The 144,179-nt window shown below is 43.0% G+C and overlaps 1 protein-coding gene across 1 annotated transcript; it reads left to right on the plus strand.

Annotated features, from left to right (window-relative positions):
* Positions 1–884: 884 nt before the first annotated feature.
* On the plus strand, positions 885–111,106 carry LOC308305103 (uncharacterized protein; the record flags this gene model as incomplete). Its single annotated transcript, XM_080749770.1, has 40 exons — positions 885–925; positions 1,107–1,380; positions 2,428–2,478; positions 3,317–3,428; positions 8,363–8,433; positions 9,228–9,516; positions 15,638–15,804; positions 16,773–16,806; positions 17,314–17,418; positions 17,515–17,580; positions 17,966–18,163; positions 19,514–19,618; positions 19,715–19,780; positions 21,396–21,548; positions 27,241–27,531; positions 37,871–39,055; positions 48,793–48,823; positions 52,886–53,076; positions 62,261–62,332; positions 62,475–62,546; positions 65,619–65,720; positions 69,103–69,185; positions 75,241–75,381; positions 85,421–85,516; positions 86,504–86,556; positions 86,611–86,957; positions 87,169–87,255; positions 89,956–90,130; positions 92,222–92,345; positions 93,053–93,173; positions 94,953–95,208; positions 96,789–97,516; positions 98,263–98,565; positions 100,744–100,865; positions 101,765–102,172; positions 104,351–104,562; positions 107,353–107,510; positions 107,956–108,138; positions 108,965–109,182; positions 110,752–111,106. The coding sequence occupies 40 exons, from the start codon at positions 885–887 to the stop codon at positions 110,905–110,907; spliced, it is 7,647 nt and encodes a 2,548-aa protein (XP_080605896.1). The 3' UTR covers positions 110,908–111,106.
* Between the last annotated feature and the right edge of the window lie 33,073 nt (positions 111,107–144,179).

Below are 144,179 nucleotides of genomic sequence, written 5' to 3' on the forward strand. Positions count from 1 at the left end.
CTATATTTCTCTTTGTACAATATTTCTAAGGTCACACCACTTGTTTCTTAGTACCCTAATGGTGTCTAGTGTCAAGATTTAGTATTGTTTCCCAACTCATGTCCCATGGGGTTCATGTTTTTTCCCCAGATATGTTTTTGGGCTTTTATGCCTTTATTGACAGGACAGTAGACTGACAGGAAACAGGGAGAGAGATGGGGAGTGACACACAGCAAATCTGAACCAGCGACCCACTGCAGGCTACACAAAGCCTACTGTATGTGGAATGCGCTCAGACCATTTTGAATCCATGTCCGTAAGTTATCAAAGAACAATTTCACTGGTCAGTGTCTTCCATCTCATCAAACTCCACCTCATCCTCTTCCTTATCATCATCATTATCATCACTGAGGACAGCCAACAGGTCAATGAGAGATTGGGGAAGAATTGGCCCACAAGACCAGACAGGCTCCGAAGTCCATCCTTCCGTCTTCTGCCACCCCTGACCTTCGTCATAGGTTTAGGCCCCCACAAGATTGGCTCAGCTGCACTGAAAGAAATGATCCTGATGTCCAGTAGATGTAACATAATTAAATCTTTTAAAAGTTACAATAACAAATCAAGTTTGTTCGTTTACATAAATACGTCCCGTATTATGTGAAATATTGTGCATTTATTCCTCAAATAGCTTTATTTACTTAAAACCAACCAATCTTGTTCAGTACACAAATTCAACTAATACAATCACATAATATTTACAGCCAAACTCAACAATCAAAACGTAGTAATTTCTACAGCCAATGAACATCTGTAGAATTTATGTGATCTGCAACTAGCAAGAAGTACACGCCCCTTTCAAAAAATTTGAACTGAGAAGAAAGAAGAAGCAGGTCGCCGGCGTCGCCATGCCAGAGCCTCGGATAAAGCTGCGTTTTATAACTTCAAGGTAAGAATTAAATTAGCTTACAAGCTTTGCATTTGATTGAGGTTCAGTTCCGCAAGTGTTTTTAGGATTGTTTTTTCTTAAAACAGTGGTGGCATGTTCTAGCTATTTATAAGAAAAATCAAAGCAAGCGTTGCAGTAGCTTAATAGTCGAGTCAAATATTTTCACGGGCCGCGGCTGGAGGAGCGGTTGCCCCGGCGCCTCCCCGTCGCCGGTGGTTCGGAACCGGGCAGGCGGTCGGTCGCGTGGTGGTCTTGTGGCGGCGGTCGGTGCCTTTCGGGGCGCCGCCGCGAGCCACCGCCGCGAGCCGCCGCCACGGCCGGCACAACCCGCCCGGGGAAGGCCGTCGGTCGGCGGGGGCGGGCGCCACGGGCCGGCGGCGACTCTGGACGCGCACCGGGCCCTACTCGCGGATCTCCTCAGCTACGGTACTCGCCGCGGGCCCGTCCCCCTCGAGGTGCGGACCAGGGGAATCCGACTGTTTAATTAAAACGGAGCATCGCGAGTGTCGTCTAAATGCCATTGTTTTGCTGTGGGTGTTATGTAACTGTGACTTATAATGTCACGCAGCGTGGGTGTGTTTTTCGTGTCTTAAAAACGATTTCTTCGTGGAATGTAATGGTCTGTGAGTTTAACCAAAGATTTGGGAAGTGTATGCTATAGATACTGTTGTGTGTGGAAAAGACTGGTCACGCACATGTTTCACCTGTAACAATACTTCCTTGTCTAACCCGCGCTTTGCACGTATTGTCAGCATCCCATAATAATCACACAACCACTGTAACACAGTGTGACCCACGTTATTAGAACAATACATTTAAGCAGGGGTAAAAGTGAGCGTCTGTAGTTGGAAAAGCCTTGGAAAGCCTTGAATATGCTGGTGTCCTTAGGGGGTTGAGGAGTCTGTATGTATTTCTAATTGATTGTATTCTCTATTCTCATCCATTGATAACTAACTATGTAATGTATGATGTCATTTTAAAACATGTGTTTATGTTCATATTTCTGATAATTGTAAAAGCATTTAACCCATTCAGAACGGGTACACATTATTGTGTATTATTATTTTATGCTTTAACTATTGTAAAATAGCAGATATACAAGCTCACAGCGCGGCACCGAGTGCCACGCTGCAAGCTTGTAGATCTGCTATTTTTGAAAAAATTTAAAAATTAGAATTATGACCCGATTCCATAAATGTCTTTTGAATCCTTCTAAGGTTTTTTGAAAAACCTATGTTTCTATGTCAGCAATCTGGCCAGCCATCGTCAAAGAAAAGGTCCTTTTAACTTAAATGGAGCTCAGTTAGTCTGTTCTTGAGAGACTGTGGTGCTCAAACCTTTTCATTTGAAGCCTGCCTAGTTTAGTGCACCCTTTTCTCACCCTTGTGTTCAACCCTTTGCCCAGAATGGCCAGTCATGAGGTTTAATGAAGTATGTATGATTTTACTCTATTCACCCAGATTGCTGACACCCACCCAATTGGTCCCCGCGGTCCCCTGCAGAGACAGGACACACCACCCAAGCCAGTCGGTCTCTGTGGTCCCAAGAGACAGGTAGAACAGAAGCATAGCACACACTAACACAACCGTTTGACTTTAATGTAGGGCTGTCACGATTATGACATTTTACATGACGATTGCATTGCGATTAACAATTTAATTGTTTTTGTCGTTGACAATTACATCTGTTTGGCTTTTAGGCTTTGAAGTTTGAAGTTACTGACATATTTGACAACTTCAAAAAGAACATTGATAGTGGAAATGGCTGATCTACAAGCCAGCTTGAAGAAAAAGTCAAGCTCTCCTCTTAACGCTGACTGCTGACTATGTCTAATGGAACCAAAGGGACCTTTTAGGGTTCATTTGGTTCCATTTGAACACTGTCAGAGTTACAGACTTGTATGGAACAATTTAGACCCCCTAAAGGAACCCACAGAGTCCATAAACTGGGCGTCATGCGAGCTTGTAGATCTGCTATTTTTCGATAGTTAAAGCATTAAATAATTCTAAGCCTAAATGGGTTAAAGGAGTAGTTCACTCCCAAAATGACTTTTTTTCTATTGATTACTGAGCCCATATGGTTAGGCTGAAGTGTCGCATGTAGCTCTTATTGGCTAACCATGATAGATCCAGACACCAGGCACAAGCCAACGCTCGCTCACCTCCCAGGCCTGTCACTTTTTATTATTTAAAGACATTTGAAATAAGTGAAAATAGTCGCTCTACAATCTCACAACATGTCTCAAGATACATTGGGGCAACTTAACTCAAAACCAAAACCTCTAAACCTCTACCAAGTTTAAGTGTGCTTAAAATGCCATTACAGTGATAACTTATGACAAGTGCTCCTTTATATTAGCACATTCTTCTTATATCAAATACTATTTCACAGGTATTTGATGACAACGATGCTGTCGAGGTCCAGGAGGCCATCGCCAAAATGGTTCTGAAAATCGTGTCAGCCGGGGCACCGATGGTCGAGACAAGGCATCGAGGGAACAGAGGTCCTCTTCGTCCCTGAGGTGGCAAGCCCTGAGGGCTAGCCTCCATGGAATAATTAGGCCCTACTGACCTTAAGATGTTGGTGTAACAATGTTGGAACTAGCCCTAAGGGATAGCCTCCATGAAAAAAATGTGGCCCTACCGACCTTTAGAACACTTAGAACACACTAGAACAGGCCTAGTCCTTTAATTTGAGACTTAAATCATACACCTTGGAAGACAATTAAGCTCAATTTCATCTTCTTTTAATACTTCACTTCAAGTGTCACAAGATTGTGCTTCTTCAATGTCATCTGTAATATTTGACTGATACTTGTGTACAATTTCAGCATGGAAGTCAATTGAAGAATGTGCTGTGTGATTTCTAGACCTAGATGCAAAGGTTCCTTTAACATTTGTCTCATAATGACAGTCTTTGAAGACACTTTTTTTCTTCAAGATGAACTCCAAGATGTTGGAAATAATCCTTCTCGTTGGAAAGAGTAAAACTGCAATATTCACACTTGAAACAAATGCCTTCGGTAGTTGACTTGAATGTTGAATGTTTCCTTGACAAGTGTGACTTGAGGGCACCACAGGTTTTGAAGGAGCAGGGGCAATCACATTGTAAACAGTGAAGAACTTCACTGTGGCCGTGTCTTAATCTATACTGCTTATAAGTTCCTTTGCTTCTAGCCCAACAAAAGAACATAAACTAAACATTTTACATTTAAGTGAAAATAGATGTTGAAATGTTGGAACTAGCCCTGAGGGCTAGCCTCCATGAAAAAATTAGGCCCTACTGACCTTTAGAACACTTAAATATATTTGGAACCAGCCCTGAGGGCTGGCCTAGTCCTTTAATTTGGGACTTAAATCATACACCTTGGAAGACACAGTCTTCTTTGCATCTAGCTCCAGAAATATCTTCTGGAAGACCTCGAATATGAACTTCAACGGGTTCGGGTAACTGAGTTCCAAAAAACGAGTACATGAGGCCCATCAGGCATGTGCACACCGTAGTTCCAACATTTCAACATCTATTTTCACTTAAATGTACAATTTTTAGTTGTGTAATATGAAATGTACAATTTTTTGTTGTGTAATATGAAATGAAGCTCTGCACTGTAGCTGTCCTGAAGATTCAATGAGGAATAAATGTTATTAAACCTGACTCATGCTGGTGGTGTTCATAGGACAATATAAGCATTTACAGTATTTTCAGAAATGGCATATAATTACAATTTAAAAAATAAGTTATTCTTTAAAATGTATATTAATATTTATTAAATTAATTAATTTTATTATACTTGTAGATTTTACGGGACAATTATTGTAGATTTTATGAATGCAGACGTTACTTAAAATTTGTTGTATATTTTACTGTGACAAACATTGTAGAATTTACTTGATAATTCGAATAGATTTTATTGCCTTAGATGTACTGCCGTAGATTTTAGTGGAGAAGATAAGTTGACTACTTAAACAAATTAAGTATTTGATACAAGACATATTCTAGTATAATTTACATAATTCAGTGATGCAATTGGTTGCATGGACACACATCTCAGTGTGCTGGCTTGTAACAGGCCACTCACTCTATAGTTCACCCGCTGGATGTGGGGGATGAGCATATTGGCAGAGGGGCAGGTGGGCAAAATGCACTCTAGACCTGCTGAAGAGGGTCTCGTCTTCTCCCATCAGTTTATTCAGCATCTTGCTCCTAGCCTGGTCGACTGATGTCTCGCGTGCTTGATTTTACATCACACACGTGAAGGCTTCCAGCTGCTCCTGCACTTCCGGCTTCAACTTACAGTCATTGCCCAGCTGGCTGTAGAACGATTGTTACGATTATTGCTAAATTTGGTCTCTCAAAATGTTGCATTATACATAATGCAACATTTTGAGAGAAATGCTTGGCGATGAGTGTAAGTTGAAGCCGGAAGTGCAGGAGCAGCTGGAAGCCTTCGCGTGTTTGATATAAAATCAAGCACGTGCTACATCAGTGAACTATGGTAGGAGCAAGATGCTGAATAAACTGGTGGGAGAAGACGAGACCCTCTGCAGCAGGTCTAGAGTGCATTTTGCCTGCCTGCCCCTCTGCCAATATGCTCATCCCCCACATCCAGCGGGTGAACTATAGAGTGAGTGGCCTGTTACAAGCCAGCAGCTGAGCCAATCTTGTGGGGAACTAAACCTATGACCAAGGTCAGGGGTGGCAGAAGACGGAAGGAGGGATTTTGGAGCCTGTCTGGTCTTGTGGGCCAATTCTTCCCCAATCTCTCATCGACCTGTTGGCTGTCCTCAGTGATGATAATGATGATGATAAGGAAGAGGATGAGGTGGAGTTTGATGAGATGGAAGACACTGACCAGTGAAATTGTTCTTTGATAACTTACGGACATGGATTCAAAATGGTCTGAGCGCATTCCACATACAGTAGGCTTTGTGTAGCCTGCAGTGGGTCGCTGGTTCAGATTTGCTGTGTGTCACTCCCCATCTCTCTCCCTGTTTCCTGTCAGTCTACTGTCCTGTCAATAAAGGCATAAAAGCCCAAAAACATATCTGGGGAAAAAACATGAACCCCATGGGACATGAGTTGGGAAACAATACTAAATCTTGACACTAGACACCATTAGGGTACTAAGAAACAAGTGGTGTGACCTTAGAAATATTGTACAAAGAGAAATATAGATGTGATTTGAATATTTTCTGCAATTCTTTTGCAGTTTCTGCCATGAAGTAGTGTCAAAATGTGCTTGAATCTTAATAATAACCACGTTAATGAGTTCCTTGGGTGCAAATGATGTGGGAAAATGTGTTGATTTGTCTCTGTATGTTGTTTACTTCAAGGGTTATGGTATTTTCTATTATCTCCATCTCATGTTTTGTTTTGGCGATAGGTGTAAGAAAGGGTTAAAATGAACCCCAAGCGACATTGATTGACCACGGCAACAAGAAGAAATATTGACTAGACACCATTAAGGTTCAAAAAACATGTGGTATAAAAAGAATACACCTTAGTTTATTTGTACAAAGAGAAATATAGAGGTGTGTGTTTGAACATTTTCTGGTAGTTTTTCGCCGTTTCTGTACTGAAATAGGGTCAAGATGTGCTTGAATGTTAAACATTATGACGGAAATGAATTCCTCGTATCAAAATCATATAGAAAAATGTGTTCATTTGTCCCTGTAGGTTGTTTACTTCAAGAGTTATGGCATTTTATGTTATGTCCATTGTATGGTCCAGATTGGGGATAGATCTAAAAAGGTTAAAAATGAACCCCATGGGACATTAGTTGACCACGGCAACAAGAAGAAATCATAACTAGACAGCATAAGGGTCCTAAAAAACATGTGGTATAAAAACACAGCGCTGGACAATAAAATACATAATTAACGAGGACGCACGGACGCACGCACGGACGCACGGACGCACGGACGCACGCACGGACGCACGGACGCACGCACGCACGCACGGACGGACGGACGGACGGACGGACGGAGGGGAAAACATACTCTCCCTCAGCCTTCGGCTGGTGGAGACAATAATGACTCAATGACTTAACCATTATTAAACTAAGATATGTGCGCCATGGCTACCTTACCTCCAAGTAGGTACGGCTATAGGCTACACTGGGCAGGCAAGACAGCATGCCACACACACCAGCTGAGCTGGACACTGGCTTGCAGAGCAAACAGCAAACGGTAAGGAGGGGGGGAACAGTGAGCACCTGCAGAGTCAAGAAGTCAGGTTTGTCAGGCTCACAGGCGATAACACGCAACAGTGGGTTAAGTAAGTAAGTTAACAGTCACATATAAAAGTACCTTAAAGCGAGACCGCATTCAACCCCCGACCAGTCAGAAAGGCAAACGCCAAATGAGTGAGCGACCGTGTACGGCTTCCTACTAATCGGCCCGGTGATTGCGGTGGGGGAGCGGCATTGCGTTGCTAGGGACGACCAGTGTAATCTCAACCCACTACATACAGATACCCTGTAACTAGGGTTACCAACCGTCCCGTAAAATACGGGATCATCCCGTTTTTGGAAACTAAAATACGTGTCCCGTATTGAACTGAAACGGGACGCTCTTTGTCCCGTATTTGAAGGTTGGGGGATAAATAACCAGAGAGTGGGCACATGAGAACCAGGTAGAACTATATGTTTTGGAAAATTAAGAGAAATAAAATATAGGACTACACTACATGATTTTAAGGTAATAGGTTAGGTGGCCCAAAAGACACCTGAATTAATATTGTGAAAGGAAACATATTATTTAATATAGGAAAATACACGTTTTAGCCAACTTTATAAACGGAAATACCCGATTTTTCGGCGGCGCCGAAAGTTTCATTAGTAAGTGTCCCGTATTTGAAACTCTGGGAGTTGGCCAACCCTACCTGTAACACTTACTGTATGTTGGTTTGTTTACTGTTGAGAGAGAACCAATGTTGCATTAAGATACAGGAATCCCCCCTCCTTGCATAGGATTTATAAACCCCACAGACAGACTGAACCTCTTTTCACTTTACACATTTTCAAAACTAGTAAAAATAGCGGATCTACAAGCTGTAACAAATGCAGAAATAATGGGAGTGCAGGCGTGTGATCTAGTCATCTCTGATCCTGTCCTTCCTTCCTTCCAATCCTAAAAACTACATCTGATCTCAGATTTACAAACATCATCCCAATGCAGACACAGACACAGTGGATGAATCTTTGTATCTTTTTTTAATAACCAGCTCCTGATATCCTTCAAGATTATAATGTTTTGTTTTTATTTATCTTTTCTTCTCTTTTTTCTTTTTTTGTTTACTTTACCTTTTTCTTCTCAATACATCAATACATGTAAGGTAAAAGTAATACATGTAATGTAAATGTAATTAATGTAATGTAAATGTAATCAACAGGTGACAGAGTGAAGGTGTGACCAGGAGAAGCTGTGTTGTCCTCAGTGGAGATCCTCAACAACATGGAGACATTTAAGAGTATGCTCTGGTCTGCAGAGACCAAGACAGAGACTCAGGTAAGGAAAATAGAATGATTACAAGCAGCTATGATTCTGTATATTCTCATTTCCTATGATATTGTTGAGTCAATGTGTGCACAGTGTGATACTGTATTCTCAGGGTATTGTTTGAGCAGTAGGTAATGTGTGCACCGTGTTTCATGTTGCAATAAGTTATTTTTCTCTTTTTTCACCTCAGCCCTTTGATAATCTTTCTTGACTTTACTGTATATTAAGCCACATAAATGATTGGATATTCCTAAAATCTTCTGCATCATCAAAGAAGCAACAACACAATGTCAGCTTGTTGCTGCAACATCTTTGGTGGAAATTCATCCACTGAATAACACATTTTAGTACTATTACTGAGTGTGTGTGGTTTCCTTACAGAATGTAAATAGTTTATACACCTCCTCAGTAGGCCTTTTTGCACGTAAAACTACCAAAATATCATTTATAAAATGACCTCATGTTTCAATATGACCTCATGCACAAAGGATCTGAATTTGCAGAATGTGCCGTGGTTTCTTTTTATCAATCGAACCCAGTTCCATTTGTGTGTTTTCTGACTGGCCAATATAAATCACTTATTTACATGCTATTTGACCAATGCCATATCAAACACATGATAAAAATATCATGATGTTTGTGTCATAGCATTAAGGTATAAATAAATTGGTCATATCTGACGTCTCATTGTGTTTGCGTCTGAGCAACCTACAACATAGAATACAAAATCAAAATAAGGTGTCATCGTTACAATTGTTGCATATTGAAACCAAAATAATAACACCTGCTACTCATTTCTATAGGGCTCGTCTGTGGACATATTGGACGCCAACAAGGTGGAACTTGTCGGTTGGTTGCGCTCAGATCTCCACATTCTCCAGCACACCCATGCTGATGGAGTCATTGATGATAGAGTTTATAGACAACTGATGCATAAACCACAGCCAGAAGATGCCTGTACTGCACTTATTGATAGCATCATGGCTAGAGGAGAGGGACCTTCATCTCAGTTCCTCAAACTTCTAAGAAAACCAGAGATTCTCGACACATATCCAGAACTCAGAGAATGGAATTCTTCTTTTGCGCCACCAGGTAAAAGATTGCAGAGTGGGTTGTAATGTATACATTGTTTGACAGCATAATTGAAAGTATGAAAAGTTTAGATTGTATGTTTTTTTTTTTATGTGGTGACCCAGCTGAAGTTAGCCACACCCACAGTGGGGGATTCAATTCAATTCAATTCAATTTTATTAAAGTGTCAAATCATAACAAGTTATCTCAAGACACTTTACAAAGGCTAAAGAGCCATGAGAGAGAGAGAGAGAGAGGAGAGAGGGAGAAACAAGGGAGAGACAAGGGAGAGACAACAAGGGGCACACGCACACACATACACAGGTCCTGCATGCGTGTGTACAAGAACGAACGAACGAACGCACACACACACAGGCGCTGCATGCGCATGCGCGTGTAGGGGGAGGGGAGGGGAAGGGGAGGTAAGGGTAGGGGGGGTGGGGGGAGGAGAGAGAGAACCAGAGCAGAACCTGTACCTGTGAGGTACCCCCTCGAGAGAACTCGAGCGGATACCTCACAGGCCCGAGGCCCCCACCCTGAGCAAGCAATTTGCGACAATGGTAACGAAAAACCCCCTCTTAAGGAGGAGGAAACGTCAGGCAGATCCTGACTCTGGGGTGAACAGCCGTGCTGCCTCGACCGAGTCGGGGGGACAGTAAGGAACAAAGAGAGAGCAAGAGATAGACACAGAGAGATCCAGGCAGGTCCACAGGCGTGCTTCATGGAGGCCCGGTCCGGAGTCACACTCTTGGTCTGCAGAGTAGTCGAGTTTTAGTAGCAATCCCAGCAGCTGAGTTGTCGAATTTTAGGTTTTTAGGTTGTCGAGTTTCCAGGAACTGGAACTGTGGAGTGGGAGACAGAAAAGAAACTCCGGGGATGATCCCCGGAGTTCGAATTAGTGGCAGGCCTTATAATGGCAGGCACAGTGCTAGTTACAATTGCACCAATGTGACACAAACCCACACAACCAAAAGGGAAGAGAGGGAGGAGGGTTCCCCCTCCCCTCTGACCCATTATTCAGCCCAACCCAGTAACTTTGTAGGTTGGGATTAGGAGTGATTGTACGCTGTCTCACAGAGCCACGGCCTTTTGTCAGCCCGGCCATGGTGTCAACATGCACCTGGACATGAGTGAACGAACGAAGCAGCGAACGAACGAAGCAACGAACGAGTGCACGAACGAACGAACGAACGAACGAACCTAATTATAGGCTTTATCATAGAGAAACGTTTTTAATCTAGTCTTAAAAACACAAAGTGTGTCTGCCACACGGACAGAGACTGGGAGGAGGTTCCACAACTGAGGTGCCTGATACTTAAAAGCTCTGACTCCTGTTCTGGCCTTAGGTATTTTTTTGGGAACGACAAGCATGTTTGCATATTGTGGACGCACCGGTCTAGTAGTACTGCAAGGCTCAATGAGCTCTTCGAGGTACTGCGGTGCCAGACCGTGATATGCTTTGTATGTGAGGAGGAGAATTTTAAATTCAATTCTGTATTTAACCGGGAGCCGGTGTAGAGATGCCAGGGAAGGAGTGATATGATCACTTCTTCTGGCTCCTGTCAATACATGAGCGGCAGCATTCTGGACTAGCTGTAGGCTGTTCAGAGACTTACTTGGGCAGCCTGATAATACTGAGTTGCAGTAGTCCAGCCTAGAGGTAACAAATGCATGGACTAGTTTTTCTGCATCGCTTTGAGACAGGATGCGCCTCACTTTAGCAATGTTACGCAGATGGAAGAAGGCAATCTTTGAGGTTTGCTTGATGTGAGAATGAAAAGACATATCTTGATCAAACATAACCCCCAGATTCTTCACAGCAGCCTTAGAGGCCACGGTAATGCCATCCAGAGCAAAGTTCCTATCTGCTAGTTTGTCCCTTAGGTGCTTAGGGCCCAAGACGATAACTTCTGTTTTGTCAGAGTTGAGGAGTAGGTAGTTACTGGTCATCCAACTCTTTATGTCTTTGAGACATGCTTGCAGATTAGCCAGTTGATCCGTTTCATCTGGCTTCATTGACAGATATAATTGAGTGTCATCTGCATAGCAATGGAAGTGTATAGAATGTTTTCTAATGATTTCACCCAGAGGAAGCATATATAGGGTGAATAGTATTGGTCCAAGCACAGAGCCTTGTGGGACTCCGTATCTGACCTTTTCACGTAGTGAGGATGTATCATTAACGTTTACAAACTGAGATCTGTCCGACAGATAGGACTCGAACCATCCCAGTGCGGTACCCCTAATACCAACCAGGTGCTCTAGTCGTTGTAACAGAATATGGTGGTCGATAGTGTCAAAAGCGGCACTAAGATCCAGCAAAACTAACACGGAAAGGAGTCCGTTATCCAGCGCGATCAGGATATCATTTGTTACTTTCACAAGTGCTGTCTCAGTGCTATGGTGTGGTCTGAAACCTGACTGGAAAGTCTCAAATAAATTGTTGTTGTGTAAAAAGTCACACAACTGCTTGGCAACTGCCTTCTCAAGGACCTTAGAGAGGAACGGGAGATTCGATATAGGTCTATAGTTAGCTAAAAGACCTGGATCGAGAGTAGGCTTTTTGAGAAGAGGTTTGATTACTGCTACCTTAAAGGACTGTGGCACATAGCCTGTCACAAGAGAGATATTTATCATATTGAGTAAGGAAGGACCGATCTGGGTCAGGACCTCCTTAAGTAATCTAGTGGGGACTGGATCGAGGAGACAGGTCGTTGACTTGGAGGAAGTGATAATCGAGGTGAATTCAGAGAGCTCGATTTGGGAGAGACTGTCCAAATACACACTAGGCTGCAAAGCCACTCCCGAGGCTGTAAGGTCCACATGTGGACCAGTAGGAGACAAAAGCAGTAGATCATCGATTTGATCTCTGATTTTCTTAATTTTATCATTAAAAAATCCCATGAAGTCATTACTACTGAGAGTTAGAGGAATACGCTGTTTCACAGAGTCACAGCCTTTTGTCAGCCCGGCTATGGTGTCAAAAAGGAACTTGGGATTGTTTTTATTTTCCTCTATGAGTTTATGATATCATTAAGTCAGTGTTTTTCAGTTGGGCCTTTTAACTCAGAGGCTGCTAGCTTTCAGGAAGAAACCAGAAATACACAGGGAAGACATTTGAACATTATAACACTGATGGGCAGTACAAGTAGCTTAGCTACATAGCTTAACTACATTTCTAAGTAGCGTAATGGAAACTAGCTACATTTCTCTGGGGATAGCTTGTAGTGTAGTTGAGCTATATTTAATCAAGATTAACTAGTAATATAGCTTACTATATTTTCCAAGTAGCTGAGCCATCACGGTTGGGATGAATAAATAAATGAATAGAACAGTCATCTATACTATAATTTTGCGAATGTCTGAGTGAGTGTCTGAGTGTCTGTCACAGCGTTTCTCCTCAGTGGCTGGAGCAATTGATCTGAAATCGCATCACCATTAGCATATGAACACACCTGACATAACTGTGAAGCCCGTTTGTCACTTTCACAAATCATATGCTGTATATTAGCATTTTTATGGTGTAACTACTATCTATTCTGCATCTAGCATGAGGCATATCTATTCTGCATCTAGCATGGGGCAACATGTTTAACCAGCTCTGTGTGTTATAACCACATATTACATATTATAACCACACCTGGGGGTCTGTTAGAGTAATGTTAACTCCATAGACACATACAAAACATATTATAACCACACCTGGTGGTCTGTTAAAGTAATGTTAACTCTATAGACACATAGAAAACAGAAAAGGTGTAAAACTATGGCACCACCTCTTTAAGAACACGACATTGAAATGATAACACTTTGATAAAGGCTTTCACTTCTCTCCTCCACAGTAGTCAGAGCCATCCTTTCTGTTCCAGGTACAGACCCACTCTCTACACAAGGTATAGCCATTATTAAAGGACCTACAGCATGAATTTTCACTTTTTCTATTTTAAAACCTTTTTCTGGGGTCCCACTGGCACCTTCTATCCTCACAAAGTCCTATTTCTGACCATTGTGTCTTTCTCTGTTTTTGGGAAGGCAGAGTTGAAAAGCTTTCCACGGGTTCTCAGAACAGTGCTGTTCTGAGAGTTGACGCATGCGACGTCACACGCGTTCCCCCCCTTCGGGTAAAAAACAGAGCTACTGTTGTAAACCCAGCCCCTCATTTGTTTCTAATTTGCTTAGCCTCCACCTCCATCTGCAGCTGGCTTACTGTTCTGGGGCTGCTCACTCAGTGCTCTCTCACTCTGCCTCCCTGTAGTAGACAGAGTCATTTCCTTCTTTTATTCTATCAACAGTTTTGCTATCAACATGTCCAAGGAGAAGTCTTAACGTTCCTGGATTGAACTATAAATGTGACGTTATAGACTGCGAGGACCCAAGCTTCGTCCCTTCTAACAAGGAAACAAAAGACTATTTTAAATGGCGATGGTCCTGTGTGGCTGTGAAGAAAACCCTACCATTTAATTTTGGACAGTTACCTTTCCCACAAACCACAAACCAGCCCCGGCCCGCGGGCGAGCTCCGGAGCTCAGCTCGCCGCGGTGGCCGGGTGGGTGCTCGCCGCCGAGCTCGCCGCGGTGGCCGGGTGGGTGCGGAGCTCCGCAGCCAGACGAAGGTCCACCGTCTCGGGTCCCGGAGCCCGCGGTCAAAAAGTTTGGGAACCCGGCTAGAGTGAGCTAAAACACCCCGGTCCTCCCTTCACTATCCCCGGCCATATAGAGCTTAAACACGCCGCCTCTTCTATCACTGTCCCCGGCTATTGAGGGAGCTGGCCACTCCCTTCACTATCTCCGGCTAGAAAGAGCTCCACACCCCGCCTCTCCTCTCACTATCCCCGGCAACAGAGGGCACACACACCCCCGGTCTTCCCTTCGCTGTCCCCGGCTAGAGTGGGCTAAAACACCCCGCCTCTCCCCTCACTCTCCCCGGCTACACGGGGCCGCTGCTGCCCGCTGCGCTGCTGATGAAAACGCTCCAAACAGGAGGAAGAGGTAAGCGACCAGACCGAGCGACCAGACACCGGAGATCGCGGTCAAAAAGTTTGGGAACCACTGTTCTATACTAGGCTACCTATGATGTCCTTGGTTCATTATCGCCAAAATAAACATTGTTCTACCGTGAGTGATACGTAGTATGCAGTGAAGAATATAGCTCAGCGATCGCCGATTCTGAACGTACTTTACTATGAAATGGATGCTTCCCTCTGTTTCCCAAACACTGGGTCGGGACCCATTTGTGAGTCGCGGAGACAGTTTTATGGTTTATGGGCTGTTATATTTCATACATTTTTATACATTATACATAAATACAATGCGGGTGGGGTTGATTGTCTAATTTAGATTAACGTTCTCTAATGTCTGGTCTAGCAACGGTCGCCCTGTGTCATTTGACAGTAGGCTTATATCATACAACATAGGCCTACAGTAGGCTATAATAATCAGAGCTGTAACATTATCCTATTTTTGTATTGGCCCGCAAGGAGAGGAGAGGAGGGGAGGGGAGGGGGGAGGGGGAGGGGTGGAAAAACCCCACTGAGCAAACAAAGGCCGTTTTGGTATTGCAGCTGGAGAGCCTCATTATAGTAGAGCTAGAACAAACAAAAAGAATAGATAGAGTTTTAAAAGCATGGTGTAGGCCCTTTAAGGTAGCTCGGTCTCATACCGAGCTACCGAGGAGTTGACTCCGTGGTTGGACTTGGCTGACGCGCCGATGGTCTGTTAGATCTATTGTCATACCGTTTGCTCAACTTCGCTGTTTGTTCAATGTCCAAATGATACGATGCAGGCAACTTCTTCATGTAATAAGGTACATTTATTTACTTCACCGTGCAGATATCAGTGGATTCCACAAGCATATTAATGAATGAATGAATCAAAACATTTCAAACAATTTGCGGTACAGCGTGTTTAAATGGGTAACTTGCGGTCAAAAACCTTTGCCCTTCCAGGTCAAACCTCCCACAGGTGCCCATGAACTTGGCCCTTTTATAGTGCATAGCGCCACCCCATGGTCACAAAATAACTAAACGTGTTTCCATGATTCGGCTCTTACATCCATTATTCTATACACATTTCTAATTTCTATCAATGTACCATCTTGAGACATCTTATGTATTGGAGTGTGTTATCTTTTGTTTTGCGTACAGACAAAAGGGCTTTCTTCACCAAGTATCGTGGGGCTTTGGTCAGAGACGTCAAGAACGTGGATGACATCATTGATTACCTGATAAGCTGGGGGTTCCCTGCTGGTTTGGCTGTCAGAGTCCGTGCTGAGACCACACACCAGGACCGCATGAGGAGGATCCTGGACAATGTGAGCAGCAATGCATGCGCAGAAGCCCTGTTCAAAGGCCTACTCCAGCATCAACCTGATGTCATGGAGGAATTACTGGGATCTTCTTCTGCACTGCCAGGTAAAAAATGCGTGCTGGGTGGGTTGTAAAGTATACATTGTTTGACTGCATAATGGAAAGTATGAAAAGTTTAGATTGTATGTTTCTCAGTAAAGAAATTGCTGAAAAGATTTTTTTCTCCAAAAAAAGTGTACAGAAAGTGTTAAAATTCGTTTTTTGTTTTTTTTTATGTGGCCACACCCACCAGTTCATTAAGTATGCTTGGTTGTCAGGTGGGTGGTGACCCAGCTGAAGTTAGCCACGCCTTCAGTGTTGGGTATATGGTAAAGGGGGAGGGGCTGAGTTTATGATGTCATTAACTCAAAAAACCACAGGGAAGACATATTTGAATATTGTAACCACACCTGAACAAAAAAAAAAATGGGCCCATTTAAAAAAAAAATAATGGGATGAAACATTAAGGAACACTTTTTTTCTTTTTCTGTTCCAAATCAAATAATGCCAAAATATGAATCACACATTCAAATAATTGAAGCATTTTCCAGATTTTTTTGTGGGCTAGAAAATTAAAGAATTAACCAATATTCGATTTTTTGGGGGGTTCGAAAATCTGAAAAAATTCTTCAATTCCTACTGAAAGTAATTATACTAATATACCCAGACCCAAATTTCGAAATTTTAAGTGTGCCTGCAGCTCGATAAGTGTATGCATTAGCATTAACATGTGTTTGACATTAGCATATTTTAACGGCGGTTAGCATTAGCTGTTAACCGTTAGGTCTGTCAGACAACCCATTGAGTTTGAGAACAGTAACATAACAGTGCTGCTACGACATACTTTAACGCTGCTACAGTAGCAGGCTACGAGCCTACTGCTGCTGCTCCAGTGTGCATTTCTGTGTCTCTGACTCTCCGTGTGACGTAACAGCCCGAGCTTGAGCTTCCCACAGCACAAACATGTGGTACGTGGCCCAGAGCAGAGCGGCATGGAGCGCATGCGGTCCTCGATTCTCCCCTGTTTTAAAACTCGCTTGTTCAAAAAAAAAAAAATAGCCTATTTTTTGTATTTTTTGAACGCGATAAGGTCCCTGACACCGTGGTAGGCCGCGGTAGAACGCTGCTGCTATTGCAGCAGCGTTAAACTTTTTCCATAATCCACACGACACAAGTATGTTTATACATACCTTGTGGCAGTTTCTTTTGTATTCATAGGGGCGGGGCACGAGGACTAAAACCGTAAATGAAACTAGCGCTAGCTATCTTTTACTTTTTCCACCACGTCACTGACTGATTGTAAATACTCTCTTAATTAATTAATGAACACTACTTTTATTGGTGTACAGTTTTTGTCTTCTCTACCCACCTCTGCCTACAGACAGTGAATGTCATACATATGGTAGTAAAATGAAATGGATGAAATGGATTGTTATCAGAACTTACTCATAACATGTACCTGTTTGTTGACACAGAGAGAAAAGTGGATGATGTGAACCAACAAATGAGAGACAAGGAGAGAGAACTGCAGAGCAGCCATGAAGAGCTGAAGAAGACAAAGCAAGAATACACACAGCTTGGTGAGATCATTAAAAACATCAATCATTAAACACTCAGTCTGACTAGATGATGATGGTTGATAAAACTGTAAATCTATCTTCAACCTGTCATTACAGCTCAGCAGATATCTGATCTGAAGACTGAACTGGAGACCCTGAGGAATGCATCAGCTCTAAAGACTGGTCAGTATCTGTGTTTTACACATGAGTCTGTAAGATACATGTGAACATCTTAAATCTGGAAGCTCCACTGCATAAACACATACTGATGAGTAATAAATGTAAACAGCATAGAGGTAGATTAAAACGTTTGAACCAAAAGGATAACACAAAAGAGTCCTAGGGACTTTTAAGTTTAAGTTGTGGTCCTACTTTATGTATTTCACCAACATAGCTGAGAATAGTAATAACACATTAATTCAGGTCTTCAACACAAAATTAAGTTGATGATTCCACTATAGGACATGATAATAATGGCCAAGGCCATTATTATTTATCTGTTTGTTTGTTTGTTTGTTTGTTTGTTTGTTTGTTTGTTTGTTTGTTTGTTTGTTTGTTGTTATTTCAGGAAGACACCTGGATGACATGAAGCAGAAAGAGAGACAGCTAGAAGAGAAAGAAAGGGACTTGCATGGTCTTAACAACCAAGTAGAGAAGCTCACAGTTCAGCTGAAGCAAACTGACAAACTACTGAAGCAAAGAGATAGTGAAGTGCATACGTTTAGCCAGAGACTGGCAGAGAGAGACCAGAAACTGTTGAGGGAAAGTAATAAACTAGTTACAGAGAGAGAGAAGGAACTAGAAGAGAAAGAAAAGGATCTGCAGGGTCTTAACAACCAAGTAGAGAAGCTCACAGTTCAGCTGAATGAAAGAGAGAGTGAACTGAAAGAGATCAGCCAGAGACTGACAGAGAGAGACCAGAAACTAGGAGAGAAAGACCAACTACTGACAGAGAGAGACCAGAAACTAGGAGAGAAAGACCAGCAACTGACAGAGAGAGACCAGAAACTAGGAGAGAAAGACCAACTACTGACAGAGAGAGACCAGAAACTAGCAGAGAAAGACCAACTACTGACAGAGAGAGACCAGGAACTAGGAGAGAAAGACCAACTACTGACAGAGAGAGACCAGAAACTAGGAGAGAAAGACCAACTACTGACAGAGAGAGACCAGAAACTAGGAGAGAAAGACCAACTACTGACAGAGAGAGACCAGGAACTAGGAGAGAAAGACCAACTACTGACAGAGAGAGACCAGAAACTAGGAGAGAAAGACCAACTACTGACAGAGAGAGACCAGAAACTAGCAGAGAAAGACCAACTGTTGAAGGAAAGTAATAAACTAGTGACAGAAAAAGACAGACGAGTGCAGCAGAAAGATGAAGAGCTGAAGAAGACGAAGAAGGAGTTGGATGATGTCATCAGAGATAAAAGTCATTCTGGTGAGATTCTACTTTCTACATTTTATTCTCACTCTAAAACAAATGGTACTCTACAATAGAGTTCTCAAATTCTGACCAAACCCGACCTTACCCGACGTTTTCAGGCTGGGTAGGGCCTAAAATGTATGATAATTAGGGCCCAGTTAGGGCCCAGTTAGGGCCGGGCCTTCATTTTCAGGCCCATTGATAACTCTACTATAAAACACCAAAGTGGGTCTTTGGCCTGGTAGTCATAGGAGAAGTGATTGGTGCTACAGTTTATAGATATAGATATTACTATATATCGCACCGTAACTGTCCTAAATAACCAATAATGACCACTGAAGAACTGATTATGTGTGTAACATTTCTATTGGGCAATCATGTAGGCTATTGTACAATATCATATTTTAACTTTTCAATTACATTCTGATTATTTAAACAAATCAGTATCTCAGTATTTGAGTAGGATTTATAGTAAATATTTCTTACTCAATTAATTGGATGACTACTTTTACTTCTACTTGAGTCATTATTTTAAAGTAACAATACTTTTATTGGTGTACAGTTTTTGTCTTCTCTACCCATCTCTGTATACAGTGAATATGTCATAAATAATAAGTTAATCAAATTAAATGAATGAAATGGATTGTTTGTCAGAACTTACTCCTAACTTGTACCTGTTTGTTGACACAGAGAGAGAACTGGATGATGTGAACCAACAAATGAGAGACAAGGAGAGAGAATTGCAGAGCAGCCATGAAGAGCTGAAGAAGACAAAGCAAGAATACAAACAGCGTGGTGAGATCATTAAAAACATCAATCATTAAACACTCAGTCTGACTAGATGATGATGGTTGATAAAACTGTAAATCTATCTTCAACCTGTCATTACAGCTCAGCAGATATGTGATCTGAAGACTGAACTGGAGACCCTGAGGAATGCATCAGCTCTGAAGACTGGTCAGTATCTGTGTTTTACACATGAGTCACATTCACTTTATTTATCACTTACTGTAGATGCGCTGTAGATACATGATGTGAACATCTTAAAATGAGAGGCTCCACTGCATAAACACATAACATTGAGTAATAAATGTAAACATCACAGAGGTACATTAAAACATTTTGGCTAAATGTTTAACACACAAAGGTCCTGTGGACTTGTTTAAGTTGCGGTCCTATTTATTCAATTCATCAACATAGCATAGAATATTAACACATTAATTCATGTCATCAACAAATGCAAACAGCTATATTGACATTGGAGAACAATATAAAACGGTAGCAGTGATTGGCCCCTCATTTCAATGGGAATTAATATCTATCTCCTTTTGTAGCTTTCTAAGAGATGCTTATTCAGACCAGAAACTTCTAGTCCTTTTATAGATGATATCAGGGCACTGTGGTGAAGAAAAAAGAGTTGAGCCGGAAGGCAAAGCTCTCAGTCTACCGAGCAATCTTCGTTCCTACTCTCACCTATGGTCATGAAGTGTAGGTCATGACCCAAAGTATAAGGTCGCGGGTGCAATCGGCCGAAATGGGTTTCCTCAGACGGGTGGCTGGTATCTCCCTTAGAGATAGGGTGAGAAGTTCAGTCACCCGAGAGGGACTTTGAGTAGAACCGCTGCTCCTACACTTGGAAAGGAGTCAGCTTAGGTGGTTGGGGCATCTAGTACGGATGCCCCCCGAGCGCCTTCCTAGGAAGGTCCTCGATGCACGTCCCACTGGGAGGAGACCCCGTGGCAGACCAAAGACCAGATGGAGGGATTATACCTCCAAACTGGCCTGGGAACGCCTCGGTATACTCCCTGAGGGAGTGGAGGAAGTTGCGCGGGATAAGGAAATCTGGAAGTCTCAGTTGGAACTGTTACCCCCGCGACCCGATTCCGGATAAGCGGTTGAAGATGGATGGATGGATGGATGGAGAGTGATCACAGGTTCAGTAAGGAGACATGCTTGAAGGAACATCATGTTCCTCCACATGTGTTTCATCCTCCTTTAAACCTCCTCACTGTCAGCTGAAAAGATGCAGCTGCTGACTTCATGTCAATCAGAGGAGACACAAGGTTGTCAACACACCTTACTGTAGTGGTTAGCAGTGCCATGGACTCTATTTTGTAGTAAGTACATATGTTTAGTACTGTAAGTAAGTACACATTATAAGTACACATTGTGTAGTCAGTAAGTACACATTGTGTAGTCAGTAAGAACACATTGTGTAGTCAGTAAGTACACATTGTGTAGTCAGTAAGTACACATTGTGTAGGTGAAAATTTGGAATTGGCATAACGACTAAACTGGGAGAAAAAAATCCTCCTGGATGTTAATAATCCACGTTTATTTAAAAGAGTTCAAAAGTATGTATTAATGTAGAGTAGGCCGCAAGGCACCACCACCGGGAGGCAAACCTGGGCCGCTACTACAAGGCCTGTACGTTACCAGTCTACTAAAGAGCCAGGCTTGCTAGCAGACAGCAACACAGCACCATAGGAGCCTACAGTATATTACATTCATCTACTAGTCCTGTATTCCTTTCTTTGTCTCTATTGTCAATAGTATGTTTATAATGTTACAGAAGATGACCAGAACCCTGATGTTACAGTAGATGACCAGAACTCTGATGTTACAGAAGATGACCAGAACCCTGATGTTACAGAAGATGACCAGAACACAGACTCAACTCTTCCACCGAGGCAGACAGACAGAACTACATCCACTCATCCACACAGTGAGTCTATGTTACTCTTTATACATATTGTCATCCTGATAGCTCTCATCATCCTGCAATTATGTTGATCTGACTTAATGACTTAATGACTTAATGCCATATGTATATATACAGGGGCGTCACAAGGGCTATTGAAAAATAGCAGACATACAAGCTCACAGCGCGGCACCAAGTGCCGCCCTGCGAGCTTGTATATCTGCTATTTTTGAAAAGCCGTGAAAATGTGTGCAAATCTTTGAATATATGTATTTTTTAAGCGAACAACTCAAATGTTGCTTCTGGGGATCTCTGGAACTAGATATTTTGAGATGGGGGTCCGTGGCCAAATACATATAATTTTGGCGTCCTTCACATAAAAAGGTTTGAGCTCCACTGACATAGAAACATTTTTTTTTTTTTAAAACACGTTTTCAAGATTTTTCAAAAATAGCAGATCTACAAGCTCGCAGCACGGCACTCGGTGCCGCACTGAGCTTGTATATCTGCTATTTTTGAATAGTTAAAGCACAAAATAATGCGTAATAATGCGTTCCTAGTCTAAATGGGTTAAACCCCCTCCCCCTATGAAGAATATCCAGTGAATCTTTGTACCCAGGGGGTGTTTGAAAACCTGTCATGATTGAAAAAAGGAGCGCTCGTTTTCGATAATCTACTATTCTGTCCCTATCAGTACGCAACTCGAACAGCAGTGAGTCGGCTCAAGCTGACTTTGCAACGCTCCACGCGGAACCTTACTTGGTTTAGCTCGCTCGGAAGTGTCTCACGTGGCTCAAGTCCGCTTCGGATGGCAAGTGGTCTAAACTCTGACCGTCGGAGTAGAAGGAAACACAGAAGGTCCCGGCCCCGCCTACCGGGTTACTGAGAACACCCTCATGAAGTCCTGTAGCAATAATGTTTTCCCCACACACTGTTCTAAATATTAGCTAAATACAGAAACTATGGAATATTGACCAATCAGAATTGGGGACATGAAGGACAAAGACTTAAAACCAAATCCAGTGACACAACTCTAGTCTCTACGACAAACAGTTCAAAGGTTTTACCAAAAAATAGGATTTACCAAAATTATACCAATCAGAAGGATGATCGGATATTATGATTATACTACCCAAACAAGTTCATTAATTAAGCCTGGTTGTCATGGTGGGTGGTGACCCAGCTGAAGTTAGCCACACCCACACTGTTGGGTGAATGGTAAAAGGGGAGGGGATGAGTTTATGATTTCATTAAATAATTTTCAATCGGGCTGTCATCTTTCGTGAAGAAACCAGAAATACTCAAGGAAGGCAAATGTGCACATTATAACCCTACCCGGTGGTCTATTAGAGTAATGTTAACTCCATTGACACATGAAAAACAGAAAAAGTACAAAACTATGGCACCACCTCTTTAAGGTGTTTTGTGTACGCTGAACCAGTTTGAGGTGATTCTGACCATCCTTCTAGGAGGAGTTTGTTAAAGTACTACCTGCTGGGTTTTGGTCATTTAGGTTTTTTGTAAGTCAGGACATGATACATGTGCGTACCAATATTTGTATACATGTAGGTCAGGAGTGGGCAACTATGATGATGGAGAGGGCCATTATTCTGTATTTCTACACTCATATCAGAGGGCCACCTTCATATTTTTGAGCGGTGCAAACCGCTCCTATAAGTGGCTGTGCATGTGTCCGTAGCCTTTTTCCTCAGAGTTTTGCCATAGTAAAATGTGTGTGCGTAGCATCATGTTTGTCTAGTGATGTCATATGTCGTATGTCTGTAGCCTTTTTCCTCAGCGTATTGCTATAGCAAAACGTGTGTGTGTAGCATAGCCTGTACATCCTAGACTTAAACCCTAGTTAAGTGTGCCTGTCATGCAATGGCAAAACACTTATTGTAATCCGCCATACTTAATTAAGTGTGCCTGCTATGCAATAGCAAAACACTTATTGTAATCCGCCATACTTAAGTCATTAATTAAGTCTTTCGCCACGAATTTCTGCACGTAATAACTGCCGCACAATTTACGCCACCGCCGCAATATATACATCAAAACGTGCGGCTCGGCCGGGAATGGTGTGCTATTACTTTTCTTTCCGATCCGCGTTACCATTGCGACGTAATTCGCAAAAAACGACGCCAAAAAACCCCATTGACTTAGAATGGGGGAAACTTCGGCACGTAATAACTGCCGCACGATTTACGCCACCCCCGCAATATATACATCAAAATGTGCGGCTCGGCCGGGAATGGTGTGCTATTACTTTTCTTTCCGATCCGCTTTCCGATTGCGATGTAATTCGCAAAAAACAACGCCCAAAAACTCCATTGACTTTGAATGGGGGACTCCGAAAAAAACCCAGAAACTTTGGCGCCACATAACTCTGCCATACTTTTGCCTAGCAACGTCATTTAAAATGTAAAATGCTCACACAACTTTGGTCTTTTTCCGACCAATAGGGATGAGCTGTAATTGATTAAGCCTCGCCCCCTCTTTAACAGGAAGTGCCCTTCACCAAACAGGAAGTGCCTCTATAACTCATGAACCGTTTGTCGTACAGACTTGCGGCTGGTGTCATACCTTTTCTTTTTTTCTCATTTTTTTTTTTCTCAATTTTTTTTTTCTCAAATTTTTTTTTTCTCAAAAATTTTTTTTCTCAAATTTTTTTTTCTCAAATTTTTTTTTTCTCAAATTTTTTTTCTCAAATTTTTTTTTTCTCAAAATTTTTTTTTCTCAAATTTTTTTTTCTCAAATTTTTTTTCTCAATTTTTTTTCTCAAAATTTTTTTTTTCTCAAAAAATGTTTTTTCTCAACATTTTTTTCTCAAATTTTTTTTTTCTCAAAAAATTTTTTTCTCAAAATTTTTTTTTTTCTCAAAATTTTTTTTTCTCAAAATTGTTTTCTCAAAATTATTTTTTTCTCAACATTTTTTTTTCTCACATTTTTTTTTCTCAAGATTTTTTTTTCTCACAATTTTTTTTTCAAAATTTCTTTTTCTCAAAAAAGTTTTTTTCTCAATTTTTTTTTCTCACAAAACAATTTTTTCTCAAAAAACTGTCGTTAAAGTGCGACCCGTGATAACGGCCAAAAATGCTCCAAAACGCCACTAATTAGTCGAAATGGCTGACTTCCTGTTTGGTTTCTGATTGGCTGCTGGCCTTGTGACGTGGGTAGAGCTGCGAGGGCCCGGTCATCGCTGCTTGCAGCTTTAATTCATTAATCGTCCATGACCTTAATTGGGGCCTATTTCGCCAAACAGGAAGTGCCCCTCACCAAACAGGAAGTGACCCTTGATCTCGTGAACCGTTTGTCATACAGACACGCGGGTTGCGTCAAATGACAAGATTAAGAGTCCTTAAACTTAATTGGGACCTATTTCGCCAAACAGGAAGTGCCCCTCACCAAACAGGAAGTGACCCGTTTTCTCGGGAACCGTTTGTCGTACAGACATGTGGGTGGTGTCATATGAAGAACAATAATGTTAAAGTTTATGCAAAAAAATGCTAATGTTAATAATGCTAATGCTAACACCAACCGCTACACAAGGTTGCACAGACTTAGCGAGCTGCAGGCACACTTAAAATTTCTTAGAAATTTTCTTTTCTAGTCTGAATATGTTATGCAAGCACGACCACCGCTCACTTCACATTGGGTGTGATTTTTAACTTATAGCTCACCTCAGGCACAATTCCTGCAATATGGAAAGATGCAGAAGTTATAACACTTCATAAAGGTGGTAATCAGGGTGATTTAAATATAACTATCAGCATATATCTTGTGCTGTCTTGCCAAGATCCTTGAATCTCTAGTGCATTTCTGAACACACACAACTTACTTCAACTTCAACAATCAGGTTTCAGACCAGGTCAGACCAGCACGGTGACAGCTGGTCACAAACAATATTCTAGACGGTCTGGATAAATACAAACACTGTGCAGCCATTTTTATTGACCTCTCTAAGTCACCCAACAGCCAGTTGTGAGTCAGGCACCAAAATGCCTTGTGGCGGCCCTGATCTTACCCATCATTGCATGTTATATGAAAAAGTGGGTTGTCATCTTTTGCAGTTCGTGGAGAGAAGTTTGTATTTATTTATGAGGCCTTGTGTGGTAAGCTTCCTGTCATGTACCTTTCCTCGTGACATTCAACTCGTTCACAGGCACATATTAGATCTACATGACCTCATATGAACAGTGAGAAAGGAAAGACTGCCATTGTGTATTATACTCCACATAAATGGGACAAACTTTGGGACTCGCTCAAACTGGTTCGGCTGGCCTCAACAGAGACATTCAAAGTGTCTTGAAGGCACACTACACAGTGGCTGTTCCTGCTTCGTTTAACAATTATATTTTTTGCATCTGTAACGTTGTACTATGATTTGATTGCCTGTTGTATTATTGTGTTATTTGTCATTGCTTGTATTGTGTCATATGCTGTGATCAGGGTGTCCTCAAAAAAGACAGCTTGCTCTCAATGTGCTCCCCTGAATAAATAAAGTATAAAGATATGGCTGAAACTGGGCAGAAATGTATGATGGCGGTGAAACCATATTGTGGGCTTCAACGTTGACATTTTTAAAGTGACGCTTACACGTAAATGAAAGATTACATTTCTTCTTTGTTTGTCAGCTGTGCCTCATCCACAGAAGACCACTTCCACTCACGAAGATACTCCACAGGTAGGTGTACTGGCAAATAGCAACTCAAAATAATGTGTCAGTGTTACAATTGTTGCACAATGAAATAAATAATAACCTGCAACTCATTTCTATAGGACATATTGGTCGCCAACAAGACGGACCTTATCAAGTGGCTCAGCTCAGATCTCCGCTTCATTCTACAACACATACAGCAGGATGGAATTCTTGATACCAGAGTTTATACACGACTGATGCATACAACACAGCCAGAAGATGCCTGTGTTAAACTTATTGATAGAATCATTAACGGAGGAGAGAGACCTTCATCTCTGTTCCTAAAACTTCTAAAAAAAACAGAGATCCTCGACACATATCCACAACTCAAGGAATGGACTTACCTGCCAGGTAAAAAAAAAAAGAAAGAAAAAAATGGCTGATTCTTTGTAATGTCTACTTTGTTTGACTGCATAATTAATTGAAAGTATGAAAAGTTTAGATTTGATGTCTCTCAGTTATGAAATTGCCATATTATTTGGTCAGACCTTTAGAACTTCTCTCTTCCACATAAACCATGAAGTCCATTGAGGCAACTCAAAGGTGGCTCCGACAAGCAGGTCAAAGTTCTGGCAAAATATAGGTGTTTACAAATATCAACCAATCAGAAAAGGGGTGGAGGTAAATAAAACCAATGAAAGACAACGACTCTTATCTGATTCCAATGACAAATCTATATGGCAAGAAGTTACTTAGAAAAAATGAAAAACTTGTAGATCGTCTATTTTCACTTCCTATTTTGCGGTGAAACAAGGAAGTTTGACTCACCACCTTTTTATGAAATCTCAAGCTTTTGATTGTGTGGTGTTCCTCAAGTAAGCATACCCTTACCCTCCCCCTGACCCTTCTATTGTAAATACCTTTTGTTTTCATTGTTTTCCTTTTTTTGTTTACAAGTGTTTTTTTCTGATGATATCTTAGTACTGTGTTCTATTTCATGGAACTGTCATGAAACCGTACCTTTTCCTATGCAACCTTCTAATAAATACTTCAATCTATTAATCAATCAATCAACAGTGGTAAAGATCCAGGAAGGACCAGCAGAGAAGAAGCTGAGGTGTGTGAGAGCAGACTTCATTGAAAGAGTCTCAGGGCCCACCTTGAATTCTCTGCTGGACGAACTTCTGCGGATCAACGTGATCAACTATAGAGAAAAGGAGGAAGTCACAGGAGAAAACCTTGTGTCACACAAAGCTCGGCTACTCATCGACACGGTGTGGAGAAAGGGAAACCCGGCGTGTTCACTAATGATTGACATCCTTCATAAGCTGGACCCTCACCTCAGTGAACTGCTGAAGTTAACCTCAGGTAATACTCACTGTCACAATTAATACTAAAATATTCCACAGAGGTTGTAATTTATATCGCCCCACCAAAAACACATGATGATCAGGTATTATGATTATTATTACAGAAAGTGTTTTTTTTTTTATGTAGCCACCAGTTCATTAAAGGGGGAGTTCAGTCAAATAAAGATGATAACAAGGGTATTCCCAGTTTGTCACACAACAGAGTAATGTATTATTAACCAACAGACAAAATTTTAATGATGAAAAAAATCGAAAAGTTTTAAAAATTACGTTTCAAAATGTGTCAAATCCAATACATATTTTTCTGTCCTTTCTGCCTAGGGCTGTAGGGGCGTGGCCTATGTACAGTATGAAGCCACGCCCATTCACAGAGGTTTCTGCTTTGGTTTTCAGTGATGTTAAAAAAAAGGCACTAAAGTACATTTACTCAAAAAGAAAGTAACTAAGTACATTTACTCAAGTACTTTGTACTCAGGTACTTTGTCTTTACTTGAGTATTATTATTACCCCTATCGATATTTGCGTACACGACAACCAGTGCTATTGCTGGTGTACGGCACCAAATTTCCATGGCCCACCATATGGATCCTGTGGGCGTGAAAAATAAGTGGGTGGGCTTTGCATGTTCTCTGGGACCCCATCTACGTATGGACGCCACTTGATCGCCCATCAGCCGTCTGGATGATCTTTTATTCCTTTTTATGTGTTCCTTATTATAACTGCTAGGAATCTTGCAGTTCAAGCACATGTCCACAGTGTGGCAGGCTATTTTCAAAGCTATTGGAACAGCCCACCGTGTACAGACAGAATCACAATCTATTTCCCGTGTACAGTGCATGATCCAAACTTGTGAGGGGCATAAAATCTGTAATAAATCGCTCCAAACATATTGTAAAAATCTAAAACTTCTGTCCATCCATATTCAAAGTAATCCGCATGTAGGCAGTTGTCCTTCACGTATTCATATATATTTAATGTATTTATTCCATAAATATTTTTGGGTGAGGGGGGCTCAACCCAATACAGCAGATCTACAAGCACCTCGCAGATCTACAAGCACCTGCCAGGGACACAGTTTGGTTGGCCTGTATAAGCCTTGCTGTCAACACACTACTACACCAACCATCACCTGCCTACCAATCAGGTCACCAAGCCAGGTGTGGTCAATTAGTGCCTGTCTTTTGATCAGTGCCTCCTGCCAAGTGGCCTCAGTCTTTCTTTGGAGTTCACTAGGAGAGAAGCATGTTTGAGCTCAGAGCAAAGTGTGTTTGTTTTCCATTTGGACTTACTGTGTTTTGTTGGTGTGTTTGCAACCAAGACCAAAGGAATAGCATATGCTCATCGCCTAACTTACAGGGCAGTACTGTAGTATAGCCTAGGCATGTTCATGACTAAAAACTAGGGCTCCGTGTACACAGTGGATAATCCCATCAACGAGGAGCTACAGGACTGGCGGGAGCCTTGAGCAGCCTGGTGGGGACCCCGGGTTTCCAGGGGGTCCCTGGCTGGTTCCCAAAGTGTGGTTTGGGGACCCCCAGGGTTTCCATGGCTGGTTCACAACAGCCTAGTACATTCATGGCTGGTTCCCAAAGTGTGGTTCGGGGACCTCTGGGGGGCCCTACAGGGTTTCAAAGGGGTCCTTGGCTGGTTCCCAAAGTGTGGTTCGGGGACCTCTCTGGGTCCCTGAGGGGTTTCTGGGGCCTTGGCCTCGGACTGCAGAGTCCGGGGACTACCGATCAGGGACCACCTCCGCTCCTGTCCGACTTTGGGGCCTCAGCCTGGGACTGCAGAGTAGCCAGGGACCCCCTGGAGTTCCGGGGACCCCCGGGGACCACCGCCAAAAAGCTAAAAAATGACCAAATGATCCCCCCAAAGGGGCTGCTCACAGGGAATTCCCGGGGACCACGACTCCTGGTGCTCCGGAACGATGCACCAGGTCGCGCCCCTAGTGGAGGACCCCCCGCCACTGCAGCGCAAATAAAATGCTGTAACTCGATCTAGGAACGACCGGGAGAGCTGGGGCCGGTACCCACGCGTCCGCCTCGGCGGCCCGGAGACGGCCGTTCATAGAGCGCCACCTATTGGCAGACCCCTGCAACTGCAGTCCGCTAAAAAGGCTTTAACTCGGCCCCGGAGCGACCGGGAGAGACGGGGACGGCACCCAGGGGGTCCCCGGCGGCAGGGCCACCGCCTGGGCCCCGAGGGACCCCTGGAGCTCCAGGGACCCCCAGGGACCCCAGCGCCACCGGGAAAAGAAATATGGAAAATACTCAATTAGCCGATCTACAAGCTATTGCTCCGGATCCAGCCTACTGTAGGCTAGTGAAGCCATCTAAACTCTCCACTTCCCTAATCTATTCTCCCACTGTGCTGGACTTGGATGTGCTGGGCTGTGCTGGACTCTATCAGGCTCTGGTGGGCTGTTTTTGGCTCTGGTGGGCTGGGCTGGGCTCTGGTAGGCTATACAGGGCAGTACTGTAGTATAGCCTAGGCATGTTCTGGTGTAGATGGACACTAATATGGGTATAAGTAACTCAGAGTGTACTAATGGAACCAAATGGACCCTACTAATGGAACCAAATGGACCCTAATATGGGTATATGTAACTCAGAGTGTACTAATGGAACCAAATGGACCCTAATATGGGTATATGTAACTCAGAGTGTACTAATGGAACCAAATGGAGCGGCCCTGCCATGAACTAGAAACACCACATAGTGTTGTCTTGTATGCCTGTTTACATCTGCCCACACTCATAATAGTATGTTGGTCCGTCTTTAGAACACGAAGGGTTCCCAGTTCGATCCCGGGCTCCCCCTGAGTTAATGTCGAAGAGTCCTTGAGCAAGACTCTGAACCCCTAACTGCTCCTGATGAGCAGGTTGGTGCCAAGCATGGTTTCCTCTGCCATCGCTGTATGAATGTGTGTGTGTGTGAATGGGTGAATGTAATGAATGTGTGTGTGAATGGGTGAATGTAGTGCACAATCTATGTAAAGTGCCTTGGATAAAAGTGCTATATAAATGCACCATTACCATTTATGGGATAGGTCAGGGGTCTTCAATAGGGGGTCCGGCACCCCTAGGGGGTCCTCAGAGCTACTGCAGGGGGCCCTGTTGTAACAGAATGTGTGATAGGAACGTCTTTAGTTCTGTTGTAACAGAATCTTTGTGTTCACCCCTATTCTGAGGGAAATAGCAGATCTACAAGCTTGAGCTTGCAGTCCGGCTATTTTAGGCAAAGAGGTTTGATGTAGAAGTAAAACATAAGTGGAGACCAAGTACAGCCTTGTTAAGCATTTCATGTCATGAAAGGTGCTCTACAAATAATGTTTATTACTAGTAAGACGCCTCAGGGCGACATGCGACCTTGCCAAGGTCGCGCCAATTCTTGGCCATTTGGCCAGTGATGTATATCGGACCAGTTACCCATATATGGAGATCCATGTACTGTATATAGTACATCCCTTTTATGCCCATACATGGAGATCCCTGTCTGAACCAGCCACACAGATATGGGCCATGTCTTGGCCATCTGGCCAGTGATATAGTATATATCAATGACATCAGGGATCTTCATACATGGGCATAAAAGGGATTCTGGGAATACCCATATATGGACTTTTACATAGGTGATGTCACCTATGATAGCACCTGTGATGTCACAGTGATGTGTCTGGTGTAGTGCTGTGCACCCTGGTCTGGCCTATTCAAGCCAGGTCCAGCCTGTAATGGCCTGGTGGAGACATCTAACTACCCCCCTTCCCTGGTCTATACTCCTACTTGGCAGGACTGGGCTGGACTTAGGTGTACTGGAGCTCTATTGGGCTCCTGTGGGCTGTATTGGGCTCTGGTGGGCTGTGCTGTGCTTTGCTGGGCTCTGTTAGGCTGTATGGGGCAGTACTGTACTATAGCTTAGAAATATTCATGTAAAACTATTGGCTGTGGCGTGCACACAAAATCATGTGGTAACTCAATATGGTTATTGTGAGGCTGAAGATGCTTTCCATCATAGTGACATGCAGAAAAAAACTGTCCATATAGTATGGTTTACATAGAAGTCATGCCTTAGTGTACACGGCCAATAGTTTTACATGAACATGCCTAGGCTATACTACAGTACTGCCCTGTATAGCCTACCAGAGCACAGCCCACCAGAGCCCAAAACAGCCCACCAGAGCCTGATAGAGTCCAGTCCAGCACAGCCCAGCACATCCAAGTCCACCACAGTGGGAGAATAGATTAGGGAAGTGGAGAGGTTGGATGGCTTCACTAGCCTACAGTAGGCTGGATCCGGCTTGAATAGGCCAGACCAGGGTGCACAGGACTGCACCAGACTCCACCAGGCTGCTCCATACTCCAGCCATCTCTGTAGATCCTGTGTACACGGCACTCCTAACTCGAACGGTCAAGGGAAAGGGTCGTTTTAGGCGTCAAAACGGGCCCTTTGTCCTTAAAATGAGTAAAAAAATCTAAAAAATATGTTTTGTTTTAGGCCGGACACACATTTCATATTTGAAGCATGCCTGATCCGATGGAATGGGTTTCGTGTCTCTCCGACACTTTGAACCCTTTACGATTGCGAAAAAGACACAGAAACCCGAATTTTTGTCCTTAAAATCAATAAAAAAATCTAAAAAAAAAACGTTTGTTTCACGCAGGAAACACTTTTCATATTTGAAGGATGCCTGATTCGATGGAATGGGTTTCGTGTCTCTCCGACAATTTGAACCCTTTACGATTGCGAAAAAGACACAAAATTTGCACGCCACCAACACGATTACACATTCTTTTGGATAAAATACACTTATTCTGACTTACTTTTTGACGCTGAATCCAACAAACCCGGTCTCGTGTCTCTACGAGACTCCTAACTCGAAAGGTCAAGGAAAAAGCCACTGTGATAATAACAATAGTTAAGCCGTACACGATAGGGAGTTCCAATAGAAAAATATAAGCCTCGTGTACAATATAGGCTCGAAGTACACGCGAGCGTACACGCCCCCATAGTTATAATGGGGCGTGTACGCTTGCAACAGGGTGTCGTGTACGGCACCTGTGCCGACTACAATTTCCCAATGGAGGGCAGCAGAGAGCCATTTGTTGAGATCTAATAGGCCCATCCACATGTTTTACAGATCTAATTGGCCCATCCACATGATTTGTAGATCTAATTCCATCAGCAGTTCCCTACCATGATTTGTTGCTCTAAATCCATCACCTGTCACATCCACATGATTTGTAGATCTAATTCTAAAACCAGTCACATCCACATGATTTGTAGATCTAATTCTAAAACCAGTCACATCCACATGATTTGTAGATCTAAACCATACCACAATTTGTAGCTCTAAATCCATCACCTGTCACATCCACATGATTTGCAGATCTAATTCTAAAACCAGTCACATCCACATGATTTGTAGATCTAATTCTAAAACCATTCACATCCCCATGATTTGTAGATCTAATTCCCACCAGAGCCCATTATTATAGCCTTCCAGAGCCCAGCACAGCCCACCAGAGCCCAAAACAGCCCACCAGAGTCCAGCACAGCCCAGCACATCCAAGTCCAGCACAGTGGGAGAATAGATTAGGGAAGTGGAGAGCTTAGATGGCTTCACTAGCCTACAGTAGGCTGGATCCGGCTGTTATAGGCCAGACCAGGGTGCACAGGACTGCACCAGACTCCAGCAGTCTCCACCGGGCTGCTCAAGGCTACCGCCAGTCCTGTAGCTCCTCGTTGATGGGATTATCCACTGTGTACACGGGCCCTAGTTTCTACATGCCTTAGTGTACACGGCCAATAGTTTGACATGAACATGTCTAGGCTATACTACAGTACTGCCCTGTATAGCCTACCAGAGCCCAGCACAGCCCACCAGAGCCCAAAACAGCCCACCAGAGCCTTTGTGACAGGTGATAGATTTAGAGCTACAGGTTATGGTATGGAACTGCCGATGGAATTAGATCTACAAATCATGGGGATGCGACTAGTTTTAGAATTAGATCTACAAATCATGTGGATGTGACAGGTGATATATTTAGAGCTACAAATTGTGGTATGGTTTAGATCTACAAATCATGTGGATGTGACTGGTTTTAGAATTAGATCTACAAATCATGTGGATGTGACTGGTTTTAGAATTAGATCTACAAATCATGTGGATGTGACAGGTGATGGATTTAGAGCTACAAATCATGGTATGGAACTGCTGATGGAATTAGATCTACAAATCATGTGGATGGGCCAATTAGATCTGTAAAACATGTGGATGGGCCTATTAGATCTCAACAAATGGCTCTCTGCTGCCCTCCATTGGGAAATTGTAGTCGGCACAGGTGCCGTACACGACACCCTGTTGCAAGCGTACACGCCCCATTATAACTATGGGGGCGTGTACGCTCGCGTGTACTTCGAGCCTATATTGTACACGAGGCTTATATTTTTCTATTGGAACTCCCTATCGTGTACGGCTTAACTATTGTTAACCCCTGTGTATACGGGCAATAGTTTTACATGACTTTGTGTACACAGCCAATAGTTTTACATGAACATGTTCAGGCTTTAGTACTGTACTGTCTCGTGTAGCCCAACAGAGCCCATCACAGCACAACACGGCACACCAGAGCCCAATACAGCCTACCAGAGCCCAATAGACTCCAGCAAACCTAAGTCCAGCCCAGTCCTGCCCAATAGGAGTATAGACCAGGGAAGGGGGGTAGTTAGATGACTCCACCAGGCCATTACAGTGACTTTAATGGCAGACCAGGGTAGACAGGACTGCACCAGACTCCACCAGGCTGCTCCATGCTCCAGCCAGCTCTGTAGATCCTTGCACATGCGATTAACCACTGTGTACACGGGCAATAGTTTTAAGTTTTACATGAACCCTCAGAGGGACACTGTGGGCACTTTGAGAACCACCACGGACCACTTGACAAGCCCACAGTGTCCCTCTGAGGGTCCTCCGACCTCACTTTGAGAACCACCACGGACCACTTGACAAGCCCACAGTGTCCCTCTGAGGGTCCCCCGACCTCACTTTGAGAACCACCACGGACCACTTGACAAGCCCACAGTGTCCCTCTGAGGGTCCCCCGACCTCACTTTGAGAACCACCACGGACCACTTGACAAGCCCACAGTGTCCCTCTGAGGGTCCCCCGACCTCACTTTGAGAACCACCACGGACCACTTGACAAGCCCACAGTGTCCCTCTGAGGGTCCTCCGACCTCACTTTGAGAACCACCACGGACCACTTGACAAGCCCACAGTGTCCCTCTGAGGGTCCTCCGACCTCACTTTGAGAACCACCACGGACCACTTGACAAGCCCACAGTGTCCCTCTGAGGGTCCTCCGACCTCACTTTGAGAACCACCACGGACCACTTGACAAGCCCACAGTGTCCCACTGAGGGTCCTCCGACCTCACTTTGAGAACCACCACGGACCACTTGACAAGCCCACAGTGTCCCTCTGAGGGTCCTCCGACCTCACTTTGAGAACCACCACGGACCACTTGACAAGCCCACAGTGTCCCTCTGAGGGTCCTCCGACCTCACTTTGAGAACCACCACGGACCACTTGACAAGCCCACAGTGTCCCTCTGAGGGTCCTCCGACCTCACTTTGAGAACCACCACGGACCACTTGACAAGCCCACAGTGTCCCTCTGAGGGTCCCCCGACCTCACTTTGAGAACCACCACGGACCACTTGACAAGCCCACAGTGTCCCTCTGAGGGTCCCCCGACCTCACTTTGAGAACCACCACGGACCACTTGACAAGCCCACAGTGTCCCTCTGAGGGTCCTCCGACCTCACTTTGAGAACCACCACGGACCACTTGACAAGCCCACAGTGTCCCTCTGAGGGTCCTCCGACCTCACTTTGAGAACCACCACGGACCACTTGACAAGCCCACAGTGTCCCTCTGAGGGTCCTCCGACCTCACTTTGAGAACCACCACGGACCACTTGACAAGCCCACAGTGTCCCACTGAGGGTCCTCCGACCTCACTTTGAGAACCACCACGGACCACTTGACAAGCCCACAGTGTCCCTCTGAGGGTCCTCCGACCTCACTTTGAGAACCACCACGGACCACTTGACAAGCCCACAGTGTCCCTCTGAGGGTCCTCCGACCTCACTTTGAGAACCACCACGGACCACTTGACAAGCCCACAGTGTCCCTCTGAGGGTCCTCCGACCTCACTTTGAGAACCACCACGGACCACTTGACAAGCCCACAGTGTCCCTCTGAGGGTCCTCCGACCTCACTTTGAGAACCACCACGGACCACTTGACAAGCCCACAGTGTCCCTCTGAGGGTCCTCCGACCTCACTTTGAGAACCACCACGGACCACTTGACAAGCCCACAGTGTCCCTCTGAGGGTCCTCCGACCTCACTTTGAGAACCACCACGGACCACTTGACAAGCCCACAGTGTCCCTCTGAGGGTCCTCCGACCTCACTTTGAGAACCACCACGGACCACTTGACAAGCCCACAGTGTCCCTCTGAGGGTCCTCCGACCTCACTTTGAGAACCACCACGGACCACTTGACAAGCCCACAGTGTCCCTCTGAGGGTCCTCCGACCTCACTTTGAGAACCACCACGGACCACTTGACAAGCCCACAGTGTCCCTCTGAGGGTCCTCCGACCTCACTTTGAGAACCACCACGGACCACTTGACAAGCCCACAGTGTCCCTCTGAGGGTCCTCCGACCTCACTTTGAGAACCACCACGGACCACTTGACAAGCCCACAGTGTCCCTCTGAGGGTCCTCCGACCTCACTTTGAGAACCACCACGGACCACTTGACAAGCCCACAGTGTCCCTCTGAGGGTCCTCCGACCTCACTTTGAGAACCACCACGGACCATATGGCTCTCTGCTGCCCTACATTGGGAAACTGTAGTCGGCACAGGTGCCGTACACGACACCCTGTTGCAAGCGTACACGCCCCATTATAACTATGGGGGCGTGTACGCTCGCGTGTACTTCGAGCCTATATTGTACACGAGGCTTATATTTTTCTATTGGAACTCCCTATCGTGTACGGCTTAACTATTCTTATTATTATTTTCAAATTAAAAAAGAAAAGTAAAAAGCTCACAATGTGTCAAGCTTGTAGATCTGCTATTTTCAAAATACTTGATACATTTGAAAACGTTTGTAGTAGTAGTGATAATTTACTCAAGTAAAATATTTGAGTACTTTTTCCATCACTCGAGTGTTTTGTCGTCACAGCACAGGACGTGCAGCGTGCGCGCACACGCACGCACGCACGCACGCACGCACGCACGCACGCACGCACGCACGCACACACACACACACACACACACACACACACACACACACACACACACACTGTGATTGGCTGATGGGGCAGCATGAGTTTGCCTGCTTCTCTCATCTCCGCACCAGTCTCACAACACAGACAGGGGAGACGAGGAAAGCTAGGCTATGCTAACTGCTAACCAAACTCCGTGGGTCTGTGGAGTGTCAGAGTGAATTAAAGCCTGGCTACGCGAGGCTAGTGGAGTGTGGATTGATGCACGCACGCACACGCACAGTGTGTGTGCTGTGCGTGCATGCGTGTGCGTGTGTGTGCGCGTGTGTGTGTGTGTAAAATGACAGGGAGCAGCAACAGTGTGAACGTTAGCGTTTAGCTACCGGCGCTAACTAACATGAAGGGAAGAGGAGATGCCTAGCAACCTACCTTTGATAGGCTATCAAGTAGCCTATCAAAAGTAATTAATTAATAGTATTACCGTGATGCGCACGACGGTAAAGCATTACAAATAATGATTGCCCAGGCATGATTCAAAAACGTAAAGCAGTCTTATTCCACAATGCTTTAATATAAAGTTCCAATTTTTTTAACAGGGATTCAGAAACTAATATTCTACATGTTTAATATGTCTATAAACAAATAGCTTAATTCACTGAACTGCCACTTTAAGTATGCCTGGTTGTCATGGTGGGTGGTGACCCAGCTGAAGTTAGCCACAACCACACTGTTGGGTGTATGGTACAAGGGGAGGGGATGAGTTTATGATGTCATTAAATCATTGTTTTTCAGTTGGGCATTTTGACTCAGAGGCTTTAAGCTTTCAGGAAGTAACCAAAAATACACAGGGAAGGCAAATGTGCACATTATAACCCCACCCACTTGTTTATTATTTATTAACTTATTAAAAAAGTACAACAGTATGGCACCGCCTCTTTAAATAAGCTAAACATTCACTAAGCTAAACTTTAGTGACCCATCTCAGTGATGTGTACGTCTGTATTCCAGTTTCATACATCTTTCCATTGTGTTGTGTTTCAGAGCTCAGACTGGTGCTACTGGGGTGGACAGGAGCTGAGGAGCTGAGGACTGCAGCAGGAATCATCCAGGGCAGGATGAGAGAGGGGGAGGTCTGTGGGAGACAGCTGGTGGTGAGGGACACTGCAGACTTCTCTGGACGTTCTCCGGAGGAGATGAGGCAAGATGTGGCACGCTGTCTCGATCGGTCTGCTCCAGGTCCCCATGCCTTCCTCCTGGTCCTACCAGCAGAGCTTTCTGAAGGAGAGGCCAGAGAGATGATGGAGAAGATGCAGGAGGTGTTTGGAGACATCTGCTGGGGACACAGCATTGTCATCTTCCTCCATGAGGAGGGGTTTCTCCAGGCAGGCAGTCAGGAGCTTGTAGAGAAATGTGGGAAGAGATGTCACCACCTCAACATTAAGGACAGCAGCCATGATGGTCAGGTTTCACAGCTGCTGAAGCAGATAGATGACATGGTGTCAGGAAACACAGAGAGCTTCTTTTACAGCACTAAGATCTACCAGGAGACAGAGGCAAAGATCACTGAGTTGGATATAAATATTCAGAGGGAGATGAGGGAGAGGTTTGAGAAGATAGAGGGATCTATCCAAGAGCACGAGGGAGACATCAGGCAGATTAACCAACGAACAAGTGAACTGGAGAAACAGCTGATAGAGGAGAAAGATGAAGCAATGAAAAGAACGATAGAACAAGAGCTGATGAGGGAGGTTGAGAAAGGAAAAGAGTTGGAGGGAAAGCTGAAGAGGGTTAAAGCAAAGAGAGAGACAGAGAGGAGAGACAGGGAGGAGAGACACATGCAGGAAAAAGAGGAGATGGGAGAGATCTATGAAAGAGAGGCCAGAGGAGAGGCAGAGAGAAACCTGATGAAGGTTGTCCTGCCTGAGATCTTCAACAGTATCATGACCTCCAAAACAGAGATGCTGAGAGAGTTTAACAGACAACTGGAAGAGAAGAACAGAGAGATGACAACATTGAGAGAAGAGTTGGAGAGAGCCAGGATGTTAGAGAAAGAGAAGAACAAAGAGATGACAGCACAGAGAGAAGAGTTGGAGAAGAGACACAGGATGTTAGAGGAAGAGAAGGACAGAGAGATGCCAGCACAGAGAGAAGAGTTGGTGGAGGGACAGAAACACATTCCAGCAGAGAGTGTAGGACTGATGCCACGTGAGGAAGGAGAAAGGAGAAGTGAGTCATGGTGGAGGAGATGTTGTCCTAATATGTTCAGAAATTAACAACAGGACATCAGCTTGATAGCCTGAGTATGTGTAGAATATGTGTGACCTTTCTTAAGCTGATGTACATATTACTACTGTCTGTATGTAACACATGGACAGAAAAGCTCAACTGATTTGGTTTGGTTCTGATTTGACTGGTTTATTTCTTTACTAAATCTCCAGTGAGACCCCAGGAATCATGTTCATAGTTAAACAATGTTTCTTTAAATGTCCATTGTAAAGAGATTTGTTTTTTTTTTGTTAATCACCGTAATATGATGATGATGATGATGATGATGATTATGATGATGATTTCACTGTTCATTGTTTTATTACAAATAAAAAAATGAAATATTTTGTCAAATCTAAATTTCATAACTTTTTTCAGAGGTTTTCTAGGAAGTTGACGTCGGGATTCACAATAATACATGATTTTAGAGAATGTTAATAAGATCAATGGTCACATGAACACATACTCTAACGGCACATAAAAATTTCCTTTTTTCTATTGATTAGTCAAGCCATGGAGACTTGAGTTTAATGAGTCAGAATCAAAGGGGTTAAAATATTCTTGACTCCAGAATCAATGGGGGTAAGGGAGGAGAACTACTCCTTTAAGCATGTCCAGAGGTACCAGAATTAGTTGATTATTATTTTTTTCCATTCCAGATATAGCCATTTTAAGCTCCCCGCAGCCATCTGGGACGCCATCTTGAAAATGAGGGCTTTCTGATAGGTTTATTCTGGTAGACTTTTAGTATGTTATTTAGCATGCTGAATACAACCAGAATCCACTCGGAAAACATAACATAAAACATCTTATGGGGGTCATACCAGGGACCCCCATAAGAGAAGATTTGTACGGCTCTAGCAGTGATTCCCAACTATTTTAATTTCAAGGACCCCCAGTTTGACATGCATTAGGCAACGGGCGCCCATTTAAAGGCATTTCTATCTCTGAGACCCTATTTTTTATTGTAAAATCAATGTTCAGGGTTTGTACTCTGATGTACAAATGGAAACACATCCGTTTTGTTCCATTTGTACACTCCCTGAGTTACAGACCCACAAGGGTCCATTTGGTTGCTAACTATCATTTAGCTGGGGACCCCCTGGAACTCCCTCAAGGACCCCTGGGGGTCCCCGGACCCCACTTTGAGAACCAATGCACTATAGCTTGGATGTAGGATAGGATATGACAAGTGGAACATGGCCTGAAATTGGTCTGTATAAAAATGCATTCTAAAATGACATGTATGGTCATGGAAGTGCTACTAAGTTACACTACTCATTACTGGATAAAGTAATAATATTACAGTAATATATTACTAAGTAATAATAAGTTACACTACTCATTAATGGATAAAGTAATAATATTACAGTAATATATTACTAAGTAATAATAAGTTACACTACTCATTAATGGATAAAGTAATAATATTACAGTAATATATTACTAAGTATTAATAAGTTACCTCCCAACACTGGCTGGGAATAAATGAGTGAAATGACACTAAAAGCTGTTAGGAGTAATGAGTGCTGCAGTCCACTGGAGGGCGCTATTACACATAATGATGAGTTGATTCTTTTCACTGAAACCACCAGAAACTCAAAGAGTAAACACATTAATACTTGTTTTATTGAAATCTATTTATACTTTATGTATATCTATATCATATCAATATATACTGTATGTATATCTATATCATATCAATACTATTAATATGTGTATCTATATTATATCAATATATACTGTATGTATATCTATATCATATCAATATATACTGTATGTGTATCTATATTATATCAATGGAACTATAGATATACTTTTGAGAAGTATACAACAACAACAAATATAAAGATATTGAAATTATAAATGTATTATAATGAAAAGATAACATCTACTGCAGGGGTCCTCAACGTTTTCAGGCCAACTAAGACCTCTTAGTTGAGAGAGAGATGAAGCAGGAACCTCTTAGTTGAGAGAGAGATGAAGCAGGGACCCCTTAGCTGAGAGAGAGATGAAGCAGGGACCTCTTAGTTGAGAGAGAGATGAAGCAGGGACCCCTTAGTTGAGAGAGATGAAGCAGGGACCCCTTAGTTGAGAGAGAGATGAAGCAGGGACCCCTTAGTTGAGAGAGAGATGAAGCAGGGACCTCTTAGTTGAGAGAGAGATGAAGCAGGGACCTCTTAGTTGAGAGAGAGATGAAGCAGGGACCCCTCAGTTGAGAGAGAGATGAAGCAGGGACCCCTTAGTTGAGAGAGGGATGAAGCAGGGACCCCTTAGTTGAGAGAGAGATGAAGCAGGGACCCCTTAGTTGAGAGAGAGATGAAGCAGGGACCTCTTAGTTGAGAGAGAGATGAAGCAGGGACCTCTTAGTTGAGAGAGAGATGAAGCAGGGACCCCTTAGTTGAGAGAGAGATGAAGCAGGGACCTCTTAGTTGAGAGAGAGATGAAGCAGGGACCTCTTAGTTGAGAGAGAGATGAAGCAGGGACCTCTTAGTTGAGAGAGAGATGAAGCAGGGACCTCTTAGTTGAGAGAGAGATGAAGCAGGGACCCCTTAGTTGAGAGAGATGAAGCAGGGACCCCTTAGTTGAGAGAGAGATGAAGCAGGGACCCCTTAGTTGAGAGAGAGATGAAGCAGGGACCTCTTAGTTGAGAGAGAGATGAAGCAGGGACCTCTTAGTTGAGAGAGAGATGAAGCAGGGACCCCTCAGTTGAGAGAGAGATGAAGCAGGGACCCCTTAGTTGAGAGAGGGATGAAGCAGGGACCCCTTAGTTGAGAGAGAGATGAAGCAGGGACCCCTTAGTTGAGAGAGAGATGAAGCAGGGACCACTTAGTTGAGAGAGAGAGATGAAGCAGGGACCTCTTAGTTGAGAGAGAGATGAAGCAGGGACCCCTTAGTTGAGAGAGAGATGAAGCAGGGACCTCTTAGTTGAGAGAGAGATGAAGCAGGGACCTCTTAGTTGAGAGAGAGATGAAGCAGGGACCTCTTAGTTGAGAGAGAGATGAAGCAGGGACCCCTTAGTTGAGAGAGAGATGAAGCAGGGACCTCTTAGTTGAGAGAGAGATGAAGCAGGGACCTCTTAGTTGAGAGAGAGATGAAGCAGGGACCCCTTAGTTGAGAGAGAGATGAAGCAGGGACCTCTTAGTTGAGAGAGAGATGAAGCAGGGACCTCTTAGTTGAGAGAGAGATGAAGCAGGGACCCCTTAGTTGAGAGAGAGATGAAGCAGGGACCTCTTAGTTGAGAGAGAGATGAAGCAGGGACCTCTTAGTTGAGAGAGAGATGAAGCAGGGACCTCTTAGTTGAGAGAGAGATGAAGCAGGGACCCCTTAGTTGAGAGAGAGATGAAGCAGGGACCTCTTAGTTGAGAGAGAGATGAAGCAGGGACCTCTTAGTTGAGAGAGAGATGAAGCAGGGACCTCTTAGTTGAGAGAGAGATGAAGCAGGGACCCCTTAGTTGAGAGAGAGATGAAGCAGGGACCTCTTAGTTGAGAGAGAGATGAAGCAGGGACCCCTCAGTTGAGAGAGAGATGAAGCAGGGACCCCTTAGTTGAGAGAGGGATGAAGCAGGGACCCCTTAGTTGAGAGAGAGATGAAGCAGGGACCCCTTAGTTGAGAGAGAGATGAAGCAGGGACCTCTTAGTTGAGAGAGAGATGAAGCAGGGACCTCTTAGTTGAGAGAGAGATGAAGCAGGGACCCCTTAGTTGAGAGAGAGATGAAGCAGGGACCTCTTAGTTGAGAGAGAGATGAAGCAGGGACCTCTTAGTTGAGAGAGAGATGAAGCAGGGACCTCTTAGTTGAGAGAGAGATGAAGCAGGGACCCCTTAGTTGAGAGAGAGATGAAGCAGGGACCTCTTAGTTGAGAGAGAGATGAAGCAGGGACCTCTTAGTTGAGAGAGAGATGAAGCAGGGACCCCTTAGTTGAGAGAGAGATGAAGCAGGGACCTCTTAGTTGAGAGAGAGATGAAGCAGGGACCTCTTAGTTGAGAGAGAGATGAAGCAGGGACCCCTTAGTTGAGAGAGAGATGAAGCAGGGACCTCTTAGTTGAGAGAGAGATGAAGCAGGGACCTCTTAGTTGAGAGAGAGATGAAGCAGGGACCCCTTAGTTGAGAGAGAGATGAAGCAGGGACCTCTTAGTTGAGAGAGAGATGAAGCAGGGACCTCTTAGTTGAGAGAGAGATGAAGCAGGGACCTCTTAGTTGAGAGAGAGATGAAGCAGGGACCTCTTAGTTGAGAGAGAGATGAAGCAGGGACCTCTTAGTTGAGAGAGAGATGAAGCAGGGACCCCTTAGTTGAGAGAGATGAAGCAGGGACCCCTTAGTTGAGAGAGAGATGAAGCAGGGACCCCTTAGTTGAGAGAGAGATGAAGCAGGGACCTCTTAGTTGAGAGAGAGATGAAGCAGGGACCTCTTAGTTGAGAGAGAGATGAAGCAGGGACCCCTCAGTTGAGAGAGAGATGAAGCAGGGACCCCTTAGTTGAGAGAGGGATGAAGCAGGGACCCCTTAGTTGAGAGAGAGATGAAGCAGGGACCCCTTAGTTGAGAGAGAGATGAAGCAGGGACCACTTAGTTGAGAGAGAGAGATGAAGCAGGGACCTCTTAGTTGAGAGAGAGATGAAGCAGGGACCCCTTAGTTGAGAGAGAGATGAAGCAGGGACCTCTTAGTTGAGAGAGAGATGAAGCAGGGACCTCTTAGTTGAGAGAGAGATGAAGCAGGGACCTCTTAGTTGAGAGAGAGATGAAGCAGGGACCCCTTAGTTGAGAGAGAGATGAAGCAGGGACCTCTTAGTTGAGAGAGAGATGAAGCAGGGACCTCTTAGTTGAGAGAGAGATGAAGCAGGGACCCCTTAGTTGAGAGAGAGATGAAGCAGGGACCTCTTAGTTGAGAGAGAGATGAAGCAGGGACCTCTTAGTTGAGAGAGAGATGAAGCAGGGACCCCTTAGTTGAGAGAGAGATGAAGCAGGGACCTCTTAGTTGAGAGAGAGATGAAGCAGGGACCTCTTAGTTGAGAGAGAGATGAAGCAGGGACCTCTTAGTTGAGAGAGAGATGAAGCAGGGACCCCTTAGTTGAGAGAGAGATGAAGCAGGGACCTCTTAGTTGAGAGAGAGATGAAGCAGGGACCTCTTAGTTGAGAGAGAGATGAAGCAGGGACCTCTTAGTTGAGAGAGAGATGAAGCAGGGACCCCTTAGTTGAGAGAGAGATGAAGCAGGGACCTCTTAGTTGAGAGAGAGATGAAGCAGGGACCCCTCAGTTGAGAGAGAGATGAAGCAGGGACCCCTTAGTTGAGAGAGGGATGAAGCAGGGACCCCTTAGTTGAGAGAGAGATGAAGCAGGGACCTCTTAGTTGAGAGAGAGATGAAGCAGGGACCTCTTAGTTGAGAGAGAGATGAAGCAGGGACCTCTTAGTTGAGAGAGAGATGAAGCAGGGACCTCTTAGTTGAGAGAGAGATGAAGCAGGGACCTCTTAGTTGAGAGAGAGATGAAGCAGGGACCTCTTAGTTGAGAGAGAGATGAAGCAGGGACCCCTTAGTTGAGAGAGAGATGAAGCAGGGACCTCTTAGTTGAGAGAGAGATGAAGCAGGGACCTCTTAGTTGAGAGAGAGATGAAGCAGGGACCCCTTAGTTGAGAGAGAGATGAAGCAGGGACCTCTTAGTTGAGAGAGAGATGAAGCAGGGACCTCTTAGTTGAGAGAGAGATGAAGCAGGGACCCCTTAGTTGAGAGAGAGATGAAGCAGGGACCTCTTAGTTGAGAGAGAGATGAAGCAGGGACCTCTTAGTTGAGAGAGAGATGAAGCAGGGACCCCTTAGTTGAGAGAGAGATGAAGCAGGGACCTCTTAGTTGAGAGAGAGATGAAGCAGGGACCTCTTAGTTGAGAGAGAGATGAAGCAGGGACCCCTTAGTTGAGAGAGAGATGAAGCAGGGACCTCTTAGTTGAGAGAGAGATGAAGCAGGGACCTCTTAGTTGAGAGAGAGATGAAGCAGGGACCTCTTAGTTGAGAGAGAGATGAAGCAGGGACCCCTTAGTTGAGAGAGAGATGAAGCAGGGACCTCTTAGTTGAGAGAGAGATGAAGCAGGGACCTCTTAGTTGAGAGAGAGATGAAGCAGGGACCCCTCAGTTGAGAGAGAGATGAAGCAGGGACCCCTTAGTTGAGAGAGGGATGAAGCAGGGACCCCTTAGTTGAGAGAGAGATGAAGCAGGGACCCCTTAGTTGAGAGAGAGATGAAGCAGGGACCTCTTAGTTGAGAGAGAGATGAAGCAGGGACCTCTTAGTTGAGAGAGAGATGAAGCAGGGACCTCTTAGTTGAGAGAGAGATGAAGCAGGGACCTCTTAGTTGAGAGAGAGATGAAGCAGGGACCTCTTAGTTGAGAGAGAGATGAAGCAGGGACCCCTTAGTTGAGAGAGAGATGAAGCAGGGACCTCTTAGTTGAGAGAGAGATGAAGCAGGGACCTCTTAGTTGAGAGAGAGATGAAGCAGGGACCCCTTAGTTGAGAGAGAGATGAAGCAGGGACCTCTTAGTTGAGAGAGAGATGAAGCAGGGACCCCTTAGTTGAGAGAGAGATGAAGCAGGGACCTCTTAGTTGAGAGAGAGATGAAGCAGGGACCTCTTAGTTGAGAGAGAGATGAAGCAGGGACCTCTTAGTTGAGAGAGAGATGAAGCAGGGACCTCTTAGTTGAGAGAGAGATGAAGCAGGGACCCCTTAGTTGAGAGAGAGATGAAGCAGGGACCTCTTAGTTGAGAGAGAGATGAAGCAGGGACCTCTTAGTTGAGAGAGAGATGAAGCAGGGACCCCTTAGTTGAGAGAGAGATGAAGCAGGGACCTCTTAGTTGAGAGAGAGATGAAGCAGGGACCTCTTAGTTGAGAGAGAGATGAAGCAGGGACCCCTTAGTTGAGAGAGAGATGAAGCAGGGACCTCTTAGTTGAGAGAGAGATGAAGCAGGGACCCCTTAGTTGAGAGAGAGATGAAGCAGGGACCTCTTAGTTGAGAGAGAGATGAAGCAGGGACCCCTTATTTGAGAGAGAGATGAAGCAGGGACCCCTTAGTTGAGAGAGAGATGAAGCAGGGACCCCTTAGTTGAGAGAGAGATGAAGCAGGGACCTCTTAGTTGAGAGAGAGATGAAGCAGGGACCCCTTAGTTGAGAGAGAGATGAAGCAGGGACCTCTTAGTTGAGAGAGAGAGATGAAGCAGGGACCCCTTATTTGAGAGAGAGATGAAGCAGGGACCTCTTAGTTGAGAGAGAGATGAAGCAGGGACCCCTTAGTTGAGAGAGAGATGAAGCAGGGACCTCTTAGTTGAGAGAGAGATGAAGCAGGGACCTCTTAGTTGAGAGAGAGATGAAGCAGGGACCCCTTAGTTGAGAGAGAGATGAAGCAGGGACCCCTTAGCTGAGAGAGAGATGAAGCAGGGACCCCTTAGTTGAGAGAGAGATGAAGTAGGGACCCCTTAGTTGAGAGAGAGATGAAGCAGGGACCCCTTAGTTGAGAGAGAGATGAAGCAGGGACCTCTTAGTTGAGAGAGAGATGAAGCAGGGACCCCTTAGTTGAGAGAGAGATGAAGCAGGGACCCCTTAGCTGAGAGAGAGATGAAGCAGGGACCCCTTAGCTGAGAGAGAGATGAAGCAGGGACCCCTTAGTTGAGAGAGAGATGAAGCAGGGACCCCTTAGTTGAGAGAGAGATGAAGCAGGGACCCCTTAGTTGAGAGAGAGATGAAGCAGGGACCCCTTAGTTGAGAGAGAGATGAAGCAGGGACCCCTTAGCTGAGAGAGAGATGAAGTAGGGACCCCTTAGTTGAGAGAGAGATGAAGCAGGGACCCCTTAGCTGAGAGAGAGATGAAGCAGGGACCCCTTAGTTGAGAGAGAGATGAAGCAGGGACCCCTTATTTGAGAGAGAGAGATGAAGCAGGGACCCCTTAGCTGAGAGAGAGATGAAGCAGGGACCCCTTAGCTGAGAGAGAGATGAAGCAGGGACCCCTTTGTTGAGAGAGAGAGAGATGAAGCAGGGACCCCTTAGCTGAGAGAGAGATGAAGCAGGGACCCCTTAGTTGAGAGAGAGATGAAGCAGGGACCCCTTAGCTGAGAGAGAGATGAAGCAGGGACCCCTTAGTTGAGAGAGAGATGAAGCAGGGACCCCCACAACCTGTTCATAGTTTCATTGTTTGACAGCGCAATCATCAGTGTATTTTGGATTCATGTCAATTTGTGTTTTCAGATATTTAACCACTTGAACCGTCAATACTTAATAAACTTAACCTTTCACTCTGTACTTAGTCTGCTCTTTTTCCCCTCTACACTAAACCTCTTTGACAAAAACAGCAGATCTACAAGCTCACAACGCCTCGCAGTGCGAGGCGTTGTGAGCTTGTAGATCTGTTGTGAGCTTGTAGATCTGAACCCTAACCCTAGTTTCTATCACACAAAGTTTGGTTCTCAATGTGAGGTTCAGGGACCCCCAGGCAGTGGCGCTGAAGGGCCTAGGAAAGTTAGACTGAGGTAGGGGGGCCCAAGGTGCCAGGGCCCTCGAAAAGTCTGGAGTAAAAAATGTTTTCCCCCCCAATTATAATAATAACTATTATCATTATCATTTGTGTCTAAACAAAAAATTTCCGCCGCCGAAATAAAACCAATGAGCGACTGTTGTATTGGGTCTCTATATTGTGCACACCCCTACAGCCCAAAAATGGTTTCACCTGTTTCCACTTTTAAGTACTGTTTTTGGCCACTAGATGGTAGTCTTCCCTAAGGTATGAGTGACCAGTTTCTCCCTTGTTCTCCAAGTACATTCCTATGTCAATTGATTGATTGATTGAAGACTTTATTAGAAGTTTGTATAGAAAAAGGTACAGTTTCATGACGGTACTGTTCAACTAAAAGGAGATCCTAGGAAAGTCCTACATTGCTGCAGTTATTTACACAGGAAACCATTGAAGTATCTCATATAACATTGAATGACAGATGGATCGAATACATGTGATGATTAGGCCAGTCAATCTAAGCTAAAAAAGGGCCTGACCCAAAAGAAATTGCAATAGTAATGGTTCAAGGTTTTTTATGATCCTTAGGGTCATCCAAATAACATATTAAAAGTTGTGAATTGTATATTTCAAGTTTCAAGTTCAAGTTTGGGTCCATTCATTTACTATACAGGAAAAAAAGACCCCCAAAAAATCTTCTTTAAGTACCATGCGTGGGGTCTAACTAGGGGTTTTTCATGATTCTGAATACATTGCAAGCATTTGTTTTGCACAAAAAAACATTCCTTGGGCTAAAAATTGACCCATAGAACTATGGTTTAGTGATGAGTCATCACTTTTCTGGGGTCAGCTCCGTTTTGTGGTGTCCGTTTTTAAGCCGAAAAATGTTTTTTTGTGCAAAACGAATGCTTGCAATGGATTCAGGACCATGAAAAACCCCTAGTTAGACCCCTCACATGCTACTTAAAGAAGATTTTTGGGGGGTCTTTTTTTGCCTGTATAGTAAGTGAATGGACCCAAACATGAACCCCTTAAATTTACCTTGATCCACTAAATATATATTTCACAACTTTTAATATGTTATTTGGATGACCCTAAGGATCATAAAAAACCTTGAACCATTACTATTGCAATTTATTTTGGGTCAAACCTTAGATTGACTAGCCTAATACCCCCCTCTGTGTGAGTGTGAATGTGTCTGTCTCCCCTATTATGCAGGAATACATGTGCTGAGGCAATCAGGGCTACCGTATCATTGTGAGACTTGTCATTCAAACAGTAACAAAGTGTTACCGGTTGGCCGGCAACACTTTGGCCGGCCCCTCTCTGGCCGGGCCCCCCGGGGGCCCATACAGATTTCTGTCCTAGGGGCCCAGAATTTGGTGCTACGCCCCTGCCCCCAGGGGTCCTTACAGACAGGGTTGTAACTCTGAGAGTGTACACATGGAACCAAATGGACCCTTACGGCTCTGTAACTCTGAGAGTGTACACATGGAACCAAATGGACCCTTACAGCTCTGTAACTCTGAGAGTGTACACATGGAACCAAATGGACCCTTACAGATCTGTAACTCTGAGAGTGTACACATGGAACCAAATGGACCCTTACGGCTCTGTAACTCTGAGAGTGTACACATGGAACCAAATGGACCCTTACAGCTCTGTAACTCTGAGTGTACAAAGGGAACCAAATGGACCCTTACAGCTCTGTAACTCTGAGAGTGTACAAATGGAACCAAATGGACCCTTACAGCTCTGTAACTCTGAGTGTACAAAGGGAACCAAATGGACCCTTACAGCTCTGTAACTCTGAGAGTGTACAAATGGAACCAAATGGACCCTTACGGCTCTGTAACTCTGAGAGTGTACAAATGGAACCAAATGGACCCTTTCGGGTCTATGACTATGTGTGTAACAAATGGAATTAATATCTACGGTCAGTTTGTTTCTTTGATGGATCGATTGATGAATTAATAGGATTAAAACCAGAAGAAACTCAATGTGTAGATTAACTATGTTCTAAAATAAATAATTCCACAGGAGGACGTTGTAAAATGTAATAAAGTCTTGCTTTATAAAGGAAAAGAAGGTAACAAGAAAAAAGGTACAAAGATCCTTTGTAAATAAATCTTTGTTGGCTTTTTAGTTCTGCTCTGCTGCTCCTCAGTCACTAAACTCAGAGACTCCTGGTCGTTTTTGCACTATAGCCTTTAATAGTCCAGTCATTATATGAAAAAACCTAAAACAAATTGCAATAGTAGCAAACTCAACTGATTCTGTATCCTCATTATGTCCTTAGTGAGGGACAAAAAGTCCCAAGGAATCCCATCAGGGGAAAGTTTTGAAAACTACCTACCTACCTTCACTTACTATATACACTACACTATACACTACACCAGCGCTATTCAACCTGCGGCCTGTGGGCCGCATGCGGCCCCTTCGGCATGTCTATGCTGCCCTTCATGGTCATACCAAGAAAAATATATATTTTTTCTACTTTCAGTGTGGACAAACCATTTCTGTCCTTTTCAATGTCTCTCAAATTTCGTCATTTCATCATTAACTCATACAGTGCCAAACGACTCTCACTATGGACTTCCCTGCCAGACGACTTAAATCGACTTTTACTTAGAAAAAAAAAACCATTTTTTTTTATTTTTTTTTGTAATTTTTTTTTTTTCAAAATTTTTTTTTGGACCCCATTAAATCTAGTAAACATGATTTCAATCGCGATTTTGCATGTTCCACCCCCATACAACCCCATCTTACAGGATAGCCATCTTTGCTTACATAACATGTAAAACATAATGGCTATTATCTCAAGAATGCCTGAACGGATTTCCAATCTGTTTTTTTGAAAGCTGTGAACAGCCTGCACAAACATATGATCTGTGCACTATAAATTACATGGAAGTCTATGGAGAGGGCTGGCAGGGAGAACCCAAAGAAGGCATATTTAATTGGCAGTATCATTCCATGACAATCTTTTTTTTCAATGAGGTTTGGCCTTATAGATGGACATGTTTAGGCTGGTCATGCATGTAGTGTGTCACAAAATCATTGTCTAAACGTCCAAAATAGGACCATCATTTTTAGCTTGCGGCCCTTAGATTCTTTGTATTTTTCTTAGTCGCCCCTGAGCCATCTTAAATTGAGTAGCCCTGCACTACACTATAAAGGAAAATATGACTCCCAAAAGAATCTGCTTTAAGTGGGATGTGAGGGGTCAAACTAGGGGTTTTTAATTATTCTGAATCCATTGCAAGCATTTGTTTTGCATGAAAAACATTCCTTGGGCTAAAAATGGACCCCAAAAGACTGTGAAAATTGATGACTCATCACTTAACCATCGTTTTGAGGGGCCATTTCTTGCCCAAGGAATGTTTTTCATGCAAAGCAAATGCTTGCAATGGATTCAGAATAATTAAAAACCCTAGCTTGACCCCTCACATCCCACTTAAAGCAGATTTTTGGGAGTCATGTTTTCCTTTATAGTGTAGGTAGGTAGGTCGTTTTCAAAACTTTCCCTTGATGGGATTCCTTGGGACTTTTTTTCCCTCACTAAGGACATATTGAGGATACAAAATCAGTTGAGTTTGCTACTATTGCAATTTGTTTTAGGTTTAGCCTAATTTTGGCCTAAAATTACTGGACTATTATGGATGAATGAATTGAATGAACTTTATTTATATAGCACATCTTCACAGCACGAATGCACAGAGTGCTTTACAGATACACAATACTCAATAAAAGTAAGCTCTACAGTTGCAGAGATACAAAATAAAATAAAAATAATAAGCTCTACAGTTGCAGAGAAGACATCAATAAATTAAAACACCCACAGTAACACGGAATACAAAAGAACAGTAAAAAAAAAAAAAACAAGGATGCCTATAAGTGACCAAAGGCCTGTCTGAACATGTGTGTTTTCAGATGCCTCTTAAAGGAGGCTTCTGAGGGGGCCATTTTTTATGGGAGTTGAAGTTCTAGACAATTCAAGCAAAAAGAAAATAGGTCTCAATTCCTTTTAACCCAAATACTGTATAATGAATTCAATTATTTTAAACTGTCAATAGCAACTTTTAACTCTGTAAATATCAATCATTAAGAGCAGGCCTTTCATTCTGTGGACCTTAATGACCAAATTAATAGAAAAAACTAAAATAAAAAGTATGTCATGACGTCACAAGTAAAACCCTATTCTTTGAGCTTTTGGACCTGTGGCTCCCCGACTAATTGTAGCCTCCTGGTGGCGCTATAACAGGCCAATGTGATCAGGGTGCCATGTCTTCTTCGACCTCTCACAGCAATCGGACGCTGCATGCATGATTTGAGGAAATGACATTAAACAACGTTAAACTCACTTTGCCACTCACTTCGCCACTCGATTTTCCATTCACTTCATGCATGCACATAGCCTACCCTCTATTAGGATGGAATATGAAATATCAGACAAATCTGTCTTGTTCACATGACTATGATAGAGATACGTACTGTGTACTGATTTGCGTGATTTTTTGTTGATAAAATCTGAAGGATATGCACAAATGTGTTTTACATAAGTCGGCCTCCTGGTGGCGCTATAAAAGTCTGATGTGAAAAATGCAGGGCAAAGGTTTTTCCTCAGCCTCTAGGGAGTGCACATACAAAGTTGTACACTGATCAGTGGAGTTATAGGTAAAAACACAAACCGACCTGTTATAGCGCCACCATGAGGCTGATTTGACATTTTTGAAGTGGCATTTCTTCCTCTGCCTAGTGGGAATATGCGTGCACAATTTCACCAAAATTGCGCACTGGGTTCATGATTTGAGGAATTGTGTTCAAAATGGACCAATCCTGCAATCTTTGGAAGCCAATCTTAGCCAATCAGGATGGATTATGGAAAATCGGAGGGATCCACGTCGATCACATGACCGTAGAGATACTGTCTACCGATTTGCGTGATTTTTGGACAAAATCTGTAGGAGTACTGTCAAGAAATCTGTTTAGCATAAAACGGCCTCCTGGTGGCGCTAGAACAGGCCCATGTGAAAAATATGGGGTGGAGGTTCTGAATTGGCATCCAGGGAGGGTGTGTGCAGAGTTTGGCCGAGCCTGGGCCAACGGAGCCGGAGAATAGATTAGTTAACAGATGGACGCACAGACGCACACACAGACGGATGGACGGACAGGGGCGAAAACATACTCTCCCCATGCCTTCGCCCTGGCGGAGACAAACATGACATGGTAAACGGGAGTCCCCCCCCCCCCCCTCCCCATCCCCTCCCCCTCCCCCTCCCCATCCCCTCCCCCCCTCTTCTGGTCTCAGGCTGATGACGTCAGTGAGCAGCCAAACTTTCAGATCCAACATGGCGGCGGCAGAGCAGAAAGTCCACTTTGACGAGCATAAGTTCACTCTGCTGGTCCTGGTGGGTCAGTTCACCGCGGACCCCCACGCCGCGGACCCCCGACCCTCTGCAGCGGGGCTGCTGGAGCTTGTAGTCCAGCAGATCAACACAGGTCCGTTTGTTTGTAGTTCTTTTCTATTCATTTAAACTGTTGTTAATCATCTCTCTCTCTTCTTTCTTCTCCACGAGACGTTTTGGGTTTGTCTGTTCTGTTAAACCACCGACTTTTAATGTAATGAGGCACGAAAACAGCAGATCTACAAGCTCACAACGCGTCGCTGCGAGCTTGTAGATCTGCTGTTTCCGTGGCCGAAGGAATGAGCGACCGTTGGAATGAATTAAAGTTAACGGTCGCTTTGTAGCTCTGGTGTGTGTGTGTGTGTGTGTGTGTGTGTGTGTGTGTGTGTGTGTGTGTGTGTGTGCGCGTGCGCGCGCAGTGGGTTTGTAGCTCTGATGTATGGGTGTGTGTGTGTGCAGTGGTGGGAAAAGTACTCACGTTTTACTTTACTTAAGTAAAAGTATCAATACTGCCATATAGAAGTACTCTTTTTCAAGTAAAAGTCCAGGAATTCGAAATGTAGGCTACTTCCTACCTAAAGTATTCGCATCAACATTTACCTAAAGTACCAAAAGTAGGCCTACAAAATGTTTGAAAATAGCATAGGGCCTATCTGTGTTCACCACTTGTAGATCTTGTGAACTTGTAGATCGGCTATTTTCAAATAGCCAAGGTGAAAAATAGGGCTAAAGTGTGTTTGTAATATATTTTGTATCTGCAAAGTAACTAGTAACTAAAGCTCAAATACATGTAGTGGAGTAAAAGTACAATATTTGGATCCGAGATGTAGTCGGAGTGGAATTAAAAGTATTGGAAATTAGAAATACACAATTAATTAAAGTCCTCACTAATGTTCATGATAAAATATCACAATTGTTTTCTACTCAGTCTGGGTCTCATAGGAGAGCTGTCAAATCCTACCACCGGTGACATCATCGTTTGACAGTTTTTTTTAAACAATATTTTGGAAAAAAATAAATAAATAAATAAATCATGAGAACAATGGCTTCCACTTTAACATTGCAACTTTTCAGGAATAGAAAGCCTGCAGTTTCTATAGACGGGTTTCTTGTTTACAAACATTGAGACTAAATGCACAGCTGACTGTATCATGTAATCAATTCCGTCCAATCCCCAAACCTGTTGTTTTGGGGAGCGCTGGTTTCATTGGCTAATTTTGGTACCGACCTGCGCACGCATCTAGTTTTATCATTGCCTGACTGCGAGCGCCAGACATCTCACACTACGTGAGAGAGTCTGAGATTACGGGCGGAGATTCTACTTCGGCGTGGGCGGGCTAAAGCCTATTGACGTCACACACACACACACACACACATACACACACACACACGCGACGGCGACGTGGCGTGACATTGCAAAAATACGTTATTTCTCATAACATATTATATGTCTGCATGTTTACGTTAGTGCAAAATGGTATTAAAACGTGAAGAAACGGCACTATTTCATAGTTTATTAAAATAATACGAGTCGAGTCTGACTCCGCCATGACAGTTTTCACGGACCAATCAGAGTCCACTAGACTCTCACGTGGGCAGAGGACACCAATCAGAGTCCACGAGCGAGTCTCACGTGAGCTCAAGAGCTCTGTTTGGAGGGGGCTGGGACCGGAGCAGCCACACACGTGCCCCAAGCATACAACCCTGATTGGCCCATTCAATGCGCCCGCTCTTTGGGCGCACTTGAAATAAAATAAAATATGTGCAGCTTCAGTCCACACTACAAACCACCCACCAACAGGGGGTGGTGATGTGCGGACTGAAGTATCAGGCTAGTTTTATCAGTGTAACGTGGACCAGAAACCCGTCTATAAGCTTGCATTTCCCATTGATGATGTCACCGGTAGAAGGATTTGACCCACCCACAGCTCTCCTATGAGACCCAAACTGAGTAGGAAAGAATTATGATATTTTATCATGAACATTAGTGAGGACCTATTATATGAAGATAGGTTGAAAAGTGGTGAAGTCCTCCTTTAAGTAAATGTTACTTTCCACCACTGGTGTTGTGGCGAGGTGTCAGAATGTCTTTCTTTCCTTCTCCACTGTTTAAAGCACTATGTTATAATTATTATATATTATAATATTTAAACCAGTGGTTCTCAACCTTTTCAGGCTGTGACCCCGAAAATAATCATATTTTAACAGAGGACCCCCAAAATAATCATATTTGAACTGGGGACCCCCCAGAATAATCATATTTGAACTGGGGACCCCCCAGAATAATCATATTTGAACTGAGGACCCCCCATAATAATCATATTTTAACTGGGGACCCCCCACCCTGACGAGCACTAAGTGTTGAGTACTACATTTTGTATAACACGGGTCTATTGTGAAAATATGCCTCTAATATTTGACAATTTGTCCAATGTTTAATTTGTCATTTTAGAGCTATTAAAAAGACATTAAATTGTCACTTTAGAATTGTGCCGATACCCTCTATGCACTTAAACTGTATGTTGGTTTGCAGGCCTTTTGTGCAAAGATTTCGCCCCAATATAGGGTTGCCAACTCCCAGAGTTTCAAATAAGGGACACTTCCTGGAACATTTTTGGGGAGTTTTGGGTGGGTCAAAACCAAGCCCTCAGAACCATGGTAGAGCATTGAAGCAGCCATTAGCCTAGTGGTCAAACATGGGACTGCAGTTAAACCGAGTTAAACGCTACTGCGCCTGCGTATGCTAACTGTTAAGGCTACTGTTTACCCTAGTGCGCCTGCTCAGGCCTCGGCCAATACAAGATTTGGCACATAGATCCGCACGTGATCCTCACCTACCAATCAGGGTGCCGTATTTATGTGCCAAAACGGCTCCTCCTGTAGTCTTCCGGGTGCTTCAAACGCCACTGAGCAACTTGCATTGAAATGATAGCTGGGGGCGGGGCTGGTCCGCTCTCTATTATATATATACTCTATGGTCAAAACCCCTGAAACGCATAGAAAACTGCACTTTGGCACAGATATACCAAACACACAATACAACACAACATGGCTTAGGTTACACAGACAACTAGCATGGTTCTATTCTATTCTGACCATAATCTCAAGGACATGAAATGCAATGCTTCAGTTCCTGTAGCCTAAATTATGTAATGCATTGGAAAATTGTATGAAATAATGTTAAGTAGGCCTAGGCTAGCCTATAAATTATTTGAACCTCATAAATGTAAGCTACCCTTCACCATATTGTTTATGCCATTATGACATCCACAGGTTTTAGCAATTGTTGAAATGAGGCCTTAAATGTGATTTTAAATGTGAGTTCAAAGCCTATACAGGGTGGGCAATAGGGACATCTGGGCTGACTGGGCACCTAATGTATGTAGGCTAGGGCTACGTTATTATCAGACTAGGTTCAGGTTCAGTTTTATTAGACTAGAATGTATCCTGGCTTCAACTTTTTGTTTTTGCCCCAAAATGACATACAAGTTTATATCAATTTGCATAAATATTAGACCTTAATTATTTAATGTTTAAGCATGTTGTAATATTGTATGCTTTACTTTACATTAATGTGTATGTAGCCTATGGATATTTTCTTAATGGCCAATTCAACACAGACCCCATTGCTCAGCTGTTACCTTCAAATCATGTAGTCTATATTTGTCTCCACCAGCCGAAGGCAGGGGGAGAGTATGTTTTTGCCCCTGTCCGTCCGTCCGTCCGTGCGTCCGTCCGTCCTCCGAGTTTGTGTACAGCTAATCTCCGGCGCCGTTGGCCCGGTCGCTGCCAAAATGAGCACACACACTCCCTGGATGCCAATTCAGAACCTCTGCCCCAAATTTCTCAAATGGCCCTCACGGTGGCGCTATAACAGGCCGATTTGTGTGGCCTGGTTGTTACCAGCTAATCTCCGGCGCCGTTGGCCCGATCGCTGCCAAACTGAGCACACACACTCCCTGGATGCCAAATCAGAACCTCTGCCCCACATTTTTCAAATCAGCCTCATGGTGGCGCTATAACAGGCCGATTTGTGTGGCCTGGTGGAGACCTGTGCTCGGAAGAGCACTGCTTCTAGTTTAACCTTATTTCTCACCATTTTCCAAAGCCACCTGGTTCTGATATTCCCACTCTTCTGGTTACCCAGCACGATTTTTTTCATATTTGCATACAGTAACAGCCATTAGGTTTTAAAAAACATAATCATCATGCTTATGTTATGTTATTTGTTAACATACCATGTTTTTAACCAGTCTGGGAATCTGGGGTCGCTTAAGTTGTCAGACAACGGTAGCAGACTACTACTACTGCGAGGCAGTGCTCGCAGGACAGTTCCGTTGCAATTTGTGATTAGAACCTATAGTCTGTGGGTTCGTGGGGCGGAGACTGTGTCTTAGCAACAACTGAAAGCGCTCACTGATTGGTCGTGTCATGAGTTAGTGAGCCAATAGACTCGCACAGGACCGCGCACAGCAACGATGGGATGCAGATGGGACAGCAGCACTAAGAGCAGAGTGGAAGCTGACGGGCAGAATCGCAGTCATTTCTCTATTAAATCGCCCCGTCTTTCATATTTAGCACCCAACCTTAAAATACGGGACAAAGCGCGTCCCGTATCAGTTCAATACGGGACACGTCTTTTAGTTTCCAAAAGCGGGACGATCCCGTATTTTACGGGACGGTTGGCAACCCTACCCCAATATGATTATGCAAAGGTACAGTGACAGTAGTACTACAGACAGCTGCTTTCTTAAACCATGTCTTTATTAAACTTAACTTTATTTTTTTTACTCGTCAGTCAAGGTGTCAGAGTAAAAGAGAGACACAGAGACATGTATAGTACTGTATGTCCAACTGCCTGTCTGAGTGTGTGTTGTAATGACTGAGGACGAGCCAGGCTTGTTAAGCCTTCATCACACCATGTTTTGCTGATATTTAAATAATTATTAAAAAATGTCTATCGGGGAGACATTTCACCGATACTTTTGTAACATAGGATAGCTGTCCATGGAGCCGAGGCTCGTGGCTCACGCAGGCAGTTGGGATTGGGAACGCTTGTGGCAAAAGGAGACACGCAGCAAAACAGGCCTACTTTTATTTATTTTTCTGTTTTGGCTGCGATCGACGAACTGAGCCGAGCGACAGTAAGGGATGGGACGATAAGCGACATTAACGCTATGTGAGTGAGGTCTCTCGAGAAAATGGCTGCGAACGACGAAAACAACATTAGAGCAGCGCCTTCAGCTTTTAAAGCTGATATATCGCAATAGTATCGCAAAGATTCACAATATATCGTGATACTATTGCATCGTGACCCAAGAATTGTGATACGTATTGCATCGCGAGATTCTTGCCAATATGTACCCCTAATATCTGGTACCATTTAAACCCTCTATAATTGGTAAAATGTACTTATAATATACCTACTTTTTCTCACTCTCTATCAAATGTCTTTGCCAAAAAATAGGCGAAAAGAATTGCATTGCAACGCATTGTGAGCTTGTAGATCTGCTATTTTTTGTCAAATCATGTTCCGCCCCAGGATAATGGATGTTGATTATCACAATAATATCGTAAATCGTGATTTCTTTTGTTAAAATAATCATGACATGACATTTTCATATGGTCCATCCCTAGTTGTCAGGCTGTAGGCTGTAATGGTGCAGTGACGCGTGATTATGGATCCCACTGGGAAAGATGGATAACCACGCCCCGGACTCATTTTTTAAGCTTGTGATTGGCTGAACCGGACGTAGGGAGCGCTCCGTTGTAGTCACTTGGACCGCGCAAGGTGCACCAAAACCCAATTATCATTGCGTTTATCGTGTGCTTGCCCAGGCCTTACGGCCTGGGCATAAATATAACGATTGCATTCACCACGGCTTCGTAACTGGCTCGGTCCGCTGGCCTTCGCGCCGCTTGCAATGTCGTGGACAATAACTGAAAACGAGCGCTCTATGCCGTTTCCATCCATCTTTCCCAGTGGGATCCATAATCAGGCTGCAGTGGCACATGATGTGTCCATGTCATACTCGTTACCAGTAACACGCCTAAGGGCGAGGTCGCGTCATGTCTCGGCCATCTGGCCAGAGGGATTTGGTCCCCCTGGCATCACAGGGATCTCCATATATGGACATAAAAGGGATTTGGTTCCCCTGACATCACAGTGATTATATATTGGCATTCACAGATATGGGCTTAATGTTGATGACATCAGGAATCTCCATATATGGGCACAAAAGTGATTTGGTACCCCTGGGCCCTGGCATCACAGTGATCTCCATATCTCCATATATGGGCATAAAAGGGATTTGGTTCCCATGACATCACAGTGATGTCACAGCGTGAGAGTCAATCAACAAAAAAAGACAAGCGTTACCCAGACAGACAGACTGTCCATTTTATGCCCATATATGGCGATCCCTGATGTCATATATGGAGATCTCTGAAGCCAGGGGAACAAATCCCTTTTAAGCCCATATATGGAGAGAGCCAAGACAGTGATGTGTCAGGGGAACCACAGTGTCAGGCGTCCCGTCCGGACAGACACAGACAAGCTGTGACGGTTCTGATAGTAAACTGCGACCTACTGTCACAATTATTTGCAGAGCTGCATATCATTTGATACCATTTAAACCCTCTAGAATAGGTAAAACAGACCTGTAAGTAACGTACTGTACTTGATACAGTCTTTTTTTCCACTCTTGTTTTGTGTTCTATGGTTATGTGTTGAGTGCTTTTACATTGGTAGCCACCAAATATGGTCATTGTTACTTTATTTATTTACGTTTTATTGATGCTACACAGTGGAGATATAGACAGAGAGACAGGGAGTGACCCGCTGCAAAGGTCGTCCGGATCGGGACTCGAACCCAGACATCAGAGCCTATGCAGTATGCGCAGACCTCGACCACTAGGCCAACGGGCGCCCAGTCATTGTTACTTTATACGTCTGAGAGGTGTGTCTGTGTGAGTGTTTGTCCAAGATTAGCTCAGTGTACTTTCTTTTACTGCACCTTGTCAATATTAATATCCTTGTATCCTTGAGAGAGGGTGTGAACTGTACTTTATAGCAGTGATTTCAACATCCATTGTTCTTTCAGCATTTGAGTCACAGAATCACCGTTTGATGACATATGGGCCCTCATTTATCAACGGAGTGTAAAAAAACGGTGTATTTTTTTTTCCCCAAAAATGTTGCGTAGGCCAACGTTCACGTGGCATTTACCAACACGTCCTAAACAGACACACCTGGCGTACATTTGATCCCAGCGTTGATAAATGTGCAGGCTGAAGTTTAAATAACACGCCCTTAATTATTCTGAAATGCCCTGATTTTACGACTAGAACAACCCGAATACGACCCAACAAAGAAAGAAAAGCCAATAGAAAAGAGTTTACTCCGCAGTCGCTTCAAGTTCAATCCCATGTCCGCGTCCCACACAGAGCACGCACGCACGCACGCACGCACGCAACACACGCAAGCCAGTCTACCATTTATTCTGTAAAGTAAGCTTGCAGCCTACATGAGTGACACCACACCAGTCATTGTCACAAAAGGAATATATTAATTTAACCCACTATCGGCGACGACGCACGGGCGCAGTGTGCGTGTTTGAGTGAGTGTTTTAAAAATAAAGCAATCATGTATTCCCCATAAATCACGGGCTGCCTACTGGTAAGGAGACAACCATAATCTGAAGGTTTGGAGCGTTGGGTTGAACTCCATAGGACACACTTCTGTAGGCTATAAGTTGAGTAGGTCCTACCTCACTGTCCACGAAAAGAAGCAGCGCCGCTTCAGACTCCGCAAAATGCTCGAGTCTCGCAGATCGGCAATAGCTAAATGACTCTTAAAGCACTTTTTAGATTGCTGCCATATCGCTAGATTTTAATTGCTTGTCATTGTAACTTGGAAATAAAAGCGTTGTGCATGTCCATGATAGCCTATGCTTTTATAAAATCTTATATTTTCACAGGGATTACTTATTGTGTTGAATAAATTTGAGTGGATACATGAGTCAGATATTTATATTAGACATTGCTGCTCCGCACGTCTACAATGGAATAAGAGGTGTAAGATGAATCCTACACCACCTCAGAACCTGACGTGAGTTTTGATCCTACCCTACGCCAACGTCAAAGTCACGTTGAAATGATAAAAAAAAAAGAAAAGAAAAAAAAAAGGTGTTTAATTGCTTTTGGTCTATTGATACATGTGTGTAATCTGTGTTCATGTCAAGGTGCAGGTTTGTCCATATGTGTTGTAATATAATGTCCATGTATTTGCTAAAGAATCACAGTGTGTTATTTATATCCATAATAATAGATTCTTCCCTTAAAAAACCTGCTCTATTGAGTATTGACACCTTTCACACAGATTTAATGTCTTTGCTAAATATGGATTTTCAATTATTAAATGGAATCGTATCGTATCGCCATGAATGAACCAATATCATCCATGTATCGTGATGCGTATCGTATCCTCGTTCAAACGTATCGTTACACCCCTAGTTTGAAAGGCACCAACCTGCTCATCAGGAGCAGTTAGGGGTTCAGAGTCTTGCTCAAGGACTCTTCCACACTAAAGCCCTTTGCACACAGGACAGTGGTGTTTTTTTTGGTTTGCTGCATGGATAAAACGCATTGGATTTGGTGTGCAATGCTGTGTGGAATCGGCGCTGCGGATCCCAAAAGGAGTCATAAAAGGAGTGATGAGTTTTTTACCGCATGCGACAAGACGCACAAATTGAACTGGGTTCGATCGAGAAAAAAAAAAACACACGGCCGCAGCCACTCGTCGCACAGCTAATTCGGATCCGGTGTGCATGAGGTCGTAGAGAGTCATTGTTTTCTTAGAAAAAAATGAAATTGTCAGTTTTATCCGCGCGGAGAAACGCGCCTGTGTGCAAAGGTCTTAACTCTGGGGGAGCCCGGGATCGAACCGGGAACCCTCTGTGGTGTTCTAATGACGGTTTCTCTACCCCTGAGCCAATGCCGCCCCATGAACCATCAACCCTGTTACATATGTGATTTGTGGATTCAAATAAATAATTATAAGTGTGTGTGTGTGTGTGTGTGTGTGTGTGTGTGTGTGTGTGTGTGTGTGTGTGTGTGTATGTGTGTGTGTGTGTGTGTGTGTGTGTGTGTGTGTGTGTGTGTGTGTGTGTGTGTGTGTGTGTGTGTGTGTGTGTGTGTGTGTGTGTGTGTGTGTGTGTGCGCGCGCAGGTATCAGGTCGTGGGACATTGACCTCACTCAGTGTAACATGTGTTTGCAGGTATCAGGTCGTGGGACATTGACCTCACTCAGTGTAACGTGTGTTTTCAGGTATCAGGTCGCGTGTTTGCAGGTATCAGGTCCTGGGACATTGACCTCAGTGTAACATGTGTTTGCAGGTATCAGGTCCTGGGACATTGACCTCAGTGTAACATGTGTTTGCAGGTATCAGGTCCTGCGACATTGACCTCACTCAGTGTAACTTGTGTTTGCAGGTATCAGGTCCTGGGACATTGACCTCACTCAGTGTAACGTGTGTTTTCAGGTATCAGGTCGCGTGTTTGCAGGTATCAGGTCCTGGGACATTGACCTCAGTGTAACATGTGTTTTCAGGTATCAGGTCCTGGGACATTGACCTCAGTGTAACATGTGTTTGCAGGTATCAGGTCCTGGGACATTGACCTCAGTGTAACATGTGTTTGCAGGTATCAGGTCCTGCGACATTGACCTCACTCAGTGTAACTTGTGTTTGCAGGTATCAGGTCCTGGGACATTGACCTCACTCAGTGTAACATGTGTTTTCAGGTATCAGGTCCTGGGACATTGACCTCACTCAGTGTAACATGTGTTTTCAGGTATCAGGTCCTGGGACATTGACCTCACTCAGTGTAACTTGTGTTTGCAGGTATCAGGTCCTGGGACATTGACCTCAGTGTAACATGAGTTTGCAGGTATCAGGTCCTGGGACATTGACCTCACTCAGTGTAACTTGTGTTTTCAGGTATCAGGTCCTGGGACATTGACCTCAGTGTAACTTGTGTTTGCAGGTATCAGGTCCTGGGACATTGACCTCAGTGTAACATGTGTTTGCAGGTATCAGGTCCTGGGACATTGACCTCACTCAGTGTAACTTGTGTTTGCAGGTATCAGGTCCTGGGACATTGACCTCACTCAGTGTAACTTGTGTTTGCAGGTATCAGGTCCTGGGACATTGACCTCACTCAGTGTAACATGTGTTTTCAGGTATCAGGTCCTGGGACATTGACCTCAGTGTAACATGTGTTTGCAGGTATCAGGTCCTGGGACATTGACCTCAGTGTAACTTGTGTTTGCAGGTATCAGGTCGTGGGACATTGACCTCAGTGTAACATGTGTTTGCAGGTATCAGGTCCTGGGACATTGACCTCACTCAGTGTAACATGTGTTTTCAGGTATCAGGTCCTGGGACATTGACCTCACTCAGTGTAATTTGTGTTTGCAGGTATCAGGTCCTGGGACATTGACCTCAGTGTAACATGTGTTTTCAGGTATCAGGTCCTGGGACATTGACCTCAGTGTAACATGTGTTTGCAGGTATCAGGTCCTGGGACATTGACCTCACTCAGTGTAACTTGTGTTTGCAGGTATCAGGTCCTGGGACATTGACCTCACTCAGTGTAACATGTGTTTTCAGGTATCAGGTCCTGGGACATTGACCTCACTCAGTGTAACATGTGTTTTCAGGTATCAGGTCCTGGGACATTGACCTCACTCAGTGTAATTTGTGTTTGCAGGTATCAGGTCCTGGGACATTGACCTCAGTGTAACATGTGTTTGCAGGTATCAGGTCCTGGGACATTGACCTCACTCAGTGTAACTTGTGTTTTCAGGTATCAGGTCCTGGGACATTGACCTCAGTGTAACTTGTGTTTGCAGGTATCAGGTCCTGGGACATTGACCTCAGTGTAACATGTGTTTGCAGGTATCAGGTCCTGGGACATTGACCTCACTCAGTATAACTTGTGTTTGCAGGTATCAGGTCCTGGGACATTGACCTCAGTGTAACATGTGTTTTCAGGTATCAGGTCCTGGGACATTGACCTCAGTGTAACATGTGTTTGCAGGTATCAGGTCCTGGGACATTGACCTCAGTGTAACTTGTGTTTGCAGGTATCAGGTCCTGGGACATTGACCTCAGTGTAACATGTGTTTGCAGGTATCAGGTCCTGGGACATTGACCTCAGTGTAACTTGTGTTTGCAGGTACACACACACACACAGGTATCAGGTCCTGGGACATTGACCTCACTCAGTGTAACGTGTGTTTTCAGGTATCAGGTCCTGGGACATTGACCTCACTCAGTGTAACATGTGTTTTCAGGTATCAGGTCCTGGGACATTGACCTCACTCAGTGTAACATGTGTTTTCAGGTATCAGGTCCTGGGACATTGACCTCACTCAGTGTAACATGTGTTTTCAGGTATCAGGTCCTGGGACATTGACCTCACTCAGTGTAATATGTGTTTGCAGGTATCAGGTCCTGGGACATTGACCTCACTCAGTGTAACATGTGTTTTCAGGTATCAGGTCCTGGGACATTGACCTCACTCAGTGTAATATGTGTTTGCAGGTATCAGGTCCTGGGACATTGACCTCACTCAGTGTAACATGTGTTTGCAGGTATCAGGTCCTGGGACATTGACCTCAGTGTAACATGTGTTTTCAGGTATCAGGTCCTGGGACATTGACCTCAGTGTAACATGTGTTTGCAGGTATCAGGTCGTGGGACATTGACCTCAGTGTAACATGTGTTTTCAGGTATCAGGTCGTGGGACATTGACCTCAGTGTAACATGTGTTTGCAGGTATCAGGTCCTGGGACATTGACCTCACTCAGTGTAACATGTGTTTTCAGGTATCAGGTCCTGGGACATTGACCTCAGTGTAACATGTGTTTGCAGGTATCAGGTCCTGGGACATTGACCTCAGTGTAACTTGTGTTTGCAGGTATCAGGTCGTGGGACATTGACCTCAGTGTAACATGTGTTTGCAGGTATCAGGTCCTGGGACATTGACCTCAGTGTAACTTGTGTTTGCAGGTATCAGGTCCTGGGACATTGACCTCAGTGTAACATGTGTTTTCAGGTATCAGGTCCTGGGACATTGACCTCACTCAGTATAACATGTGTTTGCAGGTATCAGGTCCTGGGACATTGACCTCAGTGTAACATGTGTTTTCAGGTATCAGGTCCTGGGACATTGACCTCAGTGTAACATGTGTTTTCAGGTATCAGGTCCTGGGACATTGACCTCACTCAGTGTAACATGTGTTTTCAGGTATCAGGTCCTGGGACATTGACCTCACTCAGTGTAACATGTGTTTTCAGGTATCAGGTCCTGGGACATTGACCTCAGTGTAACATGTGTTTGCAGGTATCAGGTCCTGGGACATTGACCTCAGTGTAACATGTGTTTTCAGGTATCAGGTCCTGGGACATTGACCTCAGTGTAACATGTGTTTTCAGGTATCAGGTCCTGGGACATTGACCTCAGTGTAACATGTGTTTGCAGGTATCAGGTCCTGGACATTGACCTCAGTGTAACATGTGTTTTCAGGTATCAGGTCCTGGACATTGACCTCAGTGTAACATGTGTTTTCAGGTATCAGGTCCTGGGACATTGACCTCACTCAGTGTAACTTGGATCATCAACTCAAACAGTTTGTTTCCAGACACTCTGCGTTCTGCTCAGAGGAAATACCAGGTATGTTGATGTTGTTGTTATTGATTATGAACCCATTTAGGCTTGGGATTAATGAATGCTTTAACTATTGAAAAATAGAGAACCTTTTCAATATATATTTTCTCAAAGCAAACTTTTGTAACTCAAATCTCTGCTTCTGGGGGGTCCCTGGAACAATATATTTTGGGATGGGGGTCCCTGGCCAAATACATATTTTTTGGGGGGTCCTTGACATGGAAAAGTTTGAGATCCACTGATTTAGAAGAAGGATTTAAAACACTTATAGAATCGGGTAAAAAAATATTCAAAGACTTGCGCGATTTAAAAAAATAAAAAATAAATAGCAGATCTACAATCTCGCAGCGCATCCTGTGAGCTTGTAGATCTGCCATTTTTTAATAGTTAAAGCATAAAATAAAGTGGTTTAAATCTAAAGTGACGCAGATTTGCGTTCCCTGTCTAAATGTGTTGCTGACAAGTGAGAGAGAAGCATTATACAGCAGAAGGCCTAAATCATTTAGACCAGGGGGACCAGATTCTATAAGTGTCTTCTAAATCCTAACAGTTTCTATGGTTCTCAAACCTTTTCATGTCAAGGACCCCCAGAATTATACAGTATGCATTTCACCGCGAACCCTCATATATTCAAAATCAAAGATTTGCTAAAATGATTCATGTTTTTTCAAAAGATTGCGGATCTACAAGCTCACAGCGTGGCACTCGGTGCTGCATTATGAGCTTGTTGATCTGCTGTTTTTGAATAGGACAAGTATAAAATACTGGTTAAAATGATTCAAATCTCAAGTGACATCTGTAGGAGCAGTGTCCAAAAATGTGATTCAGCCTCATGGTGGCGCTAGAAGAGGGCCATGTGAGAAATGAGGGATGGAGGTTGTGGTTTGCCATCCAAGGAGTGTGTGTGCACAGTTTGGCATGGATAGGGCAACGGTGGCGGAGATAAGAGTAAGGCAAAAGACAGCCGGTGGATGCAACTATGGGTTGGACGATAGGCGGTATTATCGTATATCGTGATAAAAAACACTCACGATAATCGTATCGTGGAGGTGATATCGTCCTCTTACCACTTCCTCCAGTACCACTTAAACCCTCTATAATTGGTAAAAGGTAATTATAATATACGTACTTGAAACAGTCTTTATCTCACTCTCTATCAAATGTCTTTGCCAAAAAAATAGCCGATTAATGTGTTGTGAGGTTTTAGATCTGCTATTTTTTGACAAATGTTCCGCCTAGGATAATGGATTTTGATTATCGCGATAATATTGTAAATCGTGATTTCTTTTGTCACAATAATTGTGATATGAAATTTTCCTCAGTTATACCTGACCTGGCGGAGACCTGTTCTCAGATGAGCACTGCTTCTAGTTAAATTGATTTTCACTAGAGATACTGCGATTAGCTTGACATTTGCCACACATATTCCCACTATGTCAAGGAACAAATGCTACCCTTTTCACATTGGCCTGTTATAGCGCCACCAGCAGGTAGACTTTAGCAAAACACATTTCTGGAACACAATGCCTCAAATCATGCATGCAGCGTCCGACTGCCATGAAAGATCTAAGGTGAAGAACACATGCCACCCTTTTTACATTGGCCTATTATACAGTAGCACCACCAGGACGCACGGCCTGGTGGAGACCTGTGCTCAGAAGAGCACTGCTTCTAGTTCATTTATTTTCACTACACTATTTAAAATCAATCATGGGTATTTAGTCTTCTTCTATTCTAAGTCTTGGAATGTTATTTTTGAAACATTTATTTTTTTCTTTACATTTAAAATGGCAATCAATAACGGCTATTTTCAAACAAATATTGATGTTTCTTTTGAAACATATTTTCTAAATTAATTTTACATTTAACTACTCAAATGGTATATGGGGGTCTCTGTGTGTAAATCCTTTCAGTCTGGGGTCCCTGGATGCAACCCTCAGATAACTGTAGTTACAAGACTCTTTTATTTATTGTTTGGTGATGTAATGCAACGTTGTGTCTGTGTGTCTTCAGGGCAATGATGTCACTGTCATCTGACTGCACACACACACACACACACACACACACACACACACACACACACACACACACACACACACACACACACACACACACAGCCCTGCAGCGCACACTGTACTTAGATCAGCTGATTGTTTTCAGCCTCCAGCTGTGGACTGCGTGCGGATATACAGTAGATCTGATTATTACTGTTATTGTTTGAATGTTTACATAAATGATGCGTTTCCACACAGCACCACACCACACCACACCACACCACACCACACCACACCACACCACACCACACCACACAGTATAGCATAGCTCTGGTTCTCAACCTTTTCAAGCTGTGACCCCCCAAATAATCATATTTTAACTGGGTTAGGGTTAGACGAGCACTAAGAGTTGAGGCATTACTTTTTGTATAACACGGTTCTGTTGTGAAAATAGCAGATCTACATGCTCACAACTCCTCACGTTGCGAGGTATGGTGAGCATGTAGATCTGCTGTTTTCACAATTTCTGACTTTAATATTTGACAATTTGGACAATGTTTAATTTGTCATTTTAGATGTAATAAAAAGTCCTTAAATTGTCACTTTAGAAATGTGCAGATACCCTCTATACACTTAAACGTTATGTTGGTTTGTTTACAGTTGAGTGAGAAAACAATGTTTCACATTAAGTTAATCATCTGTATCATTATGTATATATTTATGTATATATGTTTATATATATTTATGTATATATTTATGTACATATTTATGTACATATGTTTATATATATTTATGTATATATATGTTTATGTATATATGTTTATATATATTTATGTATATATTTATGTATATATATATATGTTTATGTATATGTATGTATATATTTATGTACATATTTATGTATATATGTTTATATATATTTCAGGTCAGAGGACTCTTCAGTACAGTGGAGATGTTTATATATATTTATGTATATATTTATTTTATGTATGTGTATATTTATGTGTATATTTATGTATATATTTACCTATATATTTCAGGTCAGAGGACTCTCCATTACAGTGGAGATGTTTATATATATTTATGTATATATTTATGTATATATATTTATGTATATATTTATGTATATATGTTTATATATATTTATGTATATATTTATGTATATATGTTTATATATATTTATGTATATATGTTTATATATATTTATGTATATATGTTTATATATATATATATGTATGTATATATTTATGTATATATTTATATGTATATATTTATGTATATATTTCAGGTCAGAGGACTCTCCATTACAGTGGATATATTCATGTATATATGTATGTATATATTTATGTATATATTTATGTATATATTTATGTATATGTTTATATATATTTCAGGACAGAGGACTCTCCATTACAGTGGAGATGTTTTGGACACCCAGGTCGTGGTGAACCCCACCCCCGCCTCTGTGTGCTCTGAGGTAAGATAACCTTTGACCTTTAACCCCTAACCCCACCCCCCTGACCTCTGAGACATTTTAGTAAGGTAAGTTCTTTATTAATCCTGAGGGGAAATTCACTTGAATTCCACGTATTATCCAAGCTTTGCAGGACGCGTTGTGATTGGCTAGTGGAATATCCGGGATTTGTTTTGATTGATGACCTTATGAGAATGTATGAGTTTCAGCAGCTCATAAGGTCATCAATAAAAACAGATCCTGGATATTGTGTGAAGAGAGGGGTGCTATTCATATGACTTCATTTCATCAAGCGTCCCACTAGCCAATCACAACGCGTCCTGCAAAGCTTGGCCAATAGGACCCTGGCGTAAAACAAACTTTTCAACACGTTTCCCTCTGGTTTTCGGACGGACAACAAACTCTGAGTGTTCATGCCAGGATGGAGGCCAGACATTGAAGGCTGCACTTCAGTTTACTTTCAATGTGTTTTCCCATTGGGCTCTGACCGGACACAGCCAGATGTAGGAGCTAGAGCTCAAAAAACACCCAACAAATGAATCCAAGCAAGTTAAACCTGCAATATGAATACATAAATGATAGGGATGTTCCTAGCGACTAATTTCACTGACGTGTACACGACCGTTTTGTAATCGAATACACGATTAATCTAAAATTAATTGTTATTTTTTTTTTAATTGTAATTTCACACAGAAAATAGCCAAAACTGAGCACTTCGATCTATTAGGGCAAACCTAGTTTGAAAAAAGTATCAAGAGTATATAAAAGCCTTTTAAAATGTTATATAATATTGAAATCTTGCTCAAATTTATCAATTACGTCATTGCGTGAATCTGGGTCAGTAATAATTAGCGCATCAGTCTCAGCTGGGTCTCTAGACTCGCTATAACAGCTGATGTCTGTCTGACTGGAGTCGCTATAGTAATGAGCAACAGCTTTGTTCAAAGTTAGCTACATAATGGTATTCCATACTCAGCCAATGTATGATTAAGCATTCTCCTTGGCATGTTCTCACCTCAAAATATGGATTAATTCATGGACCGGATCACAGATGCAGCGTGCAGGCGAGTGATTCACATCCAGTATGTTTAAGATACACGTCGCTTAATTGCCATTAATTTACTTGCGCAGCGGACAGCCTGCCTGGTGTGTGGCTGCGTGTCAGCGCGACCACTGCAGCGCGCAACAGTCAGTCAGACTGTCACACAGACAGGCATGCTCCGCAAATCAACCAAGGGATTGCTTAATTTGCTTGTTAAAAAGTAACATTTTATTAAGACAAGACAGTAATATGGGCGCAGAGTTTAAATGTTTAATAAAGTTAATATCTCAATAATTAAAAATATATTTAATAGAATAATCGAATTGTATTTTCAAAACGAATAGTGGTTTTCAAACCGTGTACACGGATAACCGTGTACACGCGCACATCCCTAATAAATGACAGACCAAACTAGCGCTGTCTTCTAAAATTCTACGAATCGACGAGTCGTTTTTAGGCCTAACCTATAGTTAGGCCTAAATCAGAATTTAGCCTACAAAAACAAATATGTTGCAACATACTGTACATGTACTGTAAGCCCCTCCCATACACTAAAATGTGTACCCGGCCTGAATGGGTTAAGCCCCCGGAATCTACGCCAATTGTTTGGAGACAGGAGTAACTGGAGGCTAAAGATGGCGGCGGATTCTGTGCTGCTGCGCAGATTGGGCGTTACTTGGGAGTTGGGAGTTACTTGTGTCTAATGGGAGTTACTTGTGTGGGAAAGGTCTTCGATAGTGTTGGGAGAGAGAGAGAACCAGCGGCTCGCCGCTCCACTCGCATCTGTCTTTGAGTTTGGGGTCTCGGCCCGCGGACTGCCTCCAGTTACCCCTGCCCTGGCGATATAACAGGGGATATGGGGATATATAGAGAGTAGAGAACCAGGGGCACGGGGCGGCAGCCGTTCCACTACTATCCGACTTTGGAGCATCGGAGTGGGACGGCTGAGTGGCTTGTGACCACCTCCGCCCTCCGGGGACACCTGGAGGTATCGCGGAGCTCCGGGGACCCCCTGGCCGCGCCGCGCTACACCCTGTGTAGCCGAAAAAAAGACCCTTCTAACGGGGTGGCTCACGGACGGCTCCGGGGGACGCAAATGTGGTCGCGCCGCTGCGGAGGACCTCCGCCTCTGCAGCCCACTTCGGATAGGAGTGGAACGGCGGCCGTCCCGTGTCCCTGGTTCTCTCTCTCTATATATCTGCATGTCCCCCTGTTATATAGCCAGGGGTCCCTGGAGGTGGTCCACGGCACGCGTGCCACTCATCGCCGACACTAAAACTAACCCCCTAACTCTATCCCTGACCCTAAACTTAACCTCCGTAACCGTACCTCAGTAACTAACCTGCCGACCCCTGTCCAAAATTCGCTGCGCATTAAGTAGTGTAATTACGGTAGAAACTGCGAGAGTGGGAGTGGGAGCCGAACGGCGAGCTGCTGGCTATAGGCTCGTGGCAGCGTTTCCCACGCCCATCACGCTACGCCCATTCGAAGACTGTACGCCACGCCCATCTGCGCAGCAGACTCGACTCCAGTTACCCATACTTGATTGTTTGAGTCGAGCCGTCGAAAATATATATATATTATTTTTTTATCACACCAGGTGCGGTATGAGAGCACTGGACTGTGACTGTCATGTACTTCTTATTGAGTCCATCTTTCTTCCTACTACTTGCACTAGACTTAAAAATAAAACCAGTTCACGTGACTTGAACGTTGCCTTGATCATGTTACAGGAGGCTCTTATTTTTTAAGCTAACCGCTTTGAGAGGAAATGCGTAGAAGTGTTGTTATTCTACTTTTTGCAACTGGACTAAAAGATGCATTTACCAAACACATTTTTCAAAATTGTAGTCCTTTGAGTACTACGACATGACGTAAAGTGGTTTCCTCTCCTGTCCAGATCAAACCTTGAAAAGTGAAGTGATCCCAGACTAATAGATCACTACCCTGATCAAGCCAACCAGAAGAGGGGTTGTATGTCTGTCTGCATGCTGACATCACGTCATACTCTGAAAATACAAAATAAAAGTAGATGGACACATGGTCCTGACACGTCAACTGGTTCACATCCTTACTAGTCTAGTACACTGTGTGTGTGTTTGTTTAAAGGTGATACACCATGCATTTAAAAAGTATTTGTCATATTGTTTATTTCCCAAAAACGTTTTTCAAAAGGTTTGAGGCTAAATTACCACTCCTGAATAGAGAGCCTCTCTAATTTTTGAATGGCTCTGAGAGCATTTTCAGCTGCAGTACCACCTTTGGCCTGAACTGCGAAGATTTTTTTTTTTTTTGAGAACCCGTGGGATACTTTTAACCTTCGCCTTCTCAAAACCAGAGAAAGACACAACGGTCAGAAATGGGACTTTGTGAGGATAGAAGGTGCTAGTGGGACCCCAAAAAAAGGTTTTAAAATAGGAAAAGTGAAATTTCATGGTGTATCACCTTAGATGTGGACAAAGCTCTTTTTCACAGAGGCTAATTCACTGTGTGTGTGTGTGTGTGTGTGTGTGTGTGTGTGTGTGTGTGTGTGTGTGTGTGTGTGTGTGTGTGTGTCTTTTCACAAAGGTCAGAGGTTAATTGCTCACATCACTCTGCTCATTCTCACCTCCCATAATGCACTTTGGTCATCAGACTCCCTCCCAAAAATAAAACAGCAGATCTACAAGCCCACAACACGTCGCGCCACAACGTGTTGTGGTCTGGTAGATCTGCTGTTTTATTTTTGGTTTATTTTTTCACACGCTGAGCTGAATCTAAATCGGGTGTTTTAAGACCGGTTTCTACTAGGCTGCTTTATTGGCTCGTGTGTGTGTGTGTGTGTGTGTGTGTGTGTGTGTGTGTGTGTGTGTGTGTGTGTGTGTGTGTGTGTGTGTGTGTGTGTGTGTGTGTGTGTGTGTGTGTGTGTGTGTGTGTGGTCAGTGTTAACACAGCGGGTGCCCACGCGTCAAACTCTTTGATGTCGCTAGAGGCCCACGACGTTTTGACGTGTTTACTGTATTTACAGTATTAACTTTAAATCTCACCGTTAGGTTGGGGCTACGCATGGATGTAGCCCATTCACCGCTAGTCGCTTCTAGTCGACGCTGAGAGCATTGCGCGGCCGTTTTTCTCCATATACTCCAATGCATTTCCCCATCTTTAACGCCCTTTATCTCTGATGTTTGTTTTATGGCTAAAACTGTGGCGGGGTGCGGCAAAATGACCAACTTTTGATCGGCAATGAACAGTTATGATCAACACTGGTCCATACAGAAAGTTACACAACATCCTGTCTGCGCTCATGTGACCAAGTGACGTCATGACGCATGTATTGACGCAGCAGGGCCGGATTCAATACAATGGTGGTGGGCCTGGGCAGCGAGAGGGGATGAATGGGGCTCAATCCAGGGGCACCCGATGTGTTAATGTGTTTAGTACTGAGGTGTGTGTGCTTAGCAATAGTAAACATATCCGTCCAGAGAGTTTTACCGAACTCCAAGCATGTAAATGCTTTAGTCTTCAGTGGTGTAACTAAGTACATCTACTTAAGTACAGTACTTAAAGGGATATTCCACTTTCAACAGGGAGCAGTGGAAGGGCCTCTCTCCACACACACACACCCATTGTAACTTCAAACTTCATTTTAACCATGATAGATTCATTAACCCTTTTAGGCCTAGAAGTATTGAATGCTTTAACTGTTGAAAAATAGCAGATCTACAAGCTCACAGTGAGGCACAGAGTGCCGCGCTGCGAGCTTGTAGATCTGCTATTTTAGAATAATCATGAAAATGTGTGCACATTTTTCAATGTATATTTTTCAAAGCAGACTTTTGTAACTCAAATCTCTGCTTCTGGGGGGTCCCTGGAACAACATGTTTAGAGATGGGGGTCTGCGGCCAAATAAATGTAATTTTGGGGGTCCTTGATATGAAAAAGTTTGAGAATCACTGATTTAGAAGAAGGATTTGGAAGTCGGGTCAAAGATCGGGTCAAAGATATTCAAAGATTTGCACACATTTTCACAATTTTTCAAAAATAGCAGATCTACAAGCTCGCAGCGCGGCACTCGGTGCCGCGCTGCGAGCTTGTAGATCTGCTATTTTTCAATAGTTAAAGCATACGATAATGGTTAAAGTGGTTAAAATCTAACGCAACGTTCCAGGTATTTGAGGGGTTAACTCTGCCACCCTCGAGTTAAAAAAAGGATCTCAATTTAAAGAAGTCTAGTCTAATAATTTATAGTTTATAATTTATATGGTCCTCCGTCATGCACTGGGATCAATTCACCTTTTATTTGCAGAGCTGCATATCTGGTACCACTTAAACCCTCTAGAATTGGTAAAAGGTACTTTAACACATCTGGTGCCAACCCCGAGTTTCCCGAGTTTGTATTGGTACCAACGCTGTGCCAACCCCGAGTTTCCCGAGTTTGGGCCGTTTTTGAAGAAAATATATATATATTTTTTCATTGCATGTTGCATGTTTAACCCCCATACCAACCCATTCTTTCAAACATGGCAGCCATGTTTGTTTACATCTGAAGAAAACATAATGGCTGATAAATCATGAATGCCTGAACGGATTTTTTTGTTTGAAATCTGTGAACAGTGTGCACACACGTGGTGCATCATCTAGGCATGGGCGTGCACTTTTTACACAATTGCGCAATTACATGGAAGTCTATGGTAACCATGGCAACGAGGGACATTGAAGAGAAAAAATCATAGCAACATAAGTGTTAATATACGTACTTGATATCTCTTTGCCAAAATATAGCCAATCTACAAGCTCACAACGCGTCACAACACAACACGTTGTGAGCTTGTAGATCGGCTGTTTTTTGGCAATTGTTCCACCCAGGATAATGGATGTTGGGGGTATTTTGATTATCGTGATAATATCGTAAAAATCGCGATTTCTTTGCTCACAATTATCGTGATTTTCATATCGTCCAATCCCTACTGTACTGTCATGAAACTGCCAACTACCAATCAATGAATCAACCAATCAATGAATCCTGTCCTCCTATAGGTCCATCGGCTGGTCTGTGACGCGTCTCGTCATAAACTCTTGCTGCTGGTTGGTCAGTGCGTGGAAGGGGGCGGGGCCATCGTGCTGCAGGAGGGAAGCTTTTCGCTGGCCGACTTCGTGCAGATTTTCTCCGACGCAGAGGTGAGTCATCTCATCCTACACATGATGACGTCATCTCATCCTACCCATGATGACGTCAGGGATCTCCATGTATGGGCATAAAGGACGAGTGGATTTTTGCCCTGGAGTTTTTAGCGAGGGTTCTGCCAGCATCCCTGTGTTGGCTGATCTAAGTGACCGTGTGGGGGTGTAGGGGTTGATCAGGTCTTGGAGGTATGGAAACTGGACAGAGTCAGGATTGTCTCGGCTGCCACCACAAGCTAAAATACACACAAAATGGTTAACAATAAACAGTTACTGTATATACCATGCAATGTACTAATGTACAATATTTACTTTTACATCCCCCTAATGCTTGAGTAGGCATTCTCGATTCAGCCGATTTATCAACAGGAAGGATACCTGGTGACATTGACTAATATCAAGCCAGATGATTTTCAAGCATTATATGTTGTGCTGCCACCCTTCTACACACGGGAGCTGCTTGGTTCTAGGTTTTATGTTGTGCTGCCACCCTTCTACACACGGGAGCTGCTTGGTTCTAGGTTTTATGTTGTGCTGCCACCCTTCTACACACGGGAGCTGCTTGGTTCCAGGTTTATGTTGTGCTGCCACCCTTCTACACACGGGAGCTGCTTGGTTCCAGGTTTATGTTGTGCTGCCACCCTTCTACACACGGGAGCTGCTTGGTTCTAGGTTTTATGTTGTGCTGCCACCCTTCTACACACAGGAGCTGCTTGGTTCCAGGTTTATGTTGTGCTGCCACCCTTCTACACACGGGAGCTGCTTGGTTCCTTCTACACACGGGAGCTGCTTGGTTCTAGGTTTTATGTTGTGCTGCCACCCTTCTACACACGGGAGCTGCTTGGTTCCAGGTTTATGTTGTGCTGCCACCCTTCTACACACGGGAGCTGCTTGGTTCCAGGTTTGGTAGACCATTCTACACCCTTCTACACACGGGAGCTGCTTGGTTCCTTCTACACACGGGAGCTGCTTGGTTCCTTCTACACACGGGAGCTGCTTGGTTCCTTCTACACACGGGAGCTGCTTGGTTCCTTCTACACACGGGAGCTGCTTGGTTCCTTCTACACACGGGAGCTGCTTGGTTCCTTCTACACACGGGAGCTGCTTGGTTCCTTCTACACACGGGAGCTGCTTGGTTCCTTCTACACACGGGAGCTGCTTGGTTCCTTCTACACACGGGAGCTGCTTGGTTCCTTCTACACACGGGAGCTGCTTGGTTCCTTCTACACACGGGAGCTGCTTGGTTCCTTCTACACACGGGAGCTGCTTGGTTCCTTCTACACACGGGAGCTGCTTGGTTCCTTCTACACACGGGAGCTGCTTGGTTCCTTCTACACACGGGAGCTGCTTGGTTCCTTCTACACACGGGAGCTGCTTGGTTCCTTCTACACACGGGAGCTGCTTGGTTCCTTCTACACACGGGAGCTGCTTGGTTCCTTCTACACACGGGAGCTGCTTGGTTCCTTCTACACACGGGAGCTGCTTGGTTCCTTCTACACACGGGAGCTGCTTGGTTCCTTCTACACACGGGAGCTGCTTGGTTCCTTCTACACACGGGAGCTGCTTGGTTCCTTCTACACACGGGAGCTGCTTGGTTCCTTCTACACACGGGAGCTGCTTGGTTCCTTCTACACACGGGAGCTGCTTGGTTCCTTCTACACACGGGAGCTGCTTGGTTCTAGGTTTGGCACCTTCAATCCTCAGGCGAGGCATCTGACAGAGCACTTTTTAACTGGTGAGAATCCTGGAGCCGCTTAACATTGAAGCAGTTAAAAATGCCATCAAAGTTCTCACAGAATCTGGCAGCTGCCATGTGGTCCCTCTGACCTTGACCTGTGAGCTGTTTTATCTGGGCCAAGGTCAGTATGCCCACAGCAACAGAGGGGCTCAGGACCTCAGGGAGGGGCTCAGGAGTCACTTCAAAGTATGGCTTCTCCATCGATACCCCAAGTCTATCGAGCATTGAACGGTTGCCAGCACCCTGGTCACAGATGAAAACTACGCACTCCATCCCAGCTTCTCTTAGTAGAAAAACTAAAAGAAATACCCTGAAGTCGACTATGGTGTATGGGCCCACTGGTAAAGAAATACTCCAAAAGTTGTTTCCATTTGCGGAACAGCTCTCTTACCATGAACGTAGAGACATAGTTTGCAACATATGTCCTTTGCCCAAGTCCTCAAATCCTCCTACTCTGTCTGCAGACTCATCAAAGTGCACAGCCTGTTTCAGGGCCATTTCATCTGTGATGATGGCACAGACCCTATCCATTGGCTTAATTGTTTCCATAGCCTTCTTCAGGGTGGTCAGAAAACAGTCATTAAAGCCAGGTTTGATGTTCATGGACTTAACCGTTCTCTGCAGTGTGCGGACAGATGGCACAGAACATATCTGAGAACGTAGCCTGTAGCACTTTGGACTAGAATGTAGCACTTTGGACTAGAATGTAGCACTTTGGACTAGAATGTAGCACTTTGGACTAGAATGTAGCACTTTGGACTAGAATGTAGCACTTTGGACTAGAATGTAGCACTTTGGACTAGAATGCAGCAGACCCAAGAAGACAGCTTTGTCCTGAATGGTCCAGCGGAAACCATGAGCCTTGCGCTGACACATTCCATAACAAAAGCATATGTTTTAGGAGGCAACATTCTCTCCAACTGCACCAGAACAGACTTGATGTTATTATTAGGAATCATGCCATTGCTTATTTATTATTATTATTATTTTATTATATTCAGGCGGCTAACAATGCTCCCTAAAACAATCTAGTCTCTGTGGTGCTTCTAGGAGCCGCAGTCTGCCTCCAAAACTATTATTTAATCTGTAAGAAGCTCTGTCACTAGCAGCTCATTGGTGCATGAACCAGCAGACCGGGGCTAAAAGGATTGACAGACAGGTCAACCAATCTGAACACACACACACACACACACACACACACACACACACACACACACACACACACACACACACACACACACACACACACACACACACATTATTTCTTTAGGAAGCATTGTTAGCCACCTGAATAAAATACAATTAAAATATATTTTTTTAAATAAGCAATTGCATGATTCCAGCTTATGTCAGCAGAAAACTGCTTATTTCTGCTTTAAGATTTCTTATCTCCTTCCTCAGAGCATGTTCTTTGGAAGCTGGTAAGTCTGTGGGATCAAATGATGTTCTCCTACAGCTGCATTCGCTGAACCAGATGCTTCTTGCACACGGTGTCACACTCTGGTCTAAGTGCGGGTAGTGTTTTCCCAAAAAGGCACTTGAATTCAACCTCAACAATACTCAAAAGAAGCTCAAATAGCAAAATATATAAGTAGAAAGGCAGAGTCTTTGTTCCAAAAAAACAAGTGATTTATTCACCTTGGTTTGCAGGCAAAAATGATCAAAAAGGCACGTCATCAAACAAAGTATAAACAGCTCACTGGCCAGCTTATTGGTTACAGCTCTGTCCTCTCCCACAGTTCTGCATTAACTGATCTCTTGAGCAATGGCAGGTCTCACTCTTAAAGGCCAAGCCCCTCCCATTGGACCGTACCAATTCTGAATCGATTCCACGATACATAAACCAGTCTCTTTCCATGTCCAAAGACAATAAACATTTAAAGATTCATCACATCTCAAATAATTCACATATATCAATAATTATTCACATCATATTGGCATTCACATCATTATGCCCAGAGTTACCCAAACCCACAGTTGGTATGTTTCAGCATTCAGGTAATGAGGTTTAACTGAGCACAGGATGAACACTCCCTTCAATGGAGTCCATACAACCCATTAATCAGCCAATATATCAATATCCACAAATCACATTCTCTATACATACATACATACAGTCCAACTCAAGCTTGAACCTGTGTTGTGAAATAATTAGTTAAAAATGGGGAAAACAAAGTGCAATAAACTAAAGTCCAGTCAGTGGCAGGTGATTTGCCACACAGGTTCACTGGTCTGGTGTGGATGAGGGCTGGACAACATGACTCTGCTTGTCTGAAAAATACAAAAAGAAAATCCACTACAGTTACAAGAATAACAAGATTTTAGTATAAGAATAACAAGATTTTAGTGTAAGAATAACTGCAGCTCTAAAATGCATTGACGTAATGAGCACCCTAAAATCAATCTAGATTTACTATGACTGTCACTCTGAAAGGGATGGTATAGCAGGAATCTCAGTGTTCCTGTATTTATACAATGGCAAACTCACTTTTCTTGGGTGGCAATTCCTGGCGCTTCTTTGGTGGCTTTCTTTTTGACTCCCAAGTCAAGTGGGAGTGGTGGGTTAGGTGCACTGACTGTTGTAGGCACTGCATTCCAGTTTAATCCTGCAGGCTTCAAGACAAAGACAAATATTCTATAAACATGCTTAATATGGCTTATATTTTCTCAGCATATACTTTCTCAGCATATACTTACACATTAGATGGCCTTTTGAACTGGCTATGGTGAAAATGGGCACTGCACACTCTGTAGCTGTGATGGAGCTGCAGGGAGCTTAACCGCATCAGTGACTCATTCCTGAGGTTCTGCTACATCTTAAAAGACAAGATTATATCCATTTATATAGCTGAAGTATTTGGTCCAGGTCAAAGTCAGGTCAAATAATGAAAGGATTCTATTAACACTTTTTTGATAACAGCTTCTGTTAGGTTAGCCAGGTGCCAACTTACTGCACATCTAACAATTGTCAGATGATGCTATTTGTTTGTTCAGTTAGATATACAGACACTAGACTAGTCTATTATTTCCCATTTCATCAATGTTGATTCAAAATGCACATCTTATGTGGCTTCTGATGCAGAACTTGAGTACCATTAACTTGTAGCAATATTGGTTGATTGACTACTTAATTAGAGGTTTTCAAAGGAAAAGGTACACGACAGTCCAGTTATAAGGTAAACTAAAGGGATTAACACCACAAGACAGCTTTTGGGCCCGTTTCAACTCTGGTCCTTTAAATACAGTCAGCAAGTAGGTCGGGAGTGGCTTATTGTCGGTATCAGCCGGTAACACGCGGGAGTCTGTCCCCGTTACAATGCGCTAGACCCCTGGGAGATGGACTGCTGAGGTGGAGCGCCACACCTACCATCAGCTCCCAGTACTTGCCGCACGACTTGCCAAGCCGTGCTACTCATACGCTGAGTTGGCGGTGCCCGGAATCGAACCCATGACCTTGCGGTACAAAGGCGAGAGCTCTACTGACTGAGCTACCCAGGCACGAGAGGCAGATTGGCAATGACAGAGTTGAGCGAATGGGCTGTGAACTGAGAGACAGTCAGAGAGTAGAGTGTAGAGGGGAGGAAAAACAGCCGATATACAAACTCCCCCATAACAATATACGTAACAATGTCTCTTATCGTCCCATCCCTGGTAAATTGTGGAACAGTTGTTTGGCTACGCGTGACTATCAGGGGCATAGTTCTGCCGATTTAAAATGACTCCCAATACGGAACTAAAACTTCCTATGATTGGCCGCTAGTTGCGCTGTTTTCCCCCCCGGCCGGTTGCAAAAAGAATTTCCCACCATTGGATCCCATTAATTTTCCCCTTTCGTTTTCTAACCTTAATTGACATTTTCATGAATACTGTATGGTTCCTATCGCTAGTTAAAAAATGCCTTTCAATCACCATCATATTCGTTTTGTCGAAATGTGGTCCAATGTATTTTAAAATAAATTATAAAGTTGCGGGGGGGGGGGGGGGGCGGCGTGGCCAACTAAACTGATACCAGCCGGCTGTGTTCTTCTTCGTGTGCTGTATTTCGGGAGGCTCCGACCACATTCTCCCATGTATCCCTGCGGTTGCATGTGACCGTTGGCAGCCAATAGCATCTCTGATGCTTTTACAATTCTATGATGGCGACACCCATTCCAAGGGGTAGAAAGGGCCATTTGCGCTGCATAGAAACCAATGGCTTCGCTTCGTCCATGTTTTTCTACAGTCTATGGTGACTATGTTGTGTGAAGCCTTGTGGATGCTTGGTTGAATGAATGAGAGCTACTTGTTGCTACCATGGGGGCGGCGTAGCTCAGGGGTAGAGAAACCGTTATTAGAGCACGAAGGGTTCCCGAAGGGTTCCCAGTTCGAATCCGGGCTCCCCCTGAGTTAATGTCGAAGAGTCCTTGGGCAAGACTCTGAACCCCTAGTTGCTCCCGGTGAGTAGGTTGGTGCCTTGCATGGTTTCCTCCACCATCGGTGTATGAATGTGTGCGTGAATGGGTGAATGTAATGCACATGTAATGCACAATCTATGTAAAGCGCCTTGGATAAAAGCGCTATATAAATGCACCATTTACCATTTACCATCAGCAGTCAATGTAAACGGAGTGATAGTAATACATTCAGAGCAAGGACAACTTTAGTTTTTTTTACAACAAGGGTTCATATTTTAGATTGTAATTAGAGAAAAGAAAAGATGAGTGTTAAAATGTTTTAATGTACTTCTTTCTATCGTTGTATTCGTTTAGTATTTATATTTCAGTGGGTTGGGGGCATGCATACAAGTGGCTAAATATGTATTTTTGACACAATAAGTCGTCAATGTCTTTGTTACTATTTACACCAGCCCCCATAAGTCACATCTACCCACGGCTTATTGTGTCTAAAAAGACATATTTAGCCACTTCAAAAATCAAACTCGTTAAAATCACTAAAACGATAGAAAGCAGTAAATGAAAACATTTAACACTCATCTTGTCTTTTCTGTAATGACAATCTAAAATATTTTAGTATTCAAATTATTCAACCTCAAAGTATTTGAATAGTGGAATATTCGACAGGACTGGCCAAACTGTCAAATATTAAGTAAGCAAGAGGCGAACATTGTGAAAATAGCAGATCTACAACGCCTCGCAACGCCTATTTTCACAATATTTATCTGCAGAACCGAGTCACATTAAATGCAATACCTACAATTCCAAGTGCTTGTCAGGGTGGGGGTCCCCAGTTCAAATATGTTTACAGTTTACAGTTTACAGTTTAGGCATTTAGCAGACGCTTTTAATCCAAAGCGACTTACAATAAGCAGATACAAAAACATCACAAGATAATATGTCAGCACATCAATAGCAATATAACAAGTGCAAATGGATATCTATCTAGAAAAAAACACAATATATGTTTATTTTGGGGGTCACGGCCTAAAAAGATTTGAGAACCCCTGGTATAGAGCATTAACAAATTCATCCACCAGGGGCATTGACAACTGATTCTTATGACTTCCTATCTAGCCAAGCTTTATAAACTATAGATTTTTTAAAGAGAAAACAATTTAAAACAAGCATCGAATAGTGACTTTGATATTTGAATATTCTAATATTTGGTGAATGCCCTACAACATAAAGTATTCCAACATTTTGATCCTACGATTTTGTAAGCCATTTTTCACCCAGTGCCAATTCCCTAAACTGTAATCCTGGGCTCTGCTCTCCCTCTGCCAACCTGGGCAGAGCCCTGAACTGAGCTCATGCTTCCTTCAGTGCATGAGGAGTGAGCAGGCCGCTTCTTATCTCCTGACAGGGGGGAGCCTCCCCGGTTGGACATAGCGTGTGGAAGGAACACGTTATTCCAAACTCCAACCAGTTCCTTTCCCCTCCATCAGGCGCCCCGGCTGGCCAGGGGGAGGCAGTATAGAGACCAGGATTACTGCATGTTTTTGTGAGGGTATCTACCCTAGGACAGAGGTTCTCAACCTTTTCAGGCCGCGACCCCCAAAACAATCATATTTTAACCCCCACCGTACGAACACTAAGGCTGGCCAAACACTAGCAGATAATCTGGCGTGGTTGAATTAAACACTACAGGATCATTTTTTCAGATTCTATGACCAGATAATCTAAACGGGCTCAGACTAGCAGATTTGAACAGTCGGACGCTCCGCACGCTACAGGATTCTATTCAGATTGAGTCGGGCCTGAACAAAGCAATAATACATAATATAATACAAAATGTCACGGTGGCTGTTCTTCGCCTTGCAACACACGCACGCACACGCACACACAAACACATTAACGTTATCCACACAACACACCATTGCAACGCTTCGCGCAATGGAGAAAAGAAAAACGCTTCAATAAGGAATTTGTGTCTGGCTGCAGGTTATAATGTAGAGGTGACAGCTACTGACTGACCCTGGCTGCAGTTTATAATGTAGAGGTGACAGCTACTGACTGACCCTGGCTGCAGTGTATAATGTTGAGGTGACAGCTACTGACTGACCCTGGCTGCAGTGTATAATGTTGAGGTGACAGCTACTGACTGACCCTGGCTGCAGTGTATAATGTTGAGGTGACAGCTACTGACTGACCCTGGCTGCAGTGTATAATGTTGAGGTGACAGCTACTGACTGACCCTGGCTGCAGTGTATAATGTTGAGGTGACAGCTACTGACTGACCCTGGCTGCAGTGTATAATGTTGAGGTGACAGCTACTGACTGACCCTGGCTGCAGTGTATAATGTTGAGGTGACAGCTACTGACTGACCCTGGCTGCAGTATATAATGTTGAGGTGACAGCTACTGACTGACCCTGGCTGCAGTATATAATGTAGAGGTGACAGCTACTGACTGACCCTGGCTGCAGTGTATAATGTTGAGGTGACAGCTACTGACTGACCCTGGCTGCAGTGTATAATGTTGAGGTGACAGCTACTGACTGACCCTGGCTGCAGTGTATAATGTTGAGGTGACAGCTACTGACTGACCCTGGCTGCAGTGTATAATGTAGAGGTGACAGCTACTGACTGACCCTGGCTGCAGTTTATAATGTAGAGGTGACAGCTACTGACTGACCCTGGCTGCAGTATATAATGTTGAGGTGACAGCTACTGACTGACCCTGGCTGCAGTGTATAATGTTGAGGTGACAGCTACTGACTGACCCTGGCTGCAGTTTATAATGTAGAGGTGACAGCTACTGACTGACCCTGGCTGCAGTTTATAATGTAGAGGTGACAGCTACTGACTGACCCTGGCTGCAGTTTATAATGTAGAGGTGACAGCTACTGACTGACCCTGGCTGCAGTTTATAATGTAGAGGTGACAGCTACTGACTGACCCTGGCTGCAGTGTATAATGTTGAGGTGACAGCTACTGACTGACCCTGGCTGCAGTGTATAATGTTGAGGTGACAGCTACTGACTGACCCTGGCTGCAGTGTATAATGTAGAGGTGACAGCTACTGACTGACCCTGGCTGCAGTTTATAATGTAGAGGTGACAGCTACTGACTGACCCTGGCTGCAGTATATAATGTTGAGGTGACAGCTACTGACTGACCCTGGCTGCAGTGTATAATGTTGAGGTGACAGCTACTGACTGACCCTGGCTGCAGTTTATAATGTAGAGGTGACAGCTACTGACTGACCCTGGCTGCAGTGTATAATGTAGAGGTGACAGCTACTGACTGACCCTGGCTGCAGTATATAATGTTGAGGTGACAGCTACTGACTGACCCTGGCTGCAGTGTATAATGTTGAGGTGACAGCTACTGACTGACCCTGGCTGCAGTGTATAATGTAGAGGTGACAGCTACTGACTGACCCTGGCTGCAGTTTATAATGTAGAGGTGACAGCTACTGACTGACCCTGGCTGCAGTTTATAATGTAGAGGTGACAGCTACTGACTGACCCTGGCTGCAGTTTATAATGTAGAGGTGACAGCTACTGACTGACCCTGGCTGCAGTATATAATGTTGAGGTGACAGCTACTGACTGACCCTGGCTGCAGTGTATAATGTTGAGGTGACAGCTACTGACTGACCCTGGCTGCAGTTTATAATGTAGAGGTGACAGCTACTGACTGACCCTGGCTGCAGTTTATAATGTAGAGGTGACAGCTACTGACTGACCCTGGCTGCAGTATATAATGTTGAGGTGACAGCTACTGACTGACCCTGGCTGCAGTTTATAATGTAGAGGTGACAGCTACTGACTGACCCTGGCTGCAGTATATAATGTTGAGGTGACAGCTACTGACTGACCCTGGGTAATAAAATGTTTGAACGTTTTGTTTCCTGTCAGATTGGAGATCATCTGAGCTCAGCAGACCCAGCATTAAAAGCCATCCTGACCGTCAGCTGCCCGGACTCCACAGAGCTGGACACTCACAACCTGAAGGTAGGACTACATTACCCAGACTCCACAGAGCTGGACACTCACAACCTGAAGGTAGGACTACACTACCCAGACTCCACAGAGCTGGACACTCACAACCTGAAGGTAGGACTACACTACCCAGACTCCTCAGAGCTGGACACACACAACCTGAAGGTAGGACTACATTACCCAGACTCCACAGAGCTGGACACTCACAACCTGAAGGTAGGACTACATTACCCAGACTCCACAGAGCTGGACACTCACAACCTGAAGGTAGGACTACACTACCCAGACTCCTCAGAGCTGGACACACACAACCTGAAGGTAGGACTACATTACCCAGAAACCCCACACAACCTGAAGGTAAGACTACATTACCCAGACTCCTCAGAGCTGGACACACACAACATACAGGTAAGACTACATTACCCAGAAACCCCACACAACCTGAAGGTAAGACTACACTACCCAGACTCCTCAGAGCTGGACACACACAACCTGAAGGTAAGACTACACTACCCAGACTCCTCAGAGCTGGACACACACAACTGAGTGCCAAGCAGGGAGGCATTGGGTCCCTTTGGTATGACCCGGCCGGGGAATTGAACCCCCGACCTCCCAGTCTCAGGGCGGACACTCTAACCACAAGGCCACAGAGCTGATTAACAACTTCATCCACCAGGGGCATTGATTACTCATTCTTATGACTTCCTATCTCGCCAAGCTTTATAAACTATAGATTTATTAAAGAGAAAACAATAAAAAAAAAAAGCGAAAAAAAAAAGCGAATATTCGACTTGGGTGAACAACGTCGAATAGTGACTTTGATATTCGAATATTTGAATATTCTAATATTTGGTGAATGCCCTATCATGTCTACAGGACTTCATAGACGTACATCTCAAACCTCCGGTGGTCCTAGCCGAGATTTTACATGTAGAGAGTTATACATGTATAAATATAATATAATCATGTATAAATATTAATATATATCATATCTAACAGGACTTCATAGATCTACGTCTCAACCCTCCGGTGGTCCTAGCAGAGATGGAGGAGTTATAAATGTATAATATAATATAATCATGTATAAATATTAATATATACTGTATATCCTATCAACAGGACTTCATAGACGTACGTCTCAACCCCCCGGTGGTGCTCCCAGAGATGGAAGGACTCCAGGAGTTCACAGAGTACCTGTCAGAGTCCCTGGAACCTGAGTCTCCGTTCTCCCTGCTCCCCCCGCCGCAGAGCGCAGGGTTCCTGAAGCTGTGCAGGCCGTGCTGCTACGTGTTCCCAGGGGGCCGGGGGGACGCAGCCTTCCTGGCCGTCCCCGGCTTCAACGTCCTCCTGGACGGAGGCTCAGAGCCCCGCGCAGCCTTCTGGAGGCTGGTCAGACACCTGGACAGAGTGGATGCTCTACTGGTCACCCATCTGGGGACGGACAACCTACCAGGTAGGACTGGTAACCTACTGATAATAACCTAGTGATAACCTGACAGGTAGGCTATCCTTCTGGAGGCTGGTCAGACATCTGGACAGAGTGGACGCTCTACTGGTCACTCACCTGGGGACTGATAACCTACCAGGTAGGACTGATAACCTACTGATAATAACCTAGTGATTACCTAACAGGTAGGACTAATAACCTAGTGATAACCTAGCAGGTAGGCTATCCTTCTGGAGGCTGGTCAGACATCTGGACAGAGTGGACGCTCTACTGGTCACCCATCTGGGGACAGACAACCTACCAGGTAGGACTGATAACCTACCAGGTAGGACTGATAACCTAGTGATAACCTACCAGGTAATAGTTGAGTCAAAAATGTCAGTGGAGAGCGAAGGTCCGTTTCTCAATGGATTTGTCATCTAGGAGGGTTATTAAACACATTTGGCCGGGGTGTATTTTTTAAAATGGCGGGGAAAATGTTTGACAGCTAGGGTAATTTTCAGTCTCATTCACTTACTATACACTGCACTATAAAGGAAAAAAAAATACTCCCCAAGAAATCTGCTTTAAGTGGGATGTGAGGGGTCAAACTAGGGTGCCAATCCCGAGAATACTCGTGAAATCTACTCGAGTATTCGCAGTGCCAATCCCGAGTATACTCGTGAAAAGTAATATTACTGTAACGGCGATTACAGTACCTGGTACAATGGCGGAAGGCCCCGAGCCGAAAATCGTCGCTGATTTATCATCATCACGGCTCCACGGGCACAAAATAGTCATCCCATAACATTGAGGTGGACGGGGGATCTCATCTTTAATGTCCATTATCTCAAAACTACACTTTAGAAGCGAAGATGGAGGCAGATGCTCGTTTATATAACACATGGTGAAATGCTCCGATCCGATCCGCCATTACACCACGTAAACACGATCGCTTCCGGCGCAGGACGCGATGACGTCAGACCGGAAGTGTTTACGTTGTGGACTTCTGGCCTTCAAAATAAGATAACGGGAGTGAATGGGAGCCTGAAAGTGGCATCGTGGACTTTATAATCCGTTAAAGTCAGAGGCTTTAAATGGGTTAATTATTCTGAATCCATTGCAAGCATTTGTTTGGCATGAAAAACATTCCTTGGGCAAGAAATGGCCCCACAATACGATGGTTTAGTGATGAAAAAGTAAAGTAGCCGCAAAGAAACCGAGATTGTTATTCTTTTATTTTGTTTTACTGAGAATAAGGTTATACATAACACTTATCTTTCTGAGGTTAAGGTTAGGAATTAGGTTAGGTTTCACTTCACCTCTGGGACAACCAGATCTCTGCATGTTGCATCATATGACCAGTTGTAGCATGCTGAAATACTAAAATATCTAAAAACACAGATTGAACACAAAAATAAAAAAAAGAAATAAAAAAGAAATAACTCAGGATTGTGTTGATCGTGTCCCAAACAACAATACAATAAGATCTGGTTGTCCCAGGGTTGAAGTAGTCCTTTAACCGTTTAGGCATAGTTTACAGAGGTATACCTCTTTGGATCAAATCATAACCTCAAAAAGGTCGATAACTTCACAATCAAAGTGGGTGACAAGGTCATAACACGAAAAAACGAAATATCCTACTTGCTAATCTTTCCAGCAAAAAGATGACTTCTAAAGTAATAAATAAAATGAACCAACAAACTCGTTTCCTACAGAGGATCGCCCCAATGGTCAACTTCAACACACTGAAGACCATAGCTGGTGCAATAATCCAGCCCCTCTTTGATTACGGAGTCCACGTATGGTATCATGACGCCCCACAAGCCCCAAACACTAAGTTCCAAACAGCCCAAAACAAATTAATTAGGGTCCTGCTTAACCTTCCCTATCAGACTCACCTCACCGCTACTCACCAGTTAAGAGTGGGGTGGCTCAGAGTAGATGACAGAGTACAGCAACTTGCAATGGGCCTGGTGTACAAGATACACTACACCACTATGATACCCAAGTACCTGACTAAATACTGGTGTACAACATACACTACACCACTAAGATACCCATGTACCTGACTAAATACTGGTGTACAAGATACACTACACCACTAAGATACCCATGTACCTGACTAAATACTGGTGTACAAGATACACTACACCACTAAGATACCCATCTACCTGACTAAACACCAGAGGCAGCAGATCACGTTCAACCCAGAGTCAAATCAAACAAAGGGTCAAACTCGTTCTTCTGCTATACAACCAAAATGTGGAACGCCCTACTGAAGGCCTTAAAGGAGTGTGGTTCCCTAGCATCCTTTAAAATCGATTTACTAAAAGTACACATTTGAAACTTGGAGATACGAGGTTTCTGCCCGACAATGACGATATTTTAGTGATTATGTTGCGAGGAAAACGTTGAGATAACAGCCATTTTGGTTAGAACTGACCCTGGCAAATACACAATAGTCATAAACATTTCCACCACAAGGAATAACAACCTGCCAGGTAACACTAAGAAATAGGACCATGAGCAATTTTATCGTGATAAAAAAACACTCACGATATGGAACAGCCCTTTAACACTTCTGTTGCCAACCCAGAGTTTCCCGAGTTTGGGCCGTTTTTGAAAAAAAATGCATGTTTAACCCCCATACCAACCCAGTCTTTCAAATGGCAGCCATGTTTGTTTGCATTTGAAGAAAACATAATGGCTGCTAAATCATGAATGCCTGAACGGATTTCCAAGCGGATTCTTTTGTTTTAAAGCTTTGAACACGTGGTGCATGATATAGGCATGGGCGTGCACGATCCGTGCACTATGAATTACATGGAAGTCTATGGAGACCATGGCATCTTCGACCTTCAAAGAGATTTAATTGATTGCAACCTAAGTGTTAATGTATTTTGTCTCTGTCTGTGCGTCTGTCTGTGTGTCTGTCTGTGTGTCTGTCTGTGCGTCTGTCTGTGTGTCTGTCTGTGCGTCTGTCTGTGCGTCTGTCTGTGTGTCTGTCTGTGCGTCTGTCTAGGCATCAACAGCCTCCTGGTTCGGAAGGCAGCAGAACAGGAAGAGGAGGAGTCTCAGACAGGAAGTGGTCAGAGCGAGGAGTGGATGAAGAAGCTGATCTCTCCAGAGCTGGGTGTGGTCTTCATCAACGCTCCTGATAGGCTGAAGGGCCTCGCCCCGGACCCCGCCCACATGAGGTCTGTGCTCTGATAGGCTGAACCAGACCACACCCACATGAGGTCTGTGCTCTGATAGGCTGAACCAGACCACACCCACATGAGGTCTGTGCTCTGATAGGCTGAACCAGACCACACACGCGATTATCGTGAATTATCCATTTTAACTCATTTGCTGCCCCCTCCCGAGTTTCCCGAGTTAGTACCGTTGTTAGAGGCCGCCGGGGCCCGAGTTTCCCGAGTTGGCAGCCATTTTGATTTTTATATATATATATATATATATATATATATATATATATATATATATATATATATATATATATACTGGAAAAGTTTTGGAATTGATCAAGGGTCCTGGAAGGTCCTGGAAAAAATAGCCATTTATTGTCTTTTGGTTTATTGTATTTGGTTATTATTTTGTTAATGACGAATTAAACATGGGCCAAATTGTCAAATATTAGAGGCAGGAATTGTGAAAATAGCAGATCTACATGCTTGTGACCATGTAGATCTGCTATTTTCACAATAAAACCGTGTTATACAAAATTCCTCAACTCTTAGTGCTCGTCAGGGCGGGGGGTCCCCTGTTAAAATATGATTATTTCGGGGGTCACGGCCTGAAAAGGTTGAGAACCACTGGCATACACTACCTGTCTTTAGGCGTTGTGCATAGGAGTAAGCAACTCTTTATTGAGCTGAATTATTGTTATATAGTCCTGGAAATCGTGTTAAATATTCTGCAAAGTTTTGGAAAAGTTTTGGAAATGAATTGGTAAAGATGTGTGGGAACCCTGTACAACGCATGTTGGGCGTGCACGCCAAGTGAAGCTCCTCCATAGAAATCCATTGATCTTATAAAAACAGTTCATTTACTTGAAAAAATACATTTTGATCCCAAGGCTGGCATGTTTACAGCCCCGTCTGCACTCGGATGGCAGCCGCCATGAGCCCATGACACACTGTCACATGACACACGTCATGTGACTAGATGGCCTCAAAGTTGAAAAAGAACGTCAAGTGAAAATAATGAGAGCAAAAACCCCGCCCGGCCCTTCAAAATAAAGCGGCGGCCTATGGAGGAAGCGACGCGGCAGCAAGGAAAATTCATTCCTTCAAAGTAAGAGGCAACAAAAGTGTTAATGTCTAAACTGCTGCCACCAAAAGTGAGTAGTACTGTGTACACCCCTGAGTGAAAATGTCCAAATTGGGCCCAAGTGTCCATATTTTCCTAGCCTGGCCCCAGCCAATAGACCCGCCCACTCTCTGAGTGAACTGCTTCTCTTGGTCTGGAGGTGTCATATGACGCGTCTCTTGATACGGTATCTTGACTTACCGACCAATGAAATCAATGCAACACGGAGGAGGGGTGCGTCTAACTTTTGAAAATCAACAGAAACAGTGGAGGGAGGGGTGGCTCACCAGAGTTCTTAATTGCTCCCTTTGAACTTCAAAAGGGCTCCGAACTGCAGTCATTGATTGAGCCATACAAGTGTCGAATAGCTCGTTAGTGATTCTCTCTAATCAATGAAACATCAGAGACAATGACCTGTTTGGTGCATGTCATTGAGGGGAGGGGGAGGAGGGAATGTTTTGTGTGCAAAAGTCAAACACAACCCCTCCCACCAGATCTCTTGTGATTGGGAATTTCAAATTTTAAATCCCCTCCCCTTTTCAATCAAATAGAATGGGGACAACTTCAGACTCAAGCCCCAGCGTAGAGTCTGAAATCAGGCTAATATTTTCCAGCACTGCCTTTTACCCTCTTGGGCATGGAGTTCACCAGAGCTTCACAGGTTGCCACTGGAATACTCTTCCACAGAGATGGTGGATGTTAGAGACCTTGTGCTCCTCCACCTTCCATTTGCAGATGCCCCACAGATGATCAATAGGGTTTAGGACTTAAACCTTTATTAAGGCAGCGTTGTCTTTGAGGTGTGTTTGGGGCAGTTATGTTGGAATACTGCCCTGCGGCCCAGTTTTTAAAGGGAGGGGATCATGCTCTGCTTCAGTATGTCCCAGAACATTTTGCCATTCATGGTTCCCTCAATGAACTGTAGCTTCCCATGTGCCAACAGCACTCATACAGACAGTGTGTTTGTGTGTATCCTATAGGAGTTGGGACCAGGCTGCTCTCACCCTCAGACACCTGGAGAGGCTCAACATGCGTCCCGAGGCCCTGTGTCGGCCCCCCGGCCCCGGCGGCGCAGAGCCGCTCATCCTCTTCCAGAAGCTGGGGGTTAGTGTGTGAATTCCACCTCTAACAAACTGAAGCTGGGGGTTAGTGTGTGAATTGTACCTCTAACAAACTGAAGCTGGGGGTTAGTGTGTGAATTGTACCTCTAACAAACTGAAGCCGGGGGTTAGTGTGTGAATTGTACCTCTAACAAACTGAAGCTGGGGGTTAGTTTGTGAATTCTACCTCTAACAAACTGAAGCTGGGGGTTAGTGTGTGAATTGTACCTCTAACAAACTGAAGCTGGGGGTTAGTGTGTGAATTCTACCTCAAACGGCCCCACACAACTATGGTTTAGTCATCACTTTTCACAGTTTTGTGGGAGCCGTTTTAGCCCAAGGATTTTGTATAATAAAGTTAATGGGACCCAAACTTTTAGCAGCTTTAGCCATTAAACGAAACGGGTATTTCTTACATTGATGCTCCTACATGTTATCATGCAAGCACCAGTTAAAGTTACTTTCCATCCCTCATATACTGTATGCACAGTGCACATCCCATAACCCACACACTGCACATCATTTTGGAGCTCATATCTTTGAACGGGTAAGGGCTAGTTTATGAAACAAAGCGTTGATATGTTGTTACTGACATATTTATGAAACAAAGCGTTGATATGTTGTTACTGACATATTTATGAAACACAAAGAGAGTTGAAAGCGTTTCTATTGCAACTTGTTTAATGTTATTTCCTGTAATGTCTCTACCAGGTGGGGCGTCTAGAGATGTACACTCTGAACCCTGTCAGAGGAAGCCCTGAGATGGAGGCTCTGATGAACACCTGGCCTGGACACAACGATAACCTCACTACTACTGGAGCCAGCAGTAAAGGTTAGTTATATCATAATAATATACAGTATATACTAGTGGACACAACGACCACATCACTACTGGAGCCAGCAGTAAAGGTTAGTTATATCATAATAATATACAGTATATACTAGTGGACACAACGACCACATCACTACTGGAGCCAGCAGTAAAGGTTAGTTATATCATAATAATATACAGTATATACTAGTGGACACAACGACCACATCACTACTGGAGCCAGCAGTAAAGGTTAGTTATATCATAATAATATACAGTATATACTAGTGGACACAACAACACTACTGGAGCCAGCAGTAAAGGTTAGTTATATCATAATAATATACAGTATATACTAGTGGACACAACGACCACATCACTACTGGAGCCAGCAGTAAAGGTTAGTTATATCATAATAATATACAGTATATACTAGTGGACACAACGACCACATCACTACTGGAGCCAGCAGTAAAGGTTAGTTATATCATAATAATATACAGTATATACTAGTGGACACAACGACCACATCACTACTGGAGCCAGCAGTAAAGGTTAGTTATATCATAATAATATACAGTATATACTAGTGGACACAACGACCACATCACTACTGGAGCCAGCAGTAAAGGTTAGTTATATCATAATAATATACAGTATATACTAGTGGACACAACGACCACATCACTACTGGAGCCAGCAGCAAAGGTTCACAGCAAGGTCAGCAGAGATGGGCAGTTGGCCACATTAGAGCCGCTCCCGTCCTATACAGAGAGCTGCTGAGGGGTTGAACCCGTAGTTAGACCGGGCTGACAGCGCTGATGTTGTGTTTGGTCCAATACCAAACAGGGTTTGACACTAACTAAGGTCTCAGAGGCACTTGCCCGTCAGGCAAGTACAGGTCATGTTCTACTTGCCCTCAGGTCATGGCCACTTGCCCCCATAATCGTAAAATTGCAATTTTCTTAATTACCGTTCATTTGAACTTATTTGTTACCTTCTACTTGCTGTGATGTTGCTAGTTTTTCAATGTAAATGGGTTCCGGGACCCACATGTGGACGTGGTCATTCAAATGGGTCCCAGAAAATTAGGATATCCCCAATAAAATGTGTTTAACAGTTCTACTGCCAGATTTGTTATTTATTTATTGGGGCTGGTGCCAGCAAAAAGCAGCTTACCTTTGCGATGTTATAAAAAAAGATCTATTCATAATTTTCAAACGATTTATTTATTTATTTATTTATTATATGTCTACTTTAGCCAAGCTGGCAGTAGAGGGCAGCCTTATGCAAAGAATGGGTTTGAATTGGGCCGCTCTGCTTGCCGTCGTTCAGAGCATAGAAATGCATAATCTAGATCAGGTCCACAGAACAGCCAGCAAGTGAATTGGACATCATTGATGTTTACGTGCAGCATTACGGGAGATGTTTTTACTGTACACAGCCGCGCGACCCCTCATCAGCTTACAGTCATCAGACAAGGTAAAAGAACGAGCGTTCCTATTGGCTTTGAGCCGCGTTCAGAATTGGGACGAGCGTTAACGTTCGAAGAGGTAAAAGAGTTCATATTTGACAGTTTGGCCAGTCCTGTCGAATATTCGACTATTCAAATACTTTGGGGTGGAATAATTGGAATGCTAAAAATCACTATTGGTGAATGTCTCTCTCCCCCCTCAGACCTCCCCCTCCCCTGCGTGGTGTCCCTGTGTGTCCTGCTGGTGTGGACCCCCTGCGGGCTCCAGGATAAGGTGTGAGGGTCCTGTTCCCAGTAACAACAGTGTAATTCTGTCTCTCCCTCAGACCTCCCCCTCCCCTGCGTGGTCTCCCTATGCGTCCTGCTGGTGTGGGTCCCCTGCGGCCTCCAGGACAGGGTTGTGAGGGTCCTGTTCCCAGGCTGCTGCCCCCAGCAGGGGGTCCTGGAGGGTCTGGAGAGGGTCCGGCACCTGGAGGTCCTCCGCCGTCCCACCGTCTGTCCCAAGGACCTCCTCCTGGAGGCGTCGCCCGCGCCCGCCAAGCTGACCAATAGCAGACGAGCAGAGAGCCAGGAGAGTCTCAGGTCAGGGGGCGGGGGGGGGGGGGGGGGGGGGGTGTCATCGAGGGGAGGGGAGGGGAGGGGGGAGGGGGGGGTAGTGGGACCATAAGCCCATTTTCCACTGGCCCAACTACACACCACTCCACACCACACCACACCACCCACTTGTGCCAGGTTTTCCATTACAAGGACCTGGTTAGAGTGGTGTGAAAGTGGTACTAAACGGGGTACTAAAAAGTATCCACTCTAGAGTAGGTCTGAGCTAGGCCAAACAGGGCCAAACACGTCATAATGACTGATCACTCACTGACTTTTCATTTAGACCACCAGGATATAGTTGTAATACATGATAATAGATTCTATTGTGTTATAACCACTATTATAATCTAGTATAGTGTATTATAATTATCATAGTAATACATTAATACTTTATAATGTATTATAATCACAGTTATAATCCATTACAGTGCATTATAATTAGGATGGTTGTAATACAAATTTATATTGTATTATAATCACAGTTAAAAGGGTCAATTTGTTTCTTACCGATAGGGGTACTTTTTTGTAATGGAAAATGTAGATATTTTTATGTGGTGTGGTGTAGTGTGGTGTGGTGTGGTGCTAAAACTGCAGTCGAAAAGGGGCTATAGACTGTAGAAAAATATGGACGATGCAAAGCCATTGGTTTCTATGCAGCGCAAATGGCCCTTTTCGACCCCTTGGCATGGGTGTTGCCATCATAGATTGTAAAGGCATCAGAGGATGCTATTGGCTGACAACGGTCACGTGCAACCGCAGGGATACATGGGAGAATGTGGTCGGAGCCTCCCGAAATACAGCACACGAAGAAGAACACAGCCGGCTGGTATCAGCTTAGTTGGCCACGCCCCCCGCAACTTTATCATCAATTTTAACATAAATTGGACCACATTTCGACAAAACGAATATAATGGTGATTGAAAGGCAATTTTTAACTAGCGATAGGAACCATACTGTATTCATGAAAATGTTAATTGAGGTTAGAAAACGGGGGCTCTTTCAAACATGGCAGCCATGTTTGTTTACATTTGAAGAAAACATAATGGCTGCTTTCTCCTGAATGCCTGAACGGATTTCCAAGCGGATTTTTTAGTTTGAAAGCTGTGAAAAGCGTGCACATGGATAGTGCATGATCTGTGCACAAATTCGTGCACCAGCGTGCACACAATTTTTTAACCCTTTGTACCATTTTGGTGGCAACACGTCAATATAAGAGGTCCCACTTTACATGCGGCACCGACTGTGTTAACTCATTAAATGCCGTGGGCGCGTGCATGCGTGTCCATTCCATGGATTGTGCAGGATCCGCATGCTGCGCCGTGGTCCGTTGACCAAAAAGACCCCATGTTAATCCATGCTGTAATTAACACTTTCTACAAGGCATCCCTGTTTTAGGAACGTCACTACAGTAGAGGCCGACATTTTCAAACATTCTCTTTTCGTCCCCATGCATATAGTTGATCTACTTTTTTAGAGCATTTTAGAATGAGGCTTGCGGTGGTAACTCATTGTTTTGCTTCCCCCCCCTTTTTGTTTCTTTCTGTAATCTCTGCCTCTTGTCTCAGGTCTCTGACCAAAGACTCAGCCCCGCGCCCCGCCAGCTCCCTGACCAGAGACAAACCGCTGGGCCGCGGCTCGGGAGGAGACGTTAAGAAACCTGCGGACGTGAAGACCAAGCTGAGGACGCAGCCGGGGGCGGGGGCGGGGCCAGGGGCGGGGCCGGGGGACACGGCGGCGGCCAGGGAAGGGAAAGACGACCGGGCCAAGGCCAAAGACGGCGACGCTAAACAGAAACCCTCCTCCTCCAAGACGGGAGAAAAGACGCCGTCCAAGAAAGAAGCGCTGACGACGAAAGAGGTGAAGAAAAAAGAGGAAAAGCCACCCGCCGCTACCTCCGCCACGGCCGCCGCTACGTCGGCGGGAGACGCGAAAAAGAGAGACGCAGCGAAGAAGGAACCTCCGGGGGGCGCCAAACCACCGAAGAAAGACGCAGCTAAAGTCACCGCTGCTGCCGCCGACGCAAAGGCCAAGACGGACGCGAGCAAGAAGGACGCCAAGGCGGACGAGAAGAAATCCACCACCGCGACGACGTCGGCGAAAAGCGTGGGAGTCGTCAACAAGAGAGCAGCGGCCGCGTCGACGGCCAACGCTGAAAACACCAAGAAGTCTTCAGCCAAGAACGGAGCGGCGAAGAAAGAGACGAGCATTTCTAAGAAAGACAGAGGAGGAGGAGCCAAACACAGAGCGGGAGCCAATCACAACACTGCACCGCCAGCAGAAACACACAACACTGGTATGTTGTTACACAACACTACACAACACTACACAACACAACACTGGTATGTTGTTACACAACACTACACAACACTGGTATATTGTATGTTGTTACACAACACTACACAACACAACACTGGTATGTTGTTACACAACACTACACAACACTGGTATGTTGTTACACAACACAACACTACACAACACTGGCAGGTTATGATTGAATAACTTAACTCTTGTGCCGATCCCGAACTAGTTCGGCTCTTTTTGTCGTCAAGCGACACTGTGCTTTGGTCCTTACCGTGAGCTGATTATTGAAAACGTAGGTGGTCCGAGTCGTCCTACATTTTTACTAGCGTTAGTATCGTCATATTCGGCCGATTTATTCAATGTAATCCAATGCAGATGGCCAACTTTGAAGCCCGTTTTCTCTGAATCTATGCTTTTTTGGAAGAGGACAGGAAGCCAAGGCCTTCGCACGAAAGTCATCACGCACGTCACGGCTGCGCAGGGCTTGTACAGCACTGTCTATGGGCCTTAATGGGCCTTGGCCCGGCCGTTGATCAGGAGTTGGGCTCCATCTAGTGGTGGCACTGGACGAGTTAAAAGGGCCCACCATGAATTTTAAATCTTTAATCGCAATTATTCGAGTGACAATTAATCGTCATGTAAAATATCATCATAATCGTGACAGCCCTAATCATGTGATGATCATGTGACTAACATGTTATGGTCATGTGACTAACATGTTATGGTCATGTGACACAGCCCTGAATGGCGCTGAACACGGCAACACGTTTGGAGGCGTGGCTTCCGTCCCCGCCCCCAGCCACGCCCCCGCTGAGCTCGGTCCCCAGGACGACCCACCGGTTGCCATGGAGACCGCCCCGGCAGAGCAACAACACCACGCCAAGATGGCCGCCGCCGCCGCGGCCCCGCCCCCCGCCAGGACGCCCCAGCGCAGCGTGAACTTTGACCTGACGCCCACAGAGTACCGCCTCCTGGACGGAGCGCTGGCCAATGGGCAGGGAGACTCCGCCCCCCAGGGAGACTGCGCCCCCAACAGCACAGGTGAGGATTCTGTGGCTTGATGTTTTTTTTTTATGATTTTCCCCCTTATAAATAATGTACTGCCACATTAAAAGGATCCCTGGCTAATACGACAAATATGCCTTAATACATTACAAACACCTTAATTATTTTATTTCTTCTAGAAATAGCTAATCTTTCACTCAATAGGAGAAATGCCTGTCGCAAGTTGATGATAAAGTTGATCATAAAACCATGTGTGGTCTATCCTTATGGAATTTATAGCATGCATGTGAAGAAAAAACAAATAGACGTAATACTTCCTATGGTTAACCCTTTCAAAGCCACGGGGACCCCCTTAAAAACAGGGGTACAGAGGTACTGCCGTGCAATCTTCTATTTATTTATAAACATGTTTTAAAAAAGCAATGCACCAAATCATAACAACACGCTCGGATCGCTCAGTGCAAGCCAGCAAACCGTGCATAAAGAACATTTTTTGGTCGGCCAACCTACTTTGATGCTGCTGAAGGCTGTTTTCCTCCGGTCATTTGCATGGAGGGAGACGGGGTAAACAGCGATAAAAAACAGCGCTCGAAAGTACATTACGTCCTCGTTCCACGCACAGCGATCTAATCACATGTAATCCACTCATTCCGAAGCCTTGATTCCGCCTTTCGTCTGATCGAAAAATATGAGGAGACGCGCTGGCCAACTGGCTGCATATACAATAGAATGGCACGTAATGGCCGCCCGTGGATCCCAGTTTCTCTGTTGCAGATGACGTCATCACGTCTCTGACGCTTTACCCCCGTGAGATGCTTTCTTAAAGAGTTTTTTTTAAACAATTATAATTAATTTCATTTTTATGATAAAAGTACGGGAAAGTCCGGGCGGCTGATTGCGTGGTCCGGACAAGTACGGGCAAGTACGGCCGGCTTACAAAGTGGTCAATATTTGTGTGTCTTTTTATTTCCCACTATGGTGAGAGTCGACTTGTGTAATCGACTTTTTCGTTAATGCCCTAGTGTGTGCTAGGGGTGCCACGGTTCGTGTAGTCCACGGTTCGGTTCGTACCTCGGTTTTGGGGTCACGGTTTCGGTACGGTTCGGTACGTGTTTTCCATAAAAAAAACAAGAAGTTTGACTTTCCAAAAATCTCTTTTTATTTTGCTTCTAAGCAAATTGAATTATGACAGTGCCTCTTAGCCTTAACGTGGGTTAAAAAAAATAACAATATAAAATAAAAATAAAAAGGGGGGAAAAAGATTTTCTTTTCTATTATCATTATCATCAATATTGGCCATCGTCTTCAGTTACAAGGTGCTTTATTTATGAACAAATTGTTTTGCACACAACAAGAGATAGACTACTATAGTAGGCTTCAAGCTTGAGCAAATAGCCTCTGTAAGTTTTCAGTCATTACTATAAATAGACGGGTGTGAGTGTGTTCACTGTGTTGCCAAATTTTGCGAGAGCAACCAGGTCTATGAAAACAAGGCTTAAATAAGTGAATATAGGCCCCGTGAGGTCTTTAAACCTATATACGTCGGCTATTTGAAAGTGGCCTACAAGCTCACCACCGCATCCACCATTATTTAGCATACAAGCAACTTTTCATAAAAACAAGCTCAACGTGGCTTATAATAATCAGACATGGCAGCACACCATGCGTTGTCTCTCCACTATGCAGCCACTGAGACAAGCGGGTGTCTGACACTGGCTGGGGGCTACGCTACGTTTGGGTTTGTTGCTTGCAAACGCTGCCTGCTATGGCCAGTCTAAAAACAATCTGTAATGATGCTTTCAAAGTTTGTAAGATTGGTCAGTTTTTAACAAAATGCCTCAAATCACGAACGAATTGTGCACGCACATTCCCACTAGGCCGAGGAAGAAATGCCACTTCAGACTTTTCAAATCAGCCTCATGGTGGTGCTATAACAGGCCGCCTGGCCTGGTGGAGACCTGTGCTCGGAAGAGCACTGCTTCTAGTTTGTTTGTTTTTTTCGCACTGCAACGCGTTGTGAGCTTGGAGGTCTGCTATTTTAGGTCCTGTTAGAAATGTCAGCCTCTGCCTCTCTAACATTCTCTGCACGTCCCTGTGTGTGTGTGCGTGTGCGTGTGTGTGTGTGTGTGTGTGTGTGTGTGTGTGTGTGTGTGTGTGTGTGTGTGTGTGTGTGTGTGTGTGTGTGTGTGTGTGTGTGTGTGTGTGTATGCGTAGGCCACACCCCTGCAGAGGACGGTGACCTCCAGGGGTCATGTGAGGACAGCAGTGTGGGCGTGGCCAACCTGGGGTTCAGAGGTCATGACACCCTGACCTCCGTGACCTCCGTGCCTGCCCAGGTGAGGTGTGGTTGTAAACAGAAGGATGTGACGTTATGTTTGACCGACTCGTCTCTGTGCTTTGCACCGGGAAAATAACATTGTAGCCCAGATCTTTATTCTACAGGGATGGTCAGTTGAATACAGCATTTGTTTTGCAAAAAAAATAAAAAATAAATAAAAACATTCCTTGGGCTATAAATGGCCCAAGAAAACAACGGTTGATTGATGAAAAGCGAAGAGTCATCACTTTTCACCGTTTTGTGGGCGTTTTCTAGCCCAAGGAATGTTTTTTTTTTTTGCAAAATAAAAGCTTGCAATGGATTCAGCATCATGACAAACCCCTAGTTTGACCCCTCACATCCTACTTACATACCCAGAAAAAAAAAGCTTTTCTCTGTATTTTCCTCCTGTATAGAAAGTCAATGGGAGCCCAACTTGATTTGGCCGCTGTGGCGACCCCGAAGGTCACAGACTCGGGCGCCCTAGCTAAATCATTAGAGCAAGCCCTGGGATACATCTGCACAAAATGTGGCGCTTTTAGACTGATTAGCACAAAATATCCCTAACGCCCCCGACTGGTTTGAAATGACAGGTCTTCATTGATTGCCAAGGCCCGAGTTTCCCGACTTGGCAGCCATTTTGAAAATGGCAAAATGTTTGTTTTGTCTGACTTTGAAGGCTTCTATCTCATGAATGCCTGAACGGATTTCCAAGCGGATTTTTTTGTTTGAAACCTGTTAAAAAGTACTACACATATGGTGCATGATCTAGGCATTGGCGTGCACGATCCGTGCACTAAAAATGTATCCGTGCACTAGAAATTTAGGAACGTGGCATCCTGGTACTTGGCGGCCATCTTGAAAAGGGCAATCAATGAGTTTTTAAACGGGTTTATTTGTTTTTTAACCGTGTTTCAGGTGGGTTCCCCTCATCACTCCACGGAGCTAGACGATTCGCTGTCGGTGTCCTTTGAGCCGCTAGTCCCGCCTCCTCCCGCCAACGGACACGCCTCCTCCTCCGACTCCATGGAATCAAAGCCCCTTAGCCCCGCCTCCAACATGAGCTCCGCCTCCAACAACAACAACAACACCACTGCGGTGCGTCCGCCCGGGGACGGCTCGGAGGACCAGGCGGTGCGCGGTGCGCTGCAGCGCCTCACGCTGGACGACGCGCCTCACGACGTGGACCTGTGTCTGGTCTCTCCCTGCGAGTTCCAGCACCCCAGGTCACCTGACAGATCACCTGACCTCCTGGACGGGTCACATGACCACCCGGCTCACCGCGCCGGGCCTCAGGAGCTGTCGGAGGACGGCCAGCACTGCCAGGTACGAAGCCTATTACAGAATAATGGTCTAATCTAACAGCTGGGTCGGTATCTACATTTTGTTATCGTGGTTATCGTCTTCCCATTACCGACGCTATTGCGTTAATTACCGCACCCCCGTATCTATCAATTGTGATAGATTTTTTTTTTGTGGAGATTGACCCAACAGTTTTGAAGATATGGCTTATAGAATGATGCCATGCTGAAATACTACTTTTGAGATATTCAAGTTCTAAATACATTTCTAACCTGCCATGACCTGCCTGATCTCTCACATTAATTAAAAAAAGTCTTATTTACATGCAGTTAAGCTCTGGCGTTTAAGTGAAATGTAGCCTGATATTTATGAAATGCTTTTGTGGCTTTATCACATTTTTCTGAAAAAAAAAAGAAAGTAATTTCAGCTGTGGTCTAAAGTAGTGGCTTCTGAAATGACTGCCCCTGTGTCACACTCAGTCACAATTAAGGTTCGGCGATAAGCCACAATATTCCTGTCATCTGCCCAAAATTCGCTGCTCCACAGCCCGAGTTAATACATCCCCGTACAGCACCGCGGGTCTGGCTTTGAAAGGAGCAGATCTACAAGCTCACTACACGTCGCATCCGCGACACATATTGAGCTTGTAGATCTGTGCAATGTCGGGTTACTATAGTAACGTGGATACTGGGGCTTTTCAGACACAGTACGCTGTGTGTGAACAAAGTCAACAAACCACAGGAGAGATGGCCAGACGGGTAGATAGATGGTGTACAGTGATTCTGTAAACTCACGTCTCAAATGGCATTGATTGAGTGGTGATATAAACATAATAGACAGGTTTTAGTTACAAGACTTGACACAAAAGGTTGTAAAATCACCAACGGGTGGAAACAGTAAAAGCTAGTGTCTAGCGCTAGTCCTCGCGCTCCCAGGCACCACACACACATCAGCCCATTCAGAACGGGTACACATTATTGTGTATCATTATTTTATGCTTTAAATATTGAACAATAGCAGATATACAAGCTCACAGCGTGGCAGCTTGTAGATCTGCTATTTTAGAAAAATAGTGAAAATTTGACATTTTGACCCGATTCTATAAGTGTCTTTTGAATCCTTCTAAGGTTTATTTGAAAAAACCCTATGTTTCTGTCAGAAATCTGACCAGCCATCGTCAAAGAAAAGGTCCTTTTCACTTAACTGGAGCTCAGTTAGTCTCAAACCTTTTCATGTGAAGGACCCCCAAAACGATATGTATTTGGCCACGGACCCCCATCTCAAAATATCTAGTTCCAGGGACCACCCAGAAGCAACATTTCAGTTACAAACATTTGCTTTAAAAATACATATATTCAAAGATTTGCACATATTTTCACAACTTTTCAAAAATAGCTCACAAGCTCACAGAGCTTGTATATCTGCTATTTTTCAATAGTTAAAGCATCCAATAATTTTAGGCCTGAATGGGTTAGGATGTCAAAAGTATTACAGAATAATCGTCTAATCACAGTTATTTTATTAAATGGACCCCATACACCTTGTGATGACTCATCACTAAACCATAGTTTTTTTGCGTCTGATTTTGGCCCAATGAATGTTTTTCGTGCAAAACAAATGCTTGCAATGGATTCAGAATAATTAAAAACACCTAGTTAGACCCCTAACATGCTACTTAAAGCATATTTTTGGGAGTGATTTCTTCCCTTACAGTATAGTGTATAGTAAGTGAATGAGACCCAGAATTACCCTAGCTGTCAAATATTTTGCTAGGGATGTTGAATTTCAATCTTTGTTAGATATGTTACTAGACACCTTTACAAACACATTGGTGAAGACATTGTTTGGTAAGGAATTTATTCCCAGGGTTTTATTAAAATTCCCTGACTAATCATGAAAAACCCCTAGTTTGACCCCTCACATGCAGATTATTTTTTTTTTTTCCCTGCATAGTAAAGTTAATGAAACACAAACACAAATCAGTTTTTTATGAGGTTTCTCCCAGGAGTTGAATTTCAACCTTTTAGTACATATTATTACACACCTTTAGAAACACATTGGAGAAGACATTTCTTGGTAATGATTTACTTTGCAGATTGGTCAAATATCTTATAAAATCCCCTTACTATTATCTTACTATTATCTTACTACTATCAAATAGTCTGCTTAATTACAGAAAAAATAACCTTTTGAACCTTTCAGGAGCCGTCGTGCGGCGGTGACCCCTGTGACCCCTGCAGCGACCGGCGTTCTCCCCAGGGCCAGGAAACCCCGCCCACCTCCTCGGCCAGCCAATCGCTGCCCACCGCCTCGGAGGAGTGTCCGTCCGTGGACAGCCAATCAGACGAGGAGGAGGAGGACGAGGATTCGGGCGGCAGCGGGTTCGATCCCCACCGTCACCACTTCACCCACGGGTAGGGCTGGCATTCTGCTAGCTCTGGTCCATCGCGTCTCCTCCCGGAGACGCTCTGACAGACCCGTCGGGAAATGGCTAGACTCGAGATTGTCGGCCCCTCCGAGCGCTCAACATCAGTCAAAATAAACAAAACTACTTCACTACTCACCAAACCAAAGGTAGTTTTGCGTTGTTGAAAGTCTATTCTCCGCGGTGGTAAACCCCTCAGCACCCCACCTACTCTGTAAAATACATTATTTTTGTCATGAAATAAAGTGCACCCAACTCGACCGCCGCTTATTTCCGGGTTGTGAACCATTGTATCTGCGGTGGCCGCTAGGTGGCCTGAGGTGTGTGCGTTTTATTTCATGACAAAAATAATGTATTTTACAGAGTGGGTGGGGTGCTGAGAGGTTTACCACCACGGAGAATAGACTTTCAACAGCGCAAAACTACCTTTGGTTTGGTGAGTAGTGAAGTAGTTTAGTTTATTTTGACTGATGTTGAGCGCTCGGAGGGGCCGACAATCTCGAGTCTAGCCATTTCCCGACGGGTCTGTCAGAGCGTCTCCGGGAGGAGACGCGATGGACCAGAGCTAGCATTCTACATGACCATTAACTGTCACTCAATTAACTCATTTCCTACGATCCCCGTCGAAACCGGAGATTTCCCGCTGTACCGCCCTGCTATGCCCGTAGATCCCGGAAATGTAATTAGCTTTAATCATTATGAAACAATTAAAAGTATGATCGCTGTTTATCACCGATTTGGACTCTTTAGGCCCGCCTCCTAACGGTATCCGGATCTAGGTTTCCGTATCCGGTCTGAGGCCGCGTCATAGCGTCTCCGCTTCCATAGGTTTGCATTGTAAACAAGGAAGCTGCCTGCACGGCCATAGCATGGTCTTTTTTCATGCGTTTTTACTTTTTTTATTTATTTTTAAGCTGTTTGAGTCTTTTACCCGCCTGGCATATGATCTGCACACATATCGTCTGCTATGTGCGCGACGTGCCCTCGCAGGACCATAGCGCACAGCTCAGCCTTTTACATGAGTTTTTCTGTAAACAGTGGCAGATACAGCCTTTTACATGAGTTATTCTGTAAACAGTGGCAGATACAGCCTTTTACATGAGTTATTCTGTAAACAGTGGCAGATACAGCCTTTTACATGAGTTATTCTGTAAACAGTGGCAGATACAGCCTTTTACATGAGTTTTTCTGTAAACAGTGGCAGATACAGCCTTTTACATGAGTTATTCTGTAAACAGTGGCAGATACAGCCTGATAACGGACATGTCTTTTTCCAATGGGATTGTTTTATTCGAAAGCTGTGGTCCGGTCTACACCGCTGGTACATGTTACATGCACAGATCGTGCACGATGCGATGTGTTGACTATTAGATTTCTGTTTGTCGTTTTAGGCTTTGAAGTTGCACATGGTAGATATGACACATTACCTAAATAGTCAAAGAAAATACCAACACATTTGACAACTTTATGCTTAGAAAAAAGACACCAGTCAAGACACCAGTCATACCTTAGCAACAGACATGATACATTTATTTTACAGTACATTGAATTTTCCCCCCATTTCTATGGTTTCTTGGGCTGGATATGGCAGCCTGGAACGGTTGTTCAAGTGCAGCTAAACTTGGCATGTTAGTAAACGTGCCACAATTAACAATAATGCATTGCACCTGTGCAGCTGACCTGCGGAACCTGGGAATATACCATTCTGTCAAGATGGGGAGAATATAATTATAATACCTTGTTAAAGTGACCATTTTGCTACATCTTGCATTTGTAGTTATTTTACTGTAATTTAACAACATAATAACCAGCACAGATAGACAAAGAGACATTCATGGATTTAAATTTAAAAGTAACTTTTATTTTCCCCCCTGGACCCAGCTGCATACCCCTGCCATACCCAATTGACGCCCCTGCCGAGTAACTTCCTCCACTCCCTCAGGGAGTATACCGAGGCGTTCCCAAGCCAGTTTGGAGATTGCGATTTCCTTATATAATTGCTATTAGACGATTATGTAATAACAGTGACAAAGGGTCAAACTCGTTCTTCTGCTATACCACCAAAATGTGGAACGCCTTACCGAAGGCCTTACAGGAGTGTAAATCCCTAACACCCTTTAAAATCGCCCTGAAAAACCACTTACAGGCGGCAGCCATTCACAACTGGTAAAAACAAACCTAGCCCAGCCTTACCCTCCCCCTGACCATTCTATTGTAAATATCTACTGTATTTAGTTTTTTCCTACTGCATAGTACTGTGTTCTGTCTGTCATTCAATGTTATATGAGATACCGTAATTGCTGGACTATAAGCAGCACCTGACTATAAGCCGTATCAGCTACATTTAGAACAAAATACAAATGTTTACATATATAAGCCACACCTGACTATAAGCCGCAGGTGTCCTTCATGCTTCCCGCTAGAGCGCCCCTGGTGGCCGTTAGCTGTAAAAAATCTCTATATAAATCCTTGTTGAAGACCATTGTAAAACGAACTAACTGGCCGTTAGCTGTAAACATCTCTATATAAGCCGCACCGTTGTATAAGCCGCAGGGTTCAAAACATGGCAAAAAAGCCGCGGCTTATAGTCCGGCAATTACGGTACATAAAGGTTTCCTGTGTAAATAAGCCAAAAAGCTTACTAGGATCTCCTTTTAGTTGACCTTGCACCAGTGAACTGTACTGTCATGAAACTACCTTTTCCTATGCAACCTCCTAATAAAGTATTCAATCAATCAATCAATCAATCAATCAATCAATCAATCAATCTCTCCCCCAGCGGACCCCCCCAGGGCGTGGACCCCCCGCCGGCCCCCATGAAGGACCTCCCCCCTCTGCCCCCCCAGCCTGGAGCCTGCATGGCTGACCCCGCCCCCGACTCCGCCCCCACCAACACCAAGACTGGAGCCAGCGCTGGAGGGAAGAGCAAGAGAGCAGGTACTCTAGCGCGACGCGTTGTGAGCTTGTAGATCTGCTATTTTCACCACGCAACCAAGTGTAAAATCAGTCATTACGATGCCATCAAGGCCTGCCAAAATACATTTTAGTCGACTAAATCAACTGTAGATTTAGTCGCCCTAAGACTAAAAGTAGACTACAACAAAAGCTTTTCAGGTGACTAAATTACGACTACAACTAAATTACATTTTATTCAAAAGACTATGACTGAAACTAAATCAAAATTTGCTGTCAAAAACAACCCTGTGTCTAGGTGTGGTCAGTAGTATAACTCATATCCTGGTTGGTTGTCTCTAGGAGGTGTGGTCAGTAGTATAACTCATATCCTGGTGGTCTCTAGGTGTGGTCAGTAGTATAACTCATATCCTGGTGGTCTCTAGGTGTGGTCAGTAGTATAACTCATATCCTGGTTGGTTGTCTCTAGGAGGTGTGATCAGTCAGAAGGTGAGCAGTTCCACCTCAGGGTCCCAGAAGATCCAGAGCCGCGGTGGAGCTTCAGCCTCGCTGAGGAGCAGCTCCAGTCTGGACACCAGAGCTGCTGCAGCCAGGAGCTCTGGGTCTGCTTCTGCTGCTAGACCAGGATCCTCTAGACCTCCTACAGCCTCAGGTAAACCTCTTAGACCAGGATCCTCTAGACCTCCTACAGCCTCAGGTAAACCTTCTAGACCAGGATCCTCTAGACCTCCTACAGCCTCAGGTAAACCTCAAAGTGGGTGACGGGGCACCCTGGGGTGCCGTGACGGCAGTCCAGGGGTGCCGCGAGATCATTTGATAATACTTGGAATTTATTTGGATACTTGAAAAAATATTTAGTGTCATTTTAAACTTGAAGTACAAAGTTATTTTCAGTCAGTTCTAACCAAAATGGCTGTTATCTCAACGTTTTCCTCACAACATAATCACTAAAATATCGTCACTGTCGGGCAGAAACCTTGTATCTCCAAGTTTCAAATGTGTACGTCTTTTGGTAAAGCAAAGCCCTGCTTCATCATACAAGACTGTCGCACAAAACTAGTGAAAACAGTCGATCTACAAGCACACAACGCCTCATGATGCAAGCCGTTGTGAGCTTGTAGATCTGCTGTTTTCACTAGTTTAGTACATTTTATAGATGATAAATACAAAACAAATGGTTTTGGACATACAAGGTTTCCACCCGACAACGACGATATGCTATAAATATAAGGTGCTGGGAGTGAAAATTATAATGTAGGGGTGCCTCGGATTAAAACAATATTTATGGGGTGCCCTGAGACAAAAAAAAAGTTTGGGAACCCCTTCTCTGAGACACAGAGCGAGTAGACCGAAATGAAATGATGATGGACCCCCTGGAACCCCCCTCAAGGAGTCCTCTGACCTCACTTTGAGAACCACCGATAAAAATAAAAAATAAAATACTTTTCTGTTTGTCTCCTCCTTCCTGAACCAATCAGGTGGCAGCAGGTCTGGCTCTGGCTCCGCCCCCCCGGTGTACGTGGACCTGGCCTACCTGCCGTCTGGCCCCGCCTCCTCCACGCTGGGGGCGGAGCTGTTCCGCCGGCTGCGCGCCTCGCACTACGTTCTGAGTGGAGAGGACGGCCACAAGGAGGCGCTGATGAGACCCATCCTGGATGCTCTGCTGGAGGGGAAGAGCTCCTGGCCCGACCTACAGGTACCAACACCTTATTAGGACGTACCGACACCTAGTGACCATATATGGACATGTACCAGCACCTAGTGACCATATATGGACTTACCAACACCTAGTGACCATATAAGGATGTCTACCAACATCTAGTGACCATATAAGGACGTCTACCAACATCTAGTGACCTTATAAGGAAGTACCAACACAGGTGACCATATATGGACTTACCAACACCTAGTGACCATATATGGACTTACCAACACCTAGTGACCATATATGGACATGTACCAGCACCTAGTGACCATATAAGGACGTCTACCAACACCTAGTGACCATATAAGGAAGTACCAACACCTAGCAGCCTCCCATAACTCTGAGGACCCTAGGGGGTCCCTGACCACCTGTTGAAGACCCATGTAATGATATATAATAATGATATCCTATATGATTATTAATCAAACAATTCTACCACCCTTTGTGTTTTCCAAGAATTCAATAAGTTGGGTTGTTAGACAGAGCCTACTACAGTAAAACAATAAATTGCTTGGAAATGAAATATAATGCATTTTTAGCACCTGTTTTGGGAATGGGTATAAAACCTTTGCATTGTGTTGAATCTCACCGAATCGCATCGTATCGCATCGTATCACATTGTGCAGGATTGAATCGCAGACAAATCGCATCGAATCGGGAATCGTATCGGGAACAGGGGTGAATCGTAATGCATCGTATCGGCAGGATTTCAATGTATCGCAATGATATCGTATCGCTGGCAGTGTATCGAGATGCGTATCGTATCGCCACAGTGATGGAGATTCACACCCTTAATACAATCCCTTTTATGCCCATACATGGAGATCCTTATCTGAACCAGCTACACAGATATGGGCCATGTCTCGGCCATCTGGCCAGTGACATCAGGGATCTTAATATATGGGCATAAAAGGGATTCTGGGGAATACCCATATATGGACTTTTACATAGGTGATGTCACCTGTGATGTGTCAGGCGTGACCTTCAGAGATACACGGATACGTGGACAAGATGTGTCATCACAGTGACATCAGAGCATGATGTCAGAGCAGCAAACCTATCCACAATTTTCCCCGGGGGTTTACTGGAGACTATCAGGACCAAACTTCCGGGTTTAACAGCAGACATACAAGCTCACGTCGCGTCGCAGATGCAACCCGTTGTGAGCTTGTAAATCGGCGGCGGAAGATCGGTGCAAACGTCTGCGCAATGCACTATGGGGCGTAGGAAAATCGTGGATAGACCATAAAAATGTGTGCACACGCGTCTACACGCGGACGGACAAGCTGTGACATATCTCATGGTAAACTGCGACCTTTGGTCGCAATAATGCCACGTTGCCACGGTAACATGTCATTAGGTCGAACACCCTTTGGATTGACCACCACCTCTAAACCTAACCCTAAACCTAACCTCAGTAACCGCGACGCGGGTGATTATCTAACCTGCCGACGCTGTACGACCCAACGGGAGTTGGGTAACCTATGGGGCAGTCCCCCGTTGCCACGCGAAGTCACCCTTACTGATGAATGACCTCTGACCTCTCGGTGTCATCAACAGGTGACCCTGATCCCCACGTTGGAGTCGGTGGCGATGCACCAGTGGTACCAGGAGACGCTGGATAGGCAGAGAGAGCTGTCAATCAACGTGCTGGGCAGCAACAGCACCGTGGCCATGCAGGAAGAGACCTTCCCCGCGTGCAAGGTGGAGTTCTGATGGAGGACTACAAATTATAATGGACTACAACCCCCATACTTCCCCTTCCCATATTCTGAGGAGAGGACTACAGAATGATCATAAAGGACTACAACCCCCATACCTCCCCTCCCCGCCTGCAAGGTGGAGTTCTGATCAGAGGACAAAAAAAAACTACAATCCCCACACCTCCCCTTCCCGCATTCTGAGGAGAGGACTACAAACTGATGATAGTGGACTACAAACCCCATCACTCCCCTTCCCCACCTGCAAGGTGGAGTTCTGATGGAGAGGACTACAAAATGAAAGGACTACAACGAGAGGACTACACAAAAAGAGGACTACACAAGAAGAGAGAGAAAAGAGAGATAGAAAGACAGAAAAGAGAGAGAGACAGAGAGAGAGAGAGAGAGAGAGAGAGAGAGAGAGAGAGATAGAAAAGAGAGATAGAAAGACAGAAAAGAGAGAGAGACAGAGAGAGAGAGAGAGTTGAAAGGATGTTTGAAGGTGTGGAAAGTTGTCAAATTGTAGCGTCGTTAAAAGTGTCGCCTTGGGTTCTTTCTTACGCAATAAAGAGTGTTTTTGTGAGCATCGCAGTGACATCATTGCAGTGACATCATTGCAGTGACATCATCACAGTGACATCCTCGCCGTGTCATCATCAGCAGTAGCGTCGATTGAGATCAGATTTATCAGAATCAAACGTGCACTGCGAGCATTATTATTACTTATTTAATTGATTGATTGTTATATTTGGTTAATTGTGTCCAATCATTTCCGAGGTTGAAACTCCTCATCTATTTGCACAGCTTTCATTTTATGCGTCAGAATGACATCACAAGCTTTCAACACAACGCTAATTAATACAAGCTAGGGCTCACAGACGCCGATTATTATTATATGTTTTTTTTTTCCCCTCCACGTTGATCAATGCTGCCGTCGTGATTGTTAGAATGCTGTCACAAAGCCTAAAGAATGCTAACATGAAACTTATGGACGCTATCATAAGCCCTAAGACTGCTAGCACAAGCCTTAAATAATGCTATCAAAAGCCTTAGGAATGCTAACACAAGCCTTAAAAATGTTATCAAAAGCCTCGGGAATGCTAACGCAATCCTTTGGAATGCTACACAAGCCTTAGTAACGCTAGCTAATGCCTTCAGAATTCCATAACAAGCGTTAGTAACGCTAGCAAAGCCTTCAGAACGCTACCAGAAGCATTTAAAAGCATTTGTTGTTTTAATTAATTAGACGTAGCGCTGCCACAACGGGGCCAAACTTCAAAAGCACTAATCTAAACGTTTTATGCATTAATTCCAGCCTGTCGTGGTTAAAACCATGTTTTTGGCTCTTCATTTCATTTTGTTGCACAAGGATTGATTCCAGTTCTGGGTTAAAGATAGTTCTGGGTTAAAGATAGTTCTGGAGCAGTTATGAGTCTTTGCGTTGCATTTGGCTAACAACACTTCCATACTAATCCCACGACTGTCGGATTGATATTCATGTTATTATCCATGAAGCTGTAGGAACAGATATCAGTGTAACACCTCTATCCATGTAACATCTGTAGGAGGAACAGATATCCGTGTAACACCTCTATGGAACCAATAACTGTGTAACGCCTGTGTCATGTACAATCTGTAGGAACAGATATCAGTGTAACACCTCTATTCTGTAGATTTTACACAACGAAAGAATCCAAGTTTAAATTGTAGAATCCTAACAGTTATTGAATGATGCTTGATTCATTTGAACCATTATTTGATTATTCCATACCGTGTGCATTGTTATTGTTGTTATTATGGGATAGATTGCTGTCCTGCTATGTCATAGAGCAGACTCCTGTCCAACCGTTTGTTAGGATTTGTTCGTAACTTTTTGTGTGTCGTTTTCAAAATAGAGCAAAAGATAGTGAATCACGTTATGCTGTAGTGGAGTGTTATAGTTAACTAATTTACTGCCACCACTTTCCGGCTTGGACGCCACGATGTTCCTACCTTTTAACGTGGTCGTCTGCGTGTCCGTAGTCCACGATGTGCACGCTGTTCGTGGTCGTCTGCGTGTCCGTAGTCCACGATGTGCACGCCGCGTGTGCACGCTGTTCGTGAACATAAAAACACACATGTTAAGGGCTTTGCACACAGATGCGTTTTGTTTTTTTCATTTCTTTTTTTAAAAGAAAACAATGATTCTCTGACCTCATGCACACCGGCTCCGAATTTGCCATGCGGCAGGTGGCTGCGGCTGTGTGTTTTCTTCCCGATCGAACCCAGCTCGATTTGTGCGTCTTGTGGCATGCGGTAAAAACTCAATGACTCCTTTTATGACTCCTTTTGGGATCCGCATTGTGGATTCCTCACAGCCTTGCACACCAAAACCAATGTGTTTTAATCATGCAGCAAACGGGAAAAAAATGCAACTCTTATGTGTGCAAAGCTCTTTAATCTGAGCTAGCGTTCCCCAGTTATCCTCAGCAGTGTTTACAACGTAAGCAGACAGAAACAGGGTACAGAGAAACGGTTCGTCCCGCCCAAAGAAATGCTGATCCGGTTCCGGGGTTTCCGGCCCAGACCAGAAGCACCACCTCCAGGGTACTTAGATCCTATTGTGTATTGTTTTTATGAATTAAATCAAATTAAATTCTCTGGATTCTCGGGCTGGGACGCTACATGAGTTAAAGGAGTAGTTCACCCTCAAAATGACTTTTTCTATTGATTACTCCCCCTATGGAGATTTGAGTTCAATAATAATGTTTTGTTTTTTTGTTGCATTCCTAAGACAAAATATGTATTATAGTAAATGTACCTCCATTGATTCCGGATGGGGACCCGAATGCATTTGTGTCCCCATCCAGAATCAATGGGGGTATTTATTTTGTATTATTATTATTATTTTTTAAATCAAATTATTGTTATAGGAATGCAACACAAACCAAAAACATATTATTGAACTCAAGTCTCCATGGCGTGACTAATCAATAGAACTAATCAATGACTAATCAATAGAACTAATCAATGACTAATCAATAGAACTAATCAATGACTAATCAATGACTAATCAATAGAACTAATCAATGACTAATCAATAGAACTAATCAATGACTAATCAATAGAACTAATCAATGACTAATCAATAGGACTAATCAATGACTAATCAATAGAACTAATCAATAGGTGACTAATCAATAGGAAAAAAGTCATTTTGAGGGTGAACTACTCCTTTAAGTTATATAACGCTCATAGTTCTATAGCTTTAACCCATTCAGACGGGGAACGCAGTACGCCTTACGACTTCAACCATTCCTTTATGCTTTTAACTGTTGAAAAACAGCAGATCTACAAGCTGGCAGCGCGGCACCGAGTGCCCGTTGGAACATTTGTGCAAATCTTTGAACGCGTTTGACACGATTCTATAAATCTGTTCTAAGGTTTTTGAAGAAGTGGTTCGCAAACCCTTTCATGTCAAGGGGCCCCCCTCCACCAACCCTAACCCCAAGCAAAATATTGAATTACAAACGGTATCTTTAAAAGTTATATTCAAAGATTCGCACAAATGTTCAAAAAAAAAAAACAGATCTACAAGCACTCGGTGCCACTTTGCGAGCTTGTATATCTATTTTTCAACGTTAGCGCATCAGGAAAACAAAGCCTTTAAAAGGTTAAAACGATGAAACTTGTACGGCCTGCTTGCACTACCCTCCTCCTGCCTGTAGATGTCACCGTCTGCTAGCTGACCAAAACCACTGCTAAAACTATAGATCAGTGATTTGAAGGAAGCACGTATGTTTTACAGATCAGTGACTGAAGGATGCTCTTTAGTTTTCAAGAAGGATCTTTTTTTTTTTTTTCTACTGGTCTTGTTTTCATTCAGAAGACTGTATTTGTGTGTTTTCTTTGTTTAGTTGTTTACAGTGTTGTGGTTTATTGTCTTTGCATGAGTTAAATTTTCATGTGTTTTTGTATCATGATTCCATATCGGACCAATCAGGTTCACTCCAGCTCCCTGTCCCAGTCTCATTGGTTCAGAGGGAGTCTGTTAAAACATTTCCATTGGTCCACAGGTTCTGCTGTTATTCGGTTAAACCATTTCGATTGGTCCCCAGGTTCTGCTGGTTGTTGGTTAAACCTTTTTTTTACAGCTCTGTGACTCTGAGAGTGTACAAATGGAACCAAATGGACCCTTACAGCTCTGTAACTCTGAGAGTGTACAAATGGAACCAAATGAACCCTTACGGCTCTGTAACTCTGAGAGTGTACAAATGGAACCAAATGGACCCTTACAGCTCTGTAACTCATGAGAGAGTACAAATGGAACCAAATGGACCCTTACAGCTCTGTAACTCATGAGAGAGTACATCCATTTGGTTCCATTTGTACTCAGTTAAAACAACTCTTGAGAATTACGTGTACTCTTTAAGAGTTGCATTTGAGTATTTCTTCAATGACAAACTTTAAAACGGTCCAATATTTCATAATAGTTCTATAATATAATATCCCTGGGCTCTGACATGTTTGCAGATTTAACAGCCGGTTCTCAGAACTTCAGATTTGTTGCGGTGCGTTTGTTTTATTTATTTTGTGACCATTTATAACCAGACACGCTTTAAGGAACCGATGTTATTGTTTTGAGCATGTTGTTAATGTGTGCATGTTGTTATTGTGTGCATGTTGGTGGCATATTTTCACTTATTAAAAAAGAGAGGTTTGTCAGACAATCAGCTTCATTCATACATTCTGCCTTTAAAACTTCATCTGTGCTTTTATGGTACTGTGTGCTTTTAAGGACTTTTTAAGACCTCTACAAAGAATGAAAATACCATTACTGCATACACTTTTATACCAATACTTTTGTACTTTTACCCAAGTAAATGTTGAATTTCTGGACTTTTACTTGTAACAAGTATTCCTATTGCAGTATTGATACTTGTGTTTATAGTGTGTTCACGGCAAGTAGCTTACCTTTGCGATTTTATCCACCTGTTTCCGCGGGAGTTTACTGGAGATTATTTGGACCTGTTTGGACTACACTTCCGGTTAACAGCAGACATACAAGCTCACGTCGCGTCGCAGATGCAACCGTTGTGAGCTTGTAGATCACACTCGGCTGCGACGCCGGAAGCTCCGTCCAGCTGATACGCAATGCACGATGGGATGTTGGACACTTGTGGATAGAATAATTAAGCAATATTACACAAGAGGGTGTGGGATAACTGAATTATTTGCACGAGTGTGATGCGGTCAGGAACGAGCCGAAGGCGAGTTCCGCCGAGCATCACAGGAGCCCATCACAGGAGCCCATCACTGGGCAGTTCGGGGCTCTGCCCAGGTTGGCAGAGGGAGAGCAGAGCCCAGGATTGCAGCTTAGGCAAATGACACTGGGTGAAAAAAAATGGGTCACAAAATTGTGGGATAAACATCAAAAGCAGCTCCCTAATGACATCACATCCTGTCCACATGATGTACGAAAATGTTTCCCAAACTTTTTAGCTCGAGACCCAAAAGAGACATTTAATTTCATGTCACAAACTAGTGAAAGTAGCAGAACTACAGTACAGACAAAAAATTGATGTACATGAGGGGTGGCATAGCTCAGGGGTAGAGAAACCGTTATTAGAGCACAAAGGGTTCCCGAAGGGTTCCCAGTTCGAATCCGGGCTCCCCTTGAGTTAATGTCGAAGGGTCCTTGGGCAAGACTCTGAACCCCACATTGCTCCCGGTGAGCAGGTTGGTGCCTTGCATGGTTTCCTCCGCCACCGGTGTATGAATGTGTGTGTGAATGGGTGAATGTAATGCACAATCTATGTAAAGCGCCTTGGATAAAAGAGCTATATAAATGCACCATTTACCATTTACCATTTACATGATCCACATTGATCCTCATCGTCATTAGACGTCATTAGACCCCGTGGAGGATGGCTTGTTTGTTTGTTTTAGTGGTGAACTAAGAAGAAGTCAGGCCGTTGGTTTCCCTAATATGGTGATTGGTCAGCGGCAGTAAGCCCCACCCACAGATCTTGTTACAAGGCAGCTATAACTAGACTGCACTCTGTCCAGGTGACAACTTGCTCCTTGTGCACCCGTGGCCTACTTGTGCTCCAGCAGAGCGTGCCACGTTATTTCTATCAGGTCGCACTCGTTGATGGTAAATGCTCGTCCCTCATTGGCTGTTGATGGTGACGTCACCACGAATGCTGGTCCCTGATTGGCTAGGGTTACTTGTGCACTCTGCTGGCATCTGTAAAGATGGAATGGTAACACTTTACTTTACTTAAAGATCGCCTACTATAATAATACACTACAAATTATTTTCTTACGAAACAGTGTGGGCTCGCTCGTGACTATACTCTGCAGCATGCTAACTGTCATGTGAAGCTCAACCAATACTCCAGCTAACACCACTCCCAGATGTTTTTTCCACAACTCAAATTCACCTCATTGGCTAAGGGCCCTGCCTTTGTACTGTCTGCGACGGAACTCACTATATATAAATAATGAAGATAACATATTGTCAGGCGAGGCCACAATAAAAAAAAAAATATATATATATATATATATATATATATATATATATATATATTTTTTTTTTTTTGGGGGGGGGGCTTTTTGTGCCTTTATTTTATAGTACAGTAGACTGACAGGAAATGGGGAGAGAGAGAAGGGGAGTGACACGCCACGATCGGGAATCGAACCGGCGACGCCGCAGGCATTGATGCCGAAATGGCAATGCCTATATGGTATGCGCCCTTACCAGTAGGCCACCGGGCGCCCTGTCAGTCATTCTTTTGAGGAGAATATAACCTATAAAGTTTTGGTATAACATACTGGTCTATAAAGTTTTGGTATAGCATACTGGTCTATAAAGTCTTGGTATAGCATACTGGTCTATAAAGTCTTGGTATAGCATACTGGACTATAACGTTTTGGTATACATGTCAACTCATTCAGCTACTTGGTTTTGGACACAAACATCCAGTCCAGTCAATGGAACAACAGAACCACTGTATTCATTCATCCTAACATAAATGTGTGTCTGCAATCCATCAGTGTCTTGTCTACTTTCACCATGCTGACACATGCTGCACCTGATGGGCACTACTCAACTTTTAGACAAAGAAAGAAAGACATTTTCCAAATATGGATGTCATATTATGCAAACACAAATAAAAATAGGCTACTTTAATTTTGAAACCAGGATATAGTTTTAGCTCTATTGTATGTTGGATTTTAAATGGCATGAGAATGATTAGTGAAATGGATTGGTATGTGACCTTTTGTGAAGGATCTTTGAAACGCAAATCTTATACTTTATATCATCTGATGTGATTACATCAAATGTATTGTTAAAAAAAAAACATTATAGACTAGATCAGGGGTTTTCAAAGTTGTTGACAGAGCACCCTGGGGTGCCATGACGGCAGTCCAGGGGTGCCGCGAGATCATTTGATAATATTTGGAATTTATTTGGACACTTGAAAAAATATTTAGTATAATTTTAAACTTGAAGTACAAAGTTATTTTCAGTCAGTTATAAGCTATTATCTCAAGGTTTTCCTCGCAACATAATCACTAGCATATCGTCACTGTCGGGCAGAAACCTTGTATCTCCAAGTTTCAAATGTGTACGTATTTTGGTAAAGCAAAGCCCTGCTTCATAATACAAGACTGTCGCACAAAACTATAGTGAAAACAGACGATCTACAAGCACAGTGCTTGTAGATCTGCTGTTTTCACTAGTTTAGTACATTTTATAGATGATAAATACAAAACTGTTTTGGACATACAAGGTTTCCACCCGACAACGACGTTATGCAATAAATATAAGGTGCTGGGAGTGAAAATTATAATGTAGGGGTGCCTCGGATTAAAAATATATATTTATGGGGATTTATGGGGAGATAAAAAACTTTGGGAACCCCTGGACTAGATTATCCCCTGTTGAATGAAGGAGGACAAAACCTTCCTTGATATTTGACATTTACACAACTTTCAATTCGGACTTTTAGGTGAATGATAGACAATGTAATTCCACCAGTGTAAGACTGATTCATTGGCTTTGTAGTGCATTAGGATGGTGGCTCATTGTCATTAAAGGTCAGTCATTGTCATTGTTTTGTGTGAAGAGAACAGTAGTGTGTAATGATGATGGCTCATTGGTCAGTGATTGGTCTATAGCTTTTACATTCACACATATTGCAGTCAGTGAACATAACAAAGGGACATCAAGTAGGTTACTTAGGTACTAATAAATAACAACAGACAGGAATGAATCTTAATTCAACAATGTTTATTAAGTTCAAGCATAAAAATCCAACTATCAACAAAATAGTGTTCACAAAATAGTTAGTCCAGTGAATTGTCTCGTTGTCATATTGTTCCATTTGTCAGGTCAAAAACAGTCTATTATCTTAATAAACCTTCAATTAAGTAAGATTTACATTATTTAAAATAAAAAGGATGGGTTTGTCCAGCAGACACAACGAGAATCCAAAATAAAACCATCTCAGTCTTGTCATCAGCCTAGTGGGGAGAAAACTAGAAGAACAACATCATACATCATCACTCTACACTCGTTGCAACATAATAATCTGGTCAGTGGAACAACAAGACCACTGTGTCCATATTTGCTCAGGCATTCCAAACATCAGTGACCAACACACACATTAACATAATGGAACAGGGAATTGAGGACAATTTACTACACAGTAATTTAAATCACTGTTGAATTTCACTGTGAAAATGATCAGCTAAAGTTTACTTGCATGTGGTTTTAACAGCAACCAATGAGTCATAATGTCCACACATCCATAATGAACATGATTATATACATTTCATAAACTTGTAAACAGTCTAAATATAAATGTTCTCTCAGCACAGCATCAGGCCTGGTGGTCAGTATTCTGTGATGTATATAGTATAGTAATCACACAATTTAAAAAAGTAAAAAAAAATCTTCCTATTGGAAATAGAAACATCTGTCTAGTGGTTAATAAAAAAAAAACAATACAAGAAGAAAATAAATACAGCATCACTCAAAACGTGTTGCAGTGGTAATATGTATGCTGATGTATTCTGAGAACAGTGTGACAAACTCTTGTCAGACTGTTCACAGTGATAGGGTTTTCCTTACATGTGTGTGAGCTCATGTTGTCGTAGACTGCTTGACTGAGTAAAACTCTTTCCACATTGACTACAAGGAAAGGGCTTAAATCCTGTGTGCACCAGTTTGTGACTGTTTAAAGTAGCTAATTGACTAAAAGCCTTTCCACACTGATCACACTGATATGGTTTAATTCCTGTGTGAATTCTTTGATGTGTTTTAAGGTTGGATATTTGAGTGAAGTGTTTTCCACACAAATCACACCCATAGGGTTTCTCACCAGTATGAATTATCTGGTGTTTTGTTAACTCAGTATTTGTCTTAAACTTGCTCCCACACTGGCCACACTGATATGGTTTTTCTCCATTGTGAATTCTCTGGTGTGTTTTAAGGTGTGATATTTGAGAGAATTTAATTCCACACTGATCACATCCATAGGGTTTCTCACCAGTGTGAATTCTCTGGTGTGTTTTAAGGTCACCCTTTGCAGTGAAGTGTTTTCCACACTGGTCACAGCTGTGGTGTTTAGGTTTAGCCAAGCTTCTTTGTTCATTTACTGCTGGTAGGACAGGGAAGCCAGAATAATAATAATAATAATAAAGCTTTATTTGTATAGCACCTTTCATGACATGAAATGCAGCTCAAAGTGCTTTACAGAGCAGAAAATGAAGCACAGTTACTTAACAGAAAAAATAAAATACACATGAATACAATAAAGCAGCTGAGTTGAGTTGCAGAAGGAGGATGCAACACTGGATTGGAAACAAAAGACAAAGGGAAGATAGTTGAGAAGTTGGAATATGTAATGATAACACTTAAGGATCTATAAGAATACAATAGCATTGCATTTGTAATAAATTATAATTTGTTTATAGGACAACATGTGTTATATATCTGTATCATGTATGACAACATATAACAATGTTTATAATGTATTATAAATGCTGGCCATAATGCATTATAACCTCAGTGAAACAACACATTATGATCACCTTAACATAGATACTTATAAATAGTTATGGTAGTTATATAATAGTTATATAGAATCTTTATGGTTTTGTAATTCATCATTGTGAACATGTGTTATGAAACAGTAAGTCCTTTATGATGCATTATTAATGCAATACAATAGACATGAGTGGAGTTGGAGTGTTACTAAAAGCACTTGGATTCTGAAGTGATGCAAAATGGGTGATATTAAAAAGGACTACATGACTAATGTTAATCTAACCAATTCAACAAAGACAACAAAACTCATGGCAGCACATTGCAAGATGCATATTAGAGATAATATAAAACTAAACTGCAAAAAGCTACAGCTAAAACCAATGAAAAAATATAACTTACCAGGGTATTGTTGGTCTTTGGGTTCCTCCTGTTCATCAGAATTGTTCCTGGTGCAGTCTAGAGAGTTCATCTTCACCTGAAGTCTGGAGTCCACAGTCAGTTCTGCTTGAAATGATTGATATCCTGGAGGAGTTGTGGAGACATTACAACTACACACTCTTCTTATACTAGAGAGCCTGAGGTGGAGCCACTAACTGCTTCAATGATTGGCCAAAGAGGAGAACAATAGAACCATCTGTCCACCAATCACAACCTCACTCACTCTAGGTCCAGCCTTCCCTTCAACACTGCTTTAATGTCATTATCAAGTGTGGACATTGGTAATACATAGAATTGTAAAAAAAAAAGTCAATTATACAAAGTAGGAACAAAAAATAAAATAAAATAAATCAGGCAAACATGTTGATACTCATCTCATTCACAACAATAGAATGTTCTGGAATCAAAAATAAGGATATGTTTATCTTTACATTGTGGTTAGATTAATTGTTTTTGGACTTCAAATGACAAAAGGATTGTTGGAATGGATTTATCTTGTAACTTTAGTAGAGGCTCATTTCTGTGAACTTTATGACATCTGATGTGATAAAATTGTATTTTTCATATATTAAGACAGTATGTGAAATGATGGTTCCCCATCTTCTGTGTTGCCTATAACTGGAGGATTGATTTTGAGGTTTGTATTGTAAATTACAACTTGATGACATCACACATTGTACTTTACAATACAAACCCCAAAATCAATCTTCCAGTTCTAGGCTACACAGAAGATGGGGAACTTTTTTTCTATTTCCACACAACTACTCTAAGGTATATTAATGACATAATTCAATATTGAAAATGGGTGGTCTTCCCCTTTAATTACTTACCTTCCATGGACGTTTTTATTCAGTTCAAGCCCAAGCAGTAAAATAAATGGTAAAACAGAATCCATTTCCAGGTGTATTCCTCACTGTTTGTGATAAAAAAAGGAAAAGTACAAACAATAATATTGTAACAGTGCAAAGCGGAACATCTTGTGTTAGAGAAAATGTAAATGTATGTATTATCATTTAGTATATGTTCCATTGCATCTACCTATATTATTAAGGACATGCAGAATGATAGCAGCAACCTATAAAGAACATTATTGTGTGTGTATTCCTTTATTGCTTTGTAAAATATCAATGATGGTTGGTACAGATTGTGCAGTCACAAATAAAGACAACATTTAAAGTCAATAGGTGTTTTTTGAGCTTTGCTTTTGTGTGTGTTTTTGGGTTTTAAAGTGCTAAAGTAATCACACTTAATCTGAAGAGAAACATCAGCGCATCCAAATAATCAAGTATAGAAGGATAATCCATTAACACATCTTGATTAGAATAAAAAGGAAACAGGATATTGTGCTGACTGGAATCCCGGCAGTGTTGATCAGAATTAATTCAGTCTGTAGTGTGTGGTTATTTGGAGCTCATTGGGTATGCTCATTTTTAAACATTCCAATGAAAATGACATGCAGTGATGCAGGCCTATCACATATTCTGAACACAAGAAGTCGTTCTGCATTCTAACACGTTGGATAATGTGTCCAACATAGCCTACTGTGTGTCTTTGTTTGCACGTGTCCTTCAGGTTGTATTGTTCTGAAGGGATTCAGAGCAGTCATGTACAAATGAAGTTTGTATAAGAACTTAAATGGCCTTGAATGTGTCTCAATCGCTCTGCAATAACAACACAAAGATAGATGTTATGTAAATGTCAGAACAATATGCAGAACGAATAGCAGGAATCATTACAAAGTCCAAAGATAGTTTGCGATATGCCCCCCATTACTTTTGTATAGATTTCTAAGTGGTACATTCAAATTGTACATCTTGACCTGTAGTCAAGTTAGCCGTAGCTAAATCACTTTAAATGATAAAATGATTACAAAACAAAGGCTTCAGTAGATTAGACTTTCACTGTTAGATTTGACAAGGACGTGGTGTCCTCTCCACCACACAAGGGTTAATAAGGAGAATACATCCCTTCTTAGTGGGTGGTTAATAGGAGCTCTGTGGGTATGCTCATTTTTACACATTCCATCTAAAATGACACGCTGTGATGTAGGCACATCAGCAAGAAGAAAGTAAGTTCTCATACTTGTCTTTATTTTCAATTGGTGCATATCTTTGAAAGAGGAAATGAATTAATGTTTTACATGTCAATTAAACTATTTCTCCATTTTCTTTGTTACAGCATGTCAATTAAGGCAGCTCTTCAAGTAAACCCTGGACCTTACAGCAGGCCACCACCACTGATTATAAAATTCGTTGAAATTAAATCGGTCAATAAAATAGTCAAATGGGAATTCACAGAAGGCGGCTGTAAGCCAACTGTGACCACCAAACAAGCAGTATGTGCCATTACTGACGGCTCAAAATGTGCCAAAGTAACCCTAGTTGAAGAGGTATATTACATTTATGTTAATCAATTGCAGTGTATAGGCCTATATGAATTTGTTCAAAGTTGTGCAAATGTACATGTGTGAATGCACACAAACCCATACTAATTCACTTTTTTACCTGTGTTTCAGCTGTTGGACAAAGTGCAAGAGGGGGGCTCCTATGCCGTAAAGGGCTACACCATCAAAGACGGAGCCATCCTGTTTAATAAGAACAGCATGTTCTTCACAACATCAACCATAAACACAACAGCTGAGATGGAGGCAGAAGCCAGATCCACGCCGAACCCCCTGTCACGCTGAAAGTCCTGGCAAGCTGGTCACCGTTGGAGGGGTGATCACAGAGGTTAGTTCCCAAGTTTCAAGTACCGAATACAATGTAGAACTGCCATTTCTTAAAATGACTTGTCCTCACAAATTGCATTCCACTCTAAACATTTGCATTATTGCCTTTTTTCCATGTACAGTTATCAATGATCCAGAGGGCTGGGACAAAGGATTACCCCTTGCGCAAATTGACCCTGCAAGAGGTAGTTATTTTTAAACTTTTTTCAGGTCTAATGAACATTAAGTCCTAAACATTTTGCTTTGCTGTACAGGATGGAACAAGGTGAGGGTCACGCTGTGGAGGGAAGCTGTCCTGGAGACACTGGCCGTTGGGGACAACATCATAATGACCCATGTGAAGGGGGTGGAGAGTAGCTACGGGTACCAGCTAAACTCAACTAATTTCACAACATTTAAGGTAACTAAACTGCATTATGATTTGTGTCTACAAAACTATACAGATAGTGTAATCTTGAGTTTGATATGTAGTCCTAGACTTGCCATGTTGAACCAACAGAAGCATTTCAATTTGTCTGATTGGCATAGAATGAATGATCAGACAACTTGAAACACCTGTGTTGGTCCCCAACATGGCCAGTGTAGGACTACATTTCAAACTCATGAATACAAACCAATAGGCCTTTGGTAATGGCACTTTAGTAAAAGTTTTTTTTCCCCCTCCTATGTCTTGCAGAAAGCAGATGGCCAACAGGCCCAGACAGTGGACGTGTTGGGGACCATGGGCAACGGCGACATCCTACAGGTCCTTTTGGAAGACGGTCGAGTGCTGACCGTCTCCAGGGACCTGTGGGTTGAAGCCGTTGGCCATGGCCTTCCCCACACGCCCTACATAGTCGACATTGAGTTCCAAGGAACCAAAATAAAACTGGTGAACCCCTTCGCTTAGAGAGCCTCCCCCCTTCACATGGGTCATCGTCCAAGGACAGCTTCCCTCCCACACTTTTTTTTTCAAATGCATTTATTTTGTCGTTAAAATAAATAAAAGTTCAGACCCTTGCAGTTCTTGTTCCATTGTCCTTCCTTTCTGGTTTTTCAAGAATGTGTAATTGTAATTTCAGATTTTGTCATTTCTGGTTTTCTTTGTCATTTCACAATACAGAAACTTGGCTAAGGTAAAACATGCATTGCTAACTTATACATTGACTATTGGGAAGATTATTCAGCTTTCCATGGGTGATGGCTTGGCCCATCCACTAGGACAGTTTGTTGTCTTGAGACAATGTTGGAGAAGCCTTTCTCCCCAAATCCTTCAGCCATTTGTTAGAATGGGTCCAAGGACAGAGGACAGCTTCATATTTTTCTTCAAATGCATTTAATTGGTGTGGTTGACATTTCAACCACACCAATTTGTTTGTCCTTCCTTTGTGATTTTCTTTGTCATTTCACAATACAGAAACACTTGGCTAAGGTAAAACATATGGTAAAGAGACTTCCTTTTCCATGTTTTCACTTCCTCTTACAGCCACATGGTCGGCTACAAACATTTAGCATGCTAAGGATGTGCACTACTTATATATTCATTATATCAGTTTGCATTTACATATTCGCCATACCTTAATATTACTTCAGAGTACAAATAACACAGATACTTGGTTGTTTCCAAACATTTATTCATCAGATCCTTGCTAACTCATGCATACTTCCTGTTACTGGTCATGTCCTCCAAAAGAGTCACACCTGTTTCCAGGGCTCATGTTATAGTCAGGAGCAGGTAAGTGGAGCATACCATGTTGCAGGGGAGTTTGGTATTGTGACTAAAGCTTGTATTTACATTATGAAGGAGTTGGGTTACTATAAATATGAATTATACTTAATAGATTATTCAGCTTATTCTGCTTCATGAAATGTTTTCTTAGTTTGGTTCACTTGATTTAAAGGTGAATGTGAGTTGTGTTCCTTGAGCAAGGACAGCTGGTTTGATCCAACTGGGGGTGGCCCCTCACTAAGGCTTCTTGAATTTGTCATTGTCTCTGCACCAGAGAATCAGGGTACAATGCTCTGGGAGAGCTCTGTCCCTTAAAACAGTACTGAAGTCTGATAGTAGGCCTACTTGTACTGATTGCCTGCTTTAAGGTATCATGGTGCTTTAGGCATTGTTTTTACATTTGTTGAACTATCTTCTAAAAAGAGATAATAAATCTTCCTTTTTGAAGTTTTTTGGTCTGTCTTGTTCCGTACACCCATCAAATGAAATTATTTACAAAACATTTATTGCTAACTTATATATTGACTATTGGGATGATTATTCAGCTTCCCATGGGTGATGGTTTGGACATTTTGTTTTACAGTATGCAGTATGTCTCGAGACAAAGTAGCTCTTACCAGGGATTTGGAGAAGCTTGTCTCCCCGATATCCTTCAGCCATTTCTGTTAGAATGAGCCTAGTCTAAAAGATGAACAGCAATAACAAAACATTCACACAACTGGTCGAATCAATGTTACTCCAAGTATCCAGAAGGTGGTTACGGTTAGAGCAAGCACTTTTTCATAAAAGTGTCCAAGACTTGGAGAAGGCAAAGAGAGGTGCAGATGGATGCAATTAGCTTAGATTCATTTTACCTGGCCACAATACAGTCTATCGGAGAATTAAATCTTGTGAAGCTCTGAAAACACACATCAGGTTTTGGGTGGAAGAATGGAACGGTCAACTTGAGATGATAAAGGAAGAAACTGTTTTTTGTGCTAATCAGTCTAAAAGCGCCAGATTTTGCACAGATGTAGCCCAGGGCAGGTTCTAATGATTTAGCTAGGGCGCCTGAGTCGGTGACCTTCGGGGTCGCCACAGAGGCCAAATCAAGTTGGGCTCCCATCGACTTTCTATACAGGAGGAAAATATTTTTTTTTGGGTTTTATGGGTTTGTCATGATGCTGAATCCATTGCAAGCATTTGTTTCATTCATTATTTCAAATCATTAGAGCATGCCCTGGGCTACATCTGTGCAAAGATTGGTGCTTTTAGACTGATTAGCACGAAAATACCATTCTATTTCCCTAACGCTAACAAAGACAGGACAAAACTGAATGAGACAAATAAATCAATGAAAGGACATCAATGAGTCTTTTTTTTCTTCTATTGGGCACCTTGAGACAATTTTTTTATACGTGCCTTTTGTGTCCTTATAGTCACAGTATAGAGGATAGATAGTTAATGCATTTTGATCGACAACAAGACAATTCCATGTCCTATGTACGAGAAATGTGACACAAAAAAACCATACAAGCTTCAATAAACAACTGATAACTGCCTTGGGAACCAACAGTTCATGAGCCATAAGGCCATAAGACATAGTAGCTGACACCTATCTTCTGTTTCTGTACTGTGAGGTGGCTTATGGGCAAAGCCCCACACCCTTGGATATGATGTTATGACTCCCAGTCCAACTTTGTATTGAATTGTCCATAACACTTCTTGTCTGCATTGCAGTTCCATTACCGTTTTACATCAGTAGATAGCAGTATGTCTCAAAGAAGTTGTGTTTTGTTCTTAAAGGACGACTTCACCACTTTTCAACCTATCTTCATATAAACTGGTCCTCACTAACGTTCACAATAAAATTGCAATCTACTTGTCTGCGTCTCTTAGGAGGGCTGTGGGCAGTTCAGAAACCATCTGCCAGTGACCCAAGACGGAAATAGCCAGACTTGCCATGTCCGGTTTACTTCCTGTATGTGTGGGTGGACGGCCTTTTTAGGAGATTGGAAGCAGGTTGAAGTCTATTCATTCCAATGGGGGAGTGAACGTGAACACAGATTCTGAACCATTCTTTAGCCCCACTGAAATAAATATTGGATCGACACAAGCCACATAATATTCACAACATTTTCAAAATGACTTTTTTTTCAGAGACACACATCAATAGAAACTTTACTTTATGATGGACCTTTCTTTTTCCCAGCACCACACACTAGTAAATATAGGACATTCACATGATTTACCGTCAGACACCAGCTCCCACTTAGGAGACCATTTGTAGGATATGTGTGTCATGTGGCCTCTAGTGGCTTCAATAGCGAGCCCACACTGTTTCATAGGAACAGTATTTCTAGTTAAAACAATAGTCTTTTAACATACTTTGTAGTAAGTTAACCTAAATGTTCTGCTCCTCTCTACTCTGAATGTGATTATTATTATGAGTGTTTTTGACCGCTGACATTTTTAACAATCAATAAATAAAGTCCTGTTCTTACATTGACTGGACTGGAATGTTATGAACAAAATGAAGTATCTGAAGTAGTTAGATTGTTTTGCTTTTAATAAACATTTTTTGAATAAAGATACATTCCGGTCTGCTGTTATTTATTAGGACCTACTTTAGACGATAGGTCGCATTTAGTATGACATTAAGATACATTCCTGGCTGTTGTTCTCACTTACTGACTGAATTACACACCAATGGTAAAAAAATAGAGCAAACAATGACCAATGAGACATCATTATGTTCTTACAGATAAACCAATTAAAATGACTGTCCTTTAATGACAATGGAACACCATCCTTATGCACTACTCTGACTGAATTCCATGTGAATGGTAAAGCTATTGACCAATCAATGACAAAGTCTCACATCCACCCAACAATGAATCAGGTTAATTAGTGTGAAACCCTGAGGATAACATGGCTTATTTATAACTATTATTTATAATTCACCTAAAAGTCTGAACTTAAATGGGTGTCTAAATAAGATGTATCAAGTACAATGTTGTCCATTTCACATACTGTCTTAATATATGAAAAACATATCATGTAATCACTTCAGACTGTCATAAAGATCACATCTCAATAAAATGACCCTCAACTAAAGTTACAATATCAATCCTTTCCACCAATCCTTTTGTCATGTGAAGTCCAAAAAACAATTAAATTAACCACAATGTAAAGATAAAGAAATATCTCCATATTTTTTAAATCCAGAACATTCCATTTCATGATGTTGTGAACGAGATGAGTAACAAAATGTTTGCCTGAATTTAATCACTTTATTTAAATGTGAATGTATTAATACTATGCATTTTTAGTTCCTACTTTGTCTACTTAGTATTTTTAGAATTCTATTTATTACCAATGTCCACACTTGATAATGAAATTAAAGTAGTGTTGAAGGGAAGGCTGGACCTAGAGTGAGTGAGGTTGTGATTGGTGGACAGATGGTTCTATTGTTCTCCTCTTTGGCCAATCATTGAAGCAGTTAGTGGCTCCACCTCAGGCTCTCTAGTATAAGAAGAGTGTGTAGTTGTAATGTCTCCACAACTCCAGGATATCAATCATTTCAAGCAGAACTGACTGTGGACTCCAGACTTCAGGTGAAGATGAACTCTCTAGACTGCACCAGGAACAATTCTGATGAACAGGAGGAACCCAAAGACCAACAATACACTGGTGAGTTCTATTTTTGCTTGGTTTTAGCTGTATCTTTTTGCAGTTTAGTTTTATATTATCTCTAATATGCATCTTGCAAAGTGCTGCCATTAGTTTTGTTGTCTTTGTTGAATTGGTTAGATTAACATTAGTCAAATGTAGTCCATTTTAATATCAGCCATTTTGCATCACTCTAGAATCCAAGTGCTTTTAGTATCACTACAACTCCACTCATGTCTATTGTATTAATAATGCATTATGAAGGACTTACTGTTTCATAACACTTGTAACACTTATAAATGTTCACAATGATGCGTTAAAAACATTAATAAAGATACTTATATATAACTAGCTATAAGTAGCTAAGTTAAGGTGATCATAATGTGTTCTTCCACTGAGGTTATAATGCTTTATGACCAACACTTATACCGGTAATACATTATACATTGTTATATAATTGTCATACATGATTATAAACCTTTATAACAAGTGTGATCATATACAAACATGATAATGCATTACAAATGCAAAGATATTGTATTATTATAGATCTTTAAGTACCATTACCATTACATATTTCAACTTCTCAACTATCTTCCCTTTGCCTTTTGTTTCCAATCCAGTGTTGCATCCTCCTTCTGGCTTCCCTGTCCTACCAGCAGTAAATGAACAAAGAAGCTTGGCTAAACCTAAACACCACAGCTGTGACCAGTGTGGAAAACACTTCACTGACATATCGAACCTTAAAAGACACCAGAGAATTCACACTGGAGAAAAACCATACAACTGTGAGCAATGTGGCAGCACGTTTAAGAGAAATACTGACTTAACAAAACACCAGAGAATTCACACTGGCGAGAAACCATATGGATGTGATCAGTGTGGAAAACACTTCACTGACATATCGAACCTTAAAAGACACCAGAGAATTCACACTGGAGAAACCCCATACCACTGTGACCAGTGTGCGAGCAGGTTTAAGAGGAATGATGAATTAATAAAGCATCAGGTGATTCACAGTGGAGAGAAACACTATGGGTGCGTTGTATGTGGAATTCATTTCTCTCAAATGACCAACCTTAAAACACACCAGAGAATTCACACTGGAGAGAAACCCTATCAATGTGACCAGTGTGGAAAGGCTTTTAGTCAATTAGCTCATTTAAATCGTCACAAGCTGGTGCACACAGGATTTAAACCCTTTCCTTGTAGTCAATGTGGAAAGAGTTTTACTCAGTCAGGCAGTCTACGACGTCATGAGCTCACACATATGTAAGGAAAACCCTATCACTGTGAACAGTCTGACAAGAGTTTGTCACACTGTTCTCAGAATACATCAGCATACACATTACCACAGCAACACGTTTTGAGTGACGCTGTATTCAGTTTCTTCTTGTATTGTTTTTTATTTCATTTGTATTAACCACTAGACATTGAATAATCACAAGCTTTAAACCCTTTCCTTGTAGTCAATGTGGAAAGAGTTTTACTCAGTCAAACAATCTACGACGACATGAGCTCACATGTTCTGTAGTTGTACTGAATAGACATTGTTAAATTATGATACATTCATGTCTGTTGTTATTTATTAGGACCTACTCAACCGATACTTGACTGATATGACTTTATTATAGGTTTGTCTTAATGTTCACAACAGAGAATGTAAATGAAGTTGTTCTGAAAAGCCACACATTGTAAAGTCTAAAGTGAATGTGTCCACACACTACTTAACTGACTGAATGACATGTGCATGGTATGATGAGATGCAGACAGGACCATCTCAGTGCTAATATGCAGAGCTCCACCCCATCATTTGATTCACTGGGTTTCACACATTCCTTTCACACATATGAAAATGTCTCTACAGAGGACTTGATAGGTAAATGTCTTTCAGTGAAACACCACATAGCTGGACAGAGGAAGGACAACTCCTTACATGGTCATGGTAAAAAGAGGTCAATCAAAGCTCCTTATAGTGACATCACAGTGACATTGAATGAACCACCCTCATTATGATGCACGACTGACCAATCACTGACCAATGAGCATTCATCATTATGAAATGAAATGTATAAAAGTATTTTCATTATACAGTAGATGTGTGGACAACAGACTCATGAAGATACACATTTGTTGGATATCATAAAATCCATGTGCAAATATAAGTGATAATTTTCACAATTAATTAAAACAATTGTATTTTAACATACTTTGTATTAAGTTGACCGAAATGTTCTGTTCCTCTCTACTCTGAATGTGATTATTATTATGACTGTTTTTGACCGCTGACATTTTTAACAATCAATAAATCAAGTCCTGTTCTTACATTGACTGGACTGGAATGTTGTGAACAAAATGAAGTATCTGAATGAGTTTGATTTTTCTGCTTGAACTTAATACACATTTTTTAATTAATAAACATTCCTGGCTGTTGTTCTCACTTACTGACTGAATTACACATCAATGGTAAAACAATAGAGCAAACAATGACCAATGAGACATCATTGTGTTCTTTACAGATAAACCAATTAAAATGACTGTCCTTTAATGACAATGAAACACCATCCTTATGCACTACTCTGACTGAATTCCATGTGAATGGTAAAGCTATTGACCAATCAATGACAAAGTCTCACATCCACCCAACAATGAATCAGGTTAATTAGTGTGAAACCCTGAGGATAACATGCTGTGAATCACAATCTTGCTTATAATTCACCTAAAAGTCTGAACTTAAATGGGTGTCTAAATATGATATATCAAGTACAATGTTGTCCATCATTTCACATACTGTCTTAATATATGAAAAACATATCATTTAATCACTTCAGACTGTCATGAAGATCACATCTCAATAAAATGACCCTCAACTGAAGTTACAATATCAATCCTTTCCACCAACCTTTGTCATTTGAAGTCCAACAACAATGAAATGAACCACAATGTAGAGATAAATACATGTCTCCTTATTTTTTAATCCAGATATTCCATTTCATAATATTGTTGTGAACGAGATGAGTATCAAAATGCCTGCCTGTATTTAATCAACATTATTTAAATCAATGTATTAATACTATGTATGTTTAGTTCCTACTTTGTCTACTTAGTATTTTTACAATTCTATTTATTACCAATGTCCACACAATGAAATTAAAGCAGTGTTGAAGGGAAGGCTGAGTCTAGAGTGAGTGAGGTTGTGATTGGTGGACAGATGGTTCTATTGTTCTCCTCTTTGGCCAATCATTGAAGCAGTTAGTGGCTCCACCTCAGGCTCTCTAGTATAAGAAGAGTGTGTAGTTGTAATGTCTCCACAACTCCTCCAGGATATCAATCATTTCAAGCAGAACTGACTGTGGACTCCAGACTTCAGGTGAAGATGAACTCTCTAGACTGCACCAGGAACAATTCTGATGAACAGGAGGAACTCAAAGACCAACAATACCCTGGTAAGTTATATTTTTTACTTGGTTTTAGCTGTAGCTTTGTTGCAGTTTAGTTTTATATTATCTCTAATATGCATCTTGCAAAGTGCTGCCATGAGTTGTGTTGTCTTTGTTGAATTGGTTAGATTAACACTAGTCAAATGTAGTCCATTTTAATATCACCCCTATTGCATCACTCTAGAATCCAAGTGCTTTTAGTAACACTCCAACTCCACTCATGTCTATTGTATTAATAATGCATTATGAAGGACTTACTGTTTCATAACACTTGTAACACTTATAAATGTTCACAATGATGCGTTAAAACATGCATAAAGATACTATAAAACTATTTAAGTATCTAAGTATGTAAGTATCTAAGTTAAGGTGATCATAATGTGTTGTTTCACTGAGGTTATAATGCATTATGACCAGCATTTATAACACATTATAAACATTATTATATGTTGTCATACATGATTATAAACATTTATAACAAGTGTGGTCCTATACAAAAATTATAATGCATTACAAATGCAGTGATATTGTATTATTATAGATCGTTAAGTAAGTGTTACCATTACATATTTCAACTATCTTACCTATGTGTTTTGTTTCCAATCCAGTGTTGCATCCTCCTTCTGGCTTCCCTGTCCTACCAACAGTAAATGAACAAAGAAGCTTGGCTAAACCTAAACACCACAGCTGTGACCAGTGTGGAAAACACTTCACTGCAAAGAGCAGCCTTAAAACACACCAGAGAATTCACACTGGAGAAAAACCATACCACTGTGACCAGTGTGCGAGCACGTTTAAGACAAATGTTGAATTAATAAAACACCAGAGAATTCACACTGGAGAGAAACCCTATGGATGTGATCAGTGTGGAAAACACTTCTCTCAAATGACCAGCCTTATGAGACACCAGAGAATCCACCACTTTGCAAATCCCGCCCCATTCTGCCCTGTTACTATGCTGGGACATATGACCCTGGGCAGATTGTTTTTATAGTGGCAGTGAATGGGATTTTTTTATGTTTTCATAGCCTCATTACAGCTATATAAAGTACCAAAGGAAAAACATCTAGGTGATATTAATAAAAAGGGAAGACAAAGGTACAGTAGTTACATTGCAAAACAGGGGGTTTACCCGAAAATAAATGTTTTAATTAGTTTAATCCCAGTGGGACAGAATCCTCTTTGCAGATTCTTTTATAGTGGTAGTGGATGGGATTTTTTTTCCTTCATAGCCTCATTACAGCTATATAAAGTACCAAAAAAACCACATCTACGTGATATTAATAAAAAGGGAAGAAAAAGGTACAGTAATTACATAGCAAAACAGTAGTTTTCCCCCGAAAAATAAATGTTTTAATTAGTTTAATCCTCTGGATCAGAGATAGAAAGAGAAGCGCATTGCATCTTGGGTACTAGGAAGAGGACAGAGAGAATGTTTCTCCTCACATAATAGGCTGGCTTTTCGTAATTCTGCCCATTTAAATTATATGTACCCAATCGTGACTCTTAGACCATTGATAAGGTCCATGTGAACTAGTTTGTTGAAGCTTATTCGTTATGATGAGCGAGATCGCTTGACGCTTGCCGTCGCTATCACCGTACCGGCCGATCTCCGTGTCGCGCACTGCGGACAGTTGTTGAAAGCCACATTCAATATTCTCCACTGCACAAACTCCACCCCCGATAGCAAAAAGTGAATGTTTTTTTCTGGTTGGCCAGTCAGGGAGTCTCAGGGACCAATCAGAAGGCTGACAAACGGTGAATTCACACAGGAATTAAACCATATCAGTGTGACCAGTGTGGGAGCAAGTTTAAGACCAGTTCTGAATTAATACAGCATCAGGTGATTCACAGTGGTGATAAACCCTATGGGTGCCTTGTGTGTGGAATTCATTTCTCTCTAATGACCAACCTTAAAACACACCAGAGAATTCACACAGGAATTAAACCATATCAGTGTGACCACTGTGGAAAGGCATTTAGTCGATCAGCTAATTTAAATCGTCACACGCTAATTCACACAGGATTTAAACCCTTTCCTTGTAGTCAATGTGGAAAGAGTTTTACTCAGTCAAGCAGTCTACTACGACATGAGCTCACACACATGTAAGGAAAACCCTATGACTGTGAGCAGTCTGACAAGAGTTTGTCACACTGTTCTCAGAATGCATCAGCAACATGTTCTGGGTGAGGTATGTTGGTATTTCTACTTGTATTGTTTTTATTAACCACTGGGCAGAAGTTTCTATTATCCACAATGAAGAATGTTTATGAAATGTAAACATGTTCATTAAGGATGTGTGGACAGTAGGACTTGTTGGTTCTTTTTAAATTCACATGAAGGTAAACTATTAACTGATCATTTTCACAGTGAAACACAATAGTGTTTAACTTACTTTGTGCTAAAGAGAACTATCATTGAGAACAATGTGACACGAGTTTCAGTAGAAAGGATAACGTTGTTTTTTTTTCATAATGTGGATATTTAACTTTTTCAGGGTTACTTTTATACTGACGGTCAATGGGTTCAGATTACACTCAAACCATGTTCAAATATGGATGACTGACACCATAGATAGGCCACCCAGCCTGGTGGAGATATGTGCTTTAGTGAGCAACCATTCTAGTTGTTTATTAAGACTAATAAACTGTTAACATCAATACTGAAATGTATAAAAGTATTTTCATTATACAGTAGATGTGTGGACAACAGACTCATGAGGATACACATTTGTTGGATATCATAAAATCCATGTGCAAATATAAGTGATCATTTTCACAATTAATTAAAACAATGGTATGTTAACATACTTTGTAGTAAGTTGACCGAAATGTTCTGTTCCTCTCTACTCTGAATGTGATTATTATTATGACTGTTTTTGACCGCTGACATTTTTAACAATCAAGAAATCAAGTCCTGTTCTTACATTGACTGGACTGGAATGTTGTGAACAAAATGAAGTATCTGAATGAGTTTGATTTTTCTGCTTGAACTTAATAAACATTTTTGAATTAAGAAACATTCCTGTCTGCTGTTATTTATTGTGACCTACTTTAGACCGTAGGTCACATTTAGTATGACATTAAGATACATTCCTGGCTGTTGTTCTCACTTACTGACTGAATTACACATCAATGGTAAAACAATAGAGCAAACAATGACCAATGAGACATCATTGTGTTCTTTACAGATAAACCAATTAAAATGACTGACCTTTAATGACAAAGGAACACCATCCTAATGGCCAAGTTATGGCCACTGTCTTCAGAATAGCAAAATGACCTTGACCATTACCTTTTTAGAGGTCCAAATCACCCAAAATGGTCAAAACAATGTCAGAAATGAATTCCCCACACCCCAATTAGTCCAAATAGAGGTATTACATGTGCATATATACCCAGAAACAGAAAAGTTGGATTTTTTTCATCATAGCCGATGGCAGCCATATTTGATATGGGAAGATAGCAATTCGATATGGGAAGATAGCAATTCGATTATAGCTATGCGTTGATAAGCCCCAAACAGCCCCAATTAGTTGGGTAGATGGGCCCAACTGGCCCAAATGTATGGGATGATAGTGTGCTGATTAGTGCCCAATGTATGGGATGATAAATTGGGGATTGGGTGCTTAATCTAACCTTTGATTGTTCAAAGTGCAATAACTCGGAAACCAATAGGTTTTAAGCGCCCATCTCTTAGTATGTTCTATAGCTCGCCAAAGTGATTCATTTTATTCTGATTGTCTTCAAAACCCCCCAAAAATACAAAAGACTAGTATGGCGTCAAAACATCGATTTTTAAGTCTTAATGTTCCGATAGTGCCTATCTTTTAGTATGTTGTATAGCTCGTCGAGACGAACGTGTGGATGTGTGACACATTGCTGTGTGACCCCTGGAACCCTAACATATTTTTGCTACTTTGTCCTTAACTCTAAATCTAACACTAGAAAAGAAAATTCCTACGAAATTTTAAATGTGCCTGCAGCTCGTTAAGTGTGTGCATCCTTGTGTAGTGGTTGTTTAAATTGACCCAAGATTGTTGTCAATATAACCCAACTTTTTTATTGTATTCATTTAGCCCACTCAACCCAAATGTTGGGTTATATGGACTACAAGCTTGGGTCAATTTAAACAAATAATTGGGTTATTTATCTAACCCAGATTATGGGTCAAATGAATAACCCAACAAGATATCGGTCCCTTTATGACCCGGGGGTTGTTAAAAATAACCCAATTAGGGTGGTTTTTAACCCAGCAGTTAGTGTGTTGTATAGCTTGCCATGATGAACGCGGGGACATGAGTTTCATTCATTTTTTTTCCCGATTGTCTTCAAAACCCCCAAAAACTATAGTATGTCGTCAAATCATAGATTTTAAGTCTTAATTTTCTGTAATGTAATTCAGCAGTGGAGGGATAGTCGAACTCACAAATGTCAAGGAGCCGTGGGCAAGTTGATAAAATGATAAAATTACTTGATAATGTCTCTTTTATTTGCTTTATTTCCACATAACATAAGACAAGTGAAAGTAATTTGCTACATTTTCTCTCTTTAATGATTCTGTGCAATTAGCATATTCCACACAAACACTAAAACATACTGATGTACACATGTTATTGCTATTTGTCAGTGGCCGCTTTCAATATGTTTTGGCCATTATCTCTGGAACGGAAGGTCCAATTCAAAATGCAGAGTTTGAGTATCACTGCAGCAGTGCATAATGAGGGGGGATCATTCAATGTGTTGTCACTATTAGTCCATGGGCCATACGAGATGTCGGTATCGGAAAGGTGGCAAAGGTTATCATGCATTTATTTTTTGAAAAGCTCTATATCTGTAGATTATATTTTGGTATGATAACCCTTTCTGAGAGTTAGAGTTGGTGTCCCATTAAATTTACATTATAGGGGAAAAAAGCAAAAAAAAAGAGATCTGCTTTAAGTAACATATGAGGTGTCAAACTAGGGTTTTTTCATGATTCTAAATCCATTGTAAACATCTGTTTTGCATTAAAAAAAACATTCCTTGGGCAAAAACGGCCCCCACAAAAGTGTGAAAAGTGATGACTCATCACTTTTCATCACTAAACCATAGTCTTGTGGGGCTTTTTTTAGCCCAAGGAATGTTTTTTGTGCAAAACAGATGCTTGCAATGGATTCAGAATCATGAAAAAACCCTAGTTTGACCCCTTATGCTACTTAAAGCAGATATTTTTTTTTTGCTTTTTTTCCCCCTGTAATGTAAAGTTAATGGGACACCAACTTTAGCAGCTGATAACACCAATTTAGCTGTGTCTCAGAAAGGGTTATCATACCAAAATATAATCTACACATATTGAGCTTTTCAAAAAATGCATGATAACCTTTGCCACCTTTCCGATACCGACATCTCATATGGCCCATGGACTATATAAGGAGCTTTGACCACTCTTGACCTATAGCTGTGCTTCCTCTTTTTACCACCAGTAAGACTCCCTAAATTGGGAGACATGTAAACATCAGCCTGATGGTGGCGCTAAATGGGACAGATCCATGTTGATGACATGAGTCTAGACATACTGTGTACCGCTTTGCATGATTTTAGGGCAAAATCTGTAGGATCAGTGTCCAAAAATGTGGCCAAAGAATTGGCCTCATGGTGGCGCTAGAAGAGACCCATGTGAGAAATGAGGTGGAAGTAGTGGTTTGGCAGCCAAGGAGTGTGTGTGCAAAGTTTGGCATGGATCGGGGCAACGGTGGCGGAGATATGAGAAGGGCAAAAGTGTGACGTTTGACTGACAGACTGTCAGCCGGTGGAGGTTTTGATAGTAACTGTAACTGACCATGTAAGGAGTTGTCCTTCCTCTGTCCAGCTATGTGGTGTTTCACTGAAAGACATTTACCTTTCAAGTCCTCTGTAGAGACATGTTCATATGTGTGAAAGGCAGGGACGTGCTGTCCATTGGGAAAAGCGGGACAACTCCCGAATGGCCGGTTCATTCCCGGCCGGTCCAGGCCGGCCATTAGGAAAAAAATATAATAAAATGTCGGCTTCTTCGTTCCATTTTGGGGGCTGGGCGGCCAACAAAGTAAATTGTCACTGTCGGGCAAAAATCTCGTATCTCCAAAGTTCAAATGTATACATTTGTTTTGCAAAGCAAAGCCCTGCTTCGTCATACAAGGCCGTCACACAAAAGTAGAGAAAACAGCCGATCTACAAGCACACAACGCGAGGCGTTGTGTGCTTGTAGATCGGCTGTTTTCACTAGTTTAAATCATTTAAAAAAAATGATAAATACAAAACAAACGGTTTTGGACATACAAGGTTTCCACCCGACAACGACAAAATATAACTCATGTACAGTAATTGGCCCACTGGCTTATCACTTGTCATGATCTGAAATGGCAAATCTTTGAGTAGCAGCAGCGCTATAGAGAGAGATCTCTCTATAGCGCGCAATGAGGGCCTCTCCAACTCTTTTCCCTGGGCTGAATCAGGGGCCCAGCACGTCCCTGGTGAAAGGAATGTGTGAAACCCAGTGAATCAAATGATGGGGTGGAGCTCTGCATATTCGTTTAAGGTTCTATAAAAGATGACATTTTTGTTTCATTTTCACATGTAGGCTAGTATGCTTACCGCATACATGGGCAACTGGCGGCCCCCACCTTCGTTTAATGCGGCCCGCAGGTTAATAACGGAATACTGATATAATATTGATTTCAGCTGTTACAATTCCTAACATGACCTGCTTTAATTCCGTCAGACTATATTAGTAGCTTAATGACTGGTATAGTAGTATTTCTTTATATCCAATGTATTTGTATTTAGGTTCATAAAGTTGAGTATATAACAAAATTTGTTTGAAATTAAATCAGAATGTTACATTTCAGGATTCCAATTCAAAAATATCAAAAAAATATTCAGGATTCCATTTCAAAAGAGGCAAAAATAGCCGATCTACAAGCTCAAAACGCAACGCAGCGCGATGCATTTTGAGCTTGTAGATCTGCTATTTTTGCTTCTTTTGTGTGAGATAGTACAATGACAAAGTAGGGCGTAGCAATATGCACTGTGGCCCTCTGGAGTGAAGGTGGAAATATAGTGGCCCTCTGGAGTGAAGGTGGAAATATAGTGGCCCTCTGGAGTGAAGGTGGAAATATTGTGGCCCTCTGGAGTGAAGGTGGAAATATAGTGGCCCTCTGGAGTGAAGGTGGAAATATAGTGGCCCTCTGGAGTGAAGGTGGAAATATAGTGGCCCTCTGGAGTGAAGGTGGAAATATTGTGGCCCTCTGGAGTGAAGGTGGAAATATGGTGGCCCTCTGGAGTGAAGGTGGAAATATAGTGGCCCTCTGGAGTGAAGGTGGAAATATGGTGGCCCTCTGGAGTGAAGGTGGAAATATGGTGGCCCTCTGGAGTGAAGGTGGAAATATGGTGGCCCTCTGGAGTGAAGGTGGAAATATTGTGGCCCTCTGGAGTGAAGGTGGAAATATGGTGGCCCTCTGGAGTGAAGGTGGAAATACGGTGGCCTTCACCATCATCAAAGTTGCCCACCCCTGGCTTACAGTATGTTGCAGTCTTATTGTAATGTAACAAGTGTTGCATGGTTTACATTTTGCTTGCCAATCTTGTTTTATGCTTCATTCTACTTCTATAAAAGACAAGCATGACTACCTCAGAAGTAATTTCTCCTCCATACCTCCAAAACCTGATCAACCCCTACACCCCCACTCGTTCACTTAGATCAGCCAACACAGGGATGCTGACCGAACCCTCGCTAAAAACTCCAGGGCAAAAATCCACTCGTCCGAGACGGTTTGCCCTCTTGGCTCCCAAGTTGTGGAATAAACTCCCTGTCGCACTTAGAACAACGGACTCACTCGCTACCTTTCGCCGTGGACTGAAGACTCACATTTTCAGACTCCACCTAAACCCTTAGCACTACAGTAAAATCAATGACCATACATGAAGCTAGTTAGCATTTTTTATTTTTTTTTAGGTTTCTTTAGAACTTTGATTATATTGTGTTTTTCTCTAGATAGATATCCATTTACATTTGTTATATTGTTGATGATGTACTGACCTATTATCTTGTTTATTATTGTGTTGTTGTATCTGCTTATTGTAAGTCGCTTAGGATTAAAAGCGTCTGCTAAATGCCTAAACTGTAAACTGTAAACTGTAATTCTTTTGTAACTGTTCTACACACTGTTCTATTATTGTTGAGATAACAGCCATTTTGTTTAGAACTGTCTGAAAATAACTTTGTACTTCAAGTTTTAAATGATACTAAATATTTTTTCAAGAGTCCAAATAAATTCCAAATATTATCAAATGATCTCGCGGCACCCCTGGACTGCCGTCACGGCACCCCAGGGTGCCCCGTCACCCACTTTGAAAACCCCTGGTCTAGAGTAGACACCTAACCTCGCCTACCAAAGCCTGGTGTTCGTTCACAACAGGCCGTTTGGTTTCCGCCCAACACGGAAACCACTAGAAGAAGCGGCGTCGCTTTGTTTTGGTTCCCTCCGTTTGTTTCTCCAATCCCTATTAAAATGCTCCAGTAGTCTAGTGTAGTCTTGCCAGTCGCTAACAGTTGGACTAAAAGATGCATACATACCAAACTAATTTTTCAAAAGCAAAACTACTCCGCATCAAGGAGTTTATTAGGTAGGCCCTAAAAGTATGTCCTTGAGCGCAGGGGAATTATTTTGGGTTAAAACTGTTTCCGGTGGATAGTTCCGGCCAAATTGTTTTGTGGTTTCCGCTCCAGACCGGTTACAACCCCGAAAAGTGAAGTGATCCCAGACTAATAGACACCTGGTTCAAAGCAAACAAATTGTCCTTGAGTGCAAAGAAAAGTTCATATATGATGTTCAGGCCTCTTAATCACCCAGTTAAGAGCACCCTTTGTAACATTCAGATTGACAGTGATATATTAGAAAGGGTGACTGTAACAACGTTTCTTGGAGTACTAGATGAAAATATTACATGGAAAGACCGTGGACCGACGTGGCTTCGATCGTGCATGCCCTGGTCTGTTCGCGATCACGATATTTTTGCGCGTTAATCCATGCTAGCATTGCTGTTAGCAATGCTGCTAGCAATGCTGCTGCGTGTAACCTAGGATAAAAAGGAAGGATAGTGCAGAAGGGGCGTGTATCAAAATGTGTGGGGTTATTGCACATGCTCAGTGTAACTGGAGCTGCCATGGTGGAGTGTTCCAGCAGAGGTGCTAGATAAAAACAAGATCATGATCCTTTCTCAGTAGAGTGAGGTGTGTGTTTGTTTGTTTGGTTCTCTCCTGGTTCTCTCTCCTCTCACCTAAACAGTTTGTTTGGTTCTCTCCTGGTTCTCTCTCCACTCACCTAAACAGTTTGTTTGGTTCTCTCCTGGTTCTCTCTCCACTCACCTAAACAGTTTGTTTGGTTCTCTCCTGGTTCTCTCTCCTCTCACCTAAACAGTTTGTTTGGTTCTCTCCTGGTTCTCTATCCACTCACCTAAACAGCTGTTTGGTTCTCTCCTGGTTCTCTCTCCACTCACCTAAACAGCTGCAGGTTTGTCATTCTCATCCACAACACAGACTAATTGACATAGTAAATAAGGAACAGTGAAAGTGACACAAACACCCACAAGTTATTAGGCCTAGTATCTATTGTGTTTGTTTGTCTCTACTGTTTTCTTTTTTTTTCCACACTGCATATAAAATAATAAACTAAAAGAAGAGAAAAGAATTTACCTACGTCATCCCACAAGGGAAATTCAGTTTCCCAGTGCTGCCCACAAGGAGCGCGAGGGAGAGGGGAGCAGTGATAGCTAGAGCAGGGAATCATACCTGCGACCTCTGGGGCCTCCGGAGTCCTAGGTATGGACACTAACCACTCAGCTATCACTGCTCTGATGTAACTATAACGTTGGGCTAATTCAGGAATATGCAACACATAGTTGTGCCTATTAAAGCACCAAATACGCCTATTTGTTTTGTGGCATAAGAACATAATTGTGAGCAAATGAAGACCAAGTCCTCAGCGGGCAATTAAAGTGATACAAAACAAACACTACCATTTAATGTTTACACACTGCTACTGAGCCAAAGTGTATAGGTGCAGGCCAGATTGTACTGCACATGTGCAATACCCCCGCACATTTTGATACACGCCCCTTCTGCACTATCCTTCCTTTTTATCCTAGCGTGTAACAAGGAAGTAAACACAGCAGAAATTGTCGCCCCGGGAGCGGCGATCCCATTTTGGATTGTTTTGAATCAAATCTCATTGATTGATAGCTGGGGAAAGTCAGGCCTGGGCTACGCAAAGACATGGGGAATAACTGGGGAAACTCTGGGGGGGGAAAAAAACACCCACATGCAGCGGACACACGTTATTCAAACACAGAACAAACAATAGAAACATTCACATTATAATCACTTTATTGTGTTTTTAAATCTAAAACAGATACATATTGCTTCAGAACTGAAGTCTAGTCATTGTGCATTTTATTCCAGGGGATCGGGAAGGGAAGGAAGCATAAAACCTCTGAAGGCTAGCGTACGCTCTGATCCAGGGACGTGCTGGCCAATGGGAAAAGCGGGACAACTCCCGAACGGCCGGTTCATTCCCAGCCGGTCTGATAGGAAAAAAAATGAAAATAAAATGTCGGCCTTCGTTCCATTTTGGGGGCTGGGCGGCCAACAAAGTAAATCGTCAATGTCAGGTAGAAACCTTGTGTCTCCAAGTTTCAAATTTGTAATTTTTTTTGCAAAGCAAAGTACCTACTTCATCATACAAGGCCGTCGCACAAAAGTAGTGAAAACAGCAGATCTACAAGCACACAACGCCTCGCGGTGTGAGGCGTTGTGTGCTTGTAGATCGGCTGTTTTCACTAGTTTAAATCATTTTTTAAATGATAAATACAAAAAGGTTTCCACCCGACAACGACGAAATATAACTCATGTGCTGTAATTGGCCCACTGGCTTGTCACTTTGTCACACATCTTTGAGTAGCAGCAGCGCTATAGAGAGAGATCTCTCGCGCGCAATGAGGGCCTCTCCAACTCTTTTTCCCGGGCTGAATCAGGGGCCCAGCACGTCCCTGCTCCGAGCTATCCAGCGCCGCTACGCGGAACAAGATGGAAAAACAAGTGACAGTTCATCCCCAAAATGTCATTTTATCCATCGATTACTCATCGCACGGAGACTTGAGACCATGGATACTAATTATTTTGTGTTTGTCGCATTCCTGTGTCAATAATTTGAGGAGACTCTTTGTGTCTCCATAGGGAACAAAGCAGGCTCTTTGTGTCTCCATA

Source organism: Nannobrachium achirus (genome assembly GCF_963921795.1).
Source record: "Nannobrachium achirus genome assembly, chromosome: 1".
Lineage (NCBI taxonomy): Eukaryota > Metazoa > Chordata > Actinopteri > Myctophiformes > Myctophidae > Nannobrachium > Nannobrachium achirus.